This window comes from Convolutriloba macropyga, chromosome 15 (genome assembly GCF_964194025.1).
Source record: "Convolutriloba macropyga chromosome 15, txConMacr16.3, whole genome shotgun sequence".
In the NCBI taxonomy this organism is placed as follows: domain Eukaryota; kingdom Metazoa; phylum Xenacoelomorpha; order Acoela; family Convolutidae; genus Convolutriloba; species Convolutriloba macropyga.
Genome location: NC_134482.1, coordinates 47,730,574 through 47,849,415, shown reverse-complemented (window position 1 = coordinate 47,849,415; position 118,842 = coordinate 47,730,574). Strand labels below are relative to the sequence as shown.

Genomic DNA, 118,842 nt, shown 5'->3' with positions numbered 1-118,842 from the left:
AAAAATAAGTTTAATTTATGAAGTTCTGATTATATTTCAGATAACTTTTTTAGTATAGCAAATGATAGAAGCTTCTTGCAACAAACTTTGCGAGTTAACATCAACTTTTTAAGTATTTGTCTAAGCAATCTATAGGGTATCTGTCTCCTCTAAGATAGTTAAGGTGCCTTGCGCTAAATTTTTTTTTGCAATTGCAATTAAATATGTAGCTAATTATTTCAAACAATACCAAATCCCTAAACAAACAAACAAACAAAAAAACCTAATTACAGATGGCTAAACTTTGACCGAGGGCAGAAAACATTCCCTTTAAAATTGTTGAATCAGATGAAGCTTCATAATGCTGCAAAAAATCCAACAGCTTTTTGGGTTAAGGTCTTTAAAGCAAAGTTGGCTGTAAAAAAATCTGTTGTGTTAAGATAATACAATTTTTCGCTTGAGCGAAAACCTCTATACTGGCTATGTTTTCTGCAGGATAACTGAGCGCAAATTAAATCGGCTACTTTCTTCGATCTGAAGAAATTTGCGCAATGGAAAGTCTGCATTATGCACAATACCTCTCAAAATCTCCAAATCGTTTGAAAATGTTACAGTGTGACTCCGTTTTAAAATGAATGGTCTATTCTGGATTGCAATGACTTTCAAAAATTTTCAAACGGCAAAAAGATTTAGTTGACAGCTTTATATCTATGACTATTTGAATTTTAGAAACTCTCATCTAATTAGAATCTAAAAATTAAAAACTGAATTAGATGAGACGAAAGTTTGCACCTCCCTGCAATATATACTTGATGAATAAAAATTGGGACCATCGAAGGGTTTTAGAGTGACAAATTTTACAATCTTTACTGCCAGAAAGATTGATTCTACATACTTCGTTAAATTGAAAAGTTTAAGAAAATCTTTTTGTAATTTCTTAAAATACTAAGATATGCTTCGAAAAATCTTTATTTTGCAGAGTGTGAAACATTGTTGGTGTTAAGATTTTACGCCTGTTGAAAAGAAAATTATTATTAATTGAAGAAATTGAAAAAAAAAACAGAATTGATCACCACCCAAAAATTTTGTCAGAGCACAAAAACCGGCTTGCACATCTGAAAAACGAAGAGAGTTTTAATAAGTGCTTCATTTGTGCGGAAATCTTATGTTAAAATGTTGTCATTATACTGCAACCAAGATTATATCCAACATCTTTGTAATTGAATACTTTCTTGAAAAGTTTTTGTTCATAAAAATCAAAGCTATTCGAAACCAAGTTTGAAGGTATACTGACTCTATTCCTGACCGTTATTTAAAAATAAAATTGCATCAATGTTCGTGGACAATTTTTGACTTTGAATAGATTTGTTTGGACAATGTTTCGTCTTGAATTTTTTGAAATTTATTTCATCTTTGCCACAGGTGGTTTAGGGTTTTCACCGATATCGTATTCAATGAGAAACCTTTTCCTAATCCTGATTAAATTGAACGTATCATCAATCCTGGATAATCCGCAATTGAACTTTTTGGCACAAAGCTTCTTTGACACAATGAACTTTTTTCCTTACTACAAATTGCAACAGCTGTACCTTTCACTGACACAACTATCAATTTTTTCTCAATTTTTTTTAGATATAGCAATTTTGCGCAGTTGGATAAAAACCGCTCCTTTGTTATCGAATGTAACAAATAAAAGCCACAAATATTGTCAACAAACTTAATAAGTTTAAAAGGTGAAAACATGCACCTGTTTAAAACCGCCAATTTTAGGTGTTTTTGCGGAGCTTAGTTCAATTTGTGCAATCAATAACAACAAATTAGTGTTTTAACAAATCATCTTCTAATTTACAATTAAGCCTTCAAATTCTCAGAACCGCTTAATTTTAAAACTTGATGAAACGTCTTTTAATTTTTAAAAACCGAAGATCGAATGTAATTGTGACATGACATTATTAATAAAAATTCCAGTTCTTTTGCACTGAGAAATGAAAAGGATGCTTGAAAGTTTTGCATTTGTCCTTTTTAGTTCAATGATCCGTCAATAAACAGTAGTCATTAACTAAACAAAACAAGTAAGAAATGGCTAAAATTCAATTGATAATTTATTCGACTGATTCTTCTCCCATCAATTGTTGCGTGAATATTGAAAAAAGTTTTTATTAAACGATGGAATTTTTCGTTGTCGTGGAAAGGTAAACCAAAAGAAATTTTTTCTTAACTTTTTAGCCTAAGCTTAAAGGAACAAAACGATTTTTGAGAAAATTTCAAATTGAGATTACATTTAATAATAAATTGTCCCGAGAAGTTTGACGTTTCTCATTTTTCAGTACGTACTACTTTCTTTGAGAAATGATAATTTTTAAGTCACAGTAGTTTTAATTAATTTTTGCTTTATTAATATTTTTTAATTATTAAATTCGATGATTACATAATTGTGATCAAAATGAACACGACTCATTAAAGCAGGCTACAATAAGAACACTTTTTCCAGCTTCAGATCTTTTAAGTAAAAAGAGTTGAAACATGAAAAAAGTACAGATACAAAGCACTAAAAGAAAGCACAATTTAAAAAATTCCAAGTAGGTCGGGTTTTTATATGGTTGAATTTCAGTTTAATCATCTTTTCTAATATTATGAATCCGTTACTAGTCAAAAAGGTGAGTTTAGCCAATTCACAACAATCAATTTAAGTTTTACATCAGTCAATAGATGAATTTAATACAAATAGAGCAACAAAATGTTATTTTTAAGGATCTTATTTTATCTCCAATATTGCAAATATAATGAACCCGAAAATGATTTTAAAAGAAGCAAAATTAGGAGTTATTAAGATTTCTTATTGTTTCATATCGCACCTGAAAAGACCAAAATCAGACCCTACCAGATTAAGGGTTCTACATAGACCGACACTACAGAAGTTCATCTTTCAAGAACATACAAAAAAATTAGCACGATGAATAATCTATCACAACAAAAGGCGTGTAATATCAGCCCTCACAAGAAACAAACTCTTTTTTTATGTTAATTGGTTACTTTGGTACCATGAACCCGAATATCGTGTACAATCTTGTCTCAGGACTTCAGCTAATATAAAAAATTAAAAATGACAGCTTTATTTAGTTCCTTTACTATTAGTAGGTTCAGTTCAGAATGGGGCTACAAAAAGCATTCAGATGATTGAGTATAAAATCAACGCTAGCAGACAAAAGCTAGCAGTCTTCAATTATTTTTTCTTTTTGCAGAACAGTTTTGTTTTACTACTCGTGAGAAAACGTACTTCATCAAGACGTATTGCACGTTATCACTCGAGGCTTGCATAAAAGTTTTGGCTTATATAGAATTATATAGAATTATTAGCCAAAATCGTCTGAGATAGGAGCCCTGAGAAATGCAAGTATTCTCTTTTTCTTCATCACATTCGGGTCTATTTTTTATTTTTTTTTGGAATAACAGATTCCAATTTCTCACTGAATGAAGTGCATATAGTACAATCATAAGTTTTGGAAAAAAACCCGTGATCGATTTAACACCAACAAGTGATTAAAGAAATGTCCGTCATACTGAAAATACCAAGGGGAACAGAGTAAAAAGACTCAATTATCGCGTCAATACTTGTGATCGCTTCCCAACAATCAGCATCTTGAATCTAGATCTTTCTACTGAATATAAATATAATTAGTAAGCGCTGTGCAGTGCTGTCTATCTTGGGCAATTACACTGTCCGGGGTTTCTTCGAGGACCGCATCCTTAGAAGTAAGGCTAGCAATTAAGTAATTGTTAAAAGCGCTATCCAGATTCTCGAGAAAAAAAGAGAGTTGAATATTCAGAAGAGTATAAATTGTCTGATTGGTTGCTTTTTAGGGAAAAAATTGAATAAAAAATAACTAAAAAGTTTTTCAGTAGAGTTCCTAACCAAGTATCGGTGGAGATCCATATGTATATTCCTAGTTAGTTTAACTCCAGAGTAATTAAGTATAAAATAAACGGTCAACAGTTGTTTAATGATAATTTCAATGTAGTTAATTGTCAGCTTTAGAAAGTGGAAGTTTATCAGGTATAGTTATTGAGAGACAAAAATTGTCAAAAACGATTGCTAAGTTGAGTTTGAAAGTAAGTTGTGTCTCATTTATTTTCTTCATTTGAACCATTGTCGTGATACACAAAGTTTCTGATCAAGTTTAGATTGGTGACTACAAATTCATCGTTGCACTTTGAGACTTGATGATCGGGTGTTTGCTGGAATTCTCGGCAAGTAACCAACTAAACCCATTTTAGAGCCGGCCATATTTTCGATTTCGCACTTAAACGGAAGTAGCCTGTCATTTAATCTATTTAATCTACTTTCAGATGTCTTATTAGCTCTATTGGGCTTGCAGATATACAATAAATCTTAGCAAACTGTTACCAAAATTTTGCATATAAACAAAAAGATTTTTTCCGTTTCTTTTCCATACGTAGCACTTGCCATTACATAAAAAATCATTATGTAAAAATATGACACCCACTGAGCTGGGGGGTGCGGGGGGGGCACAAACGGAGAAGATCCAAACAATGTTTAAAGTGCTCTATGATTCAAGTTTTCCCGCGGATTCGAGTTTGATTGCCAATTATAGTAACTGAGCCCTCTCTTGGTGCATGGCACATGTCTATCATGTTAAGGTTTGCATTGATGTGAATTTTTTTTTGATTTTGAGATTTCTGCTTTGATTATAGTTAAGCGCGATTCATGTTCATCTGTCGAAGTAAAGTTTCACCATTTCTTGAATAGTTTTCTGTGGATGACACAAGGCAGCTAAACTTGGTACGAGTTTAGTATAATGATAAACAAATTGCATGAAATATCATATTTTCAAGAAGCTCTTCTCTCAAGTTGTTCTTAAATGGTGACACCTTTCAAGTAATCAAAATTACTCCTCATTTAACATAACGATAGGCTTGCCAATGAATTGATTGTTTTGACAAGTTTTTTAAGGCAAGTTCGAAAATTTTTCTCAGTCTAACTCTACTTATCTTAATATGTTCCTCGCCTAAGTCTTTTTATATCGTCTGAGAAACTGTAAGCACAATTCATGAGTGCTTGAGTTTTTTTTTTCGTTGTCCTTCAGAAATTCGGCCAGCATGTCCGTTAGACAATGAAATCTTGATCTAATTATGTAGGTTCCGGTACAATCGCCTCCGATTATATTGATGTTACAGGGTCTGACTGTTTGTGGTTTGAGATTAAGATGCCTGTGCGCGTATTTCAGTGTGCTAAAACAACACATCCAAAGTTTGTGCCCTTCGTAATGACAAAACTAGTGTTGTCCATCGGGACTTCAACATAAAGCAATTAATATTTGTGTTTTTTATTGTCTTGCTGAGAACACACAAATTAAGTGCAATTTCGATTGATCAATCGTTCTTCACTGTTATAAAGACCAGCGAAAAATTTATCTGAACAAATTTGTGATTGTTCGCTTTGTTGTTCAGCGATTTCGGTGACTTGAGGTGAATTAGAAATTTTTTTGCTTTTTGCTGTGTTGTCGCAAACTTTGTTCTAGAACTTTTACTGAACTATCTGTTTTTTTATTCACTTAGACAAGGACTCAGCAATTTCCATTTTTGGAGGGTTTATTTAGCCCAAACGAAACCTACCTTGACATTTGTCTTGAGAAAGACGGAGTCCAGTTCTCGGGAACATGTCCCATCCGACGAGTACTTGATGTTAGTCGGGAAATCACAGTTCTTTCTCCACAGTTCTCTTTCTGGTTTTGCTTTTCAACCTTAGGATTTGACTGGACTTTATAATGCATCTAATACTGACATTTTTTTAAAACATTGAGTTTTTTTGTTGTCTTTGGGGTCCCAAGACGTCTTTGAACACGAATTTCCAGTGCTGAAAGGTAAAGATTTCTTAGAGAGAGTTGAGAGACTTCTGGAGTCTACAAGAACTCTAGTCTGCGAGATATTAAATTTGATATCGATATAAGCCGGACTCAACGTTGTGTTGTTCCAGTCTTCAATACACGTAAACAGTTTTGTCTGAGAATGACGTATTAGACAAAAAAATGTTCCTTGAAAAAGGACGCAAGTATCACGTTTAAGTTTGAATTTTTTCTTTACGCTGCTGGTTGTTTTTGAGATAAGATGTCGTTGTTTGTTGATAAGAAGTTGTTCGAGGATCGACACAAGGGAGCAAAAAAATTCATTTTTTAAAAAATTTTCTCTCCCGTATGGCGACCGCCGGACAGCGGGTTTCATAGTCCTTATCGTAGGGTCAACGGCAATTCCTACATATTTTTTCGTATACCTCGTTCGTCTTTGAGACTGTCTGCAACTAGGGCTACTTTAGCACGGACGCGTATCCAATGATGAGGCTAGTTTGTATGAACTTTTTCTATGAAGTCCTAGTTTTTGAATACCAAATCAAATTATTTCGCTATTTCCAGGGCCTTGGCTCACAGCTTTTTAGTAACCCTCTCTGATTTTGACGATAACAAATGTTAAATGTCAATACGTTTCTGTAAAGATCACCTTTTTGACGGCCGAGTTGACAATCTGTGGCCATCTTTTCCCAGACTGAGCAGAATGGGTTAACATATCTTTTTCTTGTCCTGTTTGCCTCCTCTTTCCGGGGCTTATCTCCCCACATGATGTCTAATTTGATTGCCCTGCGACATTAATTTTGACAATTAACCCGGAGATGAACACTTTGCTATCGCCTTTATCTTTCTATGGTTGCAGTTGTATTTAAGAGAGGCCGCTTTCGTAGATTGATTCTGAGGCGAGAGTTATGTTTTTAGGCATTGGTTCTAGCAGAAACGATTAGTCAATGTTCGCTCGTTCAAGTAACTCAAGTTTTATGAGGTTCTGTCAAGTTTCCCAGGGAACCGGAAGCTCCAGTGACGAGGGTTCCCAAAACCATTTTATCAGGTGTGTGTGTGTGTGGGGGGGGGGGGGGGAACGAGATTGCTCTTTGCCAGCTGAATTGCGCCATATGATAACTATGGTTCCGTTGGAGCTATGAATGCGTATCGTTTACAACCTTCTATCAGGCAGTCAATTATTAAGAAAATAAGGAGAAAAAATTTTGAATTCTTGCAATCTGCGTGGTCTCCGTTATCAAATAATCTTGGTTTATATTGATCTAAAATTTAAATGTTTGCTGATTATTTCTTATTGCCAATCTTAATGTTTTCTCCGATCTCTGACGTTTCTTCCTCTCTCCCTCAGCCTTTTAACTCTCGTTTTTTAATTTCCTCGCTTTTTAAAACTTAAATCATCAGATTTTACAGTAAATTTTTTTCAAGTCTTATAACGAAAGGACAGAATAATAAAAGGACAGTTTTCGTTAGCTGCTGTACCGTTAGTAGAATAAATACAGGTTGAAGCGTCAAAAATTCAATCAAATTTATAATGTCAAGGCTGGCAGACAAAGATTAAGTAATAAGCATGCAAGGAATATCTTTGACGATTATATAATAGAAGCACTTCGTGTCTGAAAACGACAGTAATGACAATAGTTTTAAGAAATTACATAGTATGATGACTTCTCCTGATATTGACTTGAGAACCAAACAATCAATACCAAAGGCTGTGAGCTAACATTGACGACAAGATGCAATGCTACAATAAAATTTTGTTGAATACATTAAGGAGAAAAATGCTTACCTGATAAGATTATTTGGTCAATTCTCGCTCAATATTTTTTTTAAGATTCTTCCAGCACTAGTGTGTATCTGACAGACAAATCAAAATAATAATCAAACTGTTATTTTCCAAGGCGTGAAAAAATATTAGAAACGATTTGTTATTGCGTACTATGTTATCGATTCAAACACGACAAAATTACTTAGAACTTATATCATCGGATCTTACAGTAATTTTTTTCTTTGTTTTTTAAAAAATTGGCGCTTTGGCCTTGCCAATGAAAACAATCGTTTGTAAGTTGAAATCTGAGATGATTTTGACCAAAAATTGTTATATGTTAAGCAGGCTTAAAATTTACAAGCATTAAAATTGGTTTTTTCTAAAAAAAACTAAAAATTAAAACTAACCTTTAAGTGCTAAAAAATGGTGTTTTCTTTCTCTACAATGCAAGAACAAAAAGTGAAATTCGACTGAGTAAAAAGGACATCCTCGCATATGTATTACCCCATTTTGAAAAAAATTTGGATCGGTAACTGTATTTAATAGCATAATATGGTATCTAATGAACTATAATTGTATAGTCGCTATTGTGGAACAGCCAGCAAGACAATCTAATGATGAGGACTGGCATTTTAGGTGCTGCGGTGTTGCGTTGTTTCTGTGGAATCGCAGGGACGTAAAAATTTTAAGTAAAAGGCACCAATCAAAAATACTTCGATTTGTTTAACTCTTACGTTTCAAATGCTACACAATTCGTCGTTTCACCCAGAGCCAGTTCTGAGAACTGCTTAAAGCCTCTGTTGAGATATTTGTTGTTTCGCACAAAAACGATCAAGTTGCACCCTTTGGACGTTGTTTGCTGTTCATGCTGTTCAAATGTACTTCTTCGAGAAAACTTTTTGGAAAAAATGTGAAAATTATTGAAAATTCTTCTTTAGCTTGTTCTCGAAGAAATTAATTTAACTTGGTTTAATTTATTGGTTAAATAAAATAGACTTCTTGGGTGTTTTTGAAATCAGAAATGTAATATACATGTTGAACATTGAAGAGAATTCTGTTGATTAATTTACATTCACTGAGTTTTCAGATATCTTTTTGCAGTTTGCGAGCAAAATTTTTCACAGTTCATTACATTGGAAATCGAACATAACGACCGCTTTTTGTCAGGTCTGCTGGACTAATATCCGGTTAAAACTCAGAAGACAAAAGTTCATTGTATTTTTCTCAACAATACTGAATCTCTCTTACGTTTAAAAAACCACGAAATTGAATATGTCTTATGTAAAATACCGAACAAAAACAATGAAGCCGACTAACGAAAGCTCAGGAACTTTCGTTGTTTTTGGCTAGAAAAAGGGACGATAGCGACGATTTTTTATGTTTAAAAACCTAAAATATCTCGACTAGAGTTGGGTAGTAAATCTTTCAGTATCTTCATCAAATTGTGTCCATTTGAAAAAATTTCAATTAATTGGACTTGATTGGCATTGGCTTACAAAGAATATTAGAAGTTCTTGAACTTTAAAAACAGTCAGTTTTTGCTAATCAAATAACTCTTTTTGATGTTTTTTGAGCTTTATCTAAGCAATGGCTCACGATTTTTAAAAAAAGTTGCCTAAAAGAAGTTGCCGTTGACTGTGCTTTAGAGCCCTGAAAGCGACTTCAAGGTAACTGCTCAGGAGTTCGAATTAGTTCACTGATCCTGTGGTGCAAACGCTCTTTACCAAATACTGAACTTCATTAGTCCGGATTCTTGTTTTTATCTGCATTTAACTTACAAAATGTTATGTACGTTTGGTTTAAAAGCACAATAAATGGTGGAAACATCACTGTATATGTCACAATGGTCATATAGAAAATTTGTGATCTTAATCTATCGAACTGATTGTTAGTCATGGTGCAAATTGATTGCTTCCTCCTTACCATTTAAAGAAATTGAAATTTTTAGCATTAATTTTAAAAAATTCAAGATTTTTCGGCTGGATTGTTCAATGACCAGAAATTGAAATTTGATTAAATTCTGAAAGATGTGCAACAGAAAATGATTATATTAATATTCCATCATGAAATGTGACTTCGTGAAAACAAAAATCATTTTTGAACCAAAATTTCTACATTGGAAAATTTCTACATTATTAAAATTTAATACGGTTTGAGTGTAGCTAATCCACGACAAAAAATTGAAGTATACTCATAAATCAGGCAAAGCCGAACAGCAAGCTACAGTACATTTCATTGGTACAGAAGATATTCTATCGGTTTTGCTTGAATTCTTAGATTACTTTCTGACCGTCAAGCACAGCTGCAGTAAAACAGCTGCAAAAATATCGTTGACTGGAGCGTCAAAACATCCATTAAAAAAACTACAAAACTGATAAGGAAAATGATTTCCGCGATTTTAACTCTGCTTAAAATTGTTAAAAAGATATAATTAAATAATTATTTTCTTAAACTGCTCTTAAAAAATAATCTGAGGCGTCTGCACTCAACTAATTGCAAAAACTGAATAAACGGCGATAACAAGAAATTAAAATATAGAAAGACAATGCCTGTCGTACAATCTAAAGATCAGAAAAACTCATTACAACTTGCTTAAACATCTTTTTGAGGCAAAAAGTTACATTGATAATCATCAAAAACTCAGAATGGAAAACCTCTCTGCGAAAACTTCAAAACTGTCGACAGTTTCACGAACGATTTCAACTAGATTCCTTATATAAAAAACCAATTTTCTCTAAGATTAATGAGAGACAAAGCAACATGAAGGCAAACAATTGATAAAATTTAAGAAGTAAGAGATTTAAAAATTACTCATCAGGGTGGAGGTTTGGACAAAAAATAACGTAAGATTAGCGGTGAATAGCAGTGATGAAAAATTTTTTTGTCGCAAAGCGCCCGCATTTTTTAGCGTTGAATGCGGTAAATTTTTGCGGTTTTCAGCGGTGAAAAAATATTTTTCACCGCATTCACTGGATTTCTTACAAAAGAGAAACGGCTGTACAAGGGTTTGAACCTCTCAACTCGTGAATTTCAAAAGTTTCTCATTCCACTGCGCCATCTCTCACTAACTTCATGGACATTTCCTGTGAATTTAAGATCAGCGATGAAATTAGCGCGGTGAATATTTGCAAGTTTTGCGATTTTATTGAAAATTTTTTTTCCACCGCATTCTGCTGGTAGCGGTGAATTTTTTTCTAGCGCTGGAAAATTTTTTGGTAGCGCTGGAAAATTTTCTTTCACCGCTTAAGCAGTGAAGAAAATTTTTTCACCGCATCGCATTGAACGCAAATCTTACACTTTTACACAAATTCCCCATAAATCTTACATCTTTTAGCAATTATTAGAAGTGACTTCTCGAGCCGGACACGTTGAGGTCAATAAAGGACGCAACTATGAATTAATTACTTTGTAATCACATTCAACATTTTGTGATTCAACTTTTTGTGTGGAAAATTTCGTCACTAATTCCGCGAAGTGACAAAACACCAACAAATGGTGACAGGTTTCAATCATCCACGAGAAAAAAGAAGGGGTCCCATTGAATCAAATCTGTAGAAAAATGTTGAAAACTTTCAAGCACTAGAAGGTCAATGATAAGTCTGTTCTGATGACACAGAGAAAACATAACATATATACCAAAATTAGAACTGACAAACAAGCATTCAATTTTGAATTAGATGATATTGTGCTAAAAATTAGAATAACAAAAAATGTTTTTTTTTCAAAATACCAGAAGGCAAAGATAATGAATTTGAAAGCCAGCAGAAGAGTGGAACCACCTATAGAAAAAACATCCAAAAATTTCCGAAACTGTCAACACATTTGTAAAAAAACCCTAGAAAAAATGAGAAACATGGCGAAAAGTTCATGGTAATAATGTCTTCAAAAGCAAAACTAGACGGTAATCTTAGTAGATAAAAACAATGGAAATCTCGAAAAAATTCCATTAGGCCTTGGAAATCATTAAACACAAAAAGGATACATATTTTCAAAAAAGAAATGAAAAAAATATGCAAAATTCAATAGAAAACATGATTGGACATATAAAAGAAAATCAGTGGAAAAAACTACATAAAGAGTTTTAAAAAACTTGAAAATATGAGCCAACTAAATGCAAAATTGCCAATTTTCTTGAAACTAATTTGTTCAAAATTATCTATGTGTCGCTTAAAACAGCTCAAAAGCCCATCTTTGAGCTTTAGATTTTTTTGTTGTCCCCTCAAGTTGATAAACAATAGGTTTTCAGAAAAACTTTAGCTGCTTTATTTTTTGGTGTTGGATTGGCATAAATAAGAGATATGTTGTTTCTACGGAACATGACCAATAAAAAATGTGGCCTACTTCTATGAGAAGTAACTATGGAAAAATAGAAAAAAATAGCCAAAATTAATCATAATTTGGCATATTTGAGTTTCTAAAGCTTTGAAAAACGGCATTTTCTTCACAATTTTAAGCATTTTTTAAATTGATCAACAAATTGTATAATTACATCATACTAGAAAACAGGGCATCAAAATAGCCAAAATTTTGCGATTGTGTTACCTAAAAAAAATAAAATATATAGTGCCAATCGTAAAGATCATTAGCTATAAGATAAGGTCACTGAATGAAGTCGCTAAAGTTTTACTGCAGTCTTAAAAATCTTTGTCATTCTTGCTACTCACTAGCGAAAACTCAATTGTTTTTCATTTCTCCATAACCGCTAGCGATAAATTGGATCCATTAAAAAGGTTAGCTAATGCCTCACTAAAAATCAAAAGGACCTTTTTCCTTATTTTCTTAATGATACCAATCGACTGCATGAAGAACAATAATTATGATCAAAACTCAGAGTTTTTGAATTCACAGGCGGTGTTAATGTTTAAAAATAACTCTTTGTCAATTTAAGATCAGAAACAATGAAAACTATGCACAATTGGAGCTTATGGATCAAAATAAAATTATATTCGAGAGAAAGAAATGACTAAAGCAAAAGTCAAATAGCGGCATGTAAAGATAAATCTTTCAGAAATGGAAAATCATTTCAGACACTCGCTCTTCACTTCAAAACTAGAATGAATAATTTTGCACCTTTAACTCTTAATACAGAGTGACTGAAATCGCTACTAATTTTTGAAATCTCAATGAAGTTTGAAAAGATTTGAATACTGGTTGGATTGTAAAGAACCATTAGACAGCCGCTAATGGCTGCGCTAAACAATTGCAGTGACAGCCGTCAAAAATTTTTAGCAATGTTATTCTTATTAATAGCCTATGAAGTGTGAACGATTTATGATTTACTCTTTTTATACAAGATGCTGGTTTCTATATTTGTTCCGACCCACCTTGGTGGAAGAAACTAAATACTTAAACGAGTTTTTGTTTTGTCATTTTTGGCCGACCGTTTTTTCATTGTAAAGAGTCGTCAGCGGTATCATTAGAAAGCCCGTCCAGCAAAGAACGTAGAATTAAATATTTTGTTTTTATTTCCAAGGAGTTATCCAGGTTTAACATTTTGTAAATAATTGACTTATTTCAGTTTTTTTTGTTCACATTAACTGTATTGTTGCTCTACTTTTTTTCAATTATGCCAAAGGCTGGTAAAAATTGTCAAAACAATATTTCATTATTTTTTTTAAAACTGAATCAAAAATGTATATGAGCGGTGTCGCAATATTATGTGCAAATGCCCATTATCGAGCCTCCTTGTTTTGGTCCTTTTTTCAAAAAGGGACCAACTCGTAATTTTTCTTGCTCTTTTTTATCGCTTCCTCATTTGGAATTTTTACATTATGCTCAGATGCAGTTTTTCCACGCTTTTCACTTTATTTCTGAGGGTTTGAAAGTCGCAGTATCTTTACGTGAAACTATTTTTTTCGGTACGGTTATATGATTGTTATGTTCACAACTACAAAATTGTAGGTTAAGTGGTTAGCTCAATTTTGCACCAAAGCTTTTCTTTGTATATTTTTAAAAAGAATGTCGGTTTACTGATAAAGAATTTTAAAAAGAAATCCATGCAGCATCTTATCAACCATTTCTTCATTAGATGCATATATCGGTAGCAATTTGGACCTACAGTCAAAGAGTGGCCGCGACTTTGATGCAAATTAAAGTTATTAAGTAGACATTCGTATAGGGTTCCTTTTTACAAAATATCAAAATACAAAAGAGGAAAACGGCTCCAAAATGAGCGAAATAAATTTAAATTATGGTAAAGATGACTGTTTTGGTGCCTCTAGAGCTCTAGAAAACTCAGATTGTATAGAATTCTTCAAAATCTAGATATTTCACCCAACCATATTCGCTTGAAAAGAAATATTTCTAATTTTAATTTGAAACAAAATGCCAAACTGAATTAAATGATATAATATTTTAGCTTTCGGTTTGATTACAAATATAGAAACTCTGGTACAAAAGTTATTTAAGCTATCAGAAATCAACAAATTCGGAAACTCAAAATTTTTTGGATTGTAAAATCATGACACTAAATATCGGAAACTTCAAAAATGTATTCTCTTTTGAACTAAAAAAGATGCAATAACTGCTCTTTTTTCAGCTCTCGGAAATCTATCAATTGACATTATCTTCTCCGGAGAAGTTCTGGAAAATTATTTTTGTAGTTTTTTCCATCATTTGTTTTTTTTTATTGTTTCGGAATTCAAAAATTTGATAGATTTTCGGAGCTGAAAAAATTGGAGTGGGAATTAATTGAACAGGATTTTTTTGCAATGAAAGGCACTGAGATTATGGCAGCAGGTAGAATTTAATTTCTTCGCAATATTTTTTCATCCCCCATTGCCTAGGTTAATTGAGCTCTGATGCGATCTAGTCGTTCTCGATTCTGATTGGCTACTGTCCAGTGAGTTGCGTAGCTGTGATTGGTCAATTGATGCTGCTTCCTGTGCTGCTATTGGCTGCGATGCTTTTTGCTGTTGTGTTATTGGTTCGGAGGGTGATGACGCATTCTGATATAGAGCTTGTGATATCGTCGGTTTGGTGTACAGATTATTTACTGAAACAATTATTATTGTTTAAAAAATCTAAAAATAAATAACGATAAAATGAAAAATGCTGTGAAAAAGGTGTACACTAAAATTCCAATGATAGCATCATATTAATGTCATTAATCTAATCAAATCGAAGCTATTTTTTTTCTAACCAAGGTAAAAAAACCACCACAGAATAATGTTACATTCACGGTGAAATGCGGCAATCTATGTAATTTTAGTAACATTGACCGGGAACTTGGCATTGAAAATTTAGCTTTAACAACATTAGCCGCAATTCTCGAAGGTTGCCGATTTGTCCCAGAAATAACCTATTACGCCCCACCAGGAGCCCGCGTCATGTTTCTGCGTAATCGCAGCGGAGCAGCATTAGAATTGTAGCCTGCAATGCGTTATCAGTAGCCTGTTCTCCGCTGTCCGTTTCTATTATTCCTCGCATCTCAGGCTGCTCAGTTTGTGAGCAAGAAAGAAACAAATCGAAACAATTCTTGAAAGATTGAAACAAACAACAAATTGAAAGAAATTAACAGTGAACAGTGTAGCTTTTTGGAAAACTTGCTGATGGACGAATGGCAATGAAAAATAATACGGTTTTGATTGTTTTATTCTACATATTTGTCGAATTTAATTTTTAAAAAAATCATTTTTTATATGCGCAGCTATGATGGGCAAGAAACACAGTTTATATATGTGAAATTGCATCATGTTCTATATTTTGTTTTGCTTAGAGTTATAGTGCTAACGAATTTTCTTTCATTTTTTATTTTTTTATTATTTCACCGGAGAAGCTCATTTTGACAATGTAGACTTTCATGTTGTTTTGATATCGTAGATTCAAAAATTGATTTGAAATGCTAAAAAATCTTCTGAACGCTGAAATTGTTTTCTTATCAAAAATCGATATTTTCAATTTAAATTTCATTTTTTTTGTTGAATTTCAGCGTTTGATATGATAGCCGAGTATTTTTTTAATTGATCTTTTTAGTGTTGCAAATTTCTTTAAATTTTCTTTGAAATCGTATTGTATCTCGATTTTTTGCGCTAAATTTCTACTTTTGCAATTAAAAATTAATCTTATTCAAGATAAAGTATTCCTGCAAGAAATTTCATTATTCTCTACTTTTTGCGAAAATTGGAATCATCATTTTTAACTTGTTTTTGACAAAAATAAATAGTCGCCACATAGTAAGGTTTTGCGTGCAGGGTCCGGAAAACTTGGTTTAGGCAACAAACGTTGGTTTCAATGATAGGTTTGGGGCAAGGAGCATAGATGAGTCTAGAAAACTTCTCTTTATAAGAAATTGGCGTCGGGGATATTTTTCATGCAATTTTGTGCCTCAACTATGGTCTGGTGTTTTTATTTAACGAGGTTGTGACAAGGATAAAATTTATCAAATTGTGCATCCCCGGGCATTGTCCCGGGGCGATTCGGCACATAATCATGACCTTTCAGCTTGTCTGGAGTTTTTTTACTATGGCCTTAATCTGATCATGTTGCTTTTAAAAATTATTCGGAGAAGAAATTAGGGAAATTGAATTCTTTGCAACTGTGTATCAGTAAAAAAACAATTGTAAGACATCATGACTCTTTAAAAGAGGTTTCTCAGGCTTATGGCTCTGCAAAATGGTCCTATTAAGATCTTCAACATGCAGTTTTGATGTTACTTAACTGGTATTTTCGCTTAAATAAACAGAAAATTAAGAGAAGCCACTATCCTGATTGAAAGTCTGTATCATGCAAAAAGCTGAACTTATTTTCTCCAAATTTTTGAGAAAATTTTCGAATTTTGTACGTTTGGTGAAAACCCAGGTCTAGGTACAGACTTATGAAAAGACCAAACTCGACTCATTTGAGCTATGAGAAGATTTTAGCTAAACATTAAGACATTTTGGACTTTAGTTCGACTCAGATTTTTCGCAAAAGGCAAAAGTTGGACCCAAAAATTTACAAAAGACTTTAGCTCGATCCAAAAATAGGGCTGGACTTTAGCTCGACACAATGTTTGCAAACAGAGTCGAGTTAATTTAATTTTAAGGAATCTTTTTTTATATGCGCAGTTATGATGGGCAAGAAAAACAGTTTATATATGTGAAATTGCATCAAGTTCTATATTTTGGTTTGCTTAGAGTTATAGTGCTAACGATTTTTCTTTCATGTTTTATTTTTCTTTATTTCATCAGAGAAGCTCATTTTGACAATGTAGACTTTCATGTTGTTTTAATATCGTAGAGACGCTACTATCATGATTGAAAGCCTGTATCATGCAAAAAGCTGAAATTATCTCCAAATTTTTGAAAAAATTTCCGATTTTTGTACGTTCGGTGAAGGCCCCGGTCTAGGTACAGACTTATGAAAAGACCAAACTCGACTCATTTGAGCTATGAGAAGATTTTAGCTAAACATTAAGACATTTTGGACTTTAGTTCGACTCAGATTTTTCGCAAAAGGCAAAAGTTGGACCCAAAATTTACAAAAGATTTTAGCTCGACCCAAAATTTGGGCTGGACTTTAGCTCGACACAATGTTTGCAAACAGAGTCGAGTTAATTTAATTTTAAAGAATCGTTTTTTATATGCGCAGTTATGATGGGCAAGAAAAACAGTTTATATATGTGAAATTGCATCAAGTTCTATATTTTGGTTTGCTTAGAGTTATAGTGCTAACGACTTTTCTTTCATTTTTTATTTTTCTTTATTTCATCAGAGAAGCTCATTTTGACAATGTAGACTTTCATGTTGTTTTAATATCGTAGAGACGCCACTATCATGATTGAAAGCCTGTATCATGCAAAAAGCTGAAATTATTTTCTCCAAATTTTTGAAAAAATTTCCGATTTTTGTACGTTCGGTGAAAGCCCCGGTCTAGGTACAGACTTATGAAAAGACCAAACTCGACTCATTTTAGCTATGAGAAGATTTTAGCTAAACATTAAGACATTTTGGACTTTAGTTCGACTCAGATTTTTCGCAAAAGGCAAAAGTTGGTCTCAAAATTTACAAAAGATTTTAGCTCGACCCAAAATTTGGGCTGGACTTTAGCTCGACACAATGTTTGCAAACAAAGTCGAGTTAATTTAATTTTAAAGAATCATTTTTTATATGCGCAGTTATAATGGGCAAGAAAAACAGATTATATATGTGAAATTGCATCAAGTTCTATATTTTGGTTTGCTTAGAGTTATAGTGCTAACGACTTTTCTTTCATTTTTTATTTTTCTTTATTTCATCAGAGAAGCTCATTTTGACAATGTAGACTTTCATGTTGTTTTAATATCGTAGAGACGCTACTATCATGATTGAAAGCCTGTATCATGCAAAAAGCTGAAATTATTTTCTCCAAATTTTTGAAAAAATTTCCGATTTTTGTACGTTCGGTGAAAGCCCCGGTCTAGGTACAGACTTATGAAAAGACCAAACTCGACTCATTTGAGCTATGAGAAGATTTTAGCTAAACATTAAGACATTTTGGACTTTAGTTCGACTCAGATTTTTCGCAAAAGGCAAAAGTTGGACCCAAAAATTTACAAAAGACTTTAGCTCGACCCAAAAATAGGGCTGGACTTTAGCTCGACAGAATGTTTCCATACAAAGTCGATTTAAAGTCTTTTTATGGGTCCATCATTAGTCTTTTCAAAAGTCAACTGCCGTATGCCCAGTCAAATTTCAAGAAAAAGCAGATTAAAAAATTTATCTGACAATAACTGGTAACTTGAAAAGTCATTAAAATACTCTGGTTAAGTACTGATTTAGCAACTTGTTATTATTATAACGTAATGAATCAGTACTGACATACTATGACTCTTAAGTCCCAGAAAAGAAGCGCTCTTACTTGAATATTTCATGATACTAGGGTCGTTGTAGCCAGAGCAAGATGCCGGACCCTGGCCCCCCTCCAGTCTAGTTCTGACATTAGTCCACAGGTGTAACTTCCTGTTGGGGTGCTGGAGGGGTCTAGTGTTACCCCTCATGTATTTGACGTCATCATCTGCAGGCTCTGTGATAATTCTCTCTTTCTCGGATCGGATTATTTTGTTGCGTAAGTTTCGAATCTGAAACAAAAGTACGATTTGATTTTAAAATACCCAAAAATTGGAGTTGAGTGTTCGGAGTAGTTTTGATTTTTACGTAAAGAGTTCTTTCACTCTATCTTTTATTCAAAAAACTTTCATGTATTTTTGCATGAAAATTTTCAATTTATTTTTAAATACAACTCGTGCTTTCAAATACGTTTTCAAACCGAAAATGTTTTCAAATAAGCAGTGAAGTGAATGGCAGCTGGAAATTAAAACTTTTCAACAAGATTTCAAAGCAATAAAATTATGCCACCATAGGACGAAAACATTCAATCTATGGTTTATTGAATTTAAAGTAAAAAGCGTTTTCATATTTTCTGAAACTTTTTTGTCAAAAAGGATGAACTTGAGGGCTGGTACCGTGATGTTAAAAAATCACAATATAATTTTTTTTTACAAAATCTGCTTAAGAAGAATCTTTATAAGATCTTTGAATTACTGATAGTTCAGTCAGATTGAGTTCACAATTCTCCAAATCTTTTGCGAGCACTAGTTTCCTTACACACATAGAACACACTGATCTGAATTTTGCTTGAAGTTTTATGACAGTTTTATAGAAAATTTTTAAAAACTTTTTATTACGTTAAGCTGCTGCTCTAATTACAATCAAATAGTTGTGTCAATGCAAAATAAACTAGTGGTTTAACCTGATTTTTTGTTTGTTTCAATCGGAGAATAGAGTAAACTCTATTTTTTTAAATGAAAACACCGTTTTTAAACCAAAAAAATGTATATTGGAAAATCTTGAAATCAGCTAAATAATTGTTGTTGAAGAACTTATCCGAAAATTTTGCTCAAACTCTTGATCAAAACTTTCAATCTAAATGGTGTTGACCAAATTTTTAAAATTCGCTAGACTTAGAAGCATTAAAAGTTGTTTAAGCAGTTCTAGAATAATTTTCTATGAGTTATAACTTACTTAATTGAGTTGTTATATGACTTCTTTTTATTTCAAGATAGAAAAAGCTCATAAAAACTAGAAAAGTACTACAGTGTTGACTGTTTTTTTCTGTATTTTCACGTTTAAAGAATAACTGAAAACGATTTTTCGTAACAGACTTAGGAAAAATAAATCGTAAAAAATCAACTTTCACAATATAATTAATTTATATAATAAAAAATCTTAACACAAACCAAAGATTTTTGCACTCAAACTTTGTTGAATAAAATTGATTTTTTTAAGCAGAATGGAAACATAAGAATAACATTCACTGATCTTCCAAAGTTTTGCAACGCGCAGAAGTCGAGGGAATATCAACCAAAGATTCAAAATTACTTTTCTGATTTCAACCTTCGAGGTCGGCAGGATCGTTTGTTCTCCGTCTCTTTAATAAGAGAATGCAAAACAAGGAAGCTCGGTAATGTGCGTACGCCCATAATGTTCCGACCCCGCTCAACCACATTCTTGACTTTTAATTGGCTGCCAAATGATGAAGCGATCAAAAACATACATATCGTTCAATAAACAACCAATGGAATACAATAATGCCACGCTAGACGGCCGATGAAATTTTTGATAATAGAGCTACTAAAAAGACCAAAAAAGATGTAAAAACAAACATTATCTCCGACCACAACTTGATATCTACAATAAAAGAGATCATAAAATTAAACTCGTATCAGATAAAACCTAAACAAAACCGTTTAACCTATAATTCATTAGAAAAAATATGAGACCGGACGTTTCAGTGCGACTGGTTAACACGTCGAAAAAAAGAGAAAAAATAGCAAAGAGATGCAAAGTTGAAAAATACATTTTTTTAAATACAATGAACTTCACAGTTATTAATGTCATTAGATACAACCTGAAATCACTGAAATTTTCATTTATATCTCCATAGGATGCAATTGAGACGTGCCATAATCCAATCTTCAATTGCGCAAAATTTTAAAACCAATAGGACTGACAGTTTTTCTAAAAAAAATTTTCTTAAAATTTTTCTAAACGAAAAAGAAAACAAAAATCCTCTAAAATGTACAAATATAAAAAAAATCTCAAAAATTTTATGAAGTCTCGTAGTAAAAACAGTAACAAAGCCGAGACACAGAAATTTGAAGCTAAAACCGTTGTAGCGGTTAGTTTATAGCCTAACGCAAACGGATTGTGACCAGTGTTTACAGAGACTCAGCTACAATTTGACCGAAAAGCTATTTCAAAAATTGTTGAATCTCAAAAACACAAATATGTTTTGGAAACAAAAGTTTTAATAAAACTTCAAAAATTTAAGATTTCAACAAAAAGCCAAGGATTAAGTTGCAACAACCCAGGAAGCCGATTGCGCCTGTTAAAATTGAGACCACTTCACGACCCGACAAACTAACAACCACATAACAAACAAACAAAGAAGTCAAACCTTCAAACAATTTTACGACATCACACTATTCAAGGCTCTATACTTATAAAATGTTACCTTCAAGAATTGTATATTATCACTCATCCTAACATCAACGAGTCTTCCCTAAAAATTACAATGTAGACACGACAACAAAAAGAAACCCAAAAATTGAACTGTATAGAAATCTCGAAAACTCTTTTTGAAATTAAATGGTCGAAGCAATCCGTCACAACGTAAAACAAAACGCAATAAAATTAACTGATTCATTTTAAGTAACTGAGAATTCTAATTAATGAGATTGAGTTATATGGTGACCAAATTGAAACCGAAAAGAGAAAGTTGAAAAAGTTTTTTTTTTAAAATTTAATTTGAAAGTCATTAAAACAAACGGCTATAAACTGAAATCTTAATCTAGGTGGAGTTATATGTCCTGGGGGAGTGAACTGAGACCTAATATTATCAGGTGTATGGCGTAGAACAACAAAAAGAAAGACAAACATAGAAAAACAACAAAAAATCCACAAAATTTTGCGAGATAATTTGGTCTCAGTCCAAAAGCATAAACTATTCAACAAAAACAATTAACATATACCGATAAGCTTTTTTTCAACGCTGTACATTTTTTCTACTGGAATTTTTTTCAATTAGATTTGCCAACAATGTGATAATTCGAGAAGAAAGCAAAATGGACTCACAAAAATTGCAATTATGATAAAAATAGAAAGTAAAAAAAAAATTGAAAGCGCGTAGTTTCAAAACAAGGAAAACATTAGTTGATTGTAAAACCGTGGTAAAACCGTTTCCAACAACAACTTTGTACTCACACGAAATTGACTTCTCACTGTTTTTACTGAAGCCGCGCCCAAAATTGAGAGAAATAAGATAAATTATTAGAAAACTTCAAAAATTCACAGATCTTTTCTTAACAATTATATTCAAAGTCATAACAGACATTAGGTAACAAATGAAACAAATGTCTAGGTTCATCTATACCTCCTAAAAAGCTAACTGCATCATTGATTGGGGACACTAAGTCATTTTGCTGCAAAACGTATAACAAATGAAAGCAAAACTCAAGAAGTCTACAATATTATTACGAAAACAATTGGTCAAAGCCATAAAAACCATGAGATTAACTCTGAAACCATATTATAATTTCGTTGGAAATCATTTTTGTATTAGTTCATGTAATTAAGTGAGCGCTGATTTGAGATTCTTGTCAGGAATTTACATGAAAACATTTACATGGCGGATATGTTTTGAAAAAAAAGGTCGCGCCCCATTTAAATCTAAAAATTTTTTTATCATAGGGATCTATGGTGAGGTCAAGATCGGCCCAGATATTGCTGCGCCTCTAACAATGCAGTCAGTTGTTCAAATGACTACGAAATAGATCATTTTAAAAACAAAATTTTTCAGTTTGTCAGAAATAAATAATGCGTTTTGTAATTATCGAGTTTAAATTTGCAAAAAAACTTGCAAAATTATATTCCAGAAGACTCATAAAGCCATCGTGATTACAACTAGCTCGTTTCGGATCTTATGAAGAATCGGACCACAGTTTTAAGGTGTCTAAGTTTAAGGTGTCAGAATATTTAAAGCAAGTGGGCAAAAAAAACAATTGTGGTCCCATTTTTCTCGAAAAAAGTATGATTTTTGAAAAATTTAGCCTAAATTCTTGCCAAAAAAATTAGATCGAACAACTCAAAAACCCTCCCTCCTATATCTTTACAGATGAAATAATTACAGCAGATTTAACAATTTCAAAATGTTTTAACAAAATTGACGAAAAATTGGTCAAAATTACTAAAAATGTGAATAAAAACAGCAATTGTTCACATAAGTTTAAACCTCGATAACTCCCTATAAAAAACGAAAATTGAAAAAATCTTCTTAATTCTTTATTCTTCGCTGGACTGGTTTTCTAATGATACCACTCACAACTCTCTAGATTGATTGCATCGATCGGCCAAAATTGACTGAACAAAAAAAACCCAATTGAGTATATAGTTCCTGCCTCCCAACCAAAGTGGGGGTCGGAACAATTAGTTTGCGCTTATATTTTCAGTTGATTTTCAAAAAAAGTTATTGAATTTATAAAACTCTTTGCAATTATTAGAATTTTCAAAAACACTAAGAACCCTTTGCATCATCAATTTATGTCTCCAAAACGGTTTTGGTGAATCGCGTAATTAGAGTCTATTAAACCGAAAGGTTTTAAGAGAACTTAATGTGCTCCCGGCGTTACCTGTTCATCCTACTTTTGAGAATAAAAGGTCAAAAAAACCACAGGACTAATATAATTGCTACCAACTTCGTTTGAGAGAAATTAAAATTATCACATGCTTTTTCAAGATTAACAAGGGTGCTAACCAGTCACAATAAATTCACCAATAATTAATAACTTACTAACCTGCCACCTTGGTATATTAATGGGTCTGTTGTACAATATCCACGTGACCCCCTCACTGCAAGGGGGTGCAGTTAAACTCCCACTATACGTTATGTAGTGATGAGTCAAAGGAAGCAGTTCTCTCACATTCACCCCATCCACCCGCTTCTTCTCCCCCTTGTAGGCTACCTTGTTCAGACCGTGGAAGAGTTTTTGGAATTCAGAGTTTGTATCGTTGTCGCTTTCCTGAAGCAAAAAAGTTTTGTTAATTCATTCATTTTTAGAAAATAGTTTATTCACAATCAGTACTGCTTCGGTTTTCTCGCAACTCAAAAACATTCGGATGTGTTCCAAATATTAAGTTTTCTTCTGAGCTCTTATCGTTGCATGTTACCTGTAAAACAAAAAAAATTTCAAATATCTGGAAAATTTTTTTCTTCGCCGTTTTTATCGTTGTCGCTTTGCTATAACACAAAAAACTTCTTATCAAACTTATTTCAAAATATTTCAGAGATTGTATCGAGCAGCCAGCAAAAATTTCCAGCAACGCAAAAATTTTGACCCAAAAACTGTTCAAGCTTCTCAAAATTAATCGTGCAAACGGATGATTATCGTTTCACCACGGCCGACAATAGCCTTTTCATGAACCGACTGCTCAACTAGGGCGAAATGGATTGAAATTAGGAAAAAAAATGACACCTTTTTTATCGAAGTCGAACATACCTGGACAAAGACGGAGAGGGCCGCAATGCCGTGTGCTTTTCCGAGTGCCTCATCATAATTTAGAAACAGGTAATCGTTGTAGAAGATCAACTGCATCTAAACACAAACAACGTTGAGGTCCCAAACGGAAAGTGTCTACGTCCAGACTGTCCTCGACAGAAAGTGAAGTGTCTCTGTCCAGACTTTTGTGTGTTTACCAGACTTTCGCTCATCAGATTTTTTGTGCGTTTTTCCGTGTTTCCAGACGATGCAAATTTGAACGCACGACACCCCCGTCGTGCGTTCATCTGGGTCTGGACATATCAACTTTAGGTCTGGGACCTCAATCTGCGAAATTAAGAGTTAAATACATCACACTTGCGGACTAAGGGGGTCTTTCCCATTATAGCCCCCCCCCCCCCCCATGAAATTATAGCCCCCCCCCTATTATGGTTTAATTACCAAGATTGGGGGGGGGGGGGCTATGGGTTATCTGACCACTAAGCTGGGGGGGGGGGGGGGGGGGCTATAATGGGAAAGACCCAATTTTTTAAAATAAATTTGTTGATCGGACTAAAAATGTAAATAAAGTTTTGATAAATCTGTTGATCGCAAATACCACCGGCGTTAAATTCCATTTTTTTTTGGAAAAAAAAACGCAAGAAACGGACAGAATGAGTGGATTCCGGTTGGAATTGCGGACATGGGAAAATTAAAAACAAGGGGGCCGCGCAATGTTAGTTTGATAATAATTTTTGGACCCCAAACATCCTTAACATTATGGCTTAAATTTTACCAAATGAAGCGCTGATAGAAAACATTTAAATTAGAAAACGGAGTTGGTCAAGCTCCGTAAATAAAAACATGAAGTCCTCCCGAAACAGTGTAACAGCTATGACCGTTTCTATTTTCGTTAAACCAAATTAGCATAGACAAAGAGTAACTGAAACAGGCTAAAAACTTAACAGTAAGTTATTAACATCAATTTTGAGGAAAAATTGAACAATAAAAAACGAATTTTCGCTATGGATGGGGAAACAATTCAGTACTTACGGAGGAAATTTTCCCAGATATCAACATTTGCAACGCCTCTGGCGTGATTTTTGATTAAAATGTACTTGAAACTGATGATGATTTTAAAAAACAATTGACAAACTTAAATTCATTCGTAACGACGCGGCATGTTTTTTGAAGGCTTCATTCATTTGCTTGAGCAATTCTGGCCGAATGGCAAAATACCGTGATGCACTTTGGAGTAAATTACAATGAAGAAAACAAATGATATTGGAACCTAATCATTTTTCGGCATGTTGCTTTGATCGATTAAATTCGCTTGGTCTTGAAACCAACAGAAGACTGCTAAGCAACCACTGATCAGAAAAACAAGAAAAATGAGAACAGAAACAGGAATTTTTCTAAACCAAATTTGAAGAAAATAACAAGAAGAACGCACATAAACTCTAATTGGGATCGATTGGTAAATCAATCGAATCACTTAAAGATTTGGTAGTTTTTTGTATAATGTCTTAAAGTATGAGTATAATGGCATTGAGCGAGCCAAAGAACAAGTTTTGTATTTTTTCATGTCATAAGCTTAAAGGAAAAATTAGTTCAATAAAAGGCTTACACTAAACAAATCCTAATTGAAAAAAAACTTATATATGTATTCTTATTCAATTTTTGTTTTTATGATTCAAACAATGGTTGAAATCCGTATCATCATTGACAAAATTGAGCAACAAAACTTAATTACTTCCGAAATGACTAAAGCTAAATTTTTTCATAAGTGCTTACAGTGCTTACTGTAAACTATGTAAAAAATGAAAACTGGAGTTGAAATTGATGCTCAATTGAGTTCAAACTTCAAAATTAAACACACAAACAGTCACTTCAAATTGAAACAGAATTCTGAAATCGATTAGAAATCAAACAAAATAAGTTCTTAGCACTGTAATAATCCAGGTTGTAGTATATCAAGCTAATAAAATTGCTACTTCAGCAGAGCTTTGGTGCAACGGTAGCATGTTTGTTCGCGGTTACGGAGACAGTAGGTACCAGTTCTCCAAGCTCTAATTCTTTAGCAGTATATGGAGTTAGCGGCTAATACCGAGTTTTGGTTGTTACAGCATAATTCTTTTTTTGAATTTTTCTGAAAAACTTGGGGATCAATTTTTACCAAAAGAAAGTTAGCAACATATTCAGCAAAATTTGTTAAATGACAATTTCAGACGCTGAAATCTTCAACCAAGAAGGTCTTTGAACTCGACAACTCATCAAAGTTTAATTTCAAAAACAAAAAATAAATCAATAAACACTGTCGTAGGATTGTAAATGATAAATAATGATGGAGTTTATGACCCGTCAAGTTGTTTTCAGATTGTAATTTATCATGGCTGAAATCATCTCACATCCTTTATACCCGGTTTGGTTAGAGCAGAAATTTTTTTTAATTTTGTTCCTCTTCTCGAACTGCACATATTAGTTGCAATAGCTAGTACAGCTTCTCATCAAGCGATGCAAGCTCTACTTCTATTTAGTTCACAAACCCAAAACAATGATGAGATTTTTGATGATAAACCCTTGACTTCAAAATTAGTGTCTTGATGTGATGTGGTGACAATCGAGAAAATGGGCTAAATAAAAGTTGAAAAAACGAAACAATTCCTACACCCGTTTCACATAAATTATCGTAATTGCCCTTACAATATTTCGTAAAAAAGCATTTGCATTCACAGAGCTTAGATTTTTACAACCAGCTTTCAAGATACGTCTTAACAGACACTGCAAAAAACTTTTCAAATGTTTTAGTTTCATAATTTTACTCAGGAAGCAGCAGTTTACCGGAGTAATGGAATTTGACTGGGAAAAATGTATATTGACCAAAATTTGGCACTTTCATAATGTTTCGCCTGTACTCAAGACTCGAAGTACATTTGCAATCCAGAAAAAGTAGATTTATTCTGAAATATAAGCATAACATGTTTTGGTTTATAGTAAGTACAGTTAGCTATAAAAACAAATTAAGAATATTAGAATATTTTTAACGAACAATGTTTTCATAGATTTTGACTAGTTTAAGTATGCATATATAGAGAGGAGAACACTGACAAATTTTTTGAAATTAGTGAAATAATTATTTTTGGTAACATCTTTCTCACTTAATGGCAGATTTTCTGAGAAATCTCTAAAATAAGTAATCTTTAACCCGACTCGAGATGCCAGTGTCCTTTCAGCACATTAATTTGTCGGAAATTCTAATAATTCGCTGAATTTATGTAAGAGACTCGCTGAAAAACTTTTTTTTTGTAATTTTTGATAATTCCGACTCAATATACGTTCATAAATGCAAGCTGATGAGCACTGAAACTTTGGCAAAAAATGTACTCAGTTTTCAGCAAATTTCCAAAACAATTTCAATGAATTTCATCGCTTTTAGCTCTGATTCTTGAACTTTTTATCATTTATTTTTGTCAGGCGCTAGTAATGAACTTTTTTATAAAAAATGCCTTTAAAAACTCTGAAATGCGCTAGAATTAGGTATGAGATGCGCTGAATTTTCAGCGCAATTCTTTCATGATTTTAGCACATTACTTTCAAAACTTTTTACTAACACAAATTCAAATTATAAGCAAAGATTTTTTGAAATCATTGGTGCGCAACTAATAATGTGAGGCGCACTTTCATTAGTGGACTAGATTACGCCTCAGACAAAGAAGAGGGGGGTTCGAAGCTTAGGCAACGCAAAAATTTCGAAAATTCAGCGCATTTCTTACAAAGTTTTAACGCTTTTTCGAAGGCTTCATTCATTTGCTTGAGCAATTCTGGCCGAATGGCAAAATGCTGTGACGCACTTTGGAGTAAATTACCATGAAAAAAACAAATAATTTTGGAACTTAATCATTTTTCGGCATGTTGCTTTGATCGGTTAAATTTGCTTAGTCTTGAAACCAACAGAAGTCTGCTAAGCAACCACTAATCAGAAAAACAACAAAAATAAGAACGAAAACAAGACATTTTCTAGACCAAAATTGAAGAAAATAAAAAGAAAAACGCATATAAACTCAAATTGGGATCGATTGGTAAATCAATCCAATCACCTAATGATTTGTTAGTTTTTTTGTATAATGTCTTAAAAAATAATTATAATGGCATTGAGCGAGTCAAAGAAAAAGTTTTAAAGAAAAAATTTGTTCAATTAAAGGCTTACACTAAACAAATCCTAATTGAAAAAAAACTTATATATGTATTCTTATTCAATTTTTGTTTTTATGATTCAAACAATGGTTGAAATCCGTATCATCATTGACAAAATTGAGCAACAAAACTTAATTACTTCCGAAATGACTAAAGCTGAATTTTTTCATAAGTGCTTAAAGTGCTTACTGTAAACTATGTAAAAAATGAAAACCGGAGTTGAAATTGATGCTCAATCGAGTTCAAACTTCAAAATAAAACACACAAACAGTCACTTCAAATTGAAACAGAATTCTGAAATCGATTAGAAATCAAACAAAATAAGTTCTTAGCACTGTAATAATCCAGGTTGTAGTATATCAAGCTAATAAAATTGCTACTTCAGCAGAGCTTTGGTGCAACGGCAGCATGTTTGTCCGCAGTTACGGAGACAGTAGGTCCCAGTTCGCTAAGCTCTAATTTTTTAGCAGTATATGGTGTTAGCGGCTAATACCGCAGTTTGGTTGTTACAGCATTATTCTTTTTTTGAATTTTTGTGAAAACTTGGGGATCAATTTTTACCAAAAGAAAGTTAGCAACATATTCAGCAAAATTTGTTAAATGACAGTTTCAGACGCTGAAATCGTCAACCAAGAAGATCTTTGAACTCGACAACTCATCAATGTTTAATTTCAAAAACAAAAAAAAATCAATAAACACTGTCGTAGGATTGTAAATGATAAATAATGATGGAGTTTATGACCCGTCAAGTTTTTTTCAGATTGTAATTTATCATGGCTGAAATCATCTCACAACCTTTATACCCGGTTTGGTTAGAGCAGAAATTTTTTTTAATTTTGTTCCTCTTCTCGAATTGCACATATTCGTTGCAATAGCTAGTACAGCTTCTCATCAAGCTATGCAAGCTCTACTTCTATTTAGTTCACAAACCCAAAACAATGATGAGATTTTTGATGATAAACGCTTGACTTCAAATTTAGTGTCTTGATGTGATGTGGTGATAGTCGAGAAATGAGGCTAAATTAAAGTTGAAAAAACGTGACGAGGCTAATACCCGTTTCACATAAATTATCGTAATTGCATTTACAATATTTCGTAAAAAAGCATTTGCATTCACAGAGCTTAGATTTTTATAACCAGCTTTCAAGATACGTTTTAACAGTCACTGCAAAAAACTTTTTCAAATGTTTGAGTTTCATAATTTGATTCAGGAAGCAGCAGTTTACCGGAGTAATGGAATTTTACTGGGAAAAATGTATGTTGACCAAAATTTGGCACTTTCATAATGTTTCGCCTGTACTCAAGACTCGAAGTACATTTGCAATCCAGAACAATTAGATTTATACTGAATTATATTGATAACATGTTTTAGATTATAGTAAGTACAATTAGCTAAAAAAACAAATTAAGAATAATAGAATATTTTTAACGAACAATGTTTTCATAGATTTTGACTAGTTTAAGTATGCATGTATAGAGAGGAAAACACTGAAAATTTTTTTGAAATTAGTGAAATAATTATTTTAGGTAACATCTTTCTCACTTAACGGCAGATATTCTGAGGAACTTCATAAAATCTCTAAAATAAATAATCTTTAACCCGACTCGAGATGCCAGTGTCCTTTCATCCCATTAATTTGTCGGAAATTCTAAGAATGCGCTGATTTTAGGTGAGAGATTCGCTGAAATACTATTTTTTTTGAATTTTTGATAATTCCGACTCGATATCCTTTCATAATTGCAAGCTGATGCGCACTGAAACTTTTGCAAAAAATGTACTCAGTTTTCAGCAAATTTCCAAAACAATTTCAATGAATTTCAACGCTTTTAGCTCTGATTCTTGAACTTTTTAGCATTTATTTTGGTCGGGCGTTAGTAATGAACTTTTTTCTAAGAAATGCCTTTAAAAGCTCTGAAATGCGCTAGAATTAGGTATGAGATGTGCTGAATTTTCAGCGCAATTCTTTCATGATTTTAACACATTTCTTTCAAAACTTTTTACTAACACAAATTCAAATTATAAGCAAAGATTTTTTGAAATCATTGGTGCGCAATTAATAATGTGAGGCTCATTTTCTTTAGTGGACTAGATTACGCCTCAGACAAAGAAGAGGGGGGTTGGTTCGACGCTTAGGCAACGCAAAATTTTTGAAAAATCAGCGCATTTCTTACAAAGATTTAACGCTTTTCAGCGCATATAAGTGCTTTATTATGTAAGGTTTTCGCGCTGAAACTTTTGAAAAATCAGCAGACCAGCGTATTTCTTATAGATAAATTTGCGAAAAATTCTCGACCCGGGAACGTTTTATGCCCGCAAACTAGGGGATTTTGAACCAGAATTGTTCTGGATTACGTAATGATGTGTATGATAAAGCACTTATATGCGCTGAAAATGGAATAAGTTACCACATTGGCTTCGGTTGGCAAAAAATGGAAAAGTTTTTAAGAAAACGTTGAATGATTTCTTGCTCTCACAACATGAAAAAATTCCTTTGAATAGTAACGTAGGAGCTTTTAAAAGTTATTTTTATTTTTAGGAAGAAAACAATCGAAAGAAAATTTTAAAATGTGATTCTTTAAGAAGATTGTTGATGTTTATTATATTATTTTGTTTGAATGATTTGAATTATTTTTTGTTTCAGGTATATTTAACCGTATGGTTATAATTTTAATTTACTTGTTACAAAAAAAAAAATGACGTCACATATGAGTAGTGATGTGTCTTTCTGGGCAAACTACGGGGGGGGGACATAAGTGTCTTCCCGTGAACACTACGGGGGGGGGGGGACACAAGTGTCTTCCTGGGCAAACTACAGGGTGGGACACTTTGAAATTCTTTCTCCTTATTCCCCCTGCCATGCATGAAACTAATCTTAGGAAACCATTTTCCCTCCACTTGCGTGACTGGTTTGCCGCTTTGGGCTTGAAGCCACTTTAACTACCACCGCTTTTGCTTTGAAAGTGAATTCGTCATATGTCTGCGCCAGGGTACTTTAATCTTGTTTTGGTCTGGGCAAACTACGGGGGGGGGCATAAGTGTCTTCCCGTGAACACTACAGGGGGGGAAACAAGTGTCTTCCCGGTCAAACTACAGGGGGGGACATAAGTGTCTTCCCGTGAACACTACAGGGGGGACACAAGTGTCTTCCCGGTCAAACTACAGGGGGGGACACAAGTGTCTTCCCGGTCAAACTACAGGGGGGGGACACTTAGATTTTTTCTTTGTTTTTCTCTGAGTCTTATGGAGGGGAGGGGGGACACTTGCATTTTTAAAAAAAAATCAGTTTAAGGTAACCAACCGGGAAGAACTTTAAAAACCTTGGGGGGAAAGGAGCTGTCATGTAGACACAAACAAAAAAAAGTAATTATCATACCCTGCAAAAGTCACCTAATTTTCATTTGTCTATAATGCTTGCTCAAAAACAGCATGACAACAACAATCGCGACGGTAGATTTAAAAACCATTCATGAAATCTATAATTTAATAAAAACAGACTATCCAGAACATAATGAAACATTTCTTTGCTTTTTGGCAACCTGCTTGCACTTGGACTCTGATGTTAACCTCGAAATTGCACTAAAACTGAGGCCTTATGGTGGGATCATTGGAATAGATAACTCTTCATTGGATACTTATTTGAAATCATTTAAAGTGCTTCGCTTCATGATGCCTCTGGATTTATTGCAGAGTATAGCCAAAAGGGTCCAGGATATTCTTAAGTTTTGCCTTGTCCAATCACAAACGCTTACGTTGGTCACCTGACAGGTTTATTCTTCTGCATGTTCGTGAAATCTTTTAAACGTAACTTATTCAGTTTGCTGGAATGTTGAGTCCGGAGATTGTTGTTATAGATTTTGAAGGTTTTCGACACAAAAAGAGTGGATTCATTATAAAAGAATTATCTATTTGTTCAAACAACTACTCAGACACGGTTCTTTTTCTTCCTCCAATTTCCTTCAACTCGCTGTCCTCGAGTGAGAGGAAATCGCATCAGTGGGTATCGAAGCATTTGCATGGTATTTCGTGGGACAGCGGCAGCTACCCTTACTGGTTTCTATCACAAATATTTACAGCAATCAAGATCCGTTTTCCTACTGCTAAATTCTACGCAAAGGGGAAGGAGAAGACGGAGACACTGCAAAAACTCCTTCAAAAAGACGTCACAAATTTAGAAACATTGCTATGTCCAAAAATTGAAGAAATCTTCACTCCATTAGAGCACTTGACTTGTTCACTTCATTCATCTATACTACCATTCAAACAAAAGAAAAAGCATTGCGCAAAGAGAAAGGCACAGGTGTACTTTTATTGGATAACACTACCAACTAATGAGTCGTCGTGTGGAGAAAGCAACTCCTTCAGTTCTTCAAGTGAATTTATCTCCAAATTTGACAGTATGCAGTTGCATTGCGAGTGATAACCAGTTGACAGTGACTTTTCTGAAAGAAGAAAAAATTGATTCTCGTGGACAAACTATACTGAGGAAGCAGCAAATACTTTGTAATACTGCTGAAATTGAAACACTAAAGAAATATCTTTCACTGCTGGAGTACTTTCAAATGTATCATGTCTTTACAAGAGAAAATGAAAAAACTGAAACTAACCCCCTTTACCTACGCCCAAGTATCCAGTGCCAGTACCAGTACCCCTGGACGATGAGAGTCTCCCCGATGAAACCAAAGAGGTAGTCAGAGAAGGAAAGGTGGAGTCAATTGTCTACTATGGCAATGACTACGGATTCCAAGCGAACTATAAAGTAAAATATAAGAAGGAAGACAAAAACCCTGAATTTATTACATACGAATTTTTTATGGTTGATGAACTAACTAAATAAATAAACTAACAGAATTTTTGAATTAAATTCATTTTTGAAAATCATTTGCTTTCAAAATGAGTCAATCAGGAGATCAATTAGATTGCGCTGGCAGTGGAGCAGGAATCACTGACTTGGTTTTTGATGATCAAAACCAAGAGAGACGGTCTTGGAGGTTTTGCAATTCTAGATTACCGCGCTCTGAGGTAGTTTATTTTACACAAGTTTCGATAATAGTTTTTCTTATTGTAGTTTCACTGACCAAATTAGTTTTCTTCCACCTCGATTGTGAAGAATCAACATTTTGGTTTTCATTGCTATCGTGCACAGTTGGATACGCACTTCCAAATCCTAAGTTAAGAATAAAATAATCTCAACGAGTGATCGTCTCTTCATGGCAGTCTGTGGTCCTTCAGGTTGTGGAAAGACCGAAATTATTTTTCAAATGCTTCTTAAGAATACGTTTTACCCTAATTTCAAGTCAATATACTATTTCTATCAACATGATCAACCAAAATTTCAAACGATGGAGCGTAACTTGAACATTTATTTTACCAAATTCTTGGGATTTGAATTCATTTCACAGTTGGAAAACTGTTTGCTCGTCTTTGACGATTCTGGCGAGGAAATTTTCAATGACAAGGAGTTTTCAAAACTTGCAACAGCTGGACGCCACAAAAAGATCAGTGTTATCTATGTTAAGCATAATTTGTTTCAACAGAGTAAATGGTCTAGAACAATTGATCTCAACACAACACACATCATTTTGTTCAAATCTCCCAGAGATATACAGCAGATAAGTTATATTGGAAAACAACTCAATAACACAAACTTTTTAAAAGACAGCTATGATCTTGCAACAAAACAACCATTCGGACACTTATTGATTGATTTAGACCCAAAAACAACCGACTCACTACGTTATTGTTCAAACATTGTACCACCGGGGCCAACAATTTTCTATCTGCCATCTTCCAAAGCTGTAATTACCCACCTCACAATTGAGAGAGAAAGAGATATGTATGCTGAGGCGAATGCTCGAAATGCCGGAAAGCATGCTAAAAAAATTCATCAAAAAATCATCAAATAAATTTAGAAAATTTCTCTGTGAATGCTTTCTCAATGTTATAAATGGAAACGTGCCCACAGATAAAAGTTTACTTGAAAACTACGAAACATCATTCCGACATTTTCTTTCCAAAGAGACAAGTTTGAGGAAAAAGCGTCAGCTATTGGTAAAAAATTTACATCTACTTCGAAGCATAAGTCTCTCTCGTTACCTTTACTTGAAGAAGTAGTAATGCATGCGGAAGAGTTTGTCTTGATACCGAAAAGAATTTTTGTGTCAAAACAACCGACTAGGACAGAAATTTTGGATAATCCCATTTATAAACAGAAAGCTGCTCAATTGTCACTCCTCCACCGAAACAACCCAACCGATTTTGAAAGCAAAGAGGCGACTGAACAGGAAACTAATAAAACTAATATCGTGAACAAGCGCAAAAGAATAACAAGTAGTGTTGATTTAAAAAGTGAATTGGATGATGGAAGTGAAAGTGTACAGTCTTTCTTTAGTGATGATGGCGTAATTGAGCCCTCATTGAAAAAAAGACAATCAGACTTTGACTCTATAATGTCAGAAGTAGAATTAATGGAAGAAAACAAAATCCAAAGAGCGGAAATCATCCTAAACAAGATATTAAGTTCAGAAACAGTTTCCATTGAGGACCCGAGTGGTTTCCTTCATATTGAGGACAAACCTATGAGAGTTAAAGTGTCAACTTTTTTGTACAATTTGCAACAGCCGACAAAGAAAATTGACCTAGCCGTGTACACAAACATTTTGCACGAACTCAAGATACCCCCGCACTTAGTATCCAACACTCATGCTAAAAAAGTTCTCAAAGAAGTTTACAGCGATGAGGAGAAAGAAGAGGAAACCGAACAAATTCAAGGAGAATCAGAAAGACAACAAAGAAGCGAACAGAGCAGTGGAAGTCAAAGTAAAGCCTCCAGATCAAAAACTGCAGAACCAAAAAATCAAACAAACAAAAAGACAGAGCAGGAGACGAAAGGAAAAAATTGGTCTAACTATTAAAGATGTGAAACTACTGGATAGACTCTATTCTAAAGGTCCAGCATCATTCGGAAGTTCAAAGCGATTAAAAGATTTCAGCAAACTGCCAATGACAAAAGTCAAAATGTATTTGGAAACAAAACCATCCTTCACAAAATATCGTGCACAGCGGTTGAACTTTCCGCGATTAAAAGTAATCGTCAACGATCTGAATAAAATCTGGTCTTTAGATTTAGCTCATGTTGATAAACTTGCAAAATACAATCGTGATGTTAAATATTTGCTCGTAGCAGTTGACTGCCTCTCGAGGTATCTACGTGTTGAACCGCTGAAAACAAAAAATGCAACAGAAACCGCAAAGGTCTTCCAAAACATGATCAAACACAAGCAACCACAAAAAGTTTGGGTGGATGATGGTACTGAGTTTTTGGGAGCTTTCAAAACACTCTGCAACAAACGAGGAATTCATTTGTATAGTACTTTTAGCGAAAAGAAGTCTGCGTTTGCAGAAAGAAACATCAGGTCACTAAAAAATATTATTTACCGATATTTAGAGGAAAAATGGACGTATTCTTATATTAACAATTTGGATCAATTCGTAAAAACTATCAACTCCCGTGTTAATCGTGTCACCAAAATTGCTCCCAACAAAGTTACCAAAAAAGATGTACAAAGACTTGTATCATTAACTGTGGAGACACGTCGCAGTCAAAAACCAAAACTTTACGTGGGTGATTTTGTTCGAATCGTTAAAAAGGAAAAAACTTTCCGAAAAGGATACAAGCAATCTTTCACTGACGAAGTTCTTGATATTGCCGGTATTCCGACGCTTAATCCACCTACATATTCTCTTATTGATTCTAATAAAAAAATTATCCAGGGCAAGTTTTACCAGCCAGAATTACAACTAGTACGAGAATCTCCAAATCAAAATGAGTAGTAACCGTTTTTTGGATGAGTTCACAGTGCACGTTATATCATCTGCTTCGATGGACATTTTCCAGGAAAACACTTTATCAAAATTTAGAAATTTTTTTAATGATGAAATTAATCTCAGAGGAGACTGGAGAGTGGCTCTGAGTGAAATCATTTTTCCAACAAAAATTGAACACATAGTTAATGGAGATTTGGTTGCGTTCAGTCTCAGGGGATATGAGGAATCACAAAACCGCGCAACTGGATCCAACGTCATTTCACGACCCTACAATGGAGAAAAATCAGCGTTTATGGCTGGCACTTTTGATACAGTTGCTCAACTTTTAGCAACCATCAAGAGAACAGTTGGACTGCCTAACTTCTCTTTCCGAGAAATCAAAAGCAGTGGGAAATACGAAATGATTTTTGGTAAATACGAGGGAATTACCTTTCCAAGTGAAGAAATACCCAGTATAATTGGCTTTAAAGGTATTCCAGATGGCTACGGAATTCATATTGGATACAAAATGATTCCCACAACAGCGAACCGATTAATGAAAAATGATGATACGAAAGCCTATTATGGTGATTTTCCAGCAGACCTTTGCGCTGGAAAGCATTTAATTTTTATTTACACAAACATTATTGAGTATCAGTATGTGGGTGATGCGAAAGCACCATTGTTAAGAGTCATTGATTCAAAACAGCGTTTGAAAAACGGTAGCGTTTGTGAGTTGGAGCCAACTCACCGGATAGTTTTCACAAATTTAAACTACAAAAAACTACTTTCGAACACCATTCAATCAATATCAATTGAGCTACGAACTGAAACGGGACAGTTAGTTCCCTTTTCGGGGACTGGTAAAGTTATTTTAACACTACAATTTAAAAAATTTGGTGATTAAATGGATTCCTACTACGCAAACCAAGCATCATCATTGCCTCACTTTTCCGGTCACTATAGACAAAGAGCTGGTGGTTTTGGAGCATTAGCTAGCGGTATTGGACGTGTTGCACTGCCACTTGCTCGGAAGTTTGTTCTGCCAGCAGCTAAACGCATCGGAAAAGAACTGTTGCTACAAGGCGTCCCTGAGTTGATGGATGTTATCGGTAAAAAGAAATCACCAAAGCAAGCTCTAAAGAACACCATATCAAACACAGTGAAAAAACAAACAGGTGGATCTTTAGCCCTCCGAATGCGACGAATGAGAAGAATTAGAAGGAATTCAAAACGCTTACGCGCTGGACCAAGGAAAACAACCAAACGCAAAACCACCATTTCACGAAAAAGAGTACCCAAAAGAAGTCGGTCGGACTTCTTCGCCAAAGTAAAAGATGATCGGTAATATGTTACCAGCCGAAGCAACGCATAGTTCGTTGGATTTATTCGAGAAACCAGCTCTCCTTGTTACATTTGATGGAAGTTTTTGTCAGAAATTGGGACCGGTTTACAGCCCTAATGGACCAATGCTAGAGTTTGAAGTTGCAGGAGACCGCAACAATTTCATTGATCTCCAAAAATTTTTTCTTGAAATCAAGTGCAAGATTGTACAGTCTTCTGATGCTGATTTGAAATATGACAACACTGCTGCTGCAGATGTGACTAAAACAGACGCGCCATACTTTTGCAACAATGTCCTACATTCACTTTTTTCTGATTGTACAGTATCTGCTAACGGTTTGAAAATTTCAAGTGCCAATGGTAACTATGCCCACAAAAGTTTCATCGAAACCGAGTTTTCTCACAATAAAGATTCCAAAAGCACGTGGTTGGCATGTCAAGGCTATTCTTATGAAGTAAACCCCGGGGGAATTGCAGCATCCGAAATCACCAGACGAAAAACTTTAGTCAGAGCATCTGCTGAGTGTACATTTTACGGAAAGGTGGTGGTTGACTTCTTTACCTGTGATCGACATCTTCTCAGTGGTGTAACACTCCGAATCTCTTTTCGGCGATCAATTAACGATTTTTCTTTAATTTCAAATGACGCTGCAAAATCCTACAAAATAAAAATTACAGAAGCTAACTTATATTTACGGAAAATGACGCTGAACGATGATGTTGTGTCAGCAATAGAAAAGACCCTGCTGTCCAGTCCCGCATCCTATCCTTACCTAGAAACGATTACTAAAACTTTTCAGGCTTCTGCCGGTTTGCAGAGCTGGAAGCAAGAAGATGTTTTTGGCAGAGAACCCATTAGAAGACTCGCCATTTGCTTAAACACGAACGAAGCTTTCCTCGGAAGCAAGCTGCTTAACCCATTTCACTATAGAAAATTCAATTTGGAACAAATTTGCATTTACCGTAATGGTCTTCCCGTTGCTGATAGTCCTATTTCAACTGATGATTCAAAACGTGTTTACTTTAACACTATGTCAGATCTAGCCTATATCGACAATGGACATGGAATCAGTCTAGAAGACTACCCAAATCATTTTATTATGGTTTTTGATCTGACGAGCACTCAACAGGCATCTCACGATTTGATTCACCCTGAACTTACCAATTGTTCTGTATCAATTGAACTAAAGTTTTCTGCTGCCTTAGCTCATAGTGTAGAAATATTCATTATTGGGGAAAAAGCAAGTACCATTTATATTGATTCGGCGCGGAAAGTTTCAAAGAATCATATTTTAACAAACTAATGGACGAAGACAACTTGAACTCTCTAATTCAGAGATGTTCGGAACTCAAATACAAATTTCGTGGAGTTTATGCGGCTGATAATTTTCCGACCAACTTAACCGACAACAGCTTCATTATAGTCAATATTTCAACGTCTGCATCAATTGGAACCCATTGGATTTTTCTCTGCCAAAAAAATCAAAAAATTATTTTTGCAGATCCCTTAGGCCAAACTCTATCGTCATACAAACACTTGCAGAGCAGAATAGTCTCAAACTTTAATGTTAATACCGTATATGAATTACTGAGAAACCAACCTATACAGAAACAAAACTCAATTTTGTGTGGATTATTTTGTATTTATATTGCTCATATTATTTTCAGTGGACAAAAACTTGTAAACATGAGTGATATTGATTTGCTTCGTTTTGCGCTTCATATGATGTTCTAATATTACTAACCTATATTGAAAATAAATTTTTTTTTCAAAATTTAATTTTTTCTTCATAAAGGAAACGAACACACAGAACATCAGAATCAATTCCCAACTTTCCATATCCACTAATAAAAATATCCATTACTTGACAAAAAGCACCAACATGCGGTCCAGAGAGAATCGATTGAAATCTTTTCAGAGTTTCAGTTGTTAGTTGATCAGTTTGAATTGGTTGATTTTTTTGCTTCGATGCATTTAATTCCAAACTTTTGTGTCCAGCAATGTTTCGGTATAAGCAGTCAGGTTGTTGAAATTTGTTTGTGACGTTTTTCGTAAAAATTGGCAAACGCTTTTGAATGGGAGCAGAAGTGTCTGCTTTTGAGAATCCGTTGAAATTGCTTTTGTTGTACTCTACTGCCAGCAAGAGTTTTTGAAAAACATCTCCCTTTGTCTCCAGTGTATCCGAAGACGAGAACAGATACTTGAAAGTTGTAAAAAGACACGGAACTGAACACGGTTTTGTTTGTTTGAGAAAGTCTTCTGAGAACTCCGACACGTCGATAAGAACATGGTAATGATTAGTAGGGTTGTAATCACAGTGAACACTCTCAAAATGCATGCAAAAGGCAAAGTTCTTGAGAGAAGAAAAATTAGGTTTTTCTTCCGATATGAAATATTTAAAGTTTTTCTGAAACTGCTTGAAGAAACCCGGAGAACGCTCATACATCGCTTCCACCATTTTCTAATATATTATAATTAGTCTGAATTGTCGTGCTCGTCGTCTTTTTTAGTTTTACGTCTTTTCGCTGCTGGAGCTTTGTTAGCTTGATCGTTTTCAGTAGCTGTACCTACAGCAGCAGACCGTATTTTTGCTGACCTTTTTGACAAAAGCTCAAACTCATCTAAAGTTAGAGTAATTCGTTGTTGAAGTTCATATTCCTTGTCAACTTTTTTAAATAGCTTGAGAAATACATAGGCACCCGTATTTTCATAAGACTTCACTGTTGCGCGTATCAATCTTTTCTCTGTTCTAGAGATTTCAAAATACACGTCTCCAAACTCTGCGTCCTTATCAGCAGTAAATGGCATTTTCAAGAATTGTGTACTTAAACTGTGTCAAACTACCTGTTTTGAAAGAATTTTCGGAAATGATTTTTATTTACAAGTACCTTTACCACACAAAACACAAACAACACTTTAAATGCTTACTACTGATAAGAGCGCTCTTGGTTAACATTTAAGCTTCTGATTTGAATTTGAATGTAAGTCTAGGTTATAAAACTTGGCAATATTGTCAAAATGTAAGACAAAACTCGCGACCCTCACTTAAACTGTTTTATTGCTTTGGTAATAAAGTTTATATTTGGATAATATTACTCAACATAGAGCAGGAACTAGTACAATTTAATGGAAAACAAATGTGACCTCTGGGTGTGTCCATAGATAAGAAAGAACTCACAATTACACAGCAAGCGTTTGATAGAAGGCTTTAGGCCTTTGATATAACACAGTCTATACTAAACAAAACTGGTTGTAAACTTCTTGCTATTGCATACATTATAAACGTTAGTATGCATATCAACATAATAAAACTGGAAACTATTGTGTTTAAGTCTGTGTAGATAAGACTTTCTTATACACTTTGCAACTAGTTACAAAAACATAAAACTAGAACACAGACAAGTTCATGTAGAGTAAACATTCACAATTGCAGTTACAACCCTTGACCCGGGTGTGTTAAGTATTCAACAAATTTCACACACAAGTGTTGCTAATGTTGGTATTTGCCGGATTTTATTTATTCGTTTTAAATTCAAGACTATAGTTGTTCAGTTCTGCCCCATTTTAAAGAGAACAAACTGTAAAAGTGCTTTACAAATAATGTCTTACCACATTCTTTGCGAGTCTGAAGATTCTTGGGAGCGCAGTATTGTGTATCACACTCAATACGAAAACTACATAGTTTTTATACAGCAGAAGAAAAATAGCGAAAAAGGCTGTTGGAGATCAATTGAACATTGCATCATACCAAAAATGTTCGTGAATTTTGTTGCAACACTACCAGATAAATACGTATCTACAGAAGACAATGGCACGAAAACTGTGCTAACAGCTGGAGGATACAGTGTTCCTCGGAAAATGCCCCTACTTTTCCCCTATGACATTGAGACACTTTCTCCAGACACAAAGAGACTTTTGTACCGATACGATTGTGACTGTGCGCCTATTTTTGAGAATGAACTCGGCCAATTCCAGGCAATTGAAGAACTGGCTCAACTTTGGGGAATTCAACCTTCGCCAACTTCACCAGCTACTTCACCAATTGGATCACCGGCAACGAACGACCCAAGCCCCATTGTTACGCCGGAAACAACAGATACAAAACGAAAAACAGTCATCGCTTCAATCATGGACAAATTGTCTTGGAATATGGGGTCAACCGAGCAGTTCGAACCGAACTTCGATAGTTCTCTTCTTTCAGAGACAACTTTTGTGACACCAACGCAGAGTGCAGAGAATGCTACAGTATCCTTCGAAACGTACAGAACCTCAACCAACACAACACCCTTGAATTCAGAGACTCCCAAAGTATGCAATGCTCCACAGAAAAAACGTGCCAATCGAACACCACTTATAGATATATTTGAGGACTAACCTGAACTCGGAAAACTGAAACTTTTTGAAACTGTCACCATTTCTATGAACCTCTAAATAAATTGTGTGCTTTAATAATATTTTTTTTGGTGTGAAAATGTGAAAAAATATCAATTTGCATTTCTAATTTTAATTGAACATCATAATATCTCTTTTTTTGTTTAGAGAATAAAACGGGAAAGAGAAGGCAGAATCAAAAAGTATTCCGTCAAATTGTTACTTAGTGAACGTTGGAAGAAAATCTCATATGTTAAAACATAAAAACACAGCAAGCAAGTAAAGTTCTGTTTAAAACACATATTGAAGAATGAAAGTTTTTGAAACAGTAAAAAGTCAATTTTCATATGAAGGAATTCTGTAAAAGTGCAAAAATCTCACTACATAAGTTGTTACAAAAAACTTTTATTTTACTAACCATAGGGTAAAAAAAAGGTTTTTAAATGGTAAAAAGTCGATTTTCATATGTAGGAATTCTGTAAAAGTGCAAAAATCTCACTACTTAAGTAGTTACAAAAAACTTTTATTTTACTAACCATAGGGTAAAAAAAGGTTTTTAAATGGTAAAAAGTCAATTTTCATATGTAGGAATTCTGTAAAAGTGCAAAAATCTCACTACATAAGTTGTTACAAAAAACTTTTATTTTACTAACCATAGGGTAAAAAAAGGTTTTTAAATAGTAAAAAGTCAATTTTCATATGTAGGAATTCTGTAAAAGTGCAAAAATCTCACTACATAAGTTGTTACAAAAAACTTTTATTTTACTAAGCATAGGGTAAAAAAAGGTTTTTAAATGGTAAAAAGTCAATTTTCATATGTAGGAATTCTGTAAAAGTGCAAAAATCTCACTACTTAAGTAGTTACAAAAAACTTTTATTTTACTAACCATAGGGTAAAAAAAGGTTTTTAAATGGTAAAAAGTCAATTTTCATATGTAGGAATTCTGTAAAAGTGCAAAAATCTCACTACTTAAGTAGTTACAAAAAAACTTTTATTTTACTAACCATAGGGTAAAAAAAGGTTTTTAAATGGTAAAAAGTCAATTTTCATATGTAGGAATTCTGTAAAAGTGCAAAAATCTCACTACTCAAGTAGTAACAAAAAACTTTTATTTTACTAACCATAGGGTAAAAAAAGGTTTTTAAATGGTAAAAAGTCAATTTTCATATGTAGGAATTCTGTAAAAGTGCAAAAATCTCACTACATAAGTTGTTACAAAAAACTTTTATTTTACTAACCATAGGGTAAAAAAAGGTTTTTAAATGGTAAAAAGTCAATTTTCATATGTAGGAATTCTGTAAAAGTGCAAAAATCTCACTACATAAGTTGTTACAAAAAACTTTTATTTTACTAACCATAAGGTAAAAAAAGGTTTTTAAAGGGTAAAAAGTCAATTTTCATATGTAGGAATTCTGTAAAAGTGCAAAAATCTCACTACTTAAGTCGTTACAAAAAACTTTTATTTTACTAACCATAGGGTAAAAAAAGGTTTTTAAATGGTAAAAAGTCAATTTTCATATGTAGGAATTCTGTAAAAGTGCAAAAATCTCTCTACTTAAGTAGTTACAAAAAACTTTTATTTTAGTCATCATATAGTAGAAAAAGGTTTTTAAGCTTCTAAAGAAGTTCATTTTCTGTAAATAGAATGCATTTAGTTATTCCACAACCACATTTATGGTTTTCACCAAAAGACATTTGGTAAATGTGTTATCAGTACCTGTGGTAAATATCAAATCCTTAATTTCAATTGCTTTCGACCTATCTTTGTCTTATATATAGCTACAATTTACTTTTGCACAATGATAAGATAGAGTGTCTTTCATGGAATTACTTTATGTTCACATGAAACACGCTGATAATAGCAGTTTAGAACAATTTTAGTCAATGGTATAAGAATACTGCCAAGTATTCCAGAAACCTAAAAGTGAAAACTCATAATAAGGTTGAAAATAGAACGGAATTTCGATACAACCCTCGAAGAGTAGAGAAAGTCTAAAACAACTTTTGTAGAAGAGTATTTTGAACACTTGAACTGTTTCCCGACAGAAAAGAGTATATTGTAAGTATACTGCGTTAGCTATGTTTCAGTTGTGGTAGATAACAGATATAACTAAAATTACACAATAAAATTTACCTTGCATGGAAATAATGGAAATGAGTAGTTCTGAAACATGAACACACCGCTTATTGGTCAAAAGTTAACACGGGTTAAATTTGACCTACACTCCTACCAAGATTTGCGTTCCAAACCTGGCAAATAGTGTCAAAGTGCAAACACACCCTTATAGGGAAATTTTTCTCGTGTAGAACACAACTTTCAACCAACTAACACTCCCTCTAATTGTACCAGTTAAACTTCATTTGCGCAGTCGTTTTCTCAGTAAAGCAGTCAGTTGAATTTTCGAGAGAAAAAAATTGAAAAAACTCAAAAATGACCCAACCGTGTGAAATTTGCGCAAAGGAACTGGCCGACAAAAGAAGCCTTCGAAGACACAAACAGCGCGTTCATGGAGTTCAACCGGAATTCCCAGCCTTGGAGTGTAGCACTTGTGGTTTTGAGACTCACAACATCCTGATAATGAACCAACACACCCGACGGGAGCACGGTGGAGAAGTCCAAAATCAGTGTGCCTACTGCACTCTGGTTTTCAACAACCAGAGTAACTTTCATCAACATCTGAAGAATGCTCACGGATTGCTGTTTGGAACAGAGGCCAAAGCAATAATCAAGCAGTACCAGTACAGTCGGCAATTCGAGGTGCTCTGGAGATCTACGAGATTGAGGGTAATGATCACACTGACGTTTTGTCTTTCATGAACTCTTCGAGGTATCACATCAATGAACTTATACGTCAAAAGACCCTCGAAGGTCCTCAGAAAGTTCAACTTTCTCTAAGCATTACACTCACTAAGGGGATTAATGAAGAAGAAAAACACGTAACAATTTACGCTAACGCTGAAATGCAAATTGTGTACACGGATGCTCTCTCCGAAGAGCAGTTCTTTGAGTCCGTGCAGCATATTGTCAACGTGGTTTCAATGTATGCCACAAGTGGAAGTGGTTGGATTATTGAAAAGGTAGAAAAACTCGAAATTCGATTTGCAAAATTCAACCCTATTCGGGGATCAACCTATATAGCACTTCCAACTGAACTTAGCGCTCTAAAATGTCTCATCAATATCCGAAATTTTAACGATCCAAACTGTTTCTTGTATTGTTTCACGGTTGCCTACCATTTGCAGGGGAAAGGTTGCCCCCTCACGCAACCTGGGGATCGGTACAGCAAAAAACAAACCCCGCAACATACGCTCGCTCAAACCCTTTAACTCATCAAGCAGTAGGAGATTTCCCGATGCCGATGCCAATTGACAAAATAAGCGCGTTTGAAAGATGTAATGAAGTAAAAGTGAACGTTTTTCGATACGAAAAGAAAAGTTTGTATCCTTTCCGAATTTCAAAGCACAACTCTGATTTTGTCGTTGATCTCCTACTGATAACTGATGGTGAACGTTATCACTACGTGCTGATAACGGACCTGGTAAACTTAGTTCGAAAAGTGCAAGGGCGACAGATTGATGCACGCGCAAAAATCTGTCGCAACTGTTTTCATGTTTGCTCGAACAACGAAACGCTTCAAAAACACGAAAAACTTTGCTATCACTTCGAAACTTGTCAAGTTCTGCTACCTGAGCCGGACAGCAACAGTCTCGCTTTCAAAAAATTTCAAGCAAAAACAGCTCTTCCACTGGTTGTCTATTTTGACCTAGAGTCAATCATTGTTCCGGTATCATCAGCTGAACAAAACCCACAGACTTCAAGGACTCGTGTGTTGGACAAACACATTCCGAGCGGTTACTGTTATGTAGCCATTTCACATGGAAGTCCAAATTTGGAGTTCTTCCATCTGTACAGAGGTGAAGATTGCATGCAAGTCTTTGTGAAGCAAATGGAGACACTGGCAAAAGATATCTACGAGAAAAAGCAAAAACACAGGTACTTCACAGGAGCAGTTGGACAAGCAAAAGAGCTTGCGACTCACTGTTGGATATGCGAAACTAGTTTTTCTGCGGACAACGAAAAAGTCTTGGATCACTGCCATTTCTCAAATCAGTTTCTTGGCTGGGCTCACTCAAAGTGTAACCTACAGCGCAGAACACAGAGCTTCGTCCCCATAATCGCACACAACTTGTCAGGATATGACTTGCATCATGTTGTAAAGAGTCTACATCACTGCAACCCTAACAATAAATTTTCACTAATACCTCAAACTGATGAGAATTATATCAGTTTTAGCTTTAAAGTTTGGATCAAAGATATTGTGAACAAAAATCAAAACGTCATACCCATACACGAAGAACTTCGCTTTATCGATTCTCTTCGCTTCATGCAATCGTCTTTAGATAAACTAGTTTAGTCTTTGCCTGAAGACGGTTTCGATATACTCGATAACCATTTCGAATACTGTGACCAAAATGATGTGAAACTACTGCACGGTAAAGGATTCTACCCCTACTCCTACATGGACACCTTCAGAAAATTCAAGCTAAAAAAATTGCCGCCTAAAAAGTGCTGAGTCGACAAACTCAAATCAGGAAAAGTGACAATAACCGAAGCTGACTACGAAAAAGCAATGCTGATCTTCGAAAAATTTGATTGTAGAAACATGGGTGAATATCACGATCTGTACTTGACAGTCGACACCCTACAGCTCGCCTGCTGGTTTGAGCGGCTACAAGCAGTCTGTCTGGACTCGTACAGCTTGGACTGTGCTCAATATCTATCAGCACCACACTTAGCGGGCGATGCCTTTCTGAAGATATGTCAACCCAACCTGGAACTTCTCACAGATCGCAACCATCTTGATATAGCAGAAGAATTGTTGCGAGGGGGTATGTCCTCGGTATACACAAAAAGACTGTTCACGCCAAACAACAAATATCTGGAACGTTTTGATGACACGCAAAAATCAACATATGGTCTCACCATAGACGCTAATAACCTCTATGGTGGGATCATGAAGGATTTCTGCTTGCCACTCAATTCCTTCCAGACGGACACAGAAGTGACGATTGAACAAATTTTGCAAACTCCAGACGACGCTGAATTTGGATATATCGTCTGCGTGGACTTGGACTACCCCGACTCAATTCACGATGCTCACCAAGATTTTCCAATGGCACCCACCCGAGAACCTGTAGACAGCATGTGGTTGAGTAGTTACCAGTTGGACCTTTTGGAAGAATATCATCTCCCAAAAGTTTCAAAGTGCAACAAACTGCTTCAAACACTCTATGATAAGAAGGATTATACACTACACTATGTAACGTTGAAGATTTATGAACGAAACGGCCTTAAAGTTTCAAAACTGCACAAGGTGCTCAAGTTCAGACAATCAAAGTGGATGGCAAAGTATATCGAACCGAACACAAGATTGCGGCAAGCAGCAACCAGCAAAATTGCTGAAAACTTCTTCAAACTCATGAACAACTCTGCTTTTGGAAAGTGTTGTGAAAGCATGCGAAATCGAGTTAACGCTTTCCTGGTCCGAGATGAACGAGCTCTCCTCAACCACACAGATAAGTTTAACATGAAATCCTTTAAAATTTTTGATGAAAACATGGCAGTCGTGACTACAAGAAAAACGAAAATAAACTGGGTGAAACCTACAATAGTTGGTGCTTCAATTCTGGATCTTTCAAAAGCATTCATGTTTCGATTTCACTACGAGAATATGAAACAGTGGTTTAAGTGTGAACTTTTATACTCTGATACGGACTCAATTACCTATGCTGTTGATTGTGATGACTTGTATGAGGAGCTAGCACGAGCAGAAGTCAACACAGAATTCGATTTCTCCAACTACCCTTCTGATAACGCATTGTACAACACAGAAAATCACATGGTAACTCTCAAATTCAAAGACGAACTGGCAGGGGTGGTAATGGAAGAGTTCTGTGGCTTGAAACCCAAAATGTATTCAATACAAACGAAGGGTATGTGTCACATTATATTTTATTAAAACAAATTCCAGTTTTGAAACTAACCAAATTCATGGAAGCGTCTTTTTAATATAACAGGAACATTGAAACCTAGATTAGGAAAGCACATAGATTAAAATAGAAAATGGATTGATTGTAATGTTCTTTCAGACTGTCAGAAGAAAAGTGCAAAGGGAATAACACATGAGGGGCAAAAGCAACTAAAGCACGAGGTCTTCAAGAGAGTATTGGACAGCGGGGAAATTGTCCGCGTCAAAAATGTGACCATCAAATCAGAGAAACATGAGTTGATGACACTGGAACAAAACAGAGTTGCGCTTTCGGCCTACTGTGACAAGCGGTTTTACCTTGACCCAATAAACTCCCTACCATTTGGACATAAAAATATTAGAGAATTTGCATTTCACAATGTTATATTAAATGATTGGGATTGGGAGTCAGAAAACGAAAGCTACTTGGATTCAATTTCACAACCAACCCCGGAAAATGTGATATCTGAAAACAATAGCTTTTCCCCCCGATCCAGGATTCAATCAGCCCGATTACTCAGAAAGTGAGCTTGATCAAGATATTGTTGACTGGAATGAACCCTACGCAATTTCCCCGCCAGCCCTTGACAATTCTTTTCTAGAATTGGAAGCAGTTGAAAGCGAAGCAAGCAATAATAGTGATATGTCTGATTTATCTTCAAGTAATAGTCTTGTAATAGAACCAACACCAAAACGCAGACGTCTAGTATTATACAATTCAAGCAGTGAAGATAACTGATAACTTACATTTAGTTGTAGTTGAAGTGCATGGATAAATTATAAAAGCATTCATATAAACTAAATACAAATTAATGTAAAAATTGAAACTTTATTATAAAAAGAAGACAAATAAAAGGTTTCTCTAACGCCGTTTCATCGGGATTCCACGACGACTAAGAATAATTTCCATGGGGGAATGACTTTTAACATGGTTAGTCAAACCATTTTGCTGGGTAAAAACTTTGAAACAAATTTTACACCTTAAAACAGGGTTTTGGGTAATTGGAGGGGGCGCAATAACTGCTGAATTTTCACACTGGTGGTATCGTGTGTCAATTAAACGCCAAATTTTCTGATTGCAGTTTTCACATTGATATCTAAAATTGTTGGGGTGTATTTCTTCAAAATGAGTAAAAAGATCTTTAGAATTTAAAAATTTGGAGCGACACAGAAAGCAGTCCAACAAGCAACGTTTGCGCCTTGGTGGCATTTGGAATTCGTATTCTGGTATTGGGTGTGTAGGTTCTGTATAACTGTGGGTAAAATGTTGAAATGGGCCAAGACCAAAACAAGATTAAAGTACCCTGGCGCAGACATATGACGAATTCACTTTCAAAGCAAAAGCGGTGGTAGTTAAAATGGCTTCAAGCCCAAAGCGGCAAACCAGTCACGCAAGTGGAGGGAAAATTGTTTCCTAAGATTAGTTTCATGCATGGCAGGGGAAATAAGGAGAAAGAATTTCAAAGTGTCCCACCCCGTAGTTTGCCCAGAAAGACACATCACTACTCATATGATGCTTGTATGGAAACCTAAGGTGACACGGAGGAGTCTTACAAACCTCGGCTGCGAAGTGGAACCCATTGACTGAGTGTTCGGATCCATGTCTGTCATCTTCGCCGTATCTCAACTTGATATGGGAGAGTCTGTAGGTGTATGAGAGAGGACCTCCGTCCAATGACACGATTCCACTCTGCTGGGAATCCAGTCTGAACTGTAACTCCTGACCAGTGTTTTCAAGGTCGCCGTGGACCTAAATATCAATCTTTTTTTATGGACTAGTTAACTAGTGGGGGCTAGACTAAGAGAATGCAACAGAGCTAGAAAAATATCTCTATTTTCTAAGCTCTCTAAATATAAGTTTTGCAAAAATCAAAATGCCTGAGTTTTCAAGGTCACCGTGAACTTATATAAAAAATTGTTTTTTTTTCATAAGTTAATCGAGACCAAACAAAAATAAAATGTTACAATGGGTTTTTCGCTCTCATTTACTGTCAAAAAGTGTAGTAAAAATTCCTGAGAATTTATGAACCTAAATATTAAGGTTACTTTTCATATGTTAATTTTCTATTAGGCAGGACAGACGGATAGTGTTATAACATTCAAGAGTTTAAAAAAGATTTAACAGTGTAGTTCTAACGATGAGTGTAAAAGTAAAAAAAATCTTTTTCCATCAACTGGACACGCAAAAAGGAAAAAAACAAAATGGTAACTTTTTTTCCATTTCTACTAATTTTTGTGTTTTTTGAGAAATTGCTTTACGCAAGATGTGTTGTTTTTGCTCCTTGGTTGACAAAAAAGGTAAAAATACCAGTACCATCAATTTACAGTAACCTTAATGATCAATAGCTGAAAACTCAAAATATTTTTATTATTGATTAATACAACCCAATGATAAAAATTTAAAAAAAATCGAAAAATTTTTAATTCAAAAATATGAAATCAGTATTCAAAAAAGTATCGGAAGTGTAAGATTGAAGATTGCGCGTTTATTCAAAAGTTTTTTTCTTTTTTAAGCAGTCATTGTTACTTTCATGTAACTCCACGTTAAAGTGTGACAGCAGATGCTCTTAAATTAAACTATTTTTTAATATAAAAATCTCTTATTGTGGTAAAAAAAGTGGTATAAAGTGTTGCTTGATCACACAACAAGAGGTCTTACAATGGAAGACAAAATTCTGAAAATGACCGCGTACTAGAAGTCTATGTGCGCAAAAATATTCATCATAAAAGTCAACAAAAAAAAGCTAAAAAAGTTTTTCGCGTATCTTGCAGAAAAATCTACTTAATTTTAAGGAGTGATCAATTTTGTGAGAGAGATAGCAAAAATATGTAAAAAATTGAGATTTTTAATGAGTCTTTTTTTGAAAATGAGGCGAAATAGTTGAGCCTTATCAAACAGTAAACAGAGGTTTAAAAAACTGGCGGTTTCCTAAAAGAGGGTCATAAGGTGATTATTTCTAGCGCACTAAATATAGTTGTTGCACACAATTAATTCACAAACTCTGTTATTGGAAAAGGTTTGTCACATAATAGCTTGTCCATTCTTAAAAGTGGATTCTTTTTTAAGCCACAAAATTGTGGAGAGAACTGTGCACATCCAAAAAAAAACTATTTGAAATGCCTTTATATATATATATATATATATATATATATATATAAATAATATTTTCAGTTCAAATTTAATTTTCAATTGTTTCAATACATTTATTTTGTCTTTTTTTGTGTTTACCTATGACTAACATTACTCAACAAATTGTGCTATAACTAACAGGTCATAGTTCATAAGGACGATTTAAACCTTGTGAATTTGTCGCAAAACCAGACCATTTAGGATAAAAACTGATGTAGGGTTTTTAGGGAAAAAATGATTTATTTAGATAAACACTATCCCAGCATATGGTTCGCCTGTTCAATTGTAAAGAACATGTTAAGATTAGACATTGGACAATTGAATGATTTCCTGAAAAAAATTTCTAATACACGGTTCTGCCTAATATGTCAAGTATACAACAATTGCCTTCAAAAAAACGTATTTTGACTGTTCTTTATACAAAACTATAATTAAAATTTTGACAAAAAACTGCTTAATTTTAAATTAAGCAGGTCCCAAGAAGCTCAGAAGAGCCAACTGCAAGGAATCCGTCAAACAGAAAATTAATAAAATCAACGCCATTCCGGCCACATTTTTTTTGTATTAACGACAGTGTTGTGGGGATATTTCAAGTCAACTTATATCTTGTAAGCTTGGGCAACAATATTTCATGACTATATAATCTCAGACTACATAAACAGTGAATTTTTTTTTAAATTAAGAAAAACTTTGTTGGATCTGGCAGGATGTTTGTGTTGTTTTGATTAGGGGTTTGTTTAGACAATGTGATTTCCATCTCATAACTCCCTTTTAATAAAGATTTACCTCTACAGATTTTGACAACAGAATCAGAGACGAAATTCATTTAGCTTTTTATCAACTCTCTTATTGACAGTTTTTGAACTCTTTTGAGCTCAGTGTGAAGGTGAAATTTTTAATTTTTAAAAAATATATATTTTTATATATGCTTGCTTCTCATTTCCTTCATTTCCTTTTCAATTTAATCAGTTTAGTTCACCTCTCTCAGCATTCTCCTTTTTCAAAACGAATACTTCATTATTGTCCGATTTATGGTTAGCAATTTGAACAAAACTATTATATATATAAGATGATTTCATTTAAACTTGTTATCATTTTGGAACGACGTTGGAACGAATGAAAATGCTATAGCTGCCTACTTCTTGGAAGCTAGAAACAACCGCTAGTAATTTTCATCTTCTGCGTGTAAACCATTCAAAATAGTTTAGAATATAATTTAAAAAAACCGCAGCAAAATCAGAGAAAATTTTCTTTTTAAGCTGCGCTGAAAATAAAGACGAAAAAATTTATATCCTTTTGCTATCAATCATATCATTTCACGTGTCTCTGGCCTGACCAAATGCAAGACTAAACTGGTTAACTAACTTACAAAATAACCAAAAACTAGCTGCAGACGTAATAGGTTGTCAGTAATAAGGTGACAGCAGATAATTTGTGATTGATGACTTTAAATGTCGCTTGTAATTGTTGCTTCCCACTTGTATAAAGAATTCTTCTTTCATTTTGACGAGGTAAAAAGTCTTTCCTAAATTTGAGATTCGCTCGTTGAGAATTGAAATGGAAAAGGGACAAAAGTTTGAAGGGGTTGTGAGTGACTTTTTCTGTTATTCCCAATTTTGCCTCCCTCACTCTTCAAAATTCTTACGCGCAAAACTCATCCTTCAATTAACAGCTTTCAGATATGGCCAACATCAGAAAGAATTTTTTGGTCTCTTTTTCAGCATATCAGGGCTCAACGCAGACGCTTTAAGAAGAATCAACTTTTTAAAAAACTATTCTGCACTTTATTTTTGTTGTTTATTTGAAATGATCACAATATTTTATCATTCTTTGAGGTTCATTTATAGTGGGTACGATAAAGTTGAAACGCTAACGATCTCTTTAAAGGTTCAAATTCATATTAAAAACATTCCGATGTCGGCTTATTTATGTTCATTTTGCATGCCCAGAGTTTCTTGAAGTTTGTCGTCGTTTAAACATTATGAACCGCTCTATAAGTAGGGTACCCGGTTCGAGAAAATTTCCAAAAATTATGTAAAAAATGCGCTCAATTTTCAAAAAATTCAGCGCAAAAACTTTACATAATAAAGCGCTGAAATGCGCTGAAAAGTGCTGAAACTTTGTAAGAAATGCGCTGAAATCCGCTGAAATTTCAGCTCTTTTCTTTCTCTCCGAGGCTCGAACCCCGATCATTGTGTCTCATCTATCAATTAATCCACTGCGCTATTGAGAATGCACTGAAATTATGTAAGAAATGCGCTGAAGGTGCGCTGAAATTTTAAAGTTTCAGCGCCATCTCGAAATTTTAGCGCAATTCAGCGCAATCAGCGCATGTCTTACATAATTTCAGCGCATTTCTTACAAAAAAATGCGCTGAAACGGCGCTGACATCTCGCCCCGGGGTATATTTGTTCATGCATAGAGGCATGCTATATGAAACAGAAACCGATAAGAACTCACCCGGACCCGAGTGCCATAGTAAATCAGTACTGATTCATCATATTCCAGTAGTAAAACGTTAAATCGGTACTGAATCATAGTTTCCCAAAGGTTACCTTGCAATATGTTCAGACCAAACGCAGAATCGGTTTTTTCATCGAAACATTTCTGATCATAATAAACGTAGTTTTTTTTCAAGAATCATAATAAAATCAAAATTTGAAAAATTTTGGAAATGAGATACCTTGCATTATGATCAGACCAAACGCAGAATCAGTTTTTTTAATAAAACTATCATGAACATAAAAAAACGTATTATTTTTTCAATGATCGTAACAAAATCATTGATATTTTGAAAATTTCCAAAATCAGTTGAAATTTTTTCATGACGCTTGACGAGCATTATAGAGCGTTTTATTTTTTGAAATCACAACAATTCAGAACCAGCACAAAACGAGTGGCCTTAAGGAATTACTTGACAGGTTTTCCGAATTTTCAATTTCCCAGATGTTCTATTTTTGTGTAATCGATCCAGTATGCAATCAAAGTAATTGCTCATCTCGAAAATAAGTCTATTATTATTGCATACCTAGGTATAAATACGCTAGGAAACGTTGTTCACATTTTTTTGAAATGTTAATTTTTGAACTTTTCAGTTGTTAAAGACAAAGCCGGATTAGTTTAGAGTGCGCTTCTGTCTGCAATTTATTGAGTTTAAATATTTTGGGTAATGATGTGCATTGATATTGCGCACATTTTCTGCGATAGAATTTTTCCAATTATACGAACGTGATTGCAGGTTTTTACGTAAAAACAGTTGCAAAACGATTTTCAAAATTGCATTTAAATGTTTTCAGGATTGAAAATTATTCTGTAAAACTTATATAATTTCTGAAGCAAAAATAGGTTAAAACGTACAGAATTCGCTGAACTAAAATTATTCCTCAAAATCAAAATAAATATGGTCAGAGTGCCAATTTAATTTGAATATTTCACCTTTTAAAATTATTTTGCCGGTAGCTAAGGATTTTTATTATTTTTTTTCCAAAAAATTAGGCTTTAAAAATTATGCGAAGGTTTTTAGGCAAATATGAGATAAAAAATTTACATGGCGTAAAATTAAACTATTTAGAGGGATAGAATAGAAGCCCAGAAAAAAGACAGAAAAAGTTTGGTGGAGTTAGAATCTAGGAACATCTTCCGTTTCAAAAAAGTTTTGTAAATTTCAATAACTTACTATTTTCACGTTAAATTTTCTCCTGTGTAGACAAAGGCAGAACGATAATAAGATGGGAAATTTTCAGTACAGTCCATGTTTGTGCTTAGTTAATTGAAAGAACAAACGAGTCTAGGATGAAATCAAACAGTTAAATTAGAAGAGCTTGGTAATCACTTTTATTGCTCTTTCTATTCCACGCAAAATTGATTTGTTTACGATTTGTTAAAAGATTCAGTGAATGTCTCCCACTTTTAGTACAAAAATTTCGTGCAAAAATAAAAAATTGAAAATTCTTTTATCATCAATTCAATGTTGCAACCTACGTAGAAAAAAGAAAATGGCATTGGCATGCGATGAACGCTGTTGTTGGCAAAGAATTTTCAACAAAATTTCTAAATGGTTAACAGCTTTCCCCAGCATCAATATTATAACGAAGAAAGGAGTTTCAAATTATGTTTATGTTTTGTCGACATGCTTATCTAAAACCAGTCCACAATGCTAATTTCAGATTTAATTAACTTGGCTAGCAGTGTAAATAGATGAAATAGAGCTTGAAAATCCACCAAAAGTACTTAAAACTCCTCAATTTGGCAATTTGGCAACGTGTTCCAATATACATTGTGTAAAAAAGCGCAATTCATTTTTAAGTGATTCATCATATTCCAGTAGTAAAACGTTAAATCAGTACTGAATCATAGTTTCCCAAAGGTTACCTTGAATTATGTTCAGACCAAACGCAGAATCGGTTTTTTCATCGAAACATTTCTGATCATAATAAACGTAGTTTTTTTCAAGAATCATAATAAAATCAAAATTTGAAAAATTTTGGAAATGAGATACCTTGCATTATGATCAGACCAAACGCAGAATCAGTTTTTTTAATGAAACTATCATGAACATAAAAAAACGTATTATTTTTTCAATGATCGTAACAAAATCATTGATATTTTGAAAATTTCCAAAATCAGTTGAAATTTTTTCATGACGCTTGACGAGCATTATAGAGCGTTTTAATTTTTGAAATCACAACAGTTCAGAACCAGCACAAAACGAGTGGCCTTAAGGAATTACTTGACAGGTTTTCCGAATTTTCAATTTCCCAGATGTTCTATTTTTGTGTAATCGATCCAGTATGCAATCAAAGTAATTGCTCATCTCGAAAACAAGTCTATTATTATTGCATACCTAGGTATAAATACGCTAGGAAACGTTGTCCACATTTTTTTGAAATGTTAATTTTTGAACTTTTCAGTTGTTAAAGACAAAGCCGGATTAGTTTAGAGTGCGCTTCTGTCTGCAATTTATTGAGGTTAAATATTTTGGGTAATGATGTGCATTGATATTGCGCACATTTTCTGCGATAGAATTTTTCCAATTATACGAACGTGATTGCAGGTTTTTACGTAAAAACAGTTGCAAAACGATTTTCAAAATTGCATTCAAATGTTTTCAGGATTGAAAATTATTCAGTAAAACTTATATAATTTCTGAAGCAAAAATAGGTTAAAACGTACAGAATTCGCTGAACTAAAAAGTATTCCTCAAAATCAAAATAAATATGGTCAGAGTGCCAATTTAATTTGAATATTTCACCTTTTAAAATTATTTTGCCGGTAGCTAAGGATTTTTATTATTTTTTTTCCAAAAAATTAGGCTTTAAAAATTACGCGAAGGTTTTTAGGCAAATATGAGATAAAAAAATTACATGGCGTAAAATTAAACTATTTAGAGGGATAGAATAGAAGCCCAGAAAAAAGACAAAAAAAGTTTGGTGGAGTTAGAATCTAGAAACATCTTCCGTTTCAAAAAAGTTTTGTAAATTTCAATAACTTACTATTTTCACGTTAAATTTTCTCCTGTGTAGACAAAGGCAGAACGATAATAAGATGGGAAATTTTCAGTACAGTCCATGTTTGTGCTTAGTTAATTAAAAGAACAAACGAGTCTAGGATGAAATCAAACAGTTAAATTAGAAGAGCATGGTAATCACTTTTATTGCTCTTTCTATTCCACGCAAAAATGATTTGTTTACGATTTGTTAAAAGATTCAGTGAACGTCTGCCACTTTTAGTACAAAAATTTCGTGCAAAAAGAAAAATTTGAAAATTCTTTTATCATCAATTCAATGTTGCAACCTATGTAGAAGAAAGAAAATGGCATTGGCATGCGATGAGCGCTGTTGTTGGCAAAGAATTTTCAACAAAATTTCTAAATGGTTAACAGCTTTCCCCAGCATCAATATTATAACGAAGAAAGGAGTTTTAAATTATATGTTTATGTTCTGTCGACATACTTATCTAAAACCAGTCCACAAAGCTAATTTCAGATTTAATTAATTGGCTAGCAGTGTAAATAGATGAAATAGAGCTTGAAAATCCACCAAAAGTACTTAAAACTCCTCAATTTGGCAATTTGGCAACGTGTTCCAATATACAGTGTGTAAAAAAGCGCAATTCATTTTTAAGTGATTCATCATATTCCAGTAGTAAAACGTTAAATCAGTACTGAATCATAGTTTCCCAAAGGTTACCTTGCATTATGTTCAGACCAAACGCAGAATCGGTTTTTTCATCGAAACATTTCTGATCATAATAAACGTAGTTTTTTTCAAGAATCATAATGAAATCAAAATTTGAAAAATTTTGGAAATGAGATACCTTGCATTATGATCAGACCAAACGCAGAATCAGTTTTTTTTAATGAAACTATCATGAACATAAAAAAACGTATTATTTTTTCAATGATCGTAACAAAATCATTGATATTTTGAAAATTTCCAAAATCAGTTGAAATTTTTTCATGACGCTTGACGAGCATTATAGAGCGTTTTATTTTTTGAAATCACAACAATTCAGAACCAGCACAAAACGAGTGGCCTTAAGGAATTAATTGACAGGTTTTCCGAATTTTCAATTTCCCAGATGTTCTATTTTTGTGTAATCGATCCAGTATGCAATCAAAGTAATTGCTCATCTCGAAAACAAGTCTATTATTATTGCATACCTAGGTATAAATACGCTAGGAAACGTTGTTCACATTTTTTTGAAATGTTAATTTTTGAACTTTTCAGTTGTTAAAGACAAAGCCGGATTAGTTTAGAGTGCGCTTCTGTCTGCAATTTATTGAGTTTAAATATTTTGGGTAATGATGTGCATTGATATTGCGCACATTTTCTGCGATAGAATTTTTCCAATTATACGAACGTGATTGCAGGTTTTTACGTAAAAACAGTTGCAAAACGATTTTCAAAATTGCATTTAAATGTTTTCAGGATTGAAAATTATTCTGTAAAACTTATATAATTTCTGAAGCAAAAATAGGTTAAAACGTACAGAATTCGCTGAACTAAAATTATTCCTCAAAATCAAAATAAATATGGTCAGAGTGCCAATTTAATTTGAATATTTCACCTTTTAAAATTATTTTGCCGGTAGCTAAGGATTTTTATTATTTTTTTTCCAAAAAATTAGGCTTTAAAAATTACGCGAAGGTTTTTAGGCAAATATGAGATAAAAAAATTACATGGCGTAAAATTAAACTATTTAGAGGGATAGAATAGAAGCCCAGAAAAAAGACAAAAAAAGTTTGGTGGAGTTAGAATCTAGAAACATCTTCCGTTTCAAAAAAGTTTTGTAAATTTCAATAACTTACTATTTTCACGTTAAATTTTCTCCTGTGTAGACAAAGGCAGAACGATAATAAGATGGGAAATTTTCAGTACAGTCCATGTTTGTGCTTAGTTAATTGAATGAACAAACGAGTCTAGGATGAAATCAAACAGTTAAATTAGAAGAGCTTGGTAATCACTTTTATTGCTCTTTCTACTCCACGCAAAATTGATTTGTTTACGATTTGTTAAAAGATTCAGTGAATGTCTCCCACTTTTAGTACAAAAATTTCGTGCAAAAAAGAAAAATTTGAAAATTCTTTCATCATCAATTCAATTTTGCAACCGACGTAGAAAAAAGAAAATGGCATTGGCATGCGATGAGCGCTGTTGTTGGCAAAGAATTTTCAACAAAATTTCTAAATGGTTAACAGCTTTCCCCAGCATCAATATTACAACGAAGAAAGGAGTTTTAAGTTATATGTTTATGTTCTGTCGACATACTTATCTAAAACCAGTCCACAATGCTAATTTCAGATTTAATTAACTTGGCTAGCAGTGTAAATAGATGAAATAGAGCTTGAAAAACTACCAAAAGTATTTAAAACTCCTCAATTTGGGGCAATTTGGTAACGTGTTCCAATATACAGTGTGTAAAAAAGCGCAATTCATTTTTAAGTGATTCATCATATTCCAGTAGTAAAACGTTAAATCAGTACTGAATCATAGTTTCCCAAAGGTTACCTTGCATTATGTTCAGACCAAACGCAGAATCGGTTTTTTCATCGAAACATTTCTGATCATAATAAACGTAGTTTTTTTCAAGAATCATAATGAAATCAAAATTTGAAAAATTTTGGAAATGAGATACCTTGCATTATGATCAGACCAAACGCAGAATCAGTTTTTTTTAATGAAACTATCATGAACATAAAAAAACGTATTATTTTTTCAATGATCATAACAAAATCATTGATATTTTGAAAATTTCCAAAGTCAGTTGAAATTTTTTCATGACGCTTGACGAGCATTATAGAGCATTTTATTTTTTGAAATCATAACAATTCAGAACCAGCACAAAACGAGTGGCCTTAAGGAATTACTTGACAGGTTTTCCGAATTTTCAATTTCCTAGATGTTCTATTTTTGTGTAATCGATCCAGTATGCAATCAAAGTAATTGCTCATCTCGAAAACAAGTTTATTATTATTGCATACCTAGGTATAAATACGCTAGGAAACGTTGTTCACATTTTTTTGAAAGGTTAATTTTAAACTTTTCAGTTGTTAAAGACAAAGCCGGATTAGCTTAGTGCGCTTCTGTCTGCAATTCATTGAGTTTAAATATTTTGAGTAATGATGTGCATTGATATTGCGCACATTTTCTGCGATAGAATTTTTCCAATTATACGAACGTGATTGCAGGTTTTTATGTAAAAACAGTTGCAAAAGGATTTTAAAAATTGCATTTAAATGTTTTCAGGATTGAAAATTTTTCAGTAAAACTTATATAATTTCTGAAGCAAAAATAGGTTGAAACGTACAGAATTTGCTGAACTAAAAGTCTATTCCTCAAAATCAAAATAAATATGGTCAGAGTTCCAATTTGATTTGAATATTTCACCTTTTAAAATTATTTTGCAGGTAGCTAATGATTATTATTATTTTTTTCCAAAAAATTTGGCTTTAAAAATTACGCGAAGGTTTTCCCGTGTATAGTACATTCCCATCTCCATTTGGGATGATGTTTGACCAGGCAATTTACCCTCTTCCTCGGAGAAGCTGTTGTGCTGGTCAGACTTACATTGACTTAGGCTGGGTTTTACATCTGCACATTTTTGAAAAGGGCCCCACCTTTTCACAGGTGCTACATTTCTTGTTCAAGGCCGGACACGGCTTGCTGCTGTGTGGCTTACCTCCACATCTATTACACAAGTCACCATTGCCTTTATAACCAGTGAACTTTTCACTAGGTTTTCTGAAGCTCTTTTTGAAGTTGTATACCACTTCTTCTTTTATTACAAATGGTCTATTACCTGTTGAGGAACTCGCAAAAGCCATTGCTTGACTTTTGAACTGTAAGCTTTCTCTCATTTTGGACAGAGCCATCGTTGGCTTAGTTTTAATGCCGTCTAATAGTCTTAATTTGGCCTCAGGTTCTCTCAAACTTGAGATAAATTTTATTTTCACCAACTCTTCCTCAGGGTTGGTTACTGTTTTAAGTTTTTCGAAATCACAATAACGTGCTTCTTCTCTGAGGTGCACCAGAAAATCGTCGTCAGATTCTCCAACGACTTGGACAACGGACAGAAATTTAGCCCTTTCGGCCGTTACTACTCTCTCCTTAGGTGAAATATAGTTTTGAATAGCTAGTCTGATCTCTTTAAAAGGAGTGTCTAATAAATTTATGAGGCTCATAAGGCTCCTAAGTTTATGAAGTGCGTCCTTGCCGCATATGCTAAGAAAGAGATTTGTTACCTGTAGGTCCACAATCGAATAATTTTGAAAAAGCGCAATTCATTTTTAAGTGAAAAATTACATCTTATTGCGACTTACAAAAAAGAATAATTTTGAAATTCACAAACTTTCATTCTGAGGAACAAAGTGTCGTGGTCTCGAGCACGAAAAACAAGAATTTTATTGTTTTAATAATTGAATTCAAAACGGCCTAAATGTACAAAATTTCACAGGTATTTATGATCCGTATCAGAATGAAAATTTACAGATCCGTCTAGATATAGATAAACTGATATGTGTTAATTTACACCTTAGTTGTGAACAAGTTTTTCCCCTTGCCGTATATGGCAAGTACTAGTGCAGTTTTTTGCACTTAACACATTGTTCTCCCTATCTGAAAACATGTCATTGCTATCTACTGGGAGGGTCGGAGAGTTGGTTACTGATCGTGTTTGGTGGTGGGAAGGTGGAATCTATCTCACAAATTTATGGTTTATGTACATTGATAAACTTGTGGTATGAACAAATTTGATTCGACGATTCGGTTCAAATTAGAAGCCATTATTCAAATTCACTTCACCAAACATCAGGTAAGAAAGTTTTCTTTATATATCGAAGTTTTAACTTGAGTTGCTAAGTTCGCTACTTCTCGATATATCACATCCTACCTCCTTTTTAAAGCAAAATGTAGAAATAGCTTCTCCAAATCTTTGTGGTTGTTTTTTATTTCTGCTTGAAGTTCTCGTGGCCACCGAAGGTTGTTCCCCTTCAAATACTGAGGTTTCTTCAGTAAAGTTGGGTGATGCCACGTCTATGTCGTCCCTACTGCTCTCAGACTGTGAGTCAGTAGATTCAGTCTTGATGTCGTCAGGTTCCAACCGTACAATTTGGTTGTCACTAACAAGAACTGTCTTGTTTGAATTCTCCGGCTGGATGAACGAAGTGTTCATTTTTTTACGGCTACTGAAAGTAGCTTGGTGAACTGTTCGTCGGTTTGAAGAGGACTCGTTCACACAGATCAAAATCAGTGATTGCTGGAAGTCTTATCTTGCGTCCCAAAAGCAGTTCTACAGGAGTTTTGCCCAGCGTCTAGGAAGTGTTCCGATGTGTCATCAAAGCCCGCTGTAAGAAAGCGCCAAATGACACATTCAGATTTGGACTCTAGGCTTGAATAGCCCGGTTCACTGTTTAGACCGCTCGTTCAGCAATCCCATTTGCTCTTGGATGGTAGATGGGAGATTCCATCTTTTTAATCCCAAGTGATTCACACCATTGCTTTAGGTCACTGCTCACAAACTCAGGACCATTGTCTGATACTAATGATTTTGGTATCCCAAATCTTGCAAAGATTTGACTCAAGTACACCTTCACTGTTTGTGAGGTTCTATTTCCCGCAGGAAAGGCTTCTATTCAACCTGATCCCGCGTCTATTATCACTAAGATATTACCTTGATCCTTAACGTAGCCCCAGTCCATGTGGAGTCTTTCCCAAACTTCAGTTTCCGGCCAAATAGATACTGTTTTCCCCAGGCTAGGCCTGTTTTCTTGGCATTCCTTACATTTATTAACAAATCGAAGAACATCTTGACTGATACCGGGCCACCAAGCCATCATTCGAACTGCTGTTTCAGTTGCATTTTTGCCTGGGTGAGTCTCATGAGCTTTGGTTATCACCATGGTTCTTAGTTTGGGTGGAATGAAAGGCACAACTCCTCGAAAGATAATTCCATTGTGAATGGTCAAGGCGTCTTTCTGTTGTTCAAATCCTTTCTCTGCATCTGAGCACTGTTTCCAGATGCCGCTTTTTATTCGTTTGATGACATCTTGAAAGAGTCGATTCGATTCCAGCTCAGTTTTGATGTCTGACTGGTTCACCAGGTCGGATTGCACGAAGTAGATATTGTCAAGAGCAAAGCAGACTCGATCATTGTCATCGTCATCATCGAAGTCTAGTCTGCTCAGAGCATCAGCTTGGGGGATCTGTTCTCCGGGTGTATACTTCAATTCGAAGTCAAATCCCATCAGCGCTATCGCCCATCTTGTAATTCTTGCTGATGCTGTTTTCGGAATTTCTTCGTCTGGGACGAAGAGATTTTTGAGAGGTTTGTGGTCAGTCTGTAGAGTGAACCTTCTTCCGAGTAGGAATTGTTTCAATCTTGTGACCACAAAGACGATTGCAAGTGCCTCTCGCTCAATATTGGAGTAATTTTGTTCGGCTTGTGACAACATCCTCGATACGTAGATCACAGGATGTCCTTCTTATAAGAGTACCCCGCCTATAGCTTTCTCTGAGGCGTCTGTTGTCACGGTTCCTTCCTTCGTCAAGCTGTAAGGCTGTACAAGAGGGTTAGCACATAACTCGTTTTTGATGTTTTCAAAAGCATTTTGCTCTTGTTTGTCCCATCTGAATTCTTCTTTTCGAATTTCGTTTAAGGGTAGAATTTTGGTTGCAAAATCCGGTATCATTCGACCATAAAAATTTGCTAAGCCGACAAAGGAGTTGTTTCGAGTTGTTTCATATTTGATGGTGGTTTTGACATTTTTGATTTTCTCAACATGTTTAGGATCGGGTGCTATTCCTTTTTGGAAACAGAGTAACCAAGAAAACTTACGCTTGAAAGTGGTTTGGAGTTGGATTTCCTCTCATTGATGGTGAAATTTTTTTCACGTAGCCGACTCATGACTGCAAACATTCGTTTCTCGTATTGATCCTTTGTTGTTCCATATAGCAGAACGTCGTGTTGGAATATGACCACACCCTTGATTCCTTTGAGAGTTGACTCAATGCAATTCTGGAAGATTGATGAAGAGTTCTTTAGAACCTGAGGAAGCCTGCACATCTTGAACAGTCCTTGCGATGTCTTGATTGTGCATATTTCTTTTGCATCCTCGTCCAGCTCAATTTGATAATATGCATCTGATAAGTCAGTTTTTCCATAGTAAGAGGCCCCTTGGAGATTATGGAAAATGGTCTCCATGTCCGGTATCGGATAGTCCTCGTCCATAACTTTGCCATTGATGTGAACTTTGAGGTCCACGCATAGTCTCAGAGCTCCATTTTTCTTCCACTGCCACACTAATGGTGATGCATTTGTGACCCCACCAGGTGGTACTGGCTCCAGGATGCCTTGTCGTATCATTGTCTCAAGGTTCTCTTTGACCCTGTCTTGGAGAGGTAGAGGTATCTTTCTGGCTTTGCAAAACATTAGTTGTGATCCCGGTATGAGTTTCACATGCGCTTTGTATCCTTTGACTGCAGGTAGTCTTTCGTCACTCACTGCATTGATGCCTTCTTGGGGTAGTATGTCCCTCCCAAGTAGCCCAAATTTTTTGTCGGATTGCACAACTGCTAGTTGTTGTTGCATATACTTGCTTCCGTTCCACTCAACATCACATGTTAGTGATCCCAGAAGCGTCAGTTGATGACCATCATAAGCCTCAAGACGTCTAATTTTCCCATTTAACTGAGGTTTACCAAGCTCTGTCCAGATTAATGATGATATCACGGTGCTATCAGCACCTGTATCAACTTGCATTTTTGTTTTATGGTCTTTTACTGTAATGTACTCCCATGTCACCGACATGTTAAACACGTTTTCCCGTGTATAGTACATTCCCATCTCCATTTGGGATGATGTTTGACCAGGCAATTTACCCTCTTCCTCGGAGAAGCTGTTGTGCTGGTCAGACTTACCTGACTTAGGCTGGGTTTTACATCTGCACATTTTTGAAAAGGGCCCCACCTTTTCACAGGTGCTACATTTCTTGTTCAAGGCCGGACACGGCTTGCTGCTGTGTGGCTTACCTCCACATCTATTACACAAGTCACCATTGCCTTTATAACCAGTGAACTTTTCACTAGGTTTTCTGAAGCTCTTTTTGAAGTTGTATACCACTTCTTCTTTTATTACAAATGGTCTATTACCTGTTGAGGAACTCGCAAAAGCAATTGCTTGACTTCTGAACTGTAAGCTTTCTCTCATTTCGGACAGAGCCATCGTTGGCTTAGTTTTAATGCCGTCTAATAGTCTTAATTTGGCCTCAGGTTCTCTCAAACTTGAGATAAATTTTATTTTCACCAACTCTTCCTCAGGGTTGGTTACTCTTTTAAGTTTTTCGAAATCACAATAACGTGCTTCTTCTCTGAGGTGCACCAGAAAATCGTCGTCAGATTCTCCAACGACTTGGACAACGGACAGAAATTTAGCCCTTTCGGCCGTTACTACTCTCTCCTTAGGTGAAATATAGTTTTGAATAGCTAGTCTGATCTCTTTAAAAGGAGTGTCTAACAAATTTATGAGGCTCATAAGGCTCCTAAGTTTATGAAGTGCGTCCTGGCCGCATATGCTAAGAAAGAGATTTGTTACCTGTAGGTCCACAATCGAATAATTTTGAAAAAGCGCAATTCATTTTTAAGTGAAAAATTACATCTTATTGCGACTTACAAAAAAGAATAATTTTGAAATTCACAAACTTTCATTCTGAGGAACAAAGTGTCGTGGTCTCGAGCACGAAAAACAAGAATTTTATTGTTTTAATAATTGAATTCAAAACGGCCTAAATGTACAAAATTTCACAGGTATTTATGATCCGTATCAGAATGAAAATTTACAGATCCGTCTAGATATAGATAAACTGATATGTGTTAATTTACACCTTAGTTGTGAACAAGTTTTTCCCCTTGCCGTATATGGCAAGTACTAGTGCAGTTTTTTGCACTTAACACATTGTTCTCCCTATCTGAAAACATGTCATTGCTATCTACTGGGAGGGTCGGAGAGTTGGTTACTGATCGTGTTTGGTGGTGGGAAGGTGGAATCTATCTCACAAATTTATGGTTTATGTACATTGATAAACTTGTGGTATGAACAAATTTGATTCGACGATTCGGTTCAAATTAGAAGCCATTATTCAAATTCACTTCACCAAACATCAGGTAAGAAAGTTTTCTTTATATATAGAAGTTTTAAATTAAGTTGCTAAGTTCGCTACTTCTCGATATATCACACAAAATCCACAAGTATTGCAAAATAGTGTGGAAAAAGTGTTATTTTTGTTTTAACGAATCCGACTATGGCTCAATTTTGCATTAGTGAAACCATCATAGAGACATGCTAACGTTAACATTTGAAAACTGTTTTTGTTCTTCTATTGCAATTCCAATTACTGTCTCCTCTCTGTAACTTTAAAGTAAAATGTGTGCAAAACAACAAAAACGGTCAATTAACATTTTTTTCCGCTGAGCCTTCTTGTAAATAAATCGATCTCGTTCTTTTTAGGCCTAATATTCTTATTTGTCAAAAACAGATCTTAGCCGCAAATCGGCGGAGACAAAGGACCTGTTTGTTGGCGAAGTTTTGTTGTTTTTTTTGCGTTGCATGGTTATTTTGCCTTGATGTAGAGAAGAATGGCTGCCTTACCTTGCCAAAAAACTTTGTTTTTTTTTTCAGAATGTTGAAAGAATATTATGTCGGTTGTGCGTTTTCAGCGCCTTTAGACATGTTTGAAAAATTTTTGATCTAAAAAAACGATGACAATTATATCTGTTGTTGAAGCAACGAGCAACACTTCGAAACTTTTAAACTGCAATTTTTTTCCAAGGTTAATTTTTAAAGACAGCTGATAGAGTACATAATTTACCCAATTTGGCCCCTTTCACCATCCATACACTTTTTGGTTGCATCCCTAGTAAAGCATGAATTGATAACTTGCAAGAATCTTGCAAGATTTTGAATTCACTTGGAAGACGATGCTATATATTTTTTCGAAACAGAAATTTAACAATTAAAATTACTTCAAATTAAGAAACCTCTAAAGCCAAAATTTGCAGTATCATTTTTGTCGAAATTTTTTATTGCGGAAATACACTATAAATGAGTTTAATGAACTAATTCATAATTGTAATTTAGAAATATTTTTTGCTCGTTAATTGGCATTGGAAGTAAGTTTTGGTTAAGTTTTTCATATCCATATAACTTTCGAAACTGAAGTGCTAGTCTGGGAGAAAAAATTAAATACCCTTCCAATTGAATTCAAAATCTTGCAAGATTCTTGCGAGTTATGAATTCTTGCATAACCAGGGATGAATCTATCAATCAACTTTTTAGTACATTAAAGCGCATGTAACAATTTTAAATAATTTTAGATTGATAGAACAGCAAAATTTGCAGCTTTCATATTCCTCTGATAGCCGTTTTACCACAAAAAATGTCATTAATATCTAAGAACACATCGAAAACATCGATCAATCTTTAAACAACCAAGTAGCTAAATCAGTACAACAAACAAGTTATAATTAAAAAACTATTTCCCGTTTATAACCAGTTTTATTATAGTTAGCTTCCCTTGAGTGCATGGTTTAAGACCTTTTGGGGGGTACTGTAAGAAGGATAAAGACCCATTTGGGCGGGCCAGAGTGAACAATTAGAATTTCATTTATTGTTGAGTTCGGGATGTACGCAACCTAATACATAACTGTCAGTTTTTTTTTTGTAGGGGTTGAATCAGGCATGGAAAGAACCAAAATTTCCCTCTAGCAGTGAAACCTTATCCCAAAAACGTCTGTTATTATTGTTGAATTGAATTTAACAAAATTGTTTTTTTTTTGGTAAAACAAATAACATTGTTTGCTCAATTAGAGAATACGCTTTTTAACCGATTCTATTTTTTTTAATCAAGAAGAGATTTTCTAACATAGTTTCTATAAAGTTTATAAAAATCTAGCAGAACTTTTCAGAGCAAATTGAAAAAGACCGATTGGTTTATAGTTTTTATGGTGCCTAACTTGAGAGAAAAGTTGTGAAAATTACTGCGTTTTATGAATGAAACCTTTTATTTTTTACGAACTGAAAAAAAAAACGAATTTAAAATCACCGAAATCTTTCTATAAGGATTTATCAATAGCCTCCTAAAATGAACAAGGCACTCGATTCGATATTTTCCTTCAAAATTTTTCCACTATTTCAATTCACATGCTTTGCAGACAAACATACAAACGAAACTGTTTACGCATAAATAAAAACAAAGACAGACAAATAAGCGGTTAATTCAAAATGGCGTCACAGAATGCTTCCAAAATACATCAAAGCAAAAATTGAGTCTGAACCAAAATTGATTTCCAGCGTAAAAATTGTTTCCATTTTGTTTAAGCTAACTTTGCCCCTAACCAAAAGGTGGCTTATCCTAATAATTAACATTGACAAAATATTAATTTTTGTAGCAATTTTCATAAACGGTTGCAAGAATTCGTCTATATTGTAATTGTTCTGATGCAAAAACAAAAAGGTTCAATTACGGTAAAAATTCTGCTCTAAAATTGAGATTTCATCAGATTGAAATTGGCACTATCCATCTTCAAACATCGGCACTGATTGCTATAGCGTTTTGTCGAACAATTTTTAGCAGCCAAACTGACAGATTACTGAATATCAAATAAACTGCTGAAAATGCCAAACTCGCCAAAAAATTCCCGACAAAGGTGGTGAATCGACAATATTTCAGCAATACGTGCTCAAAATCTCCAGAAAGTTTTCTCCAAAAAATTCCCTCTACACGACAAAAAATGACAAAAAGTTATATTAAAGATTGAAGCGCATCATCCGTTTTCAGAAGATTTTCTTGTTTCCTTTTTCACTAAAAATTAACTAAGTAACTTCTCCTTCATTTCAAAAACCTTAAAATTTTTAATATCATAAGTACTTTTTGCGCTGGCTATGATTAATATTGATCGCATAGCAAAAAGCTATTCAAATTTAATAGTAATTTTGAACAAACAATGCTATTGGATTTTTTTCCTCTCCGTAAAAATTAAGGATTTTTATAACATCAATCTTACACTAAAAAAATGGAATGTAATTATTCACTCCTTTCTCTAATTAAATTGCCCAACGATGAGCCTGCACAATTACTTCGAAAAAGTTCGCTTGCACTATCTATTACTATTCTATATTTGTTGACTCTTCTAAGGATTAGCAACTATTGAAAATTTGTAAATTGATGCACAAACGATCTAAATGCCAGCACAAAAATTCATTTGACGCCGTTTTCCAGTGGAGAGAGGAGAACTGAAGAAAAGTATTTTCAGAAACCTCAAAAATAACTGAATTATTAATTTCCTGGCGTTAAGATTGTCTCTGACTATATGTTCTCAAAAAACCCATCCAGGATACCTAAAAACCATAACTCAAAACCATAATTCAAAGAATGCCTCCAAGGGAAAAATTGGAGTCTTTCTGTTATTCAATCAATATAAAAAAAACTTTGCTAAGGATTCGCGTCAGAAATCTATAAGCAATCTGCACAATTTTTCTAAAATAAACCTATGAGTCATGTTGAAAAAATTTATATATTTTTCCTTCAAGGAAAGTAAAGGACTTCTATTACAGAATTTATAAACTAAGAAATTAAATAGCAATTAATCATTTGATTCCTCGTAAATATCCACCGCTGTGAAGGCACAGTTACATTCTAATATTCCATCCACAAGTTCAACATTTTTTCTACAGTTATTTTTTCTCCAAAAATTTGCAGCGTTTCTGAACTTTTGAATAACCAACGCTCCGAAAGCTTGTAATGGAACTCGGTTATCTTTTTTTAGTGAAAGGAAGAAAAGTGAAGAAGGGTGTCTTAAAAATTTGAAGTCACTTCATGCAGACGAAATTGTGTCCAGCTTTGCTCTGTTTTCTGAAAAATGTCCTATGAAAAAAGATAACGAAAATTTATCATTACAATGAAAAACAGACGTATGTATTGAGATCTCATTCCAGTAAAAACAATTCACATTTTGTTGTTAATAGATAAGAAAACTGAAAAATCATTCAAGATGGTACTACAAAACTAAAATGCAATCAGTTTGTGTAACATTTTCATATATATATATATATATATATATATATATATATATATATGTATGTATGTATAACATGGAAGTAAACTATTATCATTGATCTCAAAAATTATCAAAAGGATAATTTGACAGTTTTCTGAAAAAGTTCTCTTCTTTGGAACGGACGTAGGATTTGCGAATGATTGATCTGTTGTGATTTTCAGCAGTTAGCCAGCCAGACAACCCTTTCATCCATAGATGTGCCAAATTTTAAAAAAGTACAAATAATATCGAGGAAATAATCAGACAAAACAAAATGTCTGGATGGCTCAAATGTTTAGTTTTTAAGCCTGAAATTTTCAGATATCTGTATATTTTTGAAACTGAATTTTTCTATAGTTTCGTATATTGCAGTTTTTGCCGTTGTTTTACGGACAAATGTTGAGTTGTAGTTTAATAACGCCATGTTAAGTAAATTTCAAGATTAAATTTCAAGTTAATTTTTTAATCAACAAATAGAAAATAGGATTCATTGTGAATTGTCGCTGGTCTTTTTTCGGTTTCTAAAGAATCATAATTTCCAATTTGAGCATTTTATTTAGAGTTTTTATAAGGTTTAATTTCTGCGTTGTCGACATTTTGATTCAAGTTGACTTTTTTGTTTTTTTTTTTCGCAATTCGATCATTTTTGGGTCTGAATGTTTTTTAAGAAAGTATTACGTTTTCTTTGTCTTCAAAATAAAACCCAACCAAAGTTTGATCACGACACTAGACAGGCAGTTCGCAGAAGAAACCCTGAGGTAGTGAAAATTGATACTTAGTTTTGAAAGTTGGGGTTGCGAAAGATTGATTGGCTTGATTGGCATTTTATTTTGCTGACGTTGGTTCAATTTGACAAATTAACACATGCTAAGTTCCTATTCTTCTCAAAACAGTCGGGTGTATCTATTTCTGATTATTCAAATTCACTTTATCTTGTCTGCGAAAAATGTCGATCTGTCTATCCAAAATGCTACAAGACATAATAAATTGGTTTTTTGTTATCTATTTCAGGGCTAATCAACCAAAAACATTTAAACCCATATACCCGTATCAGCACATATATAACCTCGCATTCACATTTTTCCGTGTTGGTGGAAAACGCTCATAAAATTTGGGGTGGAAAAAGAAGATATTCAATATATAGCCCACAGATTTAAAAGCAAATTACTCGACAAAAAACCCTCCGTAATTGAGACAATTTTATTGAAAATGGAAGAGCGGCAGTTCAGGGGGGTTGGAGGGGAGCGGGCGGTGGGGGGGGGGGGGGGGGCTGGTGATAGCTTGCAGCTATTTTTAACGAGTCATCTAGCCACGGCTATCTTGAATTTGAAATAACACTCGCAAAGTATATGTACCCTCCTAGCCTTTGGGTTGCATTAAAGAGTAACGTTGAGCGTTGTCTGTTGTTTGGGTTCACCCCGGGGGGCCTTTTGTTTTGGGGGGATGTTCAAGCGGGGAGGCACAAAGGGTTGGCGAGAACAAACAGGCACTTAATCACTCGCTCACAGCTTGATCAAATACGGGAATGTTAATAACATTTGCCCCCAGTTTATAACCACCCCACACTTACACTTAACTCCTAAACCCGCTAACAACCCTTTTTTCCATCCCTCTCAGGGTTTTGCCCAGTCAATGGCTCTAAAATTTTTTCTATTGCCCAACAAGCAGTGTAGACTTTTAAGAAAATAAACGTTTCCGGTCTATACTTAAATCAATTAAAAATAACCGCGTGAAATTAAAGTTTTTCAGCTGGAGGACTTCCGCAAAACACTTGAAAAATCGATTTGAAAAAAAAAAACAGAATAAAATTGAGTGTCTGTACTGTGACTCAAAAGTAAATCACAAACAAAGTTCTGGCATTACAAGCATCTTCACGAACCGTAATTGAGCTACTTTCAAAGAAAGTGGTTGCGACTTATAGGTCAATAAAAAGATTAAATATAAAATAAGCTCAATCCAATTTCACAATGTGATAAGATACAAAAGTAGTCACTTATAAAAGAAGGCAAATTTCCTCAAAAAATTGGTTCGGGTCGACAATTGTAATGTACTGAACCGCCAAACGAACTCCAACGGTTATCTTGTAGGAATCTGGCAAAAATCGTTTATCTTACAAAATTATGCAAGACTCTTGCAAATAACGCTCATCTTCCAAGATCCGGGCGCTTGTCTTACAAGAATCTTGTAAGATAACCGTCTTAAAATTTTGATTAAAAAAACAGTTTTAAGCTTAAAGCCATTCACAAAAGTCGATCTTACATTCTGCGTAGCGGTGAAACAACATTCCTGATTAATTAATTGTGTATATGGCGATAATCTTATATGGTCACTTTTGTTAGCCGTCCAATCCTTTTAAAAGTCGCTTTATAGCAGAAAATCTCTCTTGCCAAAATCAGAACATAGCGAAAAGTAAAAAAAAAACTGGCATCAAAACATTTTCCCTTCAATCATTCTTTCTCTCCGGCCTAAGCGGAAAGTTTAATATCTAGAGATGAGTAATCTCTAGATAATTGTCCGATTTTGACTTGGGAAGTTTTTCATTCCAAATGATTAAGATCTAATTTTGAATTTTAGCTTGAAACAATAAATGTTAAGACAGATATTTTAATCTTCTACATAACCAATCGAACCCTCAAGAAGAACCTTATTTATAAAAATACTTATATAATTAGGATTTTTTCAAATCAAAATTTGAGAGCGGAAACTCTATCACGAATTTAGATTTTATCTCCATTGAACTAGTTTTTCCAGTGAGGCTATTCTATATTTATATATTGAATGTCAATTATCTCTTTATCCAAACTATTTCAGTTGATTACGTTCAATGAGACCTAGCAAAACGAAATGTAGAACTGCTTTATTGACATAATAACTGAACAGGAAAATCTATTTTTATAAATTGAGCAAATGAGTGATTTCAACATTTTTGATACGAGTTCCACTTAATTTAATCGACCCCGAAAAAAAAACAATTAAAAACCTTAAAGGAAAATGATCTCAAAAATCGAAAGCCCCATCCCTTTAATTTTTGACTCTCTACATATTAGTGTGTCAAAAATTCCTGACAAATATTTGTGTAGCCTATCATTAGATAATTTAATGACCGACGCAAATTTTTGTAGTACACTCGTCTAGTTCATAACTGCTAAAAAAATGAACGATATATTATTATAGTTTTCATCACCTAATCAACTAATGTATGATATTTTCTCAAGCAAATTAGTTGAAATCAAAAGATAATCGTGCAAAACATTGCCCCAATCTTTCACAATAATATTTCGACTTTAAAGAATCGTGCAAGATAGCCATTTGACTTGCAAAATCTCCTGCAAAAACAATTTTCTGCATGAGGTTTGCAGGAGCTTGCAGAATAACCATTTAGTCCCAAATAAAGAGATCAGTTCTTGCAAAACAAAGGTAGAATAGTCTTGATTTGGTCTTAGGATTTACAGAATGGCAAAATATTTTGCTATTATAGTGATTGATAGATTTTGACAGCTAATTTGGTTGTGGAATCTCTAATCAGGTGTTTAAGTTTTTTTTTCGTTTGATCAGTTGACGCTAATTGCAGTTGGTTAAGTTATCTAAATTGCTGTAGGCTTGGTTAAAAAATCTATTTTTCACAATAGTCATTTGTCTATCTTTAAATTGTATGTTTTTATTAATTTCTTGCAAAATATCATTTGTAAATCGTTACACATCAAGAATTGCAAAATCGCACTAATTTTATATTGTTTACAAACCAATAGTTTTACTAGTAATCGTATGTGGTTCGGAGGGTCTGGAAAACAACAAAATTTATTGCATTCAAAATGCTGATCTTTCATCTGGTCAAGAGATATCTGTGAAACATTAAAAAAAACGGTCGATGAAAATTTATTTTAAAAAATGCATAGTTATTAAAATTTCTGAAAAAAAAAAAATTATTTAGAAAATGTTGGAAATTTAGTTTTGGAAGTTTCAGAGTGATAGAAACATTTAATATGACATTTTTTTGCTGGCATTGATGAACTTTTTGTAATGCATAACTTCTCACTTTGCGTGCCTTGAGCTTGTCTTCTTTAGTACGCCTTCCTATGATTTCAAAATTTGTAAAGTCGATTTAGAGTCTCACAATAATTTTTAAACCAAAATTTGCTTCATCAAAATCTTCAATAATATAAAACAAAATTTGCTTCTACAATTATTTGCAAATCAATTTTTGAGTTAACGGTTTTTTTTCAAATTTACAAATTTAATTTACAATCTTTTGCAAATAATTTTTTTAAGACTGAGGCATCGCAAATATATGCAAATAAACCAGAGAAAGCCAATCATCAATTGAGTAATTAGGACTAAAAATACAATTCTAATTTGCCCCAGCCTTTTAACCCCAGTCTTTTAACTTATTTCTCAAACATATCTGTAAAAAAATTTGTATACTTTCAAAATGAATTCGTCACAAAAACTGCCTTGATTTGTATATTGGTCAAATACCAAAAACATATCAACCCCTCCCCTCACCCAAAATTAGGCTGCCTTTCAAAAACTAAAGTCTTCAAAATTTTCATTCCAGCGCAAAACCTTTATGAATAATGTATTAGTCATTATACTAAAAAACATTTTGTCTTTTTTCGATTCAGCACAAGCTTTTCCCGATTTCCCCATTTTCTGATTTTTCCGTTTAAATCCTAGCAGACGTATTCTTTTTCCATGGAAAGCCTTCTTTTCCAGTCTCCCTGGGTATATGATAGCCCGGAGGAAAAACTGCCGCATTATACAACGGACTGAAAACAGTCCGAACTAAAACTCGTAAATCCAGCGCCCAAATTATTTATTTCAACTGTGGACCTATTTGGGCTTGTAAGACCAAAGAAAAAAAAAGCCTTTCGGGTAATTTAACCTCAATCTAGTAATCATTGTATGGCTTTTGTGTCTTAGCATTGTGGCTGTTTCATACCAATTCTAAGCTTCAAAGACGGTGATTATTATATTGTCTGCATTTTGCGGCGTTAGAGGCAAAAATAGCATTTTTCTTGGCTTTTTTAGACTGAAAATACAAATTTCAAGGCTAATTTATGGGGCTATTGTCCTCAATTTGCCGCGTTAGGGAGAAAATAGATTTTGCAATGAAAAAGAAAACAAATTCAAGGCAATATTTTTGAAGATGAAAAAAACAACTTAGTTATTAAAATCGGTTTTATGCTTTTGTAAGTCTTGCATTTCTATTTGTAACGTGTATTAAACCAGATTTGTATCAAATTTTGAGCTCTTTTCAAATCTAATCAGGCTTGTAGGGCATATGTCAAAAATGTAAGAAATTCAATCACATTTTTTGTGTCTTTTTTGTCCAAAGTAACACGCGTCGGATAGATTCAACCTTAAAATGGAACAAATCAAATTTCAAATCACGTTTTGAACTCTCTCTGAAAAACAGTATAAGCACCTGATTAATATTTCATAATTCAGTGCGCGATGCTCGCCTTGACGTTAAAATAAAACAGGATATCTGGGAAAAATGGGGAAAGGGGATTTTGGGGGAATAGGTATAATATCTATTAAATAAACCATATACGTCTATAATCTGACCTAGCTACTTCATATATTTCTTGAGTTGAATAAATTGTAATTTAATTAACCGCAAGATTTGTTTCTGAATTGCAAAATGAAAACCGCTAATGTTTTAATCGAATTTGGTAGATTTTTTCAATAATGTATTTCAAAATCCGACACGAATCAAAACAGCAGATTTCGTTTTATTTGACATTTTTAATCAATTATGAACTCTTTAAATGAGTTAAAAGATTGAGAAAGAACAACCTCGTGTAAATATTTGCACATAAGATTAGCTTGAAATAGCTTGAGATTGTGCATAAGATTAGCTTGAAATAGCTTGAGACGAAGCTCTACTTATCCAACGTATACTTGCCTAGGGAAATGAAGTCTTGAGGAACAAAGAAAGAAAGTGAGCATGGTTTATAAGAGATGCCCAAGTTCGAGGGCGTCAGACCAGTTTGTATAATGGGTAGCACACTAGGCTTGCAAGTAAGAGATGCTGGTTGGAATCCAGTACTGGTCCAGTTTCTCAGTAGTTGCACCTGTTTAAACCCCCTGACAAAATCTGGCCATCAAATTTAAAAATTTCGTTAATGATTAAAAAATGTATAAAATATGAAATAAATAATTTCATTTGAAGATTTTTTTTTTAAATTTGCAGTGTCAAGATTATCCATTTAGTAAATACTGAAATTCTAATCTGAGCAAGAATTAGCGAGTTTGCGCGCATATTTGCGGAAGGGCAGCTCTTTTTTCGCAGTCAATTTCTTGCAAGAGGAAGTGATAGGTGTCCCAGAAGAATGAAAGCATGTACTGTGTGTTACAAGACATCAAAAAACCAAGGAAAAACATCGAGAAAAAATACCAAGGAAAAATGACGATAACTAAAGGAAACAACACACTAATGTTATTCGGGAATTTTTTGTAACTTGCGAAATGAAAAAAAGGCATGGTTTACATCCTGCCAAAGCAGTTTTTGAAAAAGTTGAAGTCAATAACGTAGTTGTCCGAGACAAGCCTGACCAACTAAAATCAAGTACGTCCAAGCCATCTCAGAGAGAAGGTGTTGATGTCCAGACCCTCATGAGTTCACCATAATAATCGTGCGTTCACTAGACTTTCATTTTTTTGCCCAAATCTCGGTAGATTCATTAGATTTTCGAGCATTTTTCAGAGATCGGGGGTTCATGTCCAAACTTTCGTGCGTTCGACAAATTCTGGCGCACTCGAAAACCAAAGATTTTTCCGTGTTCATGTCCTGACAGTTCATGTCCTGACTGTTCATTAGTTTGAATATACAAAACTTATATACTGTACAATCAAAATCGTCCTCCCTTAGTTTCAAGTTTTTCTTCTTTGTTTAATTACGACTTGCTCATTTTTTGGATAAGTTTTATGGACTCAAAAAAAGTTGCATAAGATGTTTTGGATTGTTCCTGTTTGTCCCCTTCCTGACGTTGCCCCCAGTTGAGGAGCACTTGTCATTACATAGTAAATCATTATGTAAAAATATGGCACTTGCGTATGGGGGGCGCAAATAATAAGCACACACTAAGCTGGGGGGCACAAACGGAAAAGATCCGATGCTTTCTTTTTTTTCAAAATGTGTTGGTGCTTTAATTGTTGGTTTCTTAATTTATTTCACCAGAACGAATGGGTATCAAGCGTCTGATAAGCAGAAAATTGCCGAATAATTTAAGTAAATTACAGAAAAAAAAATCAATTAAATTTTTGCGTGTTCGTGTTCACATTTTCTCACGTTTTTTTAATATTTTTCCGGAATGTATAACTTTGAACACATGACTCCCCACGTGCGTTCAATTTCGGTCTGGATATACTTGACTTCTGTCTGGGACCTCAACCTGTGCTCCCTTGAACCAATACAAGAAACGATTTATTTTCTAATTGCGGCAAAACTTTCGCTGTCAACTTTCCTGTTATTGTTTTATCGAGTTTTAACAAATGCATTCTATATAGTTTTGTTGCCAAAAATAAAAGTAAAAATTTTTCAAATGTGAAATTGTGAAAAGATTTTGAAATAAGGCATTTCATTGCATGAGATATTTTTTTTATCATAATTAATTACATAATATTAAACTAGGCTGATACGTGTGTTGGTTATGATAAGTGTAGTAATGATAGATTATTATAACTGGGGGCGGGGAAGGGAGGTATGAACGACAAAAGGGGAATTTTCCTTTGAGTTTTTCCATTGACAAGACACGTATGGATTTTGAAGACAGGTTGTAGCCTGCAACAACGTGATTAAAACAATTCTATCATTTTCAGCACGTGAACTGAATCGGGAAAATATGACATATATGCTGATTATATTCAAAGAGGGTTAGGGTCGCCTGGGTTAGGAAAAATAATCCGTTAGAAATGCAAAAGTTCGGCCGTTTGTCAGATTTTGTTTCTCTCAGAAATAATAAAAATAATAAATCTCGAAGCCAGTACTACTATTGTTTAAAAAAATATCGCAAACTTATAGTCATCATTTTTATAATTTAGAAGTTTTAGAGGTTATAATTGTAATTAATTCTCTGATTTCTCCGATAAAAAAAAACAAAAGACCTTTAATACGCAAACATATGTTATTTTATTCATTCTATGGTTGAAGGGGGGGGAGGTAAAACAGAGACAAAAAATAAACAGTTAATTACCGCTTTGTTGTAATAACTAGCTCATTATAAATAGTTAATTTTGATCAAGGGAAACGGATCACATAAGTGACTTACACTGTTGGAGCCAGACACGAATAGGAGTGACTGTGCAAGAAGGGGGTCAAATCTAACACTTTGTGGGGGGATGTTAATAGGGGACTGGAATTTTCCATCTCTGCAGATGCGCCATCTTTTGTTTGTTATACCCCACATGTGTGGACCTGAAATGAAAAAAATGAGGTTATGATTTTCAATTTGAATTTGTTTCAAATTTTCGGCGGACTCAACCTACCAAAATATTAAGAGCAGGAAAAATTACGCAACAATTACTGGGATCTAATCTGTTCCACCTCCCCCCCCCCCCCCCGCTTAGTGAGCATAAATTTTTTATGACCCCAGGCGTACGTGTTAATTTCTTACATAGTAACGTGCTATATAACAACATATAATTTATAACTGGGGGTCATAAAAAAACTGGGGGGGGGGGGGGGGGGGGCGAAACAGAATAGATCCAATTATTGTCACCAAGTTTTTGTGAACAATTGGAAAACAAAAATTAATCTAGTGGTGGTTAAGCCCGTTTAAGTCACTGTAGATGTCTGCTGCTAATCCATGTCGAAAACGGGTAAACATCTTGCGAGATTCTGGCAGAAGCTTCTAAGGTAACTATTCTTTTCTTTTGCCAGATAATAAATTTTGTGGCATAAAGTTGCAAGATCATCGCTGGGGCCCAACTGGGGAATATAAACACTCTTTAGTTTTTCATCACTTTTTGGTTGCAATTCGACTGAAAAAAGAACCCCAGCTAGGAAAAAACTTCATTGAAATTTTTGTGACACGAAGAAAAGAAGAAAAGTTACTATTTTCAAGATAAAAATTGTAGATGGCAAAAGCGAAGGGATTCGGTTTAACAGAATCTTCATATTTTCTGTCATATTGGAAGTTTTGTCCATAATTTGTTCAAGCACACAATTTTCCTCAGGAACCAAATAGTCAAAAATAACAAGGTCTCAAAAAATCACACCGACCAAACTGGCACCTGAGCACAAAATTTAAGAAATTGCGAAGTAACGACCAAATTTATAACCTGTATTAGCTCCAGAACGGTTTTGTGGTTTGCGTAAAAAAATCTAAAACTCTATGTATAAATCTGGTCAAAATACATTTCCATGGAGTGTTGTAACAGTTTATAAGTACTCATTGTAACAAAAGGTCAAATTTAAGTGCATTGTTTCAAACAGCAAAATTGAACGTCTAGTCATCAGGGAAAAAAGTTTAACCAAATGACAATTATCTCACAAAAATCAACAAAGACAATTTCTTAGGGTTAAGCTACAGTAACACTTGAAGCTGCAATCCTAACTCATACTTTTTTTCCAAAGCATATCAATTCTTTTTCTTGAACGGTCATAAGAGCTTCACTACATCAAAATATGCTACATGGCAGTTAATATGATTTCAATAAATGACAAATCAGGTTAATCTGAGGAAAAACCTCATTTCAAAGCACGTGCAGGAGAATTCTGACATATTTTATTTATTATTTTAAAACAAATGGCAGTTATTTGTTGAGAAAAGTTTTTGGGAAACCTGAAACACATATATACAGACACGCACAAACATATATATATATATATATATATATATATATATATATATATGGATTTATGTATACACTCACATGCATACATACATACATGTATACATATATGTATATATATATATATATATATATATATATATATATATATATATATGTATATATATATATATATATATATATATATATATTTATTTTTATATATACATATATATATATATATATATATATATATTTAAATATGTATTTACGCACACACACACACATATATATTAATATATATATATATATATATATATATATATATATATATATATATATATGATTATATATGTATATATATATATATATATATATATATATATTTATAAATACATTTAAATATATATATATATATATATATATATACATATACATATAATTATATATAAACATATATATATATATATATATATATATATATATATATATATATATATATATATATATATATGTCATGTACTTCAGCTACTGTGAATTTGAACTATTTAAATTGATTCCAGTAGACACGGGGATGAATATCTGATAAGATTTAAGAAAAATTCCGATAGAATCTTACGAGATCATTCTTCGTCAGCGAAGCCTTTTTTTGGCAAAGTCTCACAAGATAATTTTTTGTATTGTACGATTCTTACAAGAATAAAAATGCAAGTTGCAAATATTATTTCTCAGAAAATCGAAGTATAAAATAACCAATTTAAATGTTCTTTTTTCCAATAGTGTAAAATTGTTTGGGGCAACTATCATAGTATTAAGTACCAACAAAAAATAGGAATACAACTTCATTATTTTGATCCTTTAGACTGAGTGTAAAAAAACATCCAATCACAAAACAATTGCAAGCTTTTTTTGAACAGAACACAATAAAGGTCTATGCAAAATCAAAATTAACTAAAGCATTTGTTAGGAAGCTGTATGTTTTTCAACTGAGCGATATAAATCGATTATTTTATACCTATCATAAAATTCCAAGTAAATAAATATAAACTGAAGTTGCTCGAATAGAAGCTACCTTTTCTCGAAATTTGAACAACAAATGTAGGAAAATGACACAAACGTACCCATTCAAGTGGAACTCAATCAAAACGATAATTCAAGAATCCTTCAAGATAGCCATTGATCTTGTAATTTGCTACATTATAACTACTTTTCATCAATATTCTGTCAAATTTTCTAATATACCAATCTTTTGCAAGAGTATTTAAAGATGCTCTAAGCGATACATTTTTTGTTCTGTGAAACGAAAAAATATGTACATTTCTCTCAATGACATTTGAACTCATTTCGATGTTTTATAAAGAGATGAACTTTCATTAATTTTCAATTACTTTGTCATAAAAATCGTATTTGATATTTCATATGTTTAATCTTGTGCAGTGAAATTCCTATACAATGTATCTGTTTTATTTGAAGGTCAAATACTAAGAAGTCATGTCTAATTCATTCGCACCCTAAGTTAACTTGTCTTGTTCACCCATATGTCTGCTGTTCTTATTCCCGCACTGAGAATCAATAATTGTTCACGACTTTCAGTAACAACTGAAATTCATTCTCTTGCTTTTGCTTCTCGTGTACAGTTTACACAATCTAATTAATAAAATTCTACAGGTCATCTTCATCCTCAATTTTAGCAGACAATATTTAGTCACAAGATTCGCCTAGCAAAACAGCAATCTAAAAAGTACGACATTTACCCCTTTTTTGACAAATTGACAAATTCGAAATTGCTCCAATTGTAAATTTTAGATAAAAATATCGATATTAATAATATTTCACTGGTAATATAGCATATAAAAATATTTGTATTAGTTATGATAGTAAGTGATATTTAGTAAAAAATAAATGAAGTTGTTTCTCTCTACACAGTTTTAATCAGGATTGGTGTTTTCCTAATCTTATTCAAAGTTTTTGTCACGACTGTGATCCGCAGGTGAATTCGTGGGTCTGTGGGTGAGACAGTACCAATGGGAGGCGAAGGGAACTGGTTTGGGATTGGTTCGACTTGAACAGCTTTATCTACAATCGTTTGAACAATTGATGGCTGGACTTGTGTACGACATACTCATTAGAAACTTAGAGGACTTGCATTTTTACATTAAGACCGCCTATTTCTACGGCTTTTATGAGATGTTTTTAGGATGAACCAATTTATTGTTTTTGCTATTTATCAATGGTAAAACTTCGAATTTTTTTTTTAATTTTTCATTTCAATTAATTTTGTCAACTAAAGAAAGTTCTGAAATTTTTGAATTCTGGTCTTAAAAAAAACGGGCGAAGTGCTTGCTTAATATCGACCAAAGTTTGTATATACAGACCCAAGAGTAACACTCTTGTATATTTTTAATATAGTATATTGTATATTGTTTAGGTTGATCAAAGATTCACACTTAAAAAATCGAAATATTTAAACATCTAAATTTCCTCCTTAATTACCTCAAATGATACTTGATTCTGCTATTCCATGCCCATTTCTGATTAAAGAGTAACGCAACATAATTGTTGTTCAATGTTGTTTCCCGTTTCTCCTTTAATTGCTTCATATGATTCTTGGTTCTTTTCTTCGCGCCCATTTCAACATTACCAATAACACGCCATTATTTCACTTCAACATTTTTTTCCATATTTGGCAATTTCAACATCAATTCAAACATAAAACCAAATTTCGACTCGTTTATTTCAAGATCAAACGATGCAAAAGCTATAGGGTCTAAACGGTTGAACAGTTTCGATAAAAACACCGTTCAAAACACCGTCTCAAAAACACACCTTCTTAAATAACTAAATTGCGTCTTAGAGGCAACAAAATTTTCAAACAATGGGAGTTAGATTTTATTCAACCCATTCATATTGACGAGGGTTGTAAAAGTAACACCCATAGTATTGTTTCCATTGTTTATCAATGACAAATTCCTTACGCAATTCCCAGTTACGAAATCGACAATAGGGAATTTTTTCAAAGGGAGCGGCTATCTTGAACCCATTATGCTGGCTTTTCATGCCCGTCGGTTCTTTTGTTTATAGGATGTTGTTTTCGTACTGGATAACGTTGTTTGTTTGTGATACTATTTTTCAAGTAATAGAAATAAATTGATGATGGGTGAAAGAAAAAGAAATAAGCATATCTCCTGATAATAAGTTCGCAATGTAAATAGATATTGATAATGCCTCCAAAAGTTTAATTTTATCTAAATTGAAAGTTCGTCAGGTCAAAAGGGTAAAAACTAAAGTTGAAACAGTTCAATCTTTTTTCTTTAGCTCTAAAATTTAAAAATTGTGAATTTTTAGATCGTGGTTAATTTTCCACATCGGAGCTTTTTCAAAGCAATTAAAATTTAAAGTGCACAGAAAAAGTACAATGCTTGAAAAACAATCAAATCTTAATCAGACATTTTGTTTATATTCTCCTCAGAACCTCCATCTCTCCCGACCTTAAAAAACATTTTTGCGAATTTTCTGCATCATAAAAAAACACTGTCAATATATAAAAACTGTGCACAAAATTTTTTCCTCACTTTTTTTAGCTGGGATTTCACCTTGTGTTTTTTAGCTCCAAAAACGGCATCGGAATTTAAATTCCTGATTATAGAAGCAAGTTTATCGACACAATTTAATTTAAAAAGTCCTTGAAAAGACTAAAAATCATCACAATTTAATATTTGTGATGTCAACATTTTTGCTGACCCTTTACTTATGAATTAGTAAAGAACATATAACAACTTAATCACGCTAACACACAATTAAAAATCTCACATTAGCTCAGATTTATAATACGAATTGCAGTTCATCGAACTTCGGCGTGGGGTGGGGGGGGGGGGGTGAATCGCCCAACTTAATTAAAAGAACTACAATGTTTGGTTTCTCTTTTTAAAAAAGACTGTAAAATAAACAATAGCAAAAAGTTAAAAAAACATAACACTAAGACACGGTTCGGTCAGAAATCAAAACAAAGTCTGAACTTAAGTGAACAACTGAACAGGTTCTCTATATTTTAGGGTAAAGTGACATTAAAAAACATAAAGAACCGTTGAAGCGCGGTCGCACAAAATGTTCAAAGACGTCAAATCCAAACCACTTCATCTATTTTTAAAGAAGTAACACTTAATTAGTCCGCCTACATACTCTCAGCACCGTTTTTAAAGATAAAAACTCAAAAGTTGTGAAAGAGGCCGAAACGTCGCATCAAATTGATTTCAAGGTTTGATGTTCCTGAAGCTTTTTGGCAGAGCCAATTCTGTTTTTTTTTTCTGGATGGCCACAAATCTGTTTATGGCACAATTAACACTGGCTAATTTTATTTTCGAGTAAATTTTGCTCCATGAAAGGTTAAATTTCACCTTAATCACCTCCAACAAGGTTTGCTTTATATGAGATGTGAACTTCCGTGTGGTTACGTGTAACAATTAACTTGCGTAGCAAGTCGTAACCACTATGCTAATTGAGCTTTTTCTAATTACCCACAACCTAGCTAAAAGAGCGTATAAGCTTCAATAGTAATTATCAGTTGTAAGCAATAAAAGTATGGCATTATACTGCTAAGATTTAACTTCGTTGGATGAGTAAATTTCAGACTATGCAGGATAAATTTAGACTTGTCGAACTCTATGACCTCAATAAAATCATAATCAAGAAAAACTGCACATGAAGAAAATTAAAAATTTCTGTAGATACAATGTTTTAGAACTGATTTCAGTTTTTATTCTAAAATTGTGCTGGTTCAGCATTGAGATGCTCTGCGACTGAAGTCCGGGTTCCTCTTTCTAAATAAAAAAGTAGTAGAAAGCTTTTTATACTTGGGAATATTGCTCGAGTTGTTTTTAATTTCTTGCCTTGCTAATTACAATTTTATCAATAGATTTAAAGATCAAATCAAATAGATTCAGCGCAAATATGATTTTCATTTTTGTTACTCCATTTAGAGGAAAATTTTTTCCCACTTTAATTTTTTAATCGTAACTTCCTGATTTTAACAACCCTTGAAGACTGTTCTTTAGACAATTTTTTGGCAATTTTTATTTTTTTTAAAAGTTAGAGTTGGTAACAATATCATTGATGCTTTTACCAAAAGAACTAGAATAGACATGCCTAACCGTTTGACCAATTTTTTTGGCTAAAACTTTTGCTAAATTTACCCTTTTTTAAAATCAAAAGGGCACAAAATTAGCTTTTACAGTCCCCATTAATTTTGCTCGATTAACACAACTAAAAACTGCTGACATAATTTTTGTTGACTATCCGGAAGGGTAGTCTATGTTGTGCATCCTTTGAGAGTGTTCTTGAATTCAAATATGCGTTTTCCTGCTAATTTATCTCAGTAATATTTCAAAACGCATCATTTGTTTTCGATACTGACTGTTTTGTCAAATAGTTCTTACCCCTAAAATAAGGAACAATTACGTATTTCTAAAGGACGAGCACAATTGTTGAGCTAGTTTTGGACAAATCGATATATTTTAAAGGCCAAAAAAATTTGGATTGCAATCAGTCGATGTTTTAATTTCATTTTTTTTCGATTTTTTTTGTTTTTTTTAAATGAATTGCTGAAAAGAACAGTTCAAATAAAGGCTGACTATTGGCAGGCCCATCAGGTTGCCTAAAAAGTCTCAAGGAAACCTGCCAAGTTCTTTATTTGGAAGCTTACGGTCGATTTGACTACTAAAAATAGATATTTTCAAAATATATAATAGACTATTGAGCTTTGCGACTTCTCATTTTTTGATCAACATCTAGCTTAAGGTCAGACAGGTTGCATCGTCCTTCTACTGTGTTAGATTTTTCTTTGGTTTTACGTTTTAATTAAGGCTTTTTGTGCTTTGATACTTCTGGTTTTCAAAAAAATTGTTCAGATATCACATTATTGGCATTTAAAACGACGCAACAAGCGCACAGCAGATCACATCGGTTTTTCAGTCAACAGAATATGGATTTTAACTGCTTTGACAACACTTCCTAGCGCTATTCAACGTAATTTTTCATTTTTGTGTTCCTTTTCGTTCTTTTGTTGTATAATAACTTCTGGATCAAGAATTTGAATTTAAATAATTTTTTAAAATATGTAGATGAATAAAAAAACCCAATTGTAGAAAAGCACAATTTAACATGTCAAGGTTTTTAGCGCATTGCTTATTGTTTTAAAGGTAGTCAGTTGTTTTTGTAGACATACAAATTATTCTGGATGATGACTGGTGTCATTCTCTCCATATTAAAGCTTGAATGAACATAAACCCATACCCTGATATCAATTGAGATCTAACGGTTGATATGCAAATTTATCTGTTTTCAATAAAATGTTAGCGGGTTCTTTTTTCAAATTTGACCTTTGTGTTCTTTTTTGTGAAGACTAATTTGTTTCGTTTTGGTTTTAATATGTGTTTTTGTTTTTGTTAATTTGAAATTTTCAAAAGAAAGAATTAGACATTGAGTTTGGACTTTAAATAAATGTTGTTAGTATTTTTATTGTTTTGTCTCGTAGTCTTAATGATGGCAAGTCTCATCGGTCCTCTCAGTGGCACTTTTTTCTAAGTGATTTGAGATAGAACCAAAATTTTTATTAATGCAACATTTTTTTGACCAAATGTGAGATCTTTTGAAAGTTTTCTATCTCTTTCTCATCGGGTGTACAATTAAGACAAAGTTGTGGTTCAACTGGGTTGGAACAAGACGTGCGAACGCACATTACCGACCCTCCTTGTTGATGAGCAAAATTAATTTTTATATTTCAAAAATAGCAATAAATTTAAGTTGTATGAAACCCGAAGCGGGAAATTTAAGTTGCATGAAACCCGAAGCGGGAAACTTAAGTTGTATGAAACCCGAAGCGGGAAATTTTGGAGACCCTGAAAATGAAGGAAAGTAAAAAATGATGTCAACATTTAAACAGGAGAAAAATTGAGAAATAATTTTATCAAGGATTGATTCAGTTTTTCAAAGTTTGTTAAATCACACCTTCGTTTCCGGCATCAGTTATAAGCACCTTCTGACCTTAGATGAAAAAGTAATCTCTGATCAGTTTTGAACAATTATAATAAATCAAGAAATTTTTGACGGACCAAATCTTACTTCTTGAACACCAAACTTGCATTTTCTTTGAAGAAAGCCTATAGACCCGATTTTTGTATGCTATTTGTCATATTACAGTTGAGATGGAGTCCCACAGGTCGCAATCCAATAAATTTTAGAAAAATGCTTGTCAATTTAACAACTGACTAGAGGACTTAGAAAAGACAAGAAACGAGAATTGTCAATTTTTTAAAGGTTACTTGTCAAGTCGTAGATATCTTGATATCATTGACAAAGTTATAAATACCATCGCACCATTTCGAAGATCTAGGATGTCGAACTTTTAAAATATTTTTACGATACTTCGAAAGTTATGAAATCTTGCTAAAATTTTTGCAGAAGAGCTGAATTCTTTTGAAAAATTATCCAGACATCAGTCCTTTAAGAAATAAAACATTTCAAGGTGCGCGTTGAAGGGTATAGGTTCTTTTCTTCATAACTGGCTAACCTCTCAATGAATCTTTGCTGTATTCCCACCAGTCCGCCCACGTCTTGGGAAAATCTGAAACAAAAGAGAAGACATTATGAAATTGTTACTCCAAATGCCAGCGACAAAAAACGAACGAATGACCAGTTCAATTTGAAACAGCTGAAATTCTTCAGTCCGTATGTTATGTGCAACATTTTGCCTATCAGGGGGGGGGGGGGGGGGTTGAAGCAAAGTAAACCTAAAAAATTTTTCTAAAAAATGAATTATCTAATGATATATAGTTACAAGTGTGAGTATAAAATTACATGTTTCTTCACATTAGGGCGCGAGCGAGGGTATAAAATTAAATGGGTAAAACTTCGATCGACGATTAATTCTGAGTAGATCGATTAAATGAAAATCGATCATTTCTTCTTGATAGAAAATATGAGAAAATTTAAGAATCCCCACTAAGAAAGCATGTAATATTATAGCAAAGGTAGCTGGTGGAGGGAAATATTTCACTCCCCCCCCCCCTACGTTTCGTGGGGAGGGGGCTTGGTTAGTAGCTTTTTAATCAGCTGAAGCCAGGAACACACGAAACTCGAAAAGCTACCAGCTGCTGTCCAGCTGTCTTTTCTATGAAACTGAAGGCCTTCAATTTGTTGACATATTTTTAAACAAAACAAAAATATTTATAAACAAAACAAGCGCAGTGAAACTCAAACCAAAAATGAAATATAAGTGACATGTAAATAAATGTCAATTGCTGTCAAATTCTGAGTTTTAAAATTTGATCTCTATGGTTTGGATAACCTCAATAAAGCCTTTTGCATTCAAACCGAGTGGAGGTGTCACCGTCATTCAACGCAAAATTGTGTAAGATAAATGGTGAATGCGGGAAATTTTGTAAGATAAGCGATGAATGCGGTGAAAATACATAAACTAAGCGGTGAATGAAAAAAAAATTATCCCCTGGTAGCGGTGAAAACACATAATTTCACCGCTGATTTTTAGCGGTGAAAGTACATAAAATCAGCGCTCTGAAAAAAGTGTCCAAATTCTGTGGGATAAGCGGTGATTGCGACGAAATTGAATAAATGCACCGCTTAAATTAGTGGTGAACTTAATTAAATTCACCGCTTAGAAAAAGTGTTGAGATTGTGGGAGATCAGCAGTGAATGCGGTGAAACTAATGGGGAGTAAGGGATAAATTGTTAGATTTCAGCCCCCCGCCCTAAATTTACCCCTTAATCTTACATCTTTTTGACACTTTTTCTAAGTGGTGAATTTATGTAATTTACCACTAGAGTAAGCGGTGAATTTACAAAAAGATCACCACATTTCACCGCTGAAATATGTAATTTCGACGCTAAAAATCGCAAATCTTACAAAAAATCTGCGCGCATGTTATACAGAAAGTAGAGTGAACTTGATTTATATTTCGAAACAAAAATATTAAGAGTTAGTGAGAGATGGCGTAGTTGAAGAAGAACTGCATTACATGCAGGAGGTGAGAGGTTCGAAACCTTGTAAGGACGGTGAAATGCGGTAACTTTTTGTAAGTTCATCACTTACTATAGCGGTGAAATTATGTAATTTCACCGCTTTTCACGGCAAAATTATGTACGAAATTTGCGGTAAAAAAAACAAATTTTCGCCGATTATCTTGCAAATTTTTCCAATCTTCCCTTGACCTGGGACGGCATGCAAGCGTGCAAGGTGTTTGATAACCTCAAACGAAAGAAAAAACTGCACACCCGCACAAATTTTGACATTAGTAAAGCGGATCTAATGAAGGTACACACCAATTTATGGTCCTTGCACTTTAAGCTAGCGAAAGAAAATTCTAGAACAAATGTAAAACGAACATTTTCATAGCGAAAAAAATATACACATACAACCACAATGAATACATGATCCTTCGTTCAACGAAACTAAAAATTCACAACTTTTTGAAGCAATGACCCTGGTGAAATATAGAACAGATTGCCGCTTTTTATAGAAAAAGTCACAAAAAATTGGAGTAGAAAGAGATAAAATCCACTAACCATAAAACCTTGGAAAAAGATAAATTACTATTTTCAGTTGCGCCACAAAATTTAATTTTCTGTTGACATGAAAAGTTACAGATTTACTGAAGCACTTTTCCACAACTTCTAAACTCACACTTCAAAAAGGATATACTAATTCGCAAATTTCAAAAATAATACTGCATAAAAAGTTTAATGAGTTTTGAAATTACTCGTAATTGGCCAAAGAATTAACCGCAATGAGTTAAAAATAGAGCCTGCATAACCAACCAAGTTGTTCAAAGTTTTCGTTTTTTTTTTAAAAATGTATGATATTATGCTATTCGTTAGCTTTGTTTTTTGCTTTAATTTAGTGATCAAGTTATTACTTTTAACAGTTATCTTCCAGTTCTCATAAATTACGCTCATTCCGTATCGTCTAGCAGCTGGCTATATTTTTCAGTTTAATCACAGTATAATTTTTCAGTTGAGTTAGTATCACTTTCGTGCCATCCTAGTAGTAAAAGAAAAATTTTCAGAAATCTTCAATTTTTTTACCTCGAATAATCAAGATGAACTTATTGTTTTGGATTGTAGCCGCTGGTATTAATTGAAAATGATTTAATTTTCGCGTTAATTTTTTCGGGTAAAAAAGCTGCGAAAAATAAAATGAAACCCATTTACATTTCGTCAAAATGTTGAAAGAATTATTAGACTAACAATTTAGAAAATTCGATTTCACTCAAAACAGCTTTGTTTTGAATGCTCTAATTTGCCTCATCGGATTCTTATTGTGGTACCTAAAATTTAACAGTACCGCCAATATATGCGTAACCTTGGCATGATCAAATGGTGAAAAAATTAACTGAAAGCATACTTTGCAACTATATAACACACGGGTATATATAGTCCTAAATTTTGAATCAGTTTGAGCTTCGTTATGTGAAAATTTTCAAAAATTGTCAGTTTTCAGATTTTAAAAAAAACTATTGTAAAGATTATCCCTATTTTACCTTTTTCAGTCTAGACCTTTCAAACTTTTGATGAAATTTTTATTTCAAGTGGAGTGCTTGTGCTTATTTGTGAACTTGCATATAGAAGTATGCGTTGATGCTGATACATGTGGGTAAGTTAGTAATGTTTTGCATGTTTATTCGGTTTTTTAAATGCAAGATTGAGTTTATTTGTAATTGTCTACACGTCTGTGCGTCTCTCTCTCTCTCTCTCTCTCTCTCTCTCTCTCTCTCTCTCTCTCTCTGTGTGTGTGTGTGTGTGTATGTGTGTGTGTGTGTGTGTTTTTGTGTGCGTGTGTTTGTGTGTGTGTTTGTGTGTGTGTGTGCGTGTGTGTGTGTGTGTGTGTGTGTGTGTGTGTGTGTGTGTGTGCGTATGTGTGTGTTTGTGTGTGTTGTTTGTGTGTATCTTCAATGTATTTTCGAGTTTGTGTATGTGTGTATTTGGGTGTATATTATGTTCAAATACCACTTTTAACATTTAACTAAATTACCTTGAAATAAGTGCCTCTTCTTGATTTACATGCAGGAATTCAAACAGCCATAAAAACACAAAAAGCATTGAAGTTGAACCAAGTCCGCGTGGTGTCAAACCAATTTATAACCACAAGTTATAACCCACTAATCCGACTGTTTTCCCAGATTTGCAAAGACTAATCTGGGATTGAAAAAGGGAAATGACACGGTTTAGTACTAATAACAAACAGTTATTACACAAAAAGTCATTACAAAAATCTTTTTCATTATTGGCAGGTTGCTTTGCCATTAAGAGTGGGATTACCGTAATTTGGGACAAGACCAAACAAATTTTACGGAAGGAAAGCCAGCAAAAAAACAATGGCGGCGCCTTTTTGATATGTATTCAAAGTAAGCATGTTTGAACTGAAATCACGTGAGGGCGTATTCCCAGTTTGAAGTGTGCGTGAATGATCTGACGATTAGAAACGCGCTGGGTTTGGGGGTGGGTAGGGGGTAGACTTACAAATTGCAAAGACAAGCTCTTGTCAAAATCTGCCAAACATCTGACAGTAAAGTTTGATCATCGTTGACGCGCAAACATTTTGGCTCTATTCTTCGCCCCCCCCCCCCCATTGCTTTGGCATCTAACTCTTAGGCTCCCACACGGATGCGAAATTTTTACTGAGTGAGGTGTAATATATAACAGCTGTGAAGTGAGAGCACATAATTTGTGGGGCATTAAAAACACTGGGAGAGGGAACACAATAGATCCAACAGTATAACCAGAATAACTTTCAAACAGAAAAAAAAAACTTAAAAATTACTATAAGTTACTATTGTGATATGCTCAATACAGCAACTGGCTCATACGTAGCAGGGCTAAAATGATCTGCCCGCTGAAGATCAAGTTCAAAAATTTTTTATTTGATACCCACAATGGTGGCCTTTGCGAAACAAAACAATTACAAAAAAAACCTTATAAAAGGTGGAAAAGGGCGTCTAGACTATAGGCTATCGAAAAAATAAAACATTTTTTTTTCAAGTGACAAAAAACCAATCAATAAAAACGGCTGCTTGCTCACAAGAAGTTTATTGAACAATTGTGAATTAGTTCTAGATGATAAATGACAATAAAAAAATTGAGCATAGGGAGGTAATAAAAGACTAAGATGAGCCAGGTAGGGATATCCAGATGCAAAAAGATAAAGAAACATCAGCAATTGGATTTCACAGATGAAAATTTCAATCACCGATTCTGAAGTCCAATACCAGTTAGTCTTCGAATGAAAATCGTATAAAAACGATAAAAAAGCACTGAAGCACTGTAAAAAATATTTAATTTTTCGGCTAACCAATATGGTAACCAAGACTCCGTATGCACATCTGTGCGTTCTTTCAAAACTCATACTCCCTTATACAGCAGTCTCAGCTTTAAGCGTTCTACACAATTTATGGCATATGGGTACTTTATGTGGTTTTTACATGGTTCATGTATGGATACTGTATGGTTGTTTCATTTTTTTTACGGTTTATTGCTCTTACATGGTTCAAAAATGTTTCATAGATTGCTCTTAGGTGGTTCATATATGGCTATTAAATGGTACAACCAAGATTGTTTTGTTGTATAGTTCTCACATGACTCGTACATGTTTCTTATGTTCATTTTATCTGGTTCCTACAGAGGTCTTCAAATGGTTTTTGTGTGGTATCAAAGAATCCAATATGAACTATTTGCATGTTTTCAAGACCAAAAAATGGTTCATTCAGCACAGAAAAATTCTTGCGTGTTTACGGCAACTTGTCTACAGTCAGAATTGATTGGTCTGGGATACGGTTAACGAGAAACCTGAAAATCGATCCTGTTTTAAAATCTTGTCTTAAGAGTTTTTCTATCTATGTTGATTGCTTTTCACGATCAGCTATATGATTGCCAAGTCACCATGATTCCATATACGGCTTTGATATGTTTGACATATTTGCCAAGAAAGGTTTATAATAATTAATAATTTTGGTTCCTTATTATGTTTGTCAATTCCAGTGTGCACCACCAAATTTTGATAAAAAATTAAAACTTGCGGCCGTATATAGAGCTTCGTTTTTCAATATAGGAATTGTTTTTGCGCAGATTTTTGCTCTGTTGTATTAAGGAAAAGTCAAAATGTCGAAGGGCAATGTTTAGAAACACAAGCTATGAACGCGATCTCCCAAAAAAGTATGGGGAGTTCTGTGGCATAACGAAAATGACCTGATTTTTCAAAAGTGAGCTAATTTGAGAACATGAAACAGATCGATGCGTTATAGTTGAACAGAACTTTCTTAAGATTATTTATACCAAACTGACGTAGATGAGAGCTGTATACAATTTTCCCGGATCACCGGTTGTCCATACATGAATAGTTCTTGTTCCTCGCATTTCATGAATGATAGAATGATAGAAGCATATTTTGTATACTTAAATTTAAACGAAAAGAATTTTCACGTGCAGCGCTAAATTGCACGTACCTAAACAATTTACTATCACCCACCTATTATAAAGTAATTTTTTTCGGTTGCGAATTCTAGTTTGAAGTTCGCTCATTGGGGGACTGCTAAACACTCCCTTGAATATTTTGCGTGTTTCGAATGAATGAGAAAATGAAAACAAGCCCTCTTTTCTGTCTAATTCAAACAAGCAAAAATGAATTCCAATTTCTCGCGCATGCAAAATTTCTTGGTTCTTTAATCATATGCTACACAAATTTCAAGGAAATTTGGCCCATATAGACTTGGTTCCTTATAATAAAATTGTTCTTTTCAATTTTCAGGATGAGCAAAAAACACCTTGAATAAAAAGTGCAAAAAATTCAAGCTTTCATTTCTTCACATTTTGTTTAATATTGAAGATGGAAAATATCTTGAAATGCGTTAATTAAGTGTTTTTCCAGGTGTTAAAATTTCAATGAAAAGACGAAACTTGAGACCAATTATTCATCAAAATAAAGACAACAAAAGCAGGAACTTTTCCGCAGAAAACTGCGAAAGAACAAAAGATTAATCTTCAATTTTTATCAACAGAAGAAGCGCTTGTGCGAAATGCGACAAAATGGCTAAACTGGTAGAAAAATGGATTTCTATAATTTTCGGTCAACTAATGTCTCAGCCCCAACCCTGCAACCTACTTCGTACCTTAATAAAAAATTGAATAGTAAGCGTCTAATTCTAAAACAAGTTTACAAACCCTAGAATGTTGACTCTTTATATGGCAGGTTTATAAATATTTTTAAACGGAATAAAAACAAAATTTCTAAATATATATTGCAACCCCAGTCGAGACCAGATGGTTATCTTGCAAGATTCTGCCAGAATCTTTCAAAAACTGCCTATCTTGCAAGATCTGACAGAAAAATGGTTGTCTTGCAAGATCTGGCAGAAAAATGGTTATCATGCAAGATTCTTGCAAGTTCGTTCCGGTCGAGCTGTCCTCTTATTGGCTCTCATTCAAGCAGCACATTTCATTTCGACCAGAAATTTACTTAAGAATCAGTTGCGTGTTTTTTAAGAAAAAAAATGAATTTGAATAGAATTTAAATCTGGAAATATGAATTATCTGAAGAAAACAAATTAAAAACTGCCTTTGAGAACTGTTAACACAAAATAAATTACTATCAAAAATTATTTTCCTTCAACTTTATCAAGATTTACAAAACTACACGTCTATATTACCTTTTCTGATGAAAAAATTATGTGTTATTATTCTTTGCATTTTAAACAGCTTTATTTCGTTTAATTTAGCTCCTTACGCTTAATTTTTCTTGCCAATGCTCAAAAAATTTGATTCTTAGATTAATACTTTTCTGATTTTTTTTTTAATAATTGTCTTTCGCTTTTTTGTCGATGCGCAAAATATGTGTACCTTCGAATATTGCAACCGTTTTAGCGTTTTCTTTCCAAGTGTAAGGTCTTTTCAAGTGTAAGAAAAAGTTTTTTTTTGCAAACGGCTATCTTGCAAGATTCTTGCAAAACGAACGGTTATCTTGTAAGATTCTGGCAGAACGAATGGCTATCTTGCAAGATTCTTGCAAAAAGTGGTTATCTTGCAAGATCTTGCAAGATTCTGGCAGAAATTCTTGCAAGACGATGTATCGTCTTGCAAGATTCTGCCAGATTCTGGCAAAATCTTGCAAGATAACCATTCGGATCCGGCTTGGGAAATTTTATTTAAAAAATTTGGAAACTTTGCATTATTTGTAAAATTAAGTAAACAATAATATCAATTTATGATCCGTTTGGGATCACTTCCGATAATTTTCAAATTTTTTATCATTATAAATGCGCTAATCATCATGTCAAAATCGAACTTATCACGTCAAAAAATAGTCAAAATTGTCCACACTTTTCTCAATCTGTTTATAAACCATACCCTTTTTAACTAATAACTAAGTACTAACTTAAAATACTTAACTTACTAATAAATATTTCATAACGTGTGCGTCAGGTATACAATTTTGCACCTGCGGAAGTAAACAAAAGACATTTCACAACATAAAGAGTATCAAGTTTAAGCCAAACGGCTTGAAAAGAAGATCTTTATACAAAGACAAATTTCCCTTACTCGCAAAAATTGTTTGAAAAATGATGAAAGCTCAATTTGAAATCCCCTGTTCAAAATTTTCAGACTGTTTTCTCTCTATTCATTCTATGCTTTGATTACTATTTCCTATTTTTCGACCAAATGGCTCAAAATTTTTACTATTTGTTTTGTTTTTATAACGGCATCGACATACAATATTGGTACAATATTTTCCTATTTATAATCAAGAAGATTAAATATAGATCAATTTTTTCGCAGTCACCGTGAAAAAATTTCAGGCAGTTAAAATAGCAGGATTTCCATTGTGAAGTGTTGATAAAAATGGAAAATAAAATTTGAATACGGGTCAACAAATTCACTTATAAAAGCCAGTGAAAAAATGAGAAAAGGCGCCTTTTTGAATGTATTTTATCAGTGGATTTAACGGGTGAAAAAAGCGCTTTAAAAAGGCCAGCTGATAAGATGCTCCTTTTGTATTCGAGTTGAGTTTATCTTCACAAATTCTCAATTGCTCTTTCTTTCTGCTAATAAATAAATCATTTTTTCTGAAGGATCAAAATTCGCTATTGTTTCACGTTGAGTTTATATTTCAAATATGAACAATTTTTGGCACAAAAAATTAGAGCTTAGAAATTGGTGAATAAAACTTGCAGTGAAAACATCAAAAGAGTTTCATTCACGTGTTTCTTTGATTTTTCCTCCTTTCAGATTTCGTGTTCAGCTTTGATAGTGTGATATTTTTATTAATAATTAATATTCAGCTAATAAACAGACCAGCCAATTGCGTGTATAATGTTTAGTAGGCGTAACCTAAAAAATTGGGAAAATAAAATAACAGGAAAATAAGTTTTAGAGGCGCGGAAAAATTGGTAAATGACAGAGTTTTAATAACTCATTAAACTATTATTTCAAACTTAATTCATATTATAGCATAAATGTAATTTTAATCTCAAATTGCTGCCAAATATCTCAAATTGCTTCAAACAGGTAGATTGTATTCGGCCTTAAGCACAATATAGTTGTCAAAAAAATCAGTTGACTAAAATGGAACGACAACAACGCTGTTTTTGGTCATTCAAAAGAATATTGTTAATAATTAAAGGGACAAAATTTGTCGTTTAAGGTTTTGCTTTCCGAACTAGAAAATATTGAACATATATTTGATTTAACCAACATTACACTCTTTCGACCACCAACAAAAATGTTTCTGAAATTTTCAGAAAAAAAAACATTTGACATGACCTATCTGTGCATTATTTCAACCAGAAATAACGAAAAAATAGAGAACAATTCGAAATGTTTGTTTATTTAAAAGAGTTAAAATTGATTGAAGCTGGAGGCAAGTATTACAAGAGACGTCATCTAAGTTGCCAACCATCTTCAAAAAAGCTGGAGGCAAGTATTACAAGAGGCGTCATCTAAGTTGCCAACCATCTTCAAAAAAGCTGGAGGCAAGTATTACAAGAGGCGTCATCTAAGTTGCCAACCATCTTCAAAAAAGTTCTTATAACCTAGACATTTGAGAATTTTTATTGTGTAGTATCTTACAAAATTCTTAAAAAATTTTCTTATAATTTCTTATAAGGTTATGCGTCGCCTGACTAAGACTTTGTAAGACAATATATCAGGTCTTACGCGATAAAAGTTAACTTTTGTCAGATCTTAAGAGATAAAAATTCGGCCTTATTAGATCTTACACGAAAAAATTCTGCTTGACAAAAATTGTTTATCTTGTAAGATCTTGTGAGATAAACAGTCAGAAAGCTATAACTCATCTTTTTGATAAGATCTTTATCAGATCTTATACGAGAAAAATTCATGAAACTCGGCAAGTTCTTCATATTGAAGACAATTCAGAGTTGCTTTCAAGCAGTAGCCGAAATGCTACAGCATGCACACTTAAGTGTCAGAGCAACAAAGAGAAAAGTATCTTATTTTGTCTCTTGAGACTTATAAGATATTATGAAAAAGGTTATTCGAGTGTCAGGGGTTTTCTCTGAAACGGAGATTCTCAAACTAGGCTGAAACATTTTCTTCAAAGAACAAAATTATCTTGAACTGCTAAATTTAGCCATAGTACCTAGTTAAGACTCACAATAAAACTGCCACCAAAATAGAAAATAAAACATTTTTTTCACAATTGGTTAGCTGAGACTTTATTTTTTTACTTACATAGGAACTTGACTACGTTATACAGTTATATTGAAATGATTAAAACATGTCTTATCAGATCTTACACGATGAAAATTCAAGAATCACTGGGGTACATTTGTTGCATTGTTGAAAAATTCTTGCGTTCAATTTATCAACTAACAAAGGATTACCCCTGATTTGCAATTTTACGTCCGAAACTTCACCTCGGAAAAGAGTTTTTCTTATGGTACTAAAGTTGACATGAACCCTTATATTATTGAAAAACAGTAAGAATATCTGGCGATAACTTCTGAAAATGGCCAACGATTGAAGAAAAATTTATTAGTTTTTTGGAATAAAATCCAATAGAGTAATTACAATGTCTTACATTCGAAATTAAAATGAGTCCGATTTAATTTTGAACTGTAGTTGTTTCCGAAAAAATAAACTTTAAACATAGATGGGGAAAAAATGGGCAAAACATTGGTCAGTTTTTACGATGCAAAACAAATAAAAACCATATTTGTTTAATTGCTCTCAAGCTGATTTTGTAGCAATTTTGTCAGTCCTGCAGTTTTTTTACACGATCTTTCGCTCGGCCAATTGTAAATTCATAGTGTGAAGTACGATTCTTATTCTTAAGAGTTTGACTCCCCCACTCGCTTGAAAGCACTCCCTTCCACAACCACTCTCCTGAATTGGCCAATTCAAAAACTCCAGCTCTTAACCTCCCCCCGCCCAGAAAAAACGATTGACCCTCCCCTCCGCCAATGAGACCACCACCTGTTTCACCCCCTTCAAAATATATGACTCAATGCGACTATCCTTAATCCTCGGCTCGTTACTACCAAAGCCAACTGCTCGTTGGTCGTTTGAGAGCAATTGGCCCAACGCTGGTCAGTTATATTTTCAATTTAATTGATTGACTAAACCAAAAGAAGTTTACCATTCATAAAATGTACCATAAGGGAAACTCATCTACCCTAAATCTTTCTCAATGGCAACTTATAAATCACAGAACTGACCATAATGGTACGACCAAAAAGTTTTTTCAGGCCAGTGTTCAGACAAGAAGAATAATTTGTCATGATGACATACAAAATTGATAAGGTAAACTTCGAAAACGTTGCAAGTTGATCGAGTGGTATTTTGACCCCTTTTTAGGTTTAGTTTTTTTTAAAACACCCCGGAATATCTTTGGTTTCCTAGGAACAGCACAAAGTATAGTATCAAGTTTTGTTAAAAAAATACCGACTCAAGCCAAAAGCAACAAAATTTACTTCATTTCGCACGGCTGGCGAAACGGTTGCTCGCCCTAAATTGGTTACCTCTCCCCCTTCCCAGGGATTGTACTGACTTGTAGAGCACGTTTACCATACAGACAGTGACCAAAACTAATTTTAATTAATCAACTAAATATAGAGCATTTATCACTATAATTAATTTCGTGGCGTGGTAGCCGAGAGGTAAGGTGTGTGATTGACACGCCAATTATTAATAGATCGAACTGATGCCTCTGTGAAATTGTCTGTGAGAGAATGACCGGTCATGTAACCATAGATTTAGATTCCCAGCCTGACCAGTCTTGGCCACAATGATGGTACCACGTGAAAGTTCAGACGCAAACTTATTGTTATAATTCAACCGATAAATCATGCTAAATTTTGCCAAGGGATATCTTCCTTGTCTTGGAAATGGTATGTTTCTTCTTTATAGTCGACAAATCTTGTAATTTGTTAAAATGAATAAAGTGAATGGAGAGAGAAAATTATTAACCAGTTTTCTCAGTCTTACAAACATACTCTAACAACATGCATCAATTAATCCTGTCAAAATTGCTACAAAAATGGGAAAAATTTCATTAAACTGATGTAGTAATTCAACTACGCCCATTAGATTGAGTGGGTAAGTTCACAAATAAAAACCACGTGAATTTATTCCCAAAAGAAACGGGCGTATCACTCAAACGATAAATAAACATCAAAATTTCCGATATTTCACCCACACTTTAGCATAAAAAGCAATTTCAATCAAGAAATAATCGCTTATCCAGAACTGATTGCTCGAGGGCCGGATCGATTTGGAAAACATGGAAAAAGCTCATTTCGGTAAATTTGGGAGAAAAGAGCTTTCCTGCTAAAAGGTTATTTATTGATTAGAACATATAGCCATTAAACCCGCAACCCGGGTAATTTAGCAAACATTGAGGTATATAGAAAATTGAAATAAGCCATCGCTTTTTTTACTTATTTCTTTGTGTCTTTTATAAACCGGTGCTGTAGTGTTACTAGCTTCTGAGCTGTTAAGTTAAAGCACGTAGTTCTTTTAACTGATTGATCATATTGCCGCTTCAACGTCCCGAGTGTCATAGTATATCAGAACTAATTCATGCAAATTTAGTAGTAAACGGTTAAATCAGTACTGAATCATGATGTTCAAGAGTTTTGTCTTTAGCAGTATGTACAAAACAAACTAATTTTACGAAAATATCTCAAGAATGATTTGAAAAGGTACCAGAAAAATAGATAACCCTAGCAAACACAAGAAAGGTATTAGCATATTAAAAAATTGAATAGCAATTTTTTTCGATGTATTGATACATGATTGTGACGTTTTCTTAAAATGTCGTTATTTATTTTGATTAAATTGCCATTTAAATGTGTATTTTCAAGATAAAAAATCTTTGGGTGCTTCGGGTATTAAAACTATTTGAACAAAAACGGAAAAAAAACAGCATCAATTATCAGGACCCTTGCAATCAAACGGCAGGTCACAAGTTTTAAAGATAGTCAGGATAATTTAATTGTTTCAGTTAATATATTATCAAAAACTTTATTATCGGAAGAATTAAAGAATGAAGAAAATTCGTTTCAAGAAGTGTCGGTAATGCCTATTAATACAAAACATTTGATCAATGTCAGATCTGAGCTTCAAAAAGTCCTCTGGAAGTTACCTTAGATTAGTTTTTGGAAAACAAAAGGATGTTTATCATTACTTTTTGATGGTTTTTTTTTGCTCAAGTTAATGCCCAATGACAATCTGCCTGTAATCGTCGATTTATCGGTTGAAAAGTAGTACATCTGATATGTGAGTGATCTTGACTACAAAAAAAATTGATTTTATTATTTTTCATGAGTTAAGATACCTGTCACGCGGCTTCAGAATAAGGCAAAAAGATCAACCGTTTTCAAAACAAGTTTTGCAGAGCTTTCAAACGCAAAACTACACCAAAATATGGTAAAGTTGCCAAGTTAACGCCAGTATCACAAGTTTCTGCATTAATGATTTATATGTGAATGAACAGTATAAATTATTGTTTTGTCTTGTTGTTCTGACTTGATTAGTTATCAGCTTAAAAACTGCTAGACAACTGTGAGACAATAAGCGCAAAGAGCACGGTGCATTAGCTAGTAGTACCTCTAATAACTATTATAGGTAGATTAACTATTAAAGGATTATTCTTAACCTTTATAGCTGACAAATATCCTTCCAATTGTGCAATGCGAGGCTTGGCTACAATGTTACTTTTCACGTGGCTCTCAAATGTAGTTTTTGCTCCTGAAATTCACCTGAACTTCCGGATAACTGACCCCGGTTCAGGTAAATTTACTTGAACTTTTTTTAGAGTGTGGGTGCAATCGTTGAGATATAAATTGTGCGTAATCATTGAGATGTTTACTGTATTCTTACGCTTACACAATTATTGACTTAATAAATTTGTCACCCAATGAGAGGGAAAAATCAAGAAGACCTTTTTTCCTGAAAATCAAGAAAACGATGACGATTGACTGAAGAGTGGTATCACAACACGAAGCAGAAAATTTATTTATTTATCATTATCACATATTCGTATTTAATGGGAATGAAATTCCTTAAAAACCAACTTTCCCTGGTCTGACTTGTTTTACTACATAGCATTTAGATCTAATCCTAAAAATAGGACCAAAAAAGGACCATCTCTCGAAAAGTAATATCTACGTCTGATGTTTCTATAGAAAAATTATTTATCAAGATATCTTAGAAAAATATTTTTTTAGTTTTTTTTGTGATCCTGTAATATTTGACTAGTCAAACTCATCTTTCTGCAAACTATATTAAACAAGCAACCAACTTCTCGACGTATGTTCTCAATGGTAGCTGTCGCAACTTGACTATAGTATTTAGCATTTCAATAAAAACTACTAAGTATCTATGTTTTTGTTATTAAAGTATGGAAATTAACCGAATATATTTTCAGCTCAAATTAAGCTTAAATTCTTTTAAATTGGTTCTGTGGAAACTGAGCGGAAATAAAATTGCTAGGACTTTTTTGAAATGAAAACAAAAACTGATCTAGAAATTGAATAGCAATTTTCGAATTTTCGAGGTTTTGAAGTTTTCGTATATAAAATAATCAAAACAAGATTATTGAGCGTTGAGAAAAATAAAATTTGAAAATTTTGTGTTAGATTATTCCAATTAAACCTTATGCTGTATGGTTCAATATTAAAAGATGCTACAGGGCTTTCATCAATACCCGCTGGGTAAAAGGTGCTTATCTAACTGTACCGGTCTAATTTTTTTAAAAAAGAAAAACAAGCTCCAGCAACTAAAGCTAACTAACACAGTTGAGCTATCAATTTCGATTTACTTATACGTCAAAGGTAAATGATTTCAACCATGCGAAACATAAAAACAAGACGGCCTTTAGTTTTTATGGCGCTACCAACTGTAGCTATGAAACAGCTACATTTCAAAAGAGTAAATATACTCAGAGAACTATTACTAAATTTCCATTTCAAATAAATTGATGGGCCTTGAAATGTGACAAATTTGTTGTGATTTACGGCGCGTGGAAAAATTACTGAGAGAATTTAATAATAGATCTGTTAACATTAATCCAATGTGAATAATTTGTGCTTTGACTTTATTTTTATTTGTTTTTAGGGTTTTTGTTGTAAGTAATTTAATAATAAATTTAACTTTGAAAATATGCAACGCTTTAATGGTTCATAGAACTTCAAGAAAAGTTACAGACCGTAGGTTAGACTGACTTGTTTACAAAGAAGTTAGAATAATAGCTAAAAGGTTTCAGATATCAATAGAAAAATTATCCAATACAGATCTTTAAGAACTCCAAAAATTGAATAGGTTTTCAGATAAATTATGAAGATAACTCTTTCTTATACAAGTCAGGGTGAAAATTTTAATCAAAAATTAAAAAAAAACTCTATCAAAAGAGTCGTTAAATAACAAAAAACTTGGGTAATATTCAAATTAAATTTAAGAAAAATTCAAACCAAATGTGAAAAAAATGAGTTAGGCTTCTATTAAATATTTGTTTGATAAATACGATTTCATATTCAACTTCAAAATGGCTCCATTGGCGTTAAAAACTATGTTTTAGGCATCAAAACTACTAGTTTGCAGCTCCACGTACAAAAAAGAGTAGTTCAATAAGCAACAAATCTAAAGGTTGCCTTGTTATGTGTACTATTTGCTTCGAGAAATTTATTTCGCGAAATTTTTTTTGAGAAATTTATTTCGAGAAATTTTGAGAAATGTATTACGAGAAATTTTTCTTATAAGCTTCATGATTCTTTTCAAAGACTGCTTTTAACGAATCGCGTGTTAATGATCAATCGCGTGGCATGGCCGTTGAAATTCAATTAAAAATTTGAAACATAACTTTAAGGATATCTTTCTGAACTAGTTATGGAAAGATTAAAAAACTAGAGAAGTTAATATTCCAACTTCAATCATGATCCCAGAAGGTCATTAAAACTCAATAAACAGGAGTAGGAATCGATTACTTCGCATCTCTTGTGAACAAAACATTTTTGGGAGCCGTTATTTCGCTTCTTCGGCCGGGATCTAAATCTACAGTATCAACAACGTTTAAGTTGGGAAATTTAGACCCATTTAACTCAAAGTCCAAGAGCTCACTTTAAAAAATTAGTGTTATTTCTTTCAATCGATCTTAAAGTTTTTAAATTTACCTCAGAGACGCAAGGATTTTTTCCCAAATCTTCCATATAGTACAGAACTACTTAATAGTGCTCAGTTTTCTAGTTTTTAAATTAAAATTGAGGAAAGTGGTTTTTTAAACAACACATTAGCGATCAAAACAAATAAAAATTGGTGTTACTGTGCGGATGATAATTTCTTTTTGTTGGAAGAACTTGCTAATTTAATACATTTGTATTGAGAAAATAGGAAAGATAGAATATTTTTTTTTCCATAAAGCAAATTTTAGCTTAATTTGAACAAAGTCTAACATTGTCTACCATAATTACAATAACGTCTAGCTTAACTTGAAGCTATTTTTTAAAATAAAAACTTACATAAAAATTAACACGTGGTTAAAAGTCCCAATGTCCCAAAAAATGTTCGATGCAAAACGTCAGAGTTTCCCCCCTTTGCTCAATAATCTCTACAAAAAATAGCAAGATCTATTACAAGCTTATTTTCTCGTACTCAATCGGAGCTTTCGTTTCAAAAAATTTATATGAAGTCCCATGGGCCCTATGAGGCATAGCAATGGCCCCAAGGCATGTCAAAAAATCTACTCTTATTATTAAAGCGGAAAAATTTAGACCATTTTTTTTCAACGTTCCCCTAACTGTCAAAATTGACCAAAAATTTGTAAAAAATCTTCCGTATCTTCATTCGATATCGTCGGTTTTGAACGTAAGAAGGATTCGTTATGATCGAATTTGGCTGCAAGAGAGATTCGGTATGTTCGGTATGTGAACGTAAGAGATCGTTGGTATCTTCGGTTTTAGGCGTACGAAATTGTCGATTTTTTTTTCATCGGAATTTTTTTTCTAAATAAAGCGTAGTCAAAAAATATGATACGGTTTTTTTTGCAGGAAACTCAAGCGTTTTTTCTAGGAAAAGAATCTGAAAAAAAGTGCAAATTTATTGCAAATTGTTTGTTTAGCTCTTTCGCAAAAATGAAAGAGTATAAATTTCTTGATTTTTTTAAAATTCAAAAATGAAACATACTTGTTGAACAATGACGATAATTATGTTAATTATTTCGCATTCACTGAGTTTTGGCATTATTCCTTTTAACTTGCAAGCAAAGTTTTCGACGGTTGGTTGAGTTTCAAAAGGCCCAGTGCCAATCGTTTTCATTGTTTGGTCCGCTGCACTAATCTGCTTTTCAGACCCGGAACTTAGAGATATTGATGTTTCTCTTGAAGATACGGAATGTCATTTAAGTTTAAAAACGGCGATACCGAATCTCTCTTAAGTTTGAAAATGACAATACCGAATCTGTCGTATGTCGTCTAAAAACGACGATACCTATTCTGCCTTACCCTTTAAAGCGATGATACGGAAACGTTTTTATGTTAAATATCGAACAAAAACGACAATACTGACGATTTCTTATGTTTAAAAACCGAAAAATTCTCAACTAGGGTCAAAGCAAAGTATAACATTGGGTACTTTTTGGGCCTTTTGGCTCATATGGGCGTTTGGTATTTTGTCTTGACACCGCGTCAAAAGTTTGAACTGGAAAAATAAATGTGGTTACGAAAACGCTGGTGAGTTAACGCTAAGTGATGTAATTTCTAAACAAAATTGAGAGCATTTTTATAAACACAAGAAAATTAACAATGAGAATGAATAACGCTCATTTTTTGTCTGGCATCCTCCAGAACAACAACATGTGTCAGTTTTTGTAGCTTATGAGCGATTTAAGACCACCGAAACAGCCTGTAAAATCAAATAGAGTAATAAAATGATGAGATTTTTTATTTCATTTACTGAAAGCTAGCAAATGTGTCGTAGCCGCTACTTCAAAATGACGTGCGTTTTAAGTACTAAAGTGCTTTGAATTATAGCGGTGGCAGAAAAAAAACTTGAAAACAGATAGCGAATCGTGTCAAAAAAATCATTCGAAGCACGATCAATTGACGTGGAAATAATATCTAGAATACACCAATGGTCGACTGCTGAAAGACTTTCAAAGAAAACGATAATTTTCAGTCTTTAAATGATCTTTTTTTTCTTCTTTTTAAAATATATATCTTTTTGAAATTATCTAATAACTCAGGTGATATGAAAACTGTAACCGAAAGTTAATAGACATTAATTGTATGTTATTTGTTGTAGTCAAAATTATGATTTTTCTGTTTTCTTAACGTAAATTAAATAGGTAAATTTTCTGTCAATTTCGACTGTTATCAGAGCTTCGGAAACTCAATAAAATTGATGAGCTATCAACATCTAAATTTTTTCCTTCGCTTTATTCTTCGTCTCTTTTTGGAAAGAATCGGTTGAAAAATAAGGCACGGCCTTTTAATTATGTTTGCTTTGATTTATCACACCTACACAAAAGCCCACGTCTCTTGGTCTTACGTAATGCAGACATTTTGGCTCGAACTGTTTTGAAAAGAGCAGCTTGCTCTGCCCTCAAAAAGCGCAACCCTCTAACTGAAATGACGACATAACAAAAATTTTGTTTGCAAACCGCGTGCGATTTTTTCCACTATGTGTGAAGAAAAATTTATAACTAGAGTTAGTTAGATATAACCGGAGGGTTAATCATACCACAAATTGAATAAACATTTTATCACAAGCCTGTCTTCTTGGGGGAAAAAGCTGTCAGAGATAACAGCGCCTTTAACTTAACTTGCAATCTTATATAACACACACATACAGGGATTATGTGCTAGGGTGTTGCAACAACAGGCCAATAGGAGCCAAGGGTTCTTTGGGGATGGGATGGGGGGGGGGGTTGGGGGACGGGAGAGGGGCGAGAGGATGGGGGTGTAGCGATTGTGTAAGCGGGTACGGGTTATTTGCGTTCTTATTTTCTGGGTTAAAGGCCGGCGACAGTTTGCAAGAAGTTTGGACGGATTGAGGTGCGGAAAAGTGAAGCTTGGTTGAGGGAGGGGATGGAAGGGAGAGGGGGGGGGGGGTTATTGGGTTCAGGATATAAACGAGTTGCTTCATTACGGGTTTTGAGGGCTAAGAGAGAGGGGTTAGGGGGAAAGCGACAGGAAATTCAGGAAGCGTTAGACAAAAAGAGCACAGATAAAAAGTTTTCCCAGATAGGTTCATCCGCTCGAGATAGAATCTGAAATCTGGCAAGATGCCAAATTGAATAAGTCTAATGTTGCGTGAACGTGTCTGGCATACACGTACCTAATGTACATATTGTTTATATTGTAAAAACAAACAAATAAACAGCTACTGTGGGTTTATTTCACACATTGGGGCTTCAAAAAGTCAAATAAATTAGCCCTAGTTGTATGTCTAGACATAACTTTTCCTTCAAGGTATTGAAAGAAAGATTTTGCGCAAAAATTATATGGAAAAAAGATAAAAAAAAGTACAAAGTGAAATAAAAGGACATTGCGTAATTGAGTGTCAGTGGAAATTTCAGTTAAAAGTAGGACTGAAAAATTTTTGAGCTAGGTTAAATGGCTCAAAAACCGAAACATCAAAAGAGGTTTAAAATTTGAACAAAAATGAAGCTTCTTTGAAAGATCAGAAATATGAAACAAGAAGCAGTTGTTTAATTTTTCGATGGAAAATGAAATATTAGCTTTAGCCAGTTTGACCTTAAAGAAGGAACGAGAGCAGCGAAGCAATTACAATATCGGAAGCAAAAATTTTTTTACTGAGTTTTATATATTTATGTATCACCAACCAAATTTGTATCAACAGTTGTTCAGAATACAATTAAATGATTTCAGTGTCCCAAATTTATCAGACCAGACGAACAAAGTAAAAATTTTGAGGTGAATGGCATTTGATGTCCGTTATGGGACAAAAATAACTAAGTCTTTTGTTTTAATGAAAATATTTTTAGAAAAAGACCGTTTTTGGTATTTGCCAATCGCATCTCACACTAAAGAATTTGAACAATTTTCTACCTCCTATATTTTCGCTTTTTAAAACACTTATGTCGACGGGCAATGGTTCTGTATATGCATATATATATATATATATATTATATATATATATATATATATATATATATATATATATATATATATATATATATATATATATATATATATATATACATTTTATATATATATATATATATATATATTATATATATTATATTCAGGCTAAAGATTAAGAAATACAAACAGATTTTAAGTATCATAATCTTAATATTGTTTTTAGCTAGCGTTGAGATTTATCAGATAAATTCTATGTCAGCTTTTCTCTCTGAACGGTTATTAGACAAAATTATCAATCACCGATGTTAGGTTCTTTTTCTTTAACAAATACTGATTAGAAGCAGAAGAAATTATTTTTTTCTATTTTGGGGAAATGAGTTCCTGAGAACCAGTGCGAAAGAGTTACCTTCCATTAACACGGTCAAAGATATTTCCGGTTAGAATAGCAAGAACTTGATAAATTCTTTTAACGGTGAAAAAAATTGACCGTTGTTATGTTGTCGGACGAAGTTATGGGCAGAGAAGTTGTGATTCGTTGAAACTAGTTTTTACTATAGAATCTTCACAACTGAACTTCCCAGCAACGCTTGAGTGAAGAACAGTTGAGTTAAATATTATAAAACTGCTCAATATAAACAAAAATTGACCTTTAGCTAAAACTAGTAGTCTGAGAAAGTTTTAGGACGCCAAATCGTTGTAAATGCCTTTTTGTTTAATCAATATAATTGAACTGAAAATACAATACCTGTCAACTCTTTTCTGCTAAAATTTTTTCCCATCAATTTGTATATAAAGCATCTGTGTGTTTCTTCTTTTCTTCTAAACACTTAGTGACCAAATACAGGTATCGGGGAAAACTGTTCGTTTTAGCTGCCAAGATCAATTTTTTTCCTCTAACACAGAGTGTGTAAAAATATTTGGATTTCATCTATAACTCATTCACAAAACTAATTGAAATAAGATAATTTTTTGGTTATTTTGAAATCAAAGCTGAAACATATTTGGTGAACATTGATGAGATTTCTGTTGATATTTTCCAGGCCAAAATGTTAAGGGTTGGTTACGTTTGAGACCCAACATGCCAACCGTTTTTTGTTCTCTCTGCTTGACTAATTTGCTTTTAAAACGCAGAAGATAAAAAAATTTGGTTTTTCTCTCAGCGATACCGAATCTCCTTTGTGTTTAAAAACAATGATATTGAATCTCTCTTACGTTTGAAAACGACAATACCGAATTTCTCTTAAAAATAAAAGCGACGATATCGAATCCCGCAAACGTTTATAAAACGACCATACCGAATCTCTGTTACGTTTAAAAGTGACGATGCCGAATCTATCTTACGTTTAAAAAACGAGGATACAGAATCTGTCTTAAGTTCACAGATTCTTGCAACATGAATGATTCAACTAATATTTCTGAAGTTAAATGCTGATTTGTTTGTAGATATTTTGAAGCAAAATTTCCAGTTCCATGGTTGTATACAACACGTTGATCATGCACTTTGCAAGTTAGAAGTCAAAATAAAAAACTCTTTTTTTAAAAAAAATATTATTTTTAATAATTGGACGGCCATTAAAAAATGCAATGTCTTCCCCATTGCGAAATTGAAAAGAAAGATTGATGTCGTAATCGGCGGAATTTATAAAAAACCTGGCTTCCTCGCGTGAAACAAAAATTCGGACTCCTGCAATTATACGACAAACCAATTTCGATTTGAAATTAAAGAACCCAAACTATAAATGAGAGCTTGAACGGTGAAACGATATCATCCATCAAATTGTAGTAAGTTTATTTAAGAAAATTTTTATCATCAATTTAACTATAAATTAATTTAAAAAATGTGAACTTCATGCAAAATCAACTAATTTTACATCTAAATATGCGTGAAGAAATTGTAATGAGTTTGCGTGAGTTTTATATATGTATGTATCACCAACCAAATTTGCATCAACAGTTGTTCAGAATACAATTAAATGATTTCAGTGTCCCAAATGTATCAGACCAGACGAACAAAGTAAAAATTTTGAGTAGAATGGCATTTGATGTCCGTTATGGTACAAAAATAACTAAGTCTTTTGTTTTAATGAAAATATATTTTTAGAAAAAGACCGTTTTTGGTATTTGCCAATTGCAACTCACACTAAAGAATTTGAACAATTTTCTATCTCCTAACTTTTTGCTTTTTTAAACACTTATGTCGACGGGCAATGGTTCTGTATATACATACATACATACATACATACATATATATATATATATATATATATATATATCATAATCTTAATATTGTTTTTAGCTAGCGTTGAGATTTATCAGAAAAATTCTATGTCAGCTTTTCTCTCTGAATGGTTATTAGACAAAATTATCAATCACCGATGTTAGGTTCTTTTTCTTTAACAAATACTGATTAGAAGCAGAAGAAATTATTTTTTCTATTTTGGGGGAAATGAGTTCCTGAGAACCAGTGCGAAAGAGTTACCTTCCATTAACACGGTCAAAGATATTTCCGGGTTAGAATAGCAAGAACTTGATAAATTCTTTTAACGGTGAAAAAAATTGACCGTTGTTATGTTGTCGGACGAAGTTATGGGCAGAGAAGTTGTGATTCGTTGAAACTAGTTTTACTATAGAATCTTCACAACTGAACTTCCCAGCAACGCCTGAGTGAAGAACAGTTGAGTTAAATATTATAAAACTGCTCAATATAAACAAAAATTGACCTTTAGCTAAAACTTGTAGTCTGATAAAGTTTTAGGACGCCAAATCGTTGTAAATGCCTTTTTGTTTAATCAATATAATTGAACTGAAAATACAATACCTGTCAACTTTTTTCTGCTAAAATTTTTTCCCATCAATTTGTATATAAAGCATCTGTGTGTTTCTTCTTTTCTTCTAAACACTTAGTCACCAAATACAGGTATCGGGGAAAACTGTTCGTTTTAGCTGCCAAGATCAATTTTTTTCCTCTAACACAGATTGTGTAAAAATATTTGGATTTCATCTATAACTCATTCACAAAACTAATTGAAATAAGATAATTTTTTTGGTTATTTTGAAATCAAAGCTGAAACATATTTGGTGAACATTGATGAGAATTCTGTTGATATTTTCCAGGCCAAAATGTTAAGGGTTGGTTACGTTTGAGACCCAACATGCCAACCGTTTTTTGTTCTCTCTGCTGGACTAATTTGCTTTTAAAACGCAGAAGATATAAAGTTTTGGTTTTTCTCTCAGCGATACCGAATCTCCTTTGTGTTTAAAAACAATGATATTGATTCGCTCTTACGTTTGAAAACGACAATACCGAATTTCTCTTACGAATAAAAGCGACGATATCGAATCCCGCAAACGTTTATAAAACGACCATACCGAATCTCTGTTACGTTTAAAAGTGACGATGCCGAATCTATCTTAACGTTTAAAAAACGAGGATACAGAATCTGTCTTAAGTTCACAGATTCTTGCAACATGAATGATTCAACTAATATTTCTGAAGTTAAATGCTGATTTGTTTGTAGATATTTTGAAGCAAAATTTCCAGTTCCATGGTTGTATACAACACGTTGATCATGCACTTTGCAAGTTAGAAGTCAAAATAAAAAACTCTTTTTTTAAAAAAAATATTATTTTTAATAATTGGACGGCCATTAAAAAATGCAATGTCTTCCCCATTGCGAAATTGAAAAGAAAGATTGATGTCGTAATCGGCGGAATTTATAAAAAAACCTGGCTTCCTCGCGTGAAACAAAAATTTGGACTACTGCAATTATACGACAAACCAATTTCGATTTGAAATTAAAGAACCTAAACTATAAATGAGAGCTTGAACGGTGAAACGATATCATCCATCAAATTGTAGTAAGTTTATTTAAGAAAATTTTTATCATCAATTTAACTATAAATTAATTTAAAAAATGTGAACTTCATGCAAAATCAACTAATTTTACATCTAAATATGCGTGAAGAAATTGTAATAAATCAAATTTAATGTGAACAAGTTTTTCATACCTTTTAATGGCGCTAATATATTCACTGAATTATCAAAAGCTGCACTTTTTCGAGGAGCGATTATAAATAATAACCAAGCAGTATAACTTAGATAACTTAGATAACTATTTAGTCTGTAACGAGGACTAAATGCACTGTTTTTACACCGCATAGTCGGAAAAATGAGTTAAAAATTTCAACTGGAAGAAAATCTGTCAAAATATATCAATTCATATTGGCGAAAAACGATTTGTTTCGAGGCTATTTCATTACGTACATTCACAGGAAGTGAAATAAAATTGATCAAAGAATTATAGTAATAAAGGAAAGATTTTAAGTTAAAATCAGTCGATTTTCTATACTCAATCAAAGTATTTTTTCAAAGGTTATGGAAAAAACCAAAAGCGTGAAATGCAAAATTCATAATCAAAGCTAATTGCAATCTATACACGTAAAAAGTGTGTTGGTTTTTTGCGCCAACATAACAAACAATTGGCTGGAAAAAAGGCGGAAAAGGAAAAATGTGATTATTTTTCCAACAGAAATTAGAAAGCTTTAAGATAATTTTCAGCCAATCAGAGTTGATTAAGTCCGCCCCTTTTTGTAACCATTGCTCGTCTTCTATTTTCAAAAAGGGTGAAAAAATTCCACTCTTTTCAAATAAGATTTACAGTTCACACGCGGCAAGAGAACATAGTATAAAAAAGCTAAAATTACTGCTGAATTCTTGAAGTATAAATATATGGATTGAAGTGTGTAGTTGCGTAAGAGAAAAATCTAAGTATCTATATTTTTGGGCTGGAAATGAAATTAGGCATAATTTAGTTATTTGCGGTCAGTTACGGCGTATATTAACCCCTTTTAACCCCCCCCCCCCCTCTCGACCACCCCAACCTGCTACCACCCCGCCTAAATACACGAAGGCACGCACATACTTGAATAGCGCTATTGTTGGGTTAGGTGGTGATTTTGAGTGGAAAAGTTGAAAAGAAGTAAGAACCCTTTCTGAATGGCCCTAGATGCGTGTGAATAAATTAGGGTAAAGGGGGAAATAAGTGTGTCTTCATCCTATTGCAAATTCAATCAACCACCAACAACTTGAACAATTTATGGTCAAAATTGCCGTCTTGAGACTATATGGCTGCAAAAATTCAATTCCTCTAATTCCTGCCCAAATTATAAATGCGAAGATTATAGTCAATTGAAATTTAATCTTTCAGCCGATTTCACGCTGGTTTTGACTGTGAAAATTCAAGTTTAATTGTAGCTCCCGTATCAGTTTTATTTCTGGAAAAAAATAATTGTTCAGCTCTGATTCTGTGACAGCTAATAGATGGGTTAAATGACAGAAATTCAGTACTGTATCAGTAAATGTGCATTACGTTTTCAAGACTGTTCAGGATTAAGCGTCTCTTGTGATTTAGAAACTTTCATCGTGCAGAGTCTGATTTTTGAGTAAAAATTTTATCTTGTCAGATCTCATTAGATCAAACGCGATATAAAATTCCGCTTATCAGATATTAAAAAAAGTTAAAAAAACACATCTCAATATATCTTTCAAGGCGCAATCTCTGATAAGAAACGATTTCATAATCTGACAAGGAAGCTTGGTATTGTGCGATTGCACATGATGTTATCACCCCGCTCATCCACATTTTTGACAAAATTGTCTACCAAATGAGGAACAGATAGAAAAAATACCAAAATATCAAGTATATTCCAAAAAAGAATTTGTGTATGAACAAAAGATAGCCTCTAAAGCAAATAACTCAGTGGAGTTAAAAATGATGCATTAGCTTCATGAGACATGCCAATATTAAGAAAGCGAGTCAAGACTAATAGCCAAATCAAACAACAACAACAAACATTAATTACATCAAAAAAATTATGTTAGTTTTAAAAAACGAAACTTAATAACAAAGTCAAAAAAGCGTCAGATAAAACTGAAACAAAATAAAATAACTTGTAATTTACTAGAACATATATGGGACCAGTCCATAATAAGGCTTGGTAACAGTTAGACAATAAAGAACAAAAACAGTGAAATTGAAAACTTCGCTTACTTTTTTTTTAAAATATTTTTTTTTCAAAGTAATGAACACCATTAGAAATCAATTAAAATATACTCTAGGTTTACGATGACCAGTGTTTCGAAAAATAGGAAATAAGAACTGTCGGTATTCAATTAAAATGCAGTTACAAAAAGAACAACAAATAGACAACAAACAAAAAATCAGTAATTTTTGCCAGAAAACGTTTTCGAAGCCGTAAAATAATACTTTGGCCGTCAAAAAAGGTTCGGTAGCACCTTTTTTGAACACACCGATAATATAATATTTAACCTCTCATTAAAAAAATGGTAACAAGTAGACAAAAAAAAGGAAAAACACAAAAACTAGTAATTAAAATAATTACTTACAAAACCAAATAATCAAATAAGTTTGTTTAATCTTCCAAAGGAAGTCCTTGAAACTTGCAGTTATACAGAATATATCTTACGTCTACAAAAAGAACTTAAATTTTGACAAAAATAAAAAATTAATTTTTTTGTGAAAGAAACCCGTATCGAAGCCACTAAAATCATAACTAATTCTTTAAAAACATTAGATTTTATGACATCAATCCCTATGACACTTTTCGGTGACAACAATGTTGTGATTTTGGCCTGTAATTAACGAGACTAGGTAACAAACATATAATGAGAAAAACAAAATTGCGAAGTAAAAATTTTTTTCTTAGGAAATTAATTGTTTTCAAAGTCATGAAAGCCATCAGCCATCTACTGGTATCAGAATATCGGCTCTCCTAGTTTTTCATGAAAAACCAATGAAACCTGGTCATTGTACAGGAATTTTCATTCTACTAAAAAGACAAAGGAAAAACGGCAGTTAGAGATAAAAAAATCAATTAAATTCTTCAAGAAAGTATTGGCGAAGCCGTGATAACCAGAGTCTATATCCTTAAAGATTTTAATATTATCGACTATGCCTGATTTCGAACGCCAATAATGAGATGTATGAGCTGTCAATAACGTGATAATGTGACAATACTAGAAAACGTGAATAATTTGCAAATACATGAAAGTAAAAAAAAATGTGAAATCTAATAGTATCAAAGACAAAAAACCATAGATTGAGATGTAAATTCGGAATAAAAATTGAAATTGTATTCAGTAGAAGGAAGAAGCAGTCTTTCAATGCTGAAACTAAGCTACGAGTTGACCAAATTAAGAGAAAAGTGGAGGCAAAGTTCTATAAGCCATTTTTTTTTTAAAAAAATCAAATATTTTTAAAAGTCAAAGCGACCCTAAGCTTTCAAATAATAAACTAGATACAAAAATGTGGAGCTAATTAGGAAGTGAACTAGACCTATCACTAGTGAGCTTTGATTTGAAATGTTTGGTTATTTATTTAATATATAAAAAAACCATCGAAATATTTTTTTCATAAAAAAAAACAGACTGATTACAATCTGAATTATTTTTTTTTAATGTAACAGTCCAAGATTCGTCCAAAACTAGCTCTGCTAAGATTATCTGTCCCTTAAGAACACTTAATTGTTCGAATGTTAGAGATATAGATATTTTGTTAGTTAAAAATCAAAAATAAATGCTGCGTTTTTGATAAAGTTTGCAAAAAACGGCAAAATTTTAGTTACGGAGCACTCGCGACGGAAATTGAAGTACAAATAGCCCCCTTTTCAGTCAACAAAGATGGTGCTAGTGGTGTTTGGGTGTGTAACTCCTGCAAATTTAATCAAAGTGGACTGAAGAAATTTACATCGTGCTGTTTTGGATGAAAAAGTCTGAATTTTGAAAGTTTTAGCCAGAATTTTTGACAAAAAAAATTGAAAAAAAGCCGACAATTGTTTTTTGTCTTTAAATGTAAAATCAGCAACGCTTTGTTTAAAAAAAATTGACAAATTTTAGCAATAATATGAAATTTCAATAAAAAATTCCGGAAAATGTGAATAAAATTAACGGAATTCACTCTATTTTCCAAAAAGTTTACACCTCGATATTTCCTTGTAAAAAAGAAAATCAAAAAAATCTTTTTATTCCATATTCTACGCTGGACAAGCATTCTAATGATATCAGTCTCAACTCTCTACGATGAGTATGTCGATCGGCCAAAATTGACTGAACAGAAAAAAACCCATTTGAGTATATGGTTCCCCCCCTCAAGAGGGGTTGGAACAAAAAACGTAAAAATGACCTCATATTGAAGTCAGATGCCGGAAAATTCAGCATGGGATTATTTGACTTCCTATGACGTGCGTTTTCAGTCCGTTGATTTTTCTCAATTTTTTTTTGCGGAGAAAATTTCTGATTGATACAGAAAAAAAGGCGGAATAAGACCTCGACTGACAAATTGTGTAGATTAGAAGAACTGGCAGGTTTCACTTTCAATTTTTTTTTTGTGATTTGAGATCGCTTGTTTGTCAACTTTGTTGACATGATGGATGGTATTGTAAAGCTTCGACCGTCGACGGTTAGAGAATTTGTAACATTAAAAATCCAAGAACTTGCTTTTGAAATTCTATTAGGAAAAAGTACGTATCTTTCAAAAATTGAAAAGAGGAAATTTCAGGTAAGTTTTGATCCGAAAATGCACCTCATTACAGGTATCGTTTTAAAAAAATGGTATGGGAATTGTTGAACATTAAACGTAGACGTTTTAAAAAAAGACCAAAGACCAATAAAGATATAATATATACCGTAGGCAAAATGTGCTGTTTTGATAGACCATTAGAGAGGCACAAAACTTTTGAAAACTTACCTTGAGCAAATAAAAGATATTTTGAAGAACAGGCCATTACAAACTTTGCCCCGTCCCTTAAATCTGGAATAACAGTTTTATTCGCAAATCAAGATGTCAACATTTTTTTTAATAGAATTAAAAAATTTAAAAGAAATCCGAGAATCAACGGGGCTGAAAAAGTTTTGTACATAATTTTTTTCTTGGAAATAGTGTTGGAGGGAAAAAGAAAATGACAAGCAGACGATATCCACTAACTAACAGTAAATGCTTCTTACACAGCTCAGTTTGCGGATGATGCTAGTGTAACGGTATATGATCAAAATTAATAATGCTGAAAAATTGTCAATTTTGTTTCCAAATAGGTAGTGAAGTGAAGAAATTTAATGAATAGTGTTGGACGTTGATAGGAAGTATTTGCTTTTTGCTAACAAAATCGAGCTAAATCAGGATACATTTATCGGGGAGACTGCAGAAGGAACAAGCAACTCAATGCCCCCTCATAAAACACCTAGATCGAAAGCTGCCATTTGTCGCTGCTTTCAAATTTTTTCTACGGAAGTGGCTCTGTTTGTTTGCTCATTGTACCCTGGAAGTCTGCTGGAACTCAAATTCCTACTGAATTGATATCAGAGAAACTTAAATCGTTCGTTCTTATAACTTTTTTATTCCGTGTGCTTTTAAAAAAAGCCGCTTTGATTTCGGCAGCGTAAAAATTTTTGGGAAAAATCCGAAGATTTTGTGAAAAGCTACGCGCTTGGAAATCGCAGCAAAAAGTAAAAAAACCAAATAATTTCATTTAAAACAAAAGCTGTAATAAAAAGAAATCTGTAATAAGTCACCATGAGGCATGTAATCAACCAAAAAATTAAAATTCTAAAATATTCTACCAGATTTTCTAAAGCAAGGTCAGGAAAATTTTGACGGCTCAGAGAATTTATCCGAAAATGAAAGCTGCCTCAAAGCTCCGCGCTGAAACTCAAAATAACAATTGGAAAGTTTTATTTTTATAGCTTTCCATACAAATCACAGCTTTTCTATGCATCATTTTTTAAATATGAGAGAAAAAAAGGCCCAGAATATTTTAGTTTTTCCCATAAGATTACGGATTTGAATTTTTCAGTCGTGGAGTGTCGCTCATTAAAAAAATGTATTCAAAGCATTTGTTAACACTAAAATCAAGTCTACTCAAAAAATTTAGTTTTTACGTATAATTTTCATTAATTTAAGATCTCATAAACTCCATCAGAATGATGAATGATTGAAAGGTTAAGCAGTGGTGAATCTAAGTTTTGTGTTACTCATTAAAAGTTCTTAAACAATAACAACTTTTATTCAAATCTTGCACAAATCTTGTTTGGTATTATTATAGATTAAAAAGAATTTGAGAAGACGAACATTTTTTTTTTGCGTAGGCTCTCGTTAATGTCTTTTAAAAGTGTTTAAAAAACAATGCGTAAACTGTTTAAGAGCTTGAGAGAATTTTCAAATCATATAAGACTATAAAATTTAGCTTAACATTTGCGAAAAGTTGCTCATAAAATGCAACTTAACCCCGATAAATTTTTTGAAATAAAAGAAGATGCAATAAAACATAGGAAGAAATCAAAAGATCCTGCAAGATTTGTTATATTGCATTTACCAAATTGATGCTTTCATTAATGAATAATGCTCACAATATCAAGGCGTTATCAAAACAAATAGGCATCCAGTTTGACTTTTCTCAACACAAATAGAACACGTAATTCATTTCCACTCGTACGGAAATACAACAATAATTCATTACAGAATCAGTGCATTTTTCTTACTCTTAGAAGTAACTACTCATCTTCTGTTCATATTTTAATTGTGTTATTTCATAATTTAGACACTGGTGCACACTTAGAGTCAGATTATGATCACTGATCGTATTCTGATTCAGGAACTGATCTAAAATCCTGTCCAGAATTTGACGCAGAAGCTGGTGATGATTGTGTTTTTGTTGGATGCAGACTTTTCCCCTTTCTGTTTGTGACCCCCAGTAAGTTATAGAGCCCTACCCAGGGCTTAGTACGGCACCGCATAGGTCTCGGAAAAAACTATACTAAGTCTTGTCAAGTTTACTTCAGCACCAAACTATCTTACTGTCGTACTAAATTGTCTAAGGTGCCGTCCTAATGCGGTATTACGACTAATAAGGTGCAATAGTAAGGCCGTACGAAGATTAATAAGGTACCCTTAAAATAGGATGGATTGAACACTGTCGGAAAACTCTCTAGTCGAGCTGAGGAGCTGACTGCTGAGAGTTTTCCTCGTGGTTTTTCCTTGCCCTGTTTTCATTCCGGGCTTGGTACCTGCAGTGGTGGAGTAACTGAAATAAATATAGGAGTACTGATATAGAAGGGTTACAACCGTACTCTTATAGTTCTCCAAAACAAACAAAACAAGACACCAAATGATTTTTCAGAGGTGTGGAAAGTTAAAGCCAGTGCCAAAAGTAAGGAAAAAATGGCTTCTATGAATTGAGCGTTTCAATTGAAATCATTTTTAAGAAGTCAGACTATAGAAATTGTTGAGTATATCGATTGGCTACGTTGCCGTAGAAAACTTATTACGGCCTTAAACGGAGCACTTCAAAGTTTTGTAAGATTTCTATGGCACTTGATAAGTCGGTTCTGTAAGTCTTAGTAAGTTTTCATAGCTTCGTCTAAGGTGGGCAACCCGGGTAGTTAAGAACATGCTTATTTGTGTAGTAAATCTTAGTGTAAATGTTTGGCACTATGCGCTTAGGTGGTACAAATTACATGCAAAACGGGTGGGTGGCACAAACGAAAAAAGACCAGACTTCATAGATCGGAGGAAAACGCAGTATGTCAGCCAAATCATGTGTAAACGATTTGCGTTGCTCTAACAAGTAGAAACAATCAACCGAAAATTTATAAAGTTTAGTACAAATTACAATAAAAACACGGCGATAGAGAAATTAAAGGCGATAGAGAAATTTAAAATATGTTTGTCTTTAATTGATAATTTGTGTAACTATAACAGGAATAGAAATCCGAGAAGGTTTGCAATATTTTTAGACTAAGTCTTTGCTCCTAAATAATCACAAAACATAGAACAGAAATAAATGGTTAATACAAAATGTTGTAATATTCTTCTTT

The 118,842-nt window shown here is 33.5% G+C and overlaps 1 protein-coding gene across 1 annotated transcript; it reads right to left on the bottom strand.

Annotated features, from left to right (window-relative positions):
- Nucleotides 1–14,248: 14,248 nt before the first annotated feature.
- On the bottom strand, nucleotides 14,249–91,614 carry LOC142354523 (carbonic anhydrase-related protein 10-like). The gene is made up of 8 exons (XM_075406846.1): nucleotides 91,595–91,614; nucleotides 86,903–86,956; nucleotides 77,835–77,980; nucleotides 49,403–49,594; nucleotides 24,122–24,217; nucleotides 23,420–23,644; nucleotides 18,427–18,646; nucleotides 14,249–14,602 (listed from the first exon to the last, which is right to left on the bottom strand). Exons 3-8 carry the CDS (start codon nucleotides 77,970–77,972, stop codon nucleotides 14,376–14,378), a joined length of 1,098 nt encoding a protein of 365 aa, XP_075262961.1. The 5' UTR covers nucleotides 77,973–77,980; nucleotides 86,903–86,956; nucleotides 91,595–91,614; the 3' UTR covers nucleotides 14,249–14,375.
- Between the last annotated feature and the right edge of the window lie 27,228 nt (nucleotides 91,615–118,842).

What these genes read in the sequence shown, in the direction of transcription:
- LOC142354523 (XM_075406846.1), bottom strand. Translation starts at nt 77,972, where the DNA reads ATGTGGGGTATAACAAACAAAAGATGGCGCATCTGCAGAGATGGAAAA. An exon ending in TCGTGTCTGGCTCCAACAGT is followed by an intron (nt 49,595 to 77,834) that starts GTAAGTCACTTA and finishes ATTGATATTTAG; the next exon opens with GTCCACGGCGACCTTGAAAA. An exon ending in TAGTATCATGAAATATTCAA is followed by an intron (nt 14,603 to 18,426) that starts GTAAGAGCGCTT and finishes TAATTGTTTCAG; the next exon opens with TAAATAATCTGTACACCAAA.